The 144,179-nt window shown below is 39.5% G+C and overlaps 1 protein-coding gene and 1 long non-coding RNA gene across 2 annotated transcripts; one reads left to right on the forward strand and one right to left on the reverse strand.

Annotated features, from left to right (window-relative positions):
- Positions 1-10,160: 10,160 nt before the first annotated feature.
- Positions 10,161-33,368, forward strand: LOC114296488 (uncharacterized). The gene is made up of 3 exons (XR_014341028.1): positions 10,161-10,296; positions 10,385-10,453; positions 33,061-33,368. It is a non-coding gene; the product is annotated as an uncharacterized LOC114296488 (long non-coding RNA).
- A 16,354-nt stretch (positions 33,369-49,722) lies between these two features.
- On the reverse strand, positions 49,723-117,352 carry LOC114281409 (uncharacterized). The gene is made up of 15 exons (XM_082888796.1): positions 117,283-117,352; positions 116,864-116,966; positions 116,202-116,430; positions 115,010-115,102; positions 114,758-114,849; positions 114,563-114,704; positions 114,119-114,280; positions 113,777-114,025; positions 56,126-56,203; positions 54,112-54,413; positions 53,664-54,028; positions 52,984-53,582; positions 51,503-52,913; positions 50,577-51,364; positions 49,723-50,490 (listed from the first exon to the last, which is right to left on the reverse strand). Exons 1-15 carry the CDS (start codon positions 117,350-117,352, stop codon positions 49,723-49,725), a joined length of 5,451 nt encoding a protein of 1,816 aa, XP_082744922.1.
- Between the last annotated feature and the right edge of the window lie 26,827 nt (positions 117,353-144,179).

A 144,179-nucleotide genomic window follows, 5' to 3' on the forward strand; every position in this document is an offset into this window, starting at 1 on the left:
CGCAACAATCTTGGTTTACCCTATGGGTGCCTCATAAACTGGCTTCTCGCCAAGTTTGAGGTCCCTGTTTTTGATGAGAATGAATTTGCGTCCCCTTCCCGGCCTTTCACCAAAAAGACTGTCTCCGGGAGTCAGTCTCATATTCGGGGGGTTTCTTCTGGTTCCAGTAGATCTGGTGCGGGTACTAGTGATGCTGCAGCCATGGCCGAAGAGGCTGAGTATGATGCTGCTGCTGCTAGCGGAGATATTGGTGAGGGGGAGCAGCTCCCTCCAGTTCGTACGGTTTGTGGTCAGCTTCACTCCTTTGAGAGATCTGTTGCTTCCCGGTTTGACCACCTCGAGGGGAGGATGGATATCTTTGAGGCCAGGCTCACCGATCTTGAGACCGCAGCTGATACCCAGTTCAGTGCGTTGGAGGCTTCTTCCCAGTGCATTGCGGAGTCCGTGGCTCAATCTTCTACTCAGCTGCCTCAGATTCTGTCTTTGCTTCAGTGCAGTCCCAGCCCCCTGCTCCATGATCTTTGTAGTTCTGGTCTATTTCTCTTATTTTTTGATCCCTCCCGGACAAAAAAAGGGAGTGGTTTTTCAATTAGTCCACTTGGTACACAGTTGGTACAGTTGTGATGAAACAATCGTTTTACTTTACTATTGGTTTATATCCTTCCTTGGTACAGTTGGATAGCTGTATGGTATAGTTATATATGTTGGATATATATTTTTTTTTTGATGGATGGATTTATATTTTGTTCTTTAATACAGTTCCACAGATTTTGGTTGGCATTGTGTGGTTGTTTTTCTTTCAGGGTGATTGTTCAAAAGCGTGGCTTTTTAGATTTTCATGGATACTAATGTTGGCTCATAGTTGTTGGTATTGTTAGTCTTGTTTTTGTGATTTTGATAGGAAAATTGGTTTAGTGATTTTGTTAAGGAAATTGTCTTAGAATGGTTTTGTCCAGGATTTGACAAAGGGGGAGATTGTTAGGTCTCTTTGATGTCAAATTTCATGGATCAAAACCAAGGTTATAACATATTATAATTTTCCAGTTTTGGTTTTCCCGCTTGAGCGGGAAAGTGACGCTCGAGCGGGGATTACACACTCACAGAATCTCTGCTTTGCCTGCAAGAAATACTGGATATGGTGATTCTACGCTCGAGCGCAGAAACGTCCGCTCGAGCGTGGACCTTGTATGAATCACGGAATATGCAGTCTTCGCTCGAGCGGGAATTCCCACGCTCGAGCGAACCACGCGATCTCAGATTCTATATATTCACATGTTGGGTCAATTTTAGGATTACTTCTCCTAGATCTTGTTTAAGGTTTTTTAGGGTTTTATTTGAGTTTTTCTTTTGAAGATTTTTGTGAGTTTTCCTTGAGAAGATTGAATGAGTATTACACTCATGAATTGAGAAGCACATATCGAGGTTGATCAAATACATACAAGAGTGTTAATCTTCGGGGGATTCTGAAGATTCAAACGTAGAGTTTCAAAGGCGTTTGATTCTGTACGTAGTCGTTGATTCGACAAGCGAAGTTGTGGATTCAACTTCAGGTTGATTAGTTCCGAGACGAAAGCTTGGTGAAAGAATTATAGAAGGTGTGAAGACAAATTGACTGAGTTGGGTAATTTGTGTATTATCCTTGTAATCTTTCTTTCTTCAGTAGTGGATTGATTAGTGGCGTTTCGGTCGTGATTTTTAATTACAATTGAAGGTTCTTCAATTGTGGTTTTTCCACGTAAAAATCGTTTGTGTTGATTTATTATTTATTCAGAAAAACAACAATCTAAATCACTTTCATAAGTGCTTGATGATTTAGATTGCGTGTTTTGAATAATTGGGATTTGGAATATTTTAATCTTGATCTAATCAAGAATCACTTAGGATTTTTAACTGCAAACCCAACCCATATCCAACCCATATTTCATAAAAAGTCAAAAAGTGCACTTATTTAGATCATCACAAACCAGCCCTTAATGCTTTTCCCACCAAAAACTTAATAGATCATAATTTGCCCAATATTTGTTGGGGTCATATTCAGGCCCAGTCCTGAGATTTCTGCAATCCAAAACCAATAATCAACTGATAAATTATAAAAAGGCCCTTCACATTTTTTTATTCATTGAATGAAAAAAAAAAAATGAAGGTAAAAGGCAAAAGATTTGTGTCAAAATCACAAAAATACTCAACATTACATTATAACAACTAACAAGTATCGTTTGATTTTCTCTCTTTTTACATTTTTAGAAGTAAATAAATAAATCATACTTGCATAATCTAGTTGTTTTACAAAATCATTTTTAATAGATAACAATGCTAATTATTTTAAATGGGTCTTTCAATTTTTTTAATGAGTCAATTTATTTTAAATTAGTTTGGGCCTTCCTTAATTTTTTGAATTTAAAGCATACCTAATATATTACACTAAATTATAATAGGGGGACCCTTTTTTGGATCTATTATCAATGGATAACAATGTTAATTTTTTTGAATGGGCCTTTCAATTTTTGAATGGATCAATTTATTTTAAGTTAGTTTAGGCTTTCTTTAATTTTTTTTAAACATAAAACATACTTAATATATTACACTAAATTATAATAAAAAAGATCTATTTTTTGAGTTTATTTTAAGAGACCTTAGACCATGACTTGGTGAGTCTATACTTAGAGTCGGCCCTGGTCATATTAAACCTAATTTTTCTTTTAATATCGCTGGATATTTTTCATTTAAATTTTTCTGATTAGATAATAGATAATCAAATCACTATCCCTAGTCAGTACCTATTAAAGAACATTTAATGACAAGTACATATGAGAGCGTTGTAAAGAGAGGACAACAATTTTTTTTTAATCGGTTGCACATTATAATCAACTTAGATCTGTATTAAAGGCGACGTGATGGTAATATGATGTTAATTGACATTTAATTGTACGCCGTCATAATTTAATTCATGTTGCAGTTGTTAAACACCATCTTTTCTACTTCTTTCTTATTTTAATTGGACCCTTTGTAGAGGTTTTTTGGAAAGTTGATAAAAGTTAATTTTTTTTGACTTTTTTGATAAAAAATTGAATTGTTTTTGGTAAAAAATTGATTTTTTGGTAAAAAAATTAAAAAATTAATTTTTTACCATTATTTCCAAAATGACACGTAATTTAATGTTTTCCCTGCCAAAGCTATAGTAAATCTTAATTTGCTCAATATTTAAGGCTCTTCCCACCAAAAACATAATGGATCATAATTTGTCCAATATTTGTTTGGGTCATATTAAACCTCATTTTTATTTTAATATTGCTGGATATTTTTCATTTAAAATTTTTCTAGTTAAGGTGGTGTTTGGCAAGTGGTTTTGTGGCTAAAATAGCCACAAAAGACAAAATAGGCTATTTTAGTCACAACAAACAAAATATCGTATCTAACACATAATCATTACACTATTCTCTCACAAAAAAAATCAAAAAAGTAAAAAGCCAAAAAGTCATTCTCAAACCAAATTTTTTAGTCCAGATTAAAATAACCAAAAAAGTCAAAAAATTAAAAAGCCAACCCACTTCTTAAATGGAGGCTAAATAATAGATAATCAAATCATCATCCCTAATCAGTATCTATTAAAAAACATTTAATGACAAGTACATATGAGAACGTTGTAAAGGAGGACACAATTTTTTTTTTAATCGGCCACAATTATTTTAAGATAAGACAACAATTATTGTTAAACATTATAAAATTAATGACGTCTTATCTTTCTGATGTTTAGCACCCGTCAGTAGTCACTTATAATCGGCATTATCATAAATGTCATCGAATAGCAATCTGTGGACATTATAATTAACTCATATTTGTATTAAAGGCAACATGATGTTAGCCCTGTTTACTAGAGCTGTGAGAAAGTACTTATAATTTATGGCTTAACAGCTTATACCTTATAACTATGAATATAATCTGATTTTTGATTTATAAATTAAGCATCTCCTGCCCCACTCAAAGAATAAGCTGATTTCTGACTTACAAAAAGTTATAAGCTGCATTGTTAAGTTAAACCAAACACATCAAAATAGCTTAAATTAAACTGAAAGCTAAAATAAACAGCTTTTAAGCTGCGCCAAACAGGCACGTTAATTGACATTTAATTGTACGCGGTCATAATTCACTTCTTGTTGCCGTTGTTAAACATCATCTTTTCTTCTTCTTTCTTATTTTTAATTAGATTGTATCATGTAAAATAAATTTAAATTAAAGAAATAACTCATGCCCATACTTCGGTTAATCATGAGTCACTCAATTTGTAAACAAAACAAAATGGAGCAACTTTTCAACTTATTGATTAAGGCTTCATATAACGAACACAATGGAGCAATTGATATGTTAATTGAATTTGAAAATTGTAAAATGAAAAATGTTTGGTAGCTCAAAATTTTGTGGCTCAAATGGCTCAAATCTGTCAAAACAACGTCGTTTTATACTCATTTACACTCAAAACGACGTCGTTTTGAGTGATTTGAGCTATTTGAGCCACAAAATTTTGAGCTACCTAGCATTGTTGTTGTAAAATTAATAATAATAATTTAAGCCGAATTTTTTGGAAAATCATAAAATCTCATTCTCAACCCAAATCTAATGCGTGTTAAACCTGCCTTTCTCATCCCTTACCTTGACCTGGTTCGAGAGATACCATCTTTGTCCCAATTAAACAATAAAAACAATAAAAACTGATTTTGAAAACATTTTTTTGCAATGATTTTACAAAATTTTAAACCTTTTTATAATATTTTTAAAATTAATTTTCTTATCATAATCCTAATATTATACTTATTCTCTCGAGCACTTAATGGTATTTTCCAAAAACTTAAAGTATTAATTAGTCTTACCTACACTTATTATTACTTGCCAAAAACTTAAGAAAAATGCTTAGATATCCTAATAAAATTATCAATTTTTACCCAACACTCATATGGTGTGGGACCGGGACCCATATGAGTGTGGACTCCACATTTGAGTATTTGGTAAAAAAAACAATTAGTAATTTTGTTGAGATCCCTAACATTGTTCAAAACTTAAATTGTATACCTTTCTGGAAGAATTGTAATTCAGTGGATCCTCTCAAAATAATTGCAAATTAGTGGAATACTTTATCAATTTTAATAATTAAAAGTGATAAACTTTTTCACAAATTTACAATTATTTTGAAAACACTCCACTGATTTGCAATTTCTCCTACCTTTTTTGTGAAAACAAGGCCAAAAAAAACCTAGTTAGAGGATGTCTATATATATATATATATGTATGCAAGAAAACCTAAACCAATCCAATACAGGTTGCTAAGATGAGAGGCAGAGGCATCAACATAGAAGGAGATGAAGATGAAGATGAAGATGAAGACAAAGATGGAGTCTCAAAAACTCCATTGATGAAGCCAGTGGATAAGTGATTTTACCAGAGTTGTGATATGAATCTACAAATCATTCTCTCTCTCTCTCTCTCTCTTTCATATGTATTTTTGCTTAATTTGCTTGTTTGTTTTTTTGTTTCTTGTGATTAAATTTGATTTTTTTTTTTTTTTTTTTTGGGTGGCTAAAATTCAATTAGATAATGCCAAAGCAATATCACCCATTGATGAAGAGAACATGATTGAGGGTATGATTAGGGTTTCTCTGAGCCAACAATTGTTGACTAAGAATATAACGTCCCAAATTTCTAGCCCAAATGATAATGCAACAATCATGCCTCTTTTAAAGGAAAACCAAATATAACTTCTCATACTTGCATTACATAATAATAATAGTTTCTCATGCGATATTACATTGATTCAACAACAAGTAAATAACCAAATAAGCACCCCCAAGGGTTTACAATCTTCCAAGATTTAAGCCCGGCACACGAAATGGTTATTCAAACCAACACATACATAGCCCTTGGCTTACAAATAGGATCACAGCAAATGAGAACTTTAGTGCTCTCAACACACACATTTTGACGCCCTCAATTAGGCGAATTCACCATGTCTTTTTCTGTACAAAAATCCAATAGGGTGAGCATAAAGTCCAATAGGAAATCCTTAACAAAGTATATATATTTTATACAAGTCTAAAGATATGAATGCACATACCATGCAATGCATTTTTGAAAATAAAACACATCTTCATCTTTTGAAAACCATCATGCTCAACGATGTTATGCAACTTCAACTATTCAAAATTTATCAATTTAATTAAAGGGGTCGGTAAATACAACTCTAGTAATTCCTAGGTCGATGTCTGCAAGTAGACTATACGAGTACTATCAATTGTCATTTTTACCGGTATTAATCAGAAGACTCGACACCTATCCGTGCGACTTTCTGGTCTTTCACTAAGGACACTCAGGCCAACTTAAACAATTTCATCTACACCACTTATCAAGACTTACCACCGTATTTATCCCAAAACCATTTCATGAAAACCCATTTCCCAACATTCTTTTCTCAATGCAAATTTCCAAAGCTTAACATAGTCCAATGAATTGAAATGCCAATATATGCTTAATAATGCAATGCAACATTACTTCCATACTCAATTGTTCCACACAATATACCATTGTGATCAAAATTTCCAATCCTCTTTTCAACACAATTCCACAAGATGAATATATATATATATATATATATACTTTTATATCCAATTCATTTAAGAGAATAACGTAATTCCCACATTTCGAGTAATCTCAACAATTTAGTCAATTCAAGACTAAATCAACATTTTGACAACAATTTCCAAAATAAACAACATTTCTCATTTTTTTTTTTTCACAAAATTCGTTATTTATATATGAATAAACAATTTTTAAAACATCCATTTATTTTGGTACACAAAATAAATATGACAACATCTTCCAAAGATTGTCAACATCTTTCAAGAAAAGACCCAATTTCTAGGTTTTCTCACCAAAACCATTCATCTCCAAAATATTTAGAAGAATCTCCCCAAAATCATCTTTCTTCAATCAATATGGTTCAAAACCTTCAATTTCTATTTTAAAAGGAAAAGAAATTAAACCCTCTTTCAAAATCACTCATCTTATTGAAATCAACAATCAATTTCTCAAAGCTAATCAAAGGATGATTTTAAAAATCATCTTGATCTTGCAAAAACATATATATAACTCGAAGAAAATCCCTACCTCAAGTTTTGAAGAATAAATGAAATGAAACCCCCAAAATCAACAGTGTCGAAACTCGGTCTTCACCGCACACAACGAAACCCTCGAGATGATAATCAACTTTGGTGAAGAACTTAGGCCTAAATCCCAATAGATTTGGAGAAATCAAATAGAGAAGATGACTTTTAGAGAGAGAAACTCCCGATCGGGAATTCTAGAGAGTTTTAGAGAGCGAGAGAGAAGACTGCAAAAGTGATATGAAATATCAGATTCACGAACTGATATAGCATGCTCCGCTCGAGCATGAAATGCCCCGCTTGAATGTCAAATACACTAACCTAGTACTTTTGTAGACAGGTCAAACTTCTGAAACCAAACATTCTTCGCTCGAGCGCATAAACGGCCACTCGAGCGGACAAGCAACTTCGAATGCATTTTGCATTTTTGTTTTGGGGGCACTGCCCCTCAACCTTGCCAGGGCACTGCCCTAGGACCCGCCAAGGGGCGCTGCCCCCTAGACTTTCGCGAGCTGACCGAACAGCTCGACCCTCGCCAGGGGCGCTGCCCCCTGGACCCCCACGAGCTGATCGGGCAGCTCGACCCCCGACCGGCCCAGTCGAAGTGGCAAAACATGAAAGAAGGGTCAAAACCGCAATCGCTACAAGCTCATATTTAAGTTTGAGAAAAGTCCAACCCATTTAAAAAATTGTTTCAAATTTACAAAATGGCTTTCTATTGTCCAATTGGTATGGAGTTAGTATGTCTCAAACCAAGTTAGGGTAAGGACAAAATAGGCAACCTTAATATGTATGACGTTTTGGACAATGATGAGATTTGGTCACCTAACAAAAAATGTGATTATTTTTATAAAAAAAAATTAGGTTAGATAATTTCTTTGTTTGTTTTACATTTTCTATGTCAGTAATGATAATAGAGTGAAGTTAACTGTTTCAATTTAAAAATATTTATAAAAACACGGATTATAAGTGATTGTGGATGATTGCAAAATGTCATACATATAGGACGACATTTATTAACACAGTTACATACATATGTCTGATATAATGATTTTTAAAAATATACAAAAACACAATTATATGCTTTTAGTTTTTTTTTTTTTTTTTTTCTTTTGTATACTTTAAATTTTCCTTTGTATATTTTAACTTGTTCATTATTGACCCATCACACTAGAAGTAAAATAGGGGTTACTTTTAAATGCGCCTCTAATTTCTTTACACTCACCTTCCTATATGTATAGAATAATACTATATGTACTAATTATTGTACTAGTCTTATTTCGCATTAATTTTACAAACTCATTGAAGACAACTTTATATAACAAACACAGTTATTGATATAATTAGTGTTGTTTGATTTTATTTTTATTTTTTAAATTAAATACAAGAAAAACCTAGTCAAAATTTTCTTATTCAAGGGCAATCCGACCAAATTTCAGCTTCGTCCCATACCTCAAGCAAGTTAATACCACGTATAATCTCCCTGTCTTAACTTAGTTTGAAACATATAATCTCCATCCCAAATTAGGCAATAGAAGTCCCCTACCTAAGTAAATTAGGATTTTGTTAATAAGTGCTTGGCACAAAAAATAAAAATAAAAATAAAAATTACAAGTTTTCATCCATTTCAAAGTACTTACAAAAAGTGTTATGAAAAAAAAATGTAAAATAAACAATAAAGGAAAATTAAAAAGAAACAAATCTTTTTTTTAAACCCATTCTATAGACCCAATGATGTGTAGCCGATATGATTGGTTGATAATTAGAAAAGATATGAGAGAGAATGCGTGTTAATTTTAATATCGTAATTGATTGACAAATCACTTAGTTTGAAAATTAGATCTAATTTTTGGTCTTAAATAGTAATACTCATAAATAAAATTAACCATTATCCAAGGCATTTACTAACACTTGCCAAAAACTTAAAATGGAAGAAAAATAAATAAATACAAAATAAAATAAAATCCTAGACAGAGAGAACTGGATGTGTATATATATGTATGCAATATGAGAAAGTTGTGGCATCAACTTAGGAGAAGATGTAAATGAAGAAGGAGATGAAGATGGAGTCTCAAAAGTTGCATTGATGAAATTAGCGGCTAAGCGATTTTACCAGACTTTTTGGTGTGGATCACTACATATCTTTTATTCTTTCTTTCTCTCATATGTAATTTTAATTGATTTCTTTGTTTGTTGTGATTGGTTTCGATGATTTTTGTTGCTGAAATCGAACTAGATCTTGTCATTGATTTTTTAGTGGAATTCATTCTCGTAATATAATTTTATTGAGTTGTCAATGTAATATTGAATTGTCACGGTTGATTGGAAGTAGGGACAGATGAACAGTGATATTGGATTTTGTTTCAAAATTTTCATATAATTATATTTTTATTTTATTTAAAAGTAATGCTAGATATCCCAAATAATTTACAAAATATTTTCACAATCCTTTTTGATAAAATATTTGATTGATTATTTGGGATACCTAACATTTTCCTTATTTAATGATTATTAGACTTTTGAACAAAAGACATACTCTGTTTGGTTATTCATGTTTCGAATAAGATTTTGATTTTTAATTCTTATCTTTTAGTTTTAGTGAATTTTTTTAATGTTTTGGTCAATTTTTTTTAGATAAATATAATTTAGATTTTACTCAAAAAGTAAAATATTTGAAAAGATTTTTTTTAAAAAAAATCAATAAATACAAAAAATTACGAAAATATACTGAACCTTTGAATATTTTTTGTATTCACCCTTTGCCTTGTTTTAAAGTTTTTCCCTCATTTTGTTTTTTTGTATTAAAAAATAAAACTACGTTAAAATGATTCTTGAAAAGTGTTGTGTGACTATAATACTTTTAAAAAAAATTTTAAATCAGAATTGTGTGACAAATTATTTATGTCAAGTGGAATTTTATGACAATTTTTTTTAGTTTTGTTTTTTTGTTTTTTTTTTTGTGAGAAACCCTAGGGACCGTGTATATATTAACCCTATAGGGACCCTGTATACCCAACCCATCACAACTCATCAATGGCGCCTGAGATGAGAAGCTGCAGCATCAACCAAGATGAAGATGAAGATGAAGATGGAGTCTTGAAAATTCCATTGATTAAATCAGTGGATAAGCGATTTTACCAGAGTATTGGTAATGATCTCTACATATATGTAATTTTGACTTGATTTCTTTGTTTGTGATTGATTTTTTATGACTTTTGTTACTGAAATTGAATCAGATGATGTCTTGTGTTTTGCCTTGTAAGCCCGTCTATGAAGCTCCACATCCAAGTGCTCTAGCCAAGCTGGTAATTCTATCTGCCTCTCAATTTTAATTTAACTATATACATCTTCCTTTTTTTTAAAAAATTTAAATATATTTTTGGTAGATTTTGCATTTTTAAAATTTTTCCAGAATACTTTTATATAATTAACTGTCCAAATAATCAGATTCAGATTCAGATCAAAATTTGCAATCTCTTATGGGTTTAATAGCATATTTATCTAAGATCTGTCTTTATGAATAAAGATGAACATAACCATGATTGTGGAGTTTTAAATTTTTTTTAATTAGTTTGATTTTTTCACAGTGTTGATTGCTGTAGAATCAACAACAATGTATTCAACTAATTTCATTTATGATTTCTTTTTGAAGCAAGTGAGACCATTTTTCCAAATCAGTTAAGATTATAAATTAAGATTTTCTCTCTCAAAATTTGGACATAATATAGTAATTGTGATTGTTTTGCGAACCCTTTATCATACAATTTTTGTTCCCAAAAATAATCCAAAATATTATATTTTTTTTCAAATGTTCATCTTTCTTAGTAATTACTTGTAAGAGGAGTTAATTTAAGCCCACTAAATTATTTAGGCCCAATAGCCCAAGATTAGTGGGCCCGAATTTATCGCAAGTCCAAGATTGGTGGATTTGGATTTATCGCCGTCAAACGGGTTGAATGGCTCTAAGCCTCGAAAGGGTTCGGATCCACGAACCTAGAGACTTACTCAAGCCCGGACTCGAAAGGGTATTAAGCAAGCCTAGAGATCCGAGGCACTCGGACTCGAAAGGGTTTGGATCCACGAACCTAGAGACTTACTCAGGCCCGGACTCGAACGGGTATTAAGCAAGCCTAGAGATCCGAGGCACTTGGACTCGAAAGGATTCGGATCCACGAATCTAGAGATCCGAAGCACCTGGCTTCGAACGGATTCAAACGCAATCTAGAAGTCGCTCTGTTAATGAGTCCCAGAACACTTACGGGCTCGGAGCTTTCCGGGATCTACGCACCAGAACCATGGGCGTAATGGAGTTCGAACAAAGGACCCGATCCCGAGGACGGTGAGTGGAGATAAATTCACTCTTCGGTTAAACTAGCCTATACCTGGGTCGAGGTGGCACGATCTAGGGGGTCCCTGAGACTCGGCAATATTTGCGGCAGGGCGTTCTCTTGAACTACCCCTGACCTTTATGCGGCAGGACGTCCTCTGGGACTACCCCTGACCCTTTGGGATGATTAGGGATCATTGGTTAGGTGTGGCTAAGAAGAAGGGTTCGCCGAGAGGTTGATCTCCTCTTCGGGGTTTTCTCATCCTCGGAGAAGTCACCTCCTCGGAGAGGTCACCTCCTCGGACAAGGTGGTTAGAGAGAATATCCCCCATGTGCCTTGCACATGGGCTCCATCCTACATCACGAGGTGCCTATAAATAGCATCCACCTATAGCTTTACAAGGGATGAATTTTTGGGGAGATGACTCTTGGGAAAGAACTAATTTCCCATCTCCATTATCAACCTTGAGAGTGAAAGTGGGAGATCCATGGGAGAGCCTTGCCATTATTCTTTCTCTAGCCACTTTGCCTTCTTCTTCACCCAATCTCTTATCTCCATCATCTCCTTTCTTTTGTGTTTCTTGAGTTGAGACCATTGAAGAATCTAAGCCTCTCATCATCTTCTAGAGAATTCGAAGTTGTTCTTCAAGGATCTTCGAAGATCTTCGAATTTTCCAACTCTTTTCTTGAACCCTCTCCTACATTTTGGCGACTCTGCTGGGGAGGCAGATTGGTTAATAGTCTCAACGAGATCTGGAATCCACACAACTCCAACAAGGATGGCAGGAGAAGATGAAGTTCACCAACAAGGATCCTCTAATGGTGGTGATGACAGAACCACGGCTCCAGATCAACCACTTTTGCTTGAAGCCATTCAAGGACTTCAAAATACTCAGCAGGAGATTCTTACCACTCTTCAGAATCTCACTCACACCATGTTGGTGATGAGTTCTAACTTTGCACTGGCGCCAAACGGAAATCAAACTGGTGGTGGAGTTATTCCCGCCGGAGCGCAAAATCAAATCCAAGGAGAAGTAGGCCCCAATCAGCCTATGGCTCATGGCAACACGGCCACAGTAACACATGCTCAAACCATAGTGGGCGGCAGCAGTTTGCCCTTGCCCAGGCTCCATGGCGTGCGAAGCCAAGATCCAATGGTGACGAGGGGAGTTTCTGGTGTAATGAATGGCGCTCCGACGACTGTTGGTGTCCAGCAAAACATAAGGAGCATGATGGCGCAAAAGGGAGCTCTGCCCGTACCTAATCTTGTTACGCCATCAATAAATGTTACCCAAGCACCAAGCGGGCCTCCTTTGGTGCCGACAACAAATCTGTAAGCACAACCCGGTATAGCGGTGCTGTACGGTGGACTCTACGGGACTCAATTCAATATCCCATCACCAACTGGCTTGTCTATAGGCGCTGATGGCCAGTATCGTCAAATGTCCTCACCAATGATGAATTCGCAGCACCAGAATGGCCAAGTCGCCCCTAGCTCAGTCTTCGGGTCCATAAGCCAAGTCCCGGGAATACCACCATCAAACTCTCTCCCTCAACAGTTTCTCACTCTCGCCGATGTGCAGGCCATGTTCGATCTCGAACGGGGCAAGAGGACCTTACCCTCTTTGCCTGATCCAGACGTCAAGCCGCCTTACCCCATTGAGATGCTGAGCTATCCATACCCTGAGGGGTATACAGTGCCGAAGTTTATCAAGTTCGACGGAAAACAAGGAAATGCCCGAGAACATGTTGTGTGATTCATCGAGACTCTGGGTATTCATGGTTCAAACCACGTCCTCCGGCTGAGAGAATTCTCTAAGTCCCTCACCGACCGAGCATATAGTTGGTATGTTAATTTGGCCCCAAACTCTGTCCGAAGTTGGGAGGAAATGGTTAACAAATTCCACTCCAAGTTCTTTCAAGTGGCGGAGAAGGTGACCACACTTACATTGTGTAAAGAGAAGCAACAAGAAAGTGAAGACATCATTGACTACGTCAAAAGGTTTCAGGACAAGGCCATGGATTGCCATGAAGCAGTGGAGGAGAGTTATCTGGTTCAAATCTGTCTAGAAGGGGCATTGAGCAGGTACAAAATGTTTCTAGTTAATCACAAGCTACCCACCTTCTCGGCATTAATAGAAGCAGCTCGAAACATTAGCATTCCTCAGGCTCACGAGTCCGGATTTGAGGCCAGTTACAAGACTAGCTTCAGATCGTCTCGTGGACCTATTGTTGCTGCTGCCTCTACCCCAGATACCCGAAAGTCACAAGGAGGAGGTCTTAGAGGCCAGAAGAGAAAGCAATAGAATGGTGAAAAGGGGAATGTTTCTTATACATGTGGAATCGAGGAAGTGAAAGCTCTAGTTAAGGAATGGGTGGCCGACAGAGAGCTAAAATTGCCTTATGTCGAAGAAATGCCATCAAAAAAGGACCGCGAGAGCCCTGAATTTTGTGTCTACCATCGTACATTGAAACATCCGACAGAGAAGTGTTGGACTCTCAGAAAAATCTTCAGAGATAAAGTCGAGGCAGACGAATTGAGGTTCAAGAAGCAAGGGACTCAAGATATCCAAGAACAACCATATCCTCAACACCGAGACAAGGGCAAGAATGTTGCTATGATAGCTTATGAAGGCCCGATGATCGATGCTATCGCCAATCTCGATGACGATGATTGTTATCTGGACGACATCCTCGAGCCAGAGGGTGAGCAAGTTTACTATGGAAGTGCTCTCGATCCAGAGGGCAGAACATTTATGACTCATGGCGAAGATCCCTTTGACCCAGAAGGAGGAGAAGAGTACTATGGAAGAGGAGGACACCATGTTTATGTGGCATCTTATTTTGAAGAGACCGAGGAGATGGTTAATTACGAGCCTCCAAGAGCGGAAAAAGATCTGGAGCACTATGCTAAAACCTTGCAAGACTGTGTAAAGTTCAAGCAGTTCTTTGACCAGCTTGGACTTTCCAGGGAGGCAAGAACAGAAATCACCAAGTCTATCATTAATATAGCCGAGGCACACCATGAGGAATGCATGTCGACTGAGGGATCTATCCCGAGGAAGGCAAAAGAGCAATCTAGTGCCATTACTTTCTCCGAGACTGATCGGAAGTATCCTTTTTCTCACAATCGCCCGCTTTATGTGACTGCTTTTATTAACGGGGTTGAGTTCAAAAGGGCCTTTCTAGATAGTGGAGCCTCTATCAACATTATGACTCGCGCTACTCTAGAAAAGGCCGGAATCTCTGAAGAGCGCATTGTGAAGCAGCCGATAGTCATCACTGGCTTCGGTGGAGAAAGGAGAGTTACTATCGGATACGTAACAGTTGATTTAGCCATCGGAGAGATTCGCTCGGCCACCATGTTCCATATTATCGATTCTGAGGCAAATTATCACATCATTCTAGGAAGGACCTGGATGCATAGATATGGGGCTGTACCATCAAGTTATCATCAGTGTGTTAAGGCTAAATGGGGAAAGAAGACGGTGACAATTCAGGCTACAGAAAGGCCATTCGAGATCCATGAAGCTCATTATTCTGATGCCATCTACTTCACCGAACTGGCTGTCGAAGAAATTCCCACCACCTCTAAGCCTCGAGGGGTCAAAATTCCTCGTTGGGAGGATATCAAAGATGACAAGGAGCCGATGGTAGAATCAAGTAAGCGGGCGGTGTCTAGACCAGAAAGTCCGCCTATTCCTCGGAAGGTGATGAAAGTTCGAGAAGGAGGCAAGATGGTGTACTATTTATGAAGGTGCGGGGAGTCGGTTTCTTCAGTCACCGACTCCGAGTCAAAAGAAGAGCCTCCTGACAATGATATAGTAATAAAGCCTGAAGTGACTCCAGAATGTATGCAAGATGGGCCTCAGCCTCAGCCCGAACAACTTATTGAAATAGATCTGAGTGATGGACAAGATACACCGAGGCCGGTATTCGTAAGTTCGAGCCTTAGCCCAGAGAAGCGGGAACAGTTGTTAAAGTTGATAAGCCGATACTCAGATGTGTTTGCTTGGTCATATAAGGAAATGTCCGGACTAGATCCTGACCTAGTCTCCCACTATCTTGATGTGTTCCCAAACTCCAGGCTAATTAAGCAAGCTGCTCGAAAATATCATCCAGATCTCGAAGAGAAGATTAAGGAGGAGATTGAAAAACTTCAACAAGCTGGTTTCATCCGGCCAATACAGTACCCCACGTGGTTGGCAAACATAGTGCCAGTAAAGAAGAAGAATGGTCAAATCAGAGTATGTGTAGACTTTCGAGATTTGAACAAATCTTGCCCGAAGGATGAATTCCCTCTCCCTCACATCGACACCCTCGTAGATACTACCTCGGGACACCAGATGTTCTCATTCATGGATGGATTCAGTGGATACAATCAGATCAAGATGGCTGAAGAGGACGCAGAAAAGACTGCTTTTAGAACACCTCTCAGAAACTTCTTCTATACAGTCATGCCTTTCGGACTCAAGAATGCCGGTGCAACTTACCAAAGGGCTATGACTGCAATTGTTCATGACATGATCCATCATGAGGTGGAAGATTATGTTGATGATCTAGTGGTGAAATCCAAGAAAGAAGAAGACCATCTCCGAGACCTTGAGAAGGTATTCAAGAGGTGCCAGAAATTCAAAATGAGGATGAATCCTCTCAAATGTGCTTTCGGGGTGCCTCTAATGTTGTACTTAACATCAACCCCCAAGTCCATAGGGGCATTATTAGTCCAAGATGTAGATGGAGCAGAACGCCCGGTGTATTACATCAGCCGGAAGATTCGAGGAGCAGAAGTCCGATATACTCCGATAGAGAGACATTGCTTAGCTTTGGTATTCACCGCCCAAAAGCTCAGACATTACTTCTTAGCACATCAAATTCAGATTGTTACTAGGAGTGATCCAATACGATACCTCATCAGCAGGCCTGCTATAACCGGGAAGGTGGCAAGATGGTTGTTAGCACTGGGTGAATTCGAGATCACATGTGTAGCCCCCAAGGCGATTAAAAGCCAAGCCTTAGCTGACCTCCTTGCTCAAATTCCAAGTGGTGACTATGAACCAGTGAATGAAGAAGTAAGAGGAGAGGTGCATGCAGCTATGGCTTCCGAGGAAAGCTTTTGGACATTAAGCTTTGACAGAGCAACAGCCGGAGGTAAAAGAGGAACCGGGATAGTCCTTACAAGCAAAAGTGGGGAAAAAGTTATATTTGTCTTATAAACTGGATTTCCATTGTTCGAATAATGAAGCCGAGTATGAGGCTCTTATGTTAGGCTTGATAACAGCTGAGAAGCACAGTATCAAGAAGATTCGGATTCGGGGGGAATCAAAGTTGATAGTGAAGCAAGTTTCAGGACAGTTCGTCTTAAAGGAGCCTGCCTTGGCCATATATCGAACAACAGTCCGAAGGCTTCTTAACAAATTTCAGAAGGTCAAAATAGAGCATATGCCTCGTTCCGACAACAAGTTTTCAGACGCCCTCGCTACATTAGGGGCAGGAGTTGATATCCCAGAAGAGGAGGCGACAATTATTATCAAGAAGAGAATAGAACCTTCGATAATACCTGAAGACAAAGGCCTTCCGGAGGACTGGAGAGGAGAAGTCCTCGAACAACTCAAAGTTGAAAAATTGACTATGGCTAAGCTTGCCCAATTCATAATTATTCATGGTGAACTTTACTTCCAATGAGGTACCGGATTCCTCCGGTGTGTTGGCCAACAAAAAGCAAGTTTCCGACTACAACAGATCCATGAAAAGTCTTGCGGGGCTGGGGATATCAGTCTGTACAGAAAGATCCAAAGACATGGCTATAATGGTGCATGATGGCCACAACCCGAGCAGCTGGTGAAAGCTTTCCAAATGATCTTGCAACTCTAGGGGCAAATTTCAACATTCCGTGGAAGAAGTCTATCTATGACATTAACAGTTTGCATTTACTACATTGTCCGAGAAGTTCTATCTTTCTTATGTTATGAAGAAATTTATTTTCTCCATATTATGTATCTCCATTAGAAGTTATTTTCTCTACATTGTATATCTTCATTGTGTTATGTTGCTTGAAACAGTTTTCAATTTTTTACTGCCCCTCGAAAAAGAAAGAGGAATAGTAGACTCGGTTACCAACTTGAAGAGACCTTTCTTGACGTAGTAGAAGTGTGCATCCACTCGGACTTCCGAGAGACAGCCTTGTTTCTGCTCGGACTTCTGAGGGAGAGCCTTCCGAGGGACAACTCTTGCTCTCATTAGTGCGGGTCCGAAGAACAGCCCTTGATTTCATCAATACGAGCTCCGAGGATCTTTCTTTTCAAAGTAGAGTGGACTCTTATTCGAACTCCCGAGGGATAGCCTTTGCTTCCATTAGCTGCCGAAGTAGAAGTGCACATCCACTCGGACTTCCGAGGGACAGCCTCGTTTCTGCTCGGACTTCTAAAGGACAGCCTTGTTTCCGCTCGAACTTCTGAAGGACAGCCTTGCTTCTGCTCGGACTTCTGAGAGACAGCCTTTACTTCTGTTGGTGCAAGCTTGGTAGACTCGGTTATCTTCCAGATGAATTTTTCTTGCCAAAGTAGGGTGTGTGCTACTTTCGGACTCCCGAGGGACAGTCTTGCTTCTGTTCGGACTTCCGAGGAACAGCCCTTGCTCTCATTAGTGTGGGTTCTAAGGGCCCCGAGGTTGTGGATCTCAATCAAGAATTCATTTGCCTGAAATAGCAAAGCCGACAAACGAGATAAGCAATATCAATTTCATATCCTGATTTAAGCATTATCAGAATGGGGCAACATTAACAAATAATATCGATCTATTTAAGCTACAACAATTTTACTCCTCCGAACAAGTTCATGAAAATGCAACAATCAAGTTTTTGTTTCTCCAGGCCGGTTCCTCTCAAACCGACGTAGAGCTACAACGGTCGCACAAAATTTTGGCATCAGCTATGTATTTCCCGAGCATCCACAAGTTAAACAAACAATATATCATCTTTATTATTCAACGAAGTATTTCATCATATCAACAAGTCCTATGATGAATTCTACATCAAGAGTTCAAGCATGCTATCTAATATTCTCGAGGTTATTTTCTCGGGTTTCATCAATAACAACAATAATTATTTTATTCGTCCCATGCAAGTAAAGATAGCAACAACACTCACTTGTAGTCCATGTTCTCTCTCAACATCAATAGCCTAGTGCAAGCATCAAATATTTTGTTTATATCAGATTTATTATCACGAGTTCAAGATCCAATCGGAGGGATTCAAAGAGTATCTCATCTTCTCTAAAAAAATAAAATAAAGTGCAAGTGTCCTCAAGACTATAATGTTCAAACAACAACATTCAACATTACAAGATTATCAACTCTGATTTTTACTCTACAAAGCGTGTAAACGACAAGCTCATAGGTTCAAGATTCAACAAGGAGCACTAATTATTTCAAGACAAAAATTACAAGATTCAAGATCCAAATCAAATTTCCACACATTCAGAGTTCATCAGAGTATAAGGTTCATCAGATCCAAAAACATAAGAAGAATAAGAAGAGGGTTTTGGCAGAAAACAGTTTGCAGATCCGAATCAGTTTTGAAGAAATAAAAAAAAATGGGCAGAAGCAAGCACTATGGAGGCAAGAAATAAGACCGAAGCAAGCACCAAAATGGCCCAAGACAGTCAGAACAGGTCGGTGGCAGCACCTATCGCCAGCACGGACAGTGGACGAGAAAGGGTGCTAGACAGACCAACGACGCGTTGAAAGGGCGACGTGGTCCACGTTGATTAATCCCGGCCGAATCCAGTGAGTATGCAAAAATCGAGATTCAAACTCTGAAAAAATAGCGCCCGAATGTGAGACTAACGAGCTGGATGGTGTTAGGCAAAACCACACATCGCGTTGAGTGGGCGACGTGTGGTTCGCGTTGAACAGACGAAGACGAAGGCAAAGCACTGGGCAAGACCACGCACGTTGCGTTGAGTGGGCGAACGTGCGTGGTCCGCGTTGGACAGTTGAGGACGAAGGCAGTGTTGAAGACGTAGCGGGGTCGGCGTCGATCAAGATCAACAAGATTGAGCTAGGCTGGGCAAAACCACACATGTTGCGTTGAGTGGGCGAACGTGTGTGGTCTGCGTTGGGACCGTTGAAGCCAACGGTGGTCGGAGTTGCAGCAAAGAGAGGTCAGTAGCAGCTTGGGTCACGACATTTGCAGTAGTCGGGGCTGTGACAGGTTGGCGACGCACTCAGAGTTGTAGCAGTCGGTGCCCAGAATTGCAGCAGTCGGTAGTGAGCAAACCGCGAAGCAGAGCCCCTTGAAGAAGACGAACTCTGAATCTGTCTCTGTTAGAGAGAATGGGCTGAGAATGGGTTTGACAAAAAGGGTTTTAAGCTTGTATTTACAAATCTAATACAGTCAAAGGAATAAAAATAGTTGAGAGGAAGACCAAGGCCCACCAAAAATGGGTTTCATAGTAGATTGATGACGGTGCGAGCAGCGTGCGTGAACAATGGGCTAGAACGATGCTGGGCAGGCCAACACCGCGCTGAGTGGGCGGCGTGGCCAGCGTTGGTCAGTCACGGATAGAAGCAGTAGTAGAGGCCGACAGTAGCAGCAACGTCGCAGCGGGATTGGCATTGACACTTGCAGCAGAACAGAGCTACGGTGTGCCTGGATCTCTGAGGGACTGCATCATTAAATTGAAGGGAAACACTGATGGTGAGCAGCAGCTTGGGTCGCAATGCTGGAATAGGGGCGATGACGACGGCGCTCGGAGTTGCACCAACGAGCAATGAGCAAACGAAGTGGCCCTGTGGTATTGCAAATACGGAGCTTCTTTGAAGAAGATGAAGCTTGGGTTGATCTCAGTTTGGAGAGAAAGTGTGCCGAAATGGGTCCTTGGAGTTTGATCTCCTGCAAATAAATTAAAAAAAAAAAATCATTAGTGAGGTAAGGAAGATGAAGCACAGAAACAGAACAAAAAAAAAGAAGAAGAAGAGATGTCATAAATGCAAGCAGCTGGGATCGGCCCCTGTTATTGTAGAACCAGAGCTTTCTTGAAGAAGACGCAGCTTGGTCTCTATAGAGAGAGAGCCGAAATATTTGTGGGCAAAAAGATAAGGCAGCAATTAGGGTTTTGTCTTTATCCTAAAAAAGGATATAAAAGATGGCCTCAATGTGCTCAGGCTAAGGCTATGTATATATATAAAGGGCCAAGCACTTTGTGGGTTTTGAATTTCATGGACGAAAACAGTGCATCTCCATTTATTTTATAGAAAAGAATATGTTGAGAATATGCCAAATATTTGAGAAGGAATATGCTGGGAACATGATTTGGCAAAAAAGTGGTTAAAGATGGGGGACTTTTTGTCTTTGATATATATATATATATATATAAATAAAGTGGAAAGTGAGGCTGCTGTATTCTAAAAACAAGTGGCCTTATCTTGTCAAGATAAAAAAAAAGAAAGAAGTGGATTTCTTAATTCTTATTTCTTTTACTTGGAGTAAAAAAAAAAAAGTTTTGTATTTTTCAATACTTGGAGAAGTGAAAATGTAATTATCAATATTCTAAGTTGTTGTTAAAAAAAAAAAAGAAAAAAAAAAGAAAAAAAGTTATTTATTTATTTTTTATTAGTTGTCAATTTTATCCGTAATTTAAAGAGAGTCCTCAGTTTTTATCCATAGATTTTATCAAGGCCAAATATTCTCGAAGACATAATGTGAAGCATGGCTGATAAAGTGAAATTATGCATGTCCGAGAAAATTACAATTTCTCGTACACGCAAGGGGCAAATGTAAGAGGAGCTAATTTAAGCCCACTAAATTATTTAGGCCCAATAGCCCAAGATTAGTGGGCCCGAATTTATCGCAAGTCCAAGATTGGTGGGTTTGGATTTATCGCTGTCAAACGGGCTGAATGGCTCTAAGCCTCGAAAGGGTTCGGATCCACGAACCTAGAGACTTACTCAAGCCCGGACTCGAAAGGGTATTAAGCAAGCCTAGAGATCCGAGGCACTCGGACTCGAAAGGGTTCGGATCCATGAACCTAGAGACTTACTCAGGCCCGGACTCGAAAGGGTATTAAGCAAGCCTAGAGATCCGAGGCACTCGGACTCGAAAGGATTCGGATCCACGAATCTAGAGATCCGAAGCACCTGGCTTCGAACGGATTCAAACGCAATCTAGAAGTCGCTCCGTTAATGAGTCCCAGAACACTTGCGGGCTCGGAGCTTTCCGGGATCTACGCACCAGAACCATGGGCATAATGGAGTTCGAACAAAGGACCCGATCCCGAGGACGGTGAGTGGAAATAAATTCACTCTTCGGTTAAACTAGCCTATACCCGGGTCGAGGTGGCACGATCTAGGGGGTCCCTGAGACTCGGCAATATTTGCGGCAGGGCGTTCTCTTGAACTACCCCTGACCCTTTGGGATGATTGGGGATCATTAGTTAGGTGTGGCTAAGAAGAAGGGTTCGCCGAGAGGTTGATCTCCTCTTCGGGGTTTTCTCATCCTCGGAGAAGTCACCTCCTCGGAGAGGTCACCTCCTCGGACAAGGTGGTTAGAGAGAATATCCCCCATGTGCCTTGCACATGGGCTCCATCCTACATCATGAGATGCCTATAAATAGCACCCACCCATAGCTTTACAAGGGATGAATTTTTGGAGAGATGACTCTTGGGAAAGAACTAATTTCCCATCTCCATTATCAACCTTGAGAGTGAAAGTGGGAGATCCATGGGAGAGCCTTGCCATTATTCTTTCTCTAGCCACTTTGCCTTCTTCTTCACCCAATCTCTTATCTCCATTATCTCCTTTCTTTTGTGTTCTTGAGTTGAGACCATCAAACGGGCTAAATGGCTCTAAGCCTCGAAAGGGTTCGGATCCATGAACCAAGAGACTTACTCGGGCCCGGACTCGAAAGGGTATTAAGCAAGCCTAGAGATCCGAGGCACTCGGACTCGAAAGGGTTCGAATCCACGAATCTAGAGATCCGAAGGACTTGGCTTCGAACGGTTTCAGACGCAATCTAGAAGTCGCTCCGTTAATGAGTCCCAGAACACTTGCAGGCTCGGAGCTTTCCGGGATCTAGGCACCAGAACCATGGGTGTAATGGAGTTCGAACAAAGGACCCGATCTCGAGGACGGTGAGTGGAGACAAATTCACTCTTCGGTTAAACTAGCCTATACCCGGGTCGACGTGGCACGACCCCGGGGGGTCCATGAGACTCTGCAATATTTTGCGGCAGGACGTCCTCTGGGACTACCCCTGACCCTTTGGGATGATTGGGGATCATTGGTTAGGTGTGGCTAAGAAGAAGGGTTCGCCGAGAGGTTGATCTCCTCCTCGGAGAAGTCACCTCCTCGGAGAGGTCACCTCCTCGGACAAGGTGGTTAGAGAGAATATCCCCCATGTGCCTTGCACATGGGCTCCATCCTACGTCATGAGGTGCCTATAAATAGCACCCACCCATAGCTTTACAAGATGATGGATTTTGGAGATTTTTAACTCTTGGGAAAGAACTAATTTCCCTTCTCCGTTATCAACCTTGAGAGTGAAAGTGGGAGATCCATGGGAAAGCCTTGCCATTATTCTATTCTCTAGCCATTTTGCCTTCTTCTTCACCAAATCTCTTATCTCCATCATCTCCTTTACTCTTGTGTTCTTGAGTTGAGACCATTGAAGAATCTAAGCCTCTTACATTTCTTCTAGAGAATTCGAAGTTGTTCTTCAAGGATCTTTGAAGATCTTCGAATTTTCTAACTCTTTTCTTGAACCCTCTCCTACATTTTGGCGACTCTACCGGGGAGGCGGATTGGTTAATGGTCTCAACGAGATCTGGAATCCACACAACTCTAACAAGGATGGCGGGAGAAGATGAAGTTCACCAACAAGGATCCTCTAATGGTGGTGATGACAGGACCACGGCTCCAGATCAACCACTTTTGCTTGAAACCATTCAAGGACTTCAAAATACTCAACAAGAGATTCTTACCACTCTTCAGAATCTCACTCACACCATGTTGGTGATGAGTTCTAACTTTGCACCGGCGCCAAACGGAAATCAAACTGGAGGTGGAATTATTTCCGCCGGAGCGCAAAATCAAATCCAAGGAGAAGTAGGCCCCAATCAGCCTATGGCTCATGGCAACACGGCCACAGTAACACATGCTCAAACCACAGTAGGCGGCAGCAGTTTGCCCATGCCCGGGCTCCATAGCGTGCCAAGCCAAGATCCAATGGTGACTAGGGGAGTTTCTGGTGTAATGAATGGCGCTCCGGCAATTGTTGGTGTCTAGGAAAACACAAGGAGCATAATGGCGAAAAAAGGAGCTCTACCCGTACCTAATCTTGTTACGCCACCAATAAATGTTACCCAAGCACCAAGCGGGCCTCCTTTGATACCGACAACAAATCTGCAAGCACAACCCGGTATAGCGGCGCCGTGCGGTGGACTCTACGGGCCTCAATTCAATATCCCATCACCAACTGGCTTGTCTATAGGCGCTGATGGCCAGTATCGTCAAATGTCCTCACCAATGATGAATTCGCAGCACCAGAATGGCCAAGTCGCCCCTAGCTCAGTCTTCGGGTCCATAAGCCAAGTCCCGGGAATACCACCATCAAACTCTCTCCTTCAACAGTTTCTCACTCTCGCCGATGTGCAGGCCATGTTCGATCTCGAACGGGGCAAGAGGACCTTACCCTCTTTGCCTGATCCAGACGTCAAGCCGCCTTACCCCATTGAGATGCTGAGCTATCCATACCCTGAGGGGTATACAGTGCCGAAGTTTATCAAGTTCGACGGCAAACAAGGAAATGCCCGAGAACATGTTGTGCGATTCATCGAGACTCTGGGTATTCATGGTTCAAACCACGTCCTCCGGCTGAGAGAATTCTCTAAGTCCCTCACCGACCGAGCATATAGTTGGTATGTTAATTTGGCCCCAAACTCTGTCCGAAGTTGGGAGGAAATGGTTAACAAATTCCACTCCAAGTTCTTTCAAGTGGCGGAGAAGGTGACCACACTTACATTGTGTAAAGAGAAGCAACAAGAAAGTGAAGACATCATTGACTACGTCAAAAGGTTTCAGGACAAGGCCGTGGATTACCATGAAGCAGTGGAGGAGAGTTATCTGGTTCAAATCTGTCTAGAAGGGGCATTGAGCAGGTACAAAATGTTTCTAGTTAATCACAAGCTACCCACCTTCTCGGCATTAATAGAAGCAGCTCGGAACATTAGCATTCCTCAGGCTCACGAGTCCGGATTTGAGGCCAGTTACAAGACTAGCTTCAGATCGTCTCGTGGACCTATTGTTGATGTTGCCTCTACCCCAGATACTCGAAAGTCACAAGGAGGAGGTCTTAGAGGCCAGAAGAGAAAGCAATATAATGGTGAAAAGGGGAATGTTTCTTATCTATGTGGAATCGAGGAAGTGAAAGCTCTAGTTAAGGAATGGGTGGCCGACGGAGAGCTAAAATTGCCTTATGTCGAAGAAATGCCTTCAAAAAAGGACCGCGAGAGCCCTGAATTTTGTGTCTACCATCGTACATTGAAACATCCGACAGAGAAGTGTTGGACTCTCAGAAAAATCTTCAGAGATAAAGTCGAGGCAGACGAATTGAGGTTCAAAAAGCGAGGGACTCAAGACATCCGAGAACAACCATATCCTCAACACTGTGACAAGGGCAAGAATGTTGCTATGATAGCTTATGAAGGCCAGATGATCAAGGCTATCGGCAATCTCGATGACGATGACTGTTATCTAGACGACATCCTCGAGCCAGAGGGTGAGCAAGTTTACTATGGAAGTGCTCTCGATCCAGAGGGCAGAACATTTATGACTCATGACGAAGATCCCTTTGATCCAGAAGGAGGAGAAGAGTACTATGGAAGAGGAGGACACCATGTTTATATGGCATCTTATTTTGAGGAGACTGAGGAGATGGTTAACTACGAGCCTCCAAGAGTGGAAAAAGATCTGGATCACTATGCCAAAACCCTGCAAGACTGTGTAAAGTTCAAGCAGTTCTTTGACCAACTTGGACTTTCCAGGGAGGCAAGAACAGAAATCACCAAGTCTATCATTAATATAGCCGAGGCACACCATGAGGAATGCATGTCGAATGAGGGGTCTATCCCGAGGAAGGCAAAAGAGCAATCTAGTGCCATTACTTTCTCCGAGGCTGATCGGAAGTATCCTTTTTCTCACAATCGCCCGCTTTATGTGACTGCTTTTATTAACGGGGTTGAGTTCAAAAGGGCCTTTCTAGATAGTGGAGCCTCTATCAACATTATGACTCGCGCTACTCTAGAAAAGGCCGGAATCTCTGAAGAACGCATTGTGAAGCAGCCGATAGTCATCACTGGCTTCGGTGGAGAAAAGAGAGTTACTATCGGATGCGTAACAGTTGATTTAGCCGTCGGAGAGATTCGCTCGGCCACCAAGTTCCATATTATCGATTCTGAGGCAAATTATCACATCATTTTAGGAAGGACCTGGATGCATAGATATGGGGCTGTACCATCAAGTTATCATCAGTGTGTTAAGGCTAAATGGGGAAAGAAGACGGTGACAACTCAAGCTACAGAAAGGCCTTTCGAGATCCATGAAGCTCATTATTCTGATGCCATCTACTTCACCGAATTGGCTGTCGAAGAAGTTCCCCCCACCTCTAAGCCTCGAGGGGTCAAAATTCCTCGTTGGGAGGATATCAAAGATGACAAGGAGCCGATGGCAAAATCAAGTAAGCGGGCGATGTCTAGACCAGAAAGCCCGCATATTCCTCGGAAGGTGATGAAAGTCCGAGAATGAGGCAAGATGGTGTACTATTTATGAAGGTGTGAGGAGTCGGTTTCTTCAGTCACCGACTCCGAGTCAAAAGAAGAGCCTCCTGACAATGATATAGTAATAAAGCCTGAAGTGGCTCCAGAATGCATGCAAGATGGGCCGAAGCCTCAGCCTGAACAACTTATTGAAGTAGATTTGAGTGATGGACAAGATGCACCGAGGCCGGTATTCGTAAGTTCGAGCCTTAGCCCAGAGAAGCGGGAACAGTTGTTAAAGTTGATAAGCCGATGCTCAGATGTGTTTGCTTGGTCATATAAGGAAATGTCCGGACTAGATCCTGACCTAGTCTCCTACTATCTTGATGTGTTCCCAAACTCCAGGCCAATTAAGCAAGCTGCTCGAAAATATCATCCAGATCTCGAAGAGAAGATTAAGGAGGAGATTGAAAAACTTCAACAGGCTGGTTTCATCCGGTCAATACAGTATCCCACGTGGTTGGCAAACATAGTGCCAGTAAAGAAGAAGAATGGTCAAATCAGAGTATGTGTAGACTTTCGAGATTTGAACAAATCTTGCCCAAAGGATGAATTCCCTCTCCCTCACATCGACACCCTCGTAGATACTACCTCGGGACACCAGATGTTCTCATTCATGGATGGATTCAGTGGATACAATCAGATTAAGATGGCTGAAGAGGACGTAGAAAAGATTGCTTTTAGAACACCTCTCGGAAACTTCTTCTATGCAGTCATGCCTCTCGGACTCAAGAATGCCGGTGCAACTTACCAAAGGGCTATGACTGCAATTTTTCATGACATGATCCATCATGAGGTGGAAGATTATGTTGATGATCTAGTGGTGAAATCCAAGAAAGAAGAAGACCATCTCCGAGACCTTGAGAAGGTATTCAAGAGGTGCCAGAAATTCAAAATGAGGATGAATCCTCTCAAATGTGCTTTCGGGGTGACGGCCGGGAAGTTCCTCGGGTTTCTTGTACACAGACATGGTATCGAGGCAGATGAAGACAAGGTCAAATCTATCAGAGCAATGCCTCCCCCACATTCTCAGAAGGAGTTAAAGAAGTTCCTCGGGAAAGTGTCTTATATTCGGAGGTTTATCCCAGCACTTGCAGAGATCTCTGCCCCTTTCGGTTCATTGTTAAAAGGAGATGCCAAGTTCGAGTGGAACCAGGAGCACCAAAAGGTCTTCGAGAGAATCAAGGCGGCCTTGACCTCGCCTCAGACCATGATAGCCCCGCAGCCCGGGGTGCCTCTAATGTTGTACTTAACATCAACCCCCAAGTCCATAGGGGCATTATTGGTCCAAGATGTAGATGGAGCAGAACGCCCGGTGTATTACATCAGCCGGAAGATTCGAGGAGTAGAAGTCCGATATACTCCGATAGAGAGAAATTGCTTAGCTCTGGTATTCACCGCCCAAAAGCACAGACATAATGGAGCCCCCTTTGGAGATAGAAAAGAAGTGGTGGAGGTAGCCGCCTGCCAGAAGGGGTCCTTCCGACCAAAATAAGGGGATTTCCTCCACTCAGATGCCGGAGGTACATCCTTTTCTTTCACGAGAGCCGGTTCTGATGACCCCGGGACTACGGGTTTCTTTCGAGAAGACATATGGCTGAATTAACAGAGAGTCCATGAATTCAGCAAATTCTACGAGGAATTTTTTACACCAAGGGTTCAGGTTCAACCCCGGAAGTCATCAACAAGTCTTTTTCTCGGGTATTCTTCAAGCTCAACAAATTTTAATACCAATGGGTGCATCATCAACATACAGATTTTCGGTTTCTATTCTCAATAAGAGGTGCAATGTCATAGGTCGCTTTGTGATGAAGTTCAATCGGGTCAATTTCTCAAAGTCACTATGTTCCATATTAAAGGTTCAATTTATACGGGGCTCAAAAATTTGGACAGAGTGAAGTTCAATAGTAAATTTCAGGCCCGAGATCCGAAGTATATTCCATTGCTCATCAGTAGCAAGATTTGATGGATTGACGTGCAAGCTACAAGAATGTTCTTCCCAAGTCAATATTATTTGCTCAATTCAAGTGGCAGATATTCTATTACGACGGCAAAATTCAGCAGCAATGGTTCAAGTTATGCAATAGCCCAGAATTTCTTTGGCAAATTTCAAGTCAGAAAAATCGTTTAAATAAATCCCACAGCCTATTTCAAAAATTGCAAAGCCCAAACAAATCCGAGCTTCATATTGGAATTTCAAATCACCAATTTTATTTTTATTTTATCTATCAGAGCATGGATGTATCAGAGCATGGATCAGAGCATGGATTCATTTTATTTAATATAGCAGTGCATGGATTTATATATTTATTTTTTTGAGCACAAAGATCCATCAATAAGAAGGAAAATGGATTCTTTCATTTATTTATTTTATACAAGAGCTGCCACCACACAAAAATATGTATATATAAATAAATAAACAAAAACAATTAAAAGAGGTTACTCACAGATTTATGCCAACAGCGGAAGAGCACGGCTGAGTTAGAGGCAATGTGGGAAGCAGAAAATAGGCCACGAATGGGTGGAACCAGTACCGAAGATAGCCGGAGTAAATCAATAACAGCACCGGCAGTGGGCAAGAAACAATATAGTTAGACCGACGCCGCGTTGAGTGGGCGGCGTGGTCAATAACCAGTTACAATTGAAGCCGAAGGTAGTGTGGAAGACGTAGCGGAGTTGGCGTTGACGTTGAGCAACAAGACTGAGCTAAGTTGGACAAGACCACACACGTTGCGTTGAGAGGGCGAACGTGGGTGGTCGACGTCGGATAAGCTGAAGCCGGAAGCAGCGATGTGGAGCTAGGTTGGGCAAGACCACACATGTTGCGTTGAGAGGGCGAACGTGCGTGGTCGACGTCGGATAAGCTGAAGCCGGAAGCAGCGATGGTGCCACAGAAGAGTCGGCAACCACACACGTCACGTTGAGTGGGCAACGTGTGTGGTCTGCGTTGGAACAATTGAAGCCAGTGGTAGAGTTCCAGCAGCGAGAGGCCGACGGAAGCTGGGGCCACGGCAACGCAGTTGGTGCAAGCTTGGTAGACTCGGTTATCTTCCAGAGGAATCTTTCTTGCCAAAGTAGGGTGTGTGCTACTTTCGGACTCCCGAGGGACAATCTTGCTTCTATTCGGACTTCCGAAGAACAGCCCTTGCCCTCATTAGTGAAGATTCTAAAGGCCTCGAGGTCATGGATTTCACACAAAAATTTATTTGCCTGAAATAGTAAAACCGACAAATGAGATGAGCAATATTGAGTTCAGAATATGATTCAAGCATTATCAGAATGGGGCAATATCAACAAATAGTAATGATCTATTTAAGCTACAACAATTCTACTCCTTTGAGCGAGTTCATGAAAAATGCAACAATCAAGATTTTGTCTCTTCGAGCCGGTTCCTCTCAAGCCGACATAAAGCAATCAATTATCCGATAAGAAGATTTATATACAATATGAGAGACTTATTTCCTCGAATTTCTTTTGCAACAACATTTATTTACTCTACAAATTTCAAGACGAGCAAGTCTAACAAAATTTTCAGTAGCAACACCAATCCCTCATTTGCCACATTAATACTATATCTATGTCAGATTTTCCATGGGGTTAGCAAGGATTCAACATTGATTCTTCCAATATTGACAAAGAAAAAAAAAATCAAGTGCTCTTTATCAAGATGTGCAACACCAAAAATTTATGGGTTACTTGTCCATAAATTTATAAATCAGAGTTCATACAAATAAAGAATTCAAGAATGAGTTTCAGCATATAGTTATTCACAGATTTGGAGAAGCAAAAATATATGAAGCTAGCTTAAGAGGGATTGAACCAGCACAAACTGAAATCGGCAAGCTAAGGCCGATGCCGACCAAGAAGGACAGCAGGGGGTAGTGTCGGAGAAAACTAAGGCCGAGATCGGTAGAGCCAGCGCCAGGGGCAGCCAAGATAGGTCGGCAGCGGTGAGTGTAGCTTGGACAAACAGTAAGTGAGAAGGATGCTAGACGGACCAACGACGCGTTGAAAGAGCGACGTGGTCCGCGTTGATTAATCACGGCCGAAACCAGTGAGTATGCAAAAACCGAGATCTATATGATTCGAACTCCGAAAAATAGCGCTGGGTTGTGAGAATAATGAGCTGGATGGTGTTAGGCAAAACCACACATATCGCGTTGAGTGGGCGATGTGTGGTTTGCGCTAAACAGCCGAAGACGAAGGCAAAGCGCTGGACAATCCGAAGCCAGAGGCAGCAGTGGTGTCGCAGAGGAGTTGGCAACCACACATGTCACGTTGAATGGGCAACAGTGTGGTCGGCTCTGGGCAGTCAAGGCCAAAAGCAAAGTTGCAGCAGTGGTGATGTCTCAAGAGCAGGACGAAAAGGTGCGCAGGCCACGCAAGCTAGGCAGTCTTGTATGCAAGGCAGGGTCGGGGCTACTCTCGCAAGCGCCGTCGGAGTGTTACACGGCGCTAGGAAGATTGGACGGCGCTGCTTAGTCGCGTTTGAACCAGTGGTGGTGCTATTCGGTGGAGCAAAACCGAAATCAGACGCACCTAAAGCTCATAGTGGATGCGTCGTTGGGCCGAGGTGAAGTATTGACAACGGCGAGGCCTGTAGCTGCGGCGATGAACAACGTACAACCTGAAAAATTTTCGATAGTGAAGTAAGGAAGATGAAGCACAATAAATAAATAAATAAATAAATAAATCTGTTATTGCAGAAACAGAGCCTCTCTGAAAATGTTGAAATCTGGGCTTGTCTTGGAGAGAAAGAGTCAGTTCTGTAATGGCAGCACTTGAAGTAGCCACAGCCAATGTGCAGGAGTCGGTGGCCTTCAGTAGTCACAAAACAAGCTAGGCAAGGTGGGCTTTGGGTTTGGCAGCCGCGGGCTCCGATTGAAGAAGAATAAAGCTGGGCCAGTTTTGAGGAAGAAGAAAGAAGCTTGATCCCTCTGTTTAGTGAGAGAGAGTGCCGAAATGGCTGTGCAAGAAAATAAAAGAGAGGCTACATTAATTAGGGTTACTATCCTTTTCTTTAAATAGAATAAAAAAAAGGGGGCGTGATGGAATATCCACTCAAATATTCTACACACACACACACACACATATATATATATATATATATAATGGCCCAAGCAATTACGGGTTTTAAATTTGAAGAAAGAAGAACAGTGGGTTTGGATGATTGGACTCCACAAAATAAATTTTATTTATTTATTTATTTTTTTGCTGAGTACATTTCAAAAAGTGAGCTCACATTTGCAAAAAAGGATAAGAATGGTTGATTTTGTCTTTAGCTTCCATATATATATATAAAAATAAATAATTATGGGTTTGACCATTTCTGGGGGGAGGAATTTAATTCTTGATCATCCTGGAGGGGTGGATTATTAAATATTTAAAATTTGATTTCTCTTTGAGAGAATAAATCAAAAGTATGAAAGTGTATATGGGCCAAACATGACATAAAGATAAAAAAGATTTCTTATTATCTTTATTACTTGTCGATTTTATCTGTAAATTACAGTGAATCCTCAACTTTATCCATAAGCTCTGCCAAGACAGTATATTTCTGGGGACGTGATGCAAAGTATGGCTGATAAGGCAAAATTATGCATGTCCGAGAAATCTATAATTTCTTATACACGCAAGGGGCAAATGTAAGAGGACCTAATTTGAGCCCATTAAATTAATTAGGCCCAATAGTCCAAGATTGGTGGGCCCGAATTTATCACCATCAAACGGGCTAAATGGCTCTAAGCCTCGAAAGGGTTCGGATCCACGAACTAAGAGACTTACTCGGGCCCGGACTCGAGAGGGTATTAAGCAAGCCTAGAGATCCGAGGCACTCGGACTCGAAAGGGTTCGGATTCACGAATCTAGAGATCCGAAGGACTTGGCTTCGAACGGATTCAGACGCAATCTAGAAGTCGCTCCGTTAATGAGTCCCAGAACACTTGCGGGCTCAGAGCTTTCCGGGATCGACGCACCAGAACCATGGGCGTAATGGAGTTCGAACAAAGGACCCGATCCCGAGGACGGTGAGTGGAGACAAATTCACTCTTCGGTTAAACTAGCCTATACCCGGGTCGAGGTGGCACGACCACGGGGGGTCCATGAGACTCGGCAATATTTTGCGGCAGGACGTTCTCTGGGACTACCCCTGACCCTTTGGGATGATTGGGGATCATTGGTTAGGTATGGCTAAGAAGAAGGGTTCGCCAAGAGGTTGATCTCCTTCTCGGAGAAGTCACCTCCTCGGACAAGGTGGTTAGAGAGAATATCCCCCATGTGCCTTTCACATGGGCTCCATCCTACATCATGAGGTGCCTATAAATAGCACCCACCCATAGCTTTACAAGATGATGGATTTTGGAGATTTTTAACTCTTGAGAAAGAACTAATTTCCCTTCTCCATTATCAACCTTGAGAGTGAAAGTGGGAGATCCATGGGAGAGCCTTGCCATTATTCTATTCTCTAGCCATTTTGCCTTCTTCTTCACCCAATCTCTTATCTCCATCATCTCCTTTACTCTTGTGTTATTGAGTTGAGGCCATTGAAGAATCTAAGCCTCTTACATTTCTTCTAGAGAATTCGAAGTTGTTCTTCAAGGATCTTTGAAGATCTTCGAATTTTCTAACTCCTTTCTTGAACCCTCTCCTACGTTACTAAATCAATAATTGTCATTCACTATACACGGCTCTCTATCTTCACTCTGATTCACAATTTTCTGCACGCATTAGTGTGTTTATATGAAGTGAATATATGACATTGAGTTTGACTAGCAGGACTCAAATTTGAAAAGGGCGGGCCACTGCGGGCGTTATGGCATCCTTAGTACCTGCCAGCTTCAGCATGATGCATTTTTAAATGCGTCATTGGTCTTGTTCTCTCAATTTTGGCACTTTGGAAGCATTCTCATTGGATATGTATTAAAAATATTTATTAAAGTGCATTATACGAAAAAAAGTCGTAGGATTCAAAATTTGTGTTGCATTTTGTATCTAATTCATTCTAGACCATTCACATTGTATGTGTTAAAACATATTTGTTAAAGTGTGTTATATGACAAAAAGTAATAAAAGTGAGATATGTATCAAAATTTGTATATGGGTGCCCCAATATAGTTGTATTCTCCAGTTTCCATATTCAAAGTTTGTGTTCTCTTGTATTCAATTCACTCTTAGAGAACTACAGTACTTGTGTTAACAATATTAAATCATAGTGTATTTTCTATGATGAAAACTGAGTGAAATCTGGGATTTTTTGTATTCAAAATTTGTGGTCTCTTCTTCTACCTAATTCACTCTTTCTAGTATCACTGTGGATGTTTTAAACATGTTTGTTGAAGTATGTTTTAAAAAAAAAAATGATAAAAATTGGTTTCAAATGTTTGATGCATTAGTGGATATATGGGTGTTCCAATGTTAGACGTTAAATTGTGATTAATTAATGAGTGTATGTAATTGTGTTCATACTCGAGAATCATAATTTGGTGGTTGTGGATGAGGGCAGTGAGAAAGGGATAGTGTGATTGCGGAGGGGTGGTGGTGATGACGGTTAGCAAGTTGCAGAGGTAAGGAATGGAGAGGATGTAAAAGAAAGGAGGAAGAAGAGAAGAGAAAATAAAATGAAATGTAAAATTTTCATTATTTTCTAATATTGTTTATCCAATTCTCACGCTTAGTGTAAGTAACAACAACATTGCCACTTGTTTTTTGTAAATATTTACTCCAAATCTGTTTTGGTATTGTACAGATTCAACAAAAGGACCTGAAGCTATGCTTATTGGTGGATTATGAAAATTGGGATTAAGATTATAGTAATATTGTGAGTGATGAAATTACTAGTGTGAAGGTATTAGTCTTTGCTAATTTTGTCTAGTAGAAAGCAAAATAGTTTTTTAAGTTTTAACCACTACTCTCAGGGATAGGATTAGTGATCTAAACCGCCATGAAAAATGCTAGTCTCACCTAATTTTTTTCCAAATAGACATGATTTTCGTGAAGCCCACTAACTCACTTATATTGGTTTATTATCTCAATAATTAAATTACAAGAAAGGGGAAACCAACAATTATTTTAAAATAGAGGAACAGTATTTATATGATATATAAATAGTAGTAAAATAGAAACATAAAACATAAGAAAAAAAATAATACAAAATATTGTGTCAAATTTTGATTTTAGCATTTTAGTTTATAGTTTGCCTTGCTGCAAGCTTCTAAAAATGTTAAATGTAGAAATTCTATTTTAGTTTCAAAATCAATAACTCAAATACGGAAATGCTAGTATGAGTGTTTTTTTTTTTTTTTTGATTTATTTTTTTAATTCCATTCAATTAAAAATAAAAAAGAAAATAAAAGAAAAAATGGTGTTTCTAGAAACACAACCACAAGCAAACTATGATAGCGTACAAATAAATGGCATGTGACATCATGTCACTATTAACGTTGACGAATTGAAATTTACTAAATCCTCCTACTGACAGATATTTGACAATATTCATGAAAATGGCAATTATAAATGGCTGGAAAGATAAGATAGTGGACATTTTAACAATAAATATTGTCAAATCTAATTGTGGCGTTTCTAAAGCTTCTAGCGCCATTTTCTAAATGCAAAGTGTCAAAACCTCTGATATAGTAATAGTGATTTGATAATATGTTATTCAACGGGAAGAAGTTAAAATGAAAAATACCTAACAATATTATGAGAAAAATAAGATTTCATATGATTCCAAGAAATATTGGACAACTTAAGATTTACAATAACATTATTACTGAAGACATTAAATTACAAAGGCCCAGTTTGAAGTCTATCTTAATGGTAAAGGTAGATTATTTTGCTACGATTGGTGGATACCAACATAAATGCTGGAGTAATTTTTTTTTATCAAAAAAAAAATACACTACAAGAAAAAATACTTTTGGCGACCACTTATTTTTTTGGTCGCAAATAGTCCACTTTCTGCGACCAAAATTTAACTTTTGGCGACCATAATTTTTTAGTTGCGGAAAATCACCTTTTGGCGACCAAAAAAAAAGTTGGTAGCGAAAAGTATACCTATTGGCGACCAAAGGCTTTTTTGGTCGTGGAAGATCACCTTTTGGCGACCAAAAAAAAAGTTGGTCACAGAAAGTATACCCTTTGGCGACCAAAAAAAAATTTTGGTCGCGGAAAGCATACTATTAGCGACCAAAGGATTTTTTGGTTGCGGAAGATTACCCTTTGGCGACCAAAAAAAAAAAGTTGGTTGCGGAAAGTTATGGTGGAATAAATTTTAAAAAAATGATACTACTGTAATTACATGCTATTTTTCTGTTTAGGCATTAAAAGTTTTATAAAATAATATATAACCTAATTTTTATGGGTTATATATATTTTTGGCCAAATATGAACAAGAAGCATGTTATTGGCAGAGTGGATTGGGTGCATGGTGACTCCTTGGTCAGGAGTTCAAGTCCCAGGCAGCACAAAAGAGTTATTATTTTTGGGTCAAGGCGTTGACTTTTGGCGACCAACTTATCTTCGGTCGCTAAAAGTTTACTTTTGGCTAATATGAATTAGACTTTCCGCGACCAAAAAAGTTGGTCGCGAATGGTCACTTTTAGCAACCAAAGGCTTTTTTGGTCTCAGAAAACTATCTGTGACGAGGCTTTAGCGACCAACTCGCGACCAACATATTTTGGTCGCAAAAAGGTTTTAGCGACCAAATATGGTACTTTTCGCGACCAAAATGTTGGTCACGGAAAGTGTTTTTTCTTGTAGTGATAGTGTAATACCCCTGTTCCGTAATATGCCAATTGGTCCTTAAACTGAGTATGATTATGTGTTTACCATGATTTTATGTGCCATTATGTGAATATATGTGATTTTGAAGTTTTATCTGTTCACCGTAGGAATATCTGTTTGAATAATCAGCTTTGGAAATTTAATTGAGGGCCTTATCGGCCATAGAACCCGAAATTGATTACGCCATTGTGATTGGCATAATTTTTAGAGCCTACGGTGAAATTTAATCGAAAAATTGATTCGGGCCAGATTAAATTGAATTATTTAATGGCATTGTGCTCAAATTGTTTAATATCTTAAATGTGGCTAGTGGGGCTTCTTGTATTTGAGCACTACACTCCTCATTCTCTCATATACCTTCATTTTTGGCTGATCAAACTCTAAGAAAGGGGGGAGGTCGGCTGTTAGAGAGAGTGAGGGAGAAAGTTGTGTAATTTTTGGCCCAAGGCTACGAATTTGAAGTCCAACTCAAGAACTGACCATAGATTGAGCTTCTAGGTAAGTGATTGTTTATGAATTCTTGAGTTTGAACTTGTGATTTTGTGAATTAAAGGTTAATTGGTGATCAAGAACAAGAGTTGTACTCTAGTTGATGGGATTGAAGTTAAAATGCACATGCATGTATAGAATCACCATGGTTTTGCATAATCAAGCATGTATATGAGTGTTAAATCCTACATGCAAGCATGTTTTTGTTGTGTTCCATGAGAATGAACACCATTTGCATTGATTGGAATAGAAATGGAGTCAAGAATTGACATGCATGCATGATTGATGAAGATATGAAACTTAAATGCATGAATTTAACGTATTGGAAGTAAGTTTGGTATAAGTTGGGTTTGCATGTGATTGATTCATGGGAATTGAGTTTCAATATGTGGTAATTTAGTGTCTATATCATGTTAGTACACATATATATGAAGTTTGAGCCGAAATCATGCATTTGGGGCCCTTGAATTCGATGTTGGAACTCAAGAACACAGTTCTGGGTTTTCCAGAATTTCGATGTCCGCTCGAGCGGGGTAATGGCCGCTCGAGCGGGAAAATCGTGCTCCCAGCATTTTTGCAGAGTTGGATGTCCGCTCGAGCGGGGCATATCACGCTCGAGCGTGGAATTTTGTAGACAGGCCTTCCGCTCGAGCGCCCTATTTAACGCTCGAGCGTAATTTTCATGCAACCAGTACTTTTGCAGGCCTTAAGGGTCCGCTCGAGCGGATAAGTCGACGCTCGAGCGGGGACCCTATTTTCTGAAATTTTGTTTATGCGTTCTGTGTTTCGTTTTCCGTTCTCTTTCACTTGTAAGTACTCTTAGGCATATGTTAAACCTTGTAAATGAGTTATTGAGATAAAAATAAAGCCTAAAGAGGAATATGTGAATTAAAGAACGGATTGAACTGTTAGTGACCCTTTTGTACTCATGAAATGTGTAGGATCAAGCTCAAGGGCGCATCCACAAACCGATCACTGTGAGTAATATCAATATTTGAGAGCTTGTCAAATGTCCAATTGTTATTCCCCTATAAACTCTATAAGTTGTTAATTGGGATTGTGGACGAAAGTCCGACAGGAGTAAATGAACGGACCGAAGGTCGTTTTGATAGGAATGGACCGAAGGTCGTTTTGGTATAAATGGACCGAAGGTCGTTTGATAAGAACGAATGGACCGAAGGTCGTTTTGATGTAAATGAATGGACCAAGGGTCATTTCGATAAGAATGAATGGACCAAAGGTCGTTTTGATGGAAATGAATGGACCAAAGGTCGTTTTGACATGAATGAGTGGGCCGAAGGCCGTTTTGGTATGAAAGAGTGGGCCAAAGGCCGTTTTGACATAAAAGAGTGGGCCAAAGGCCGTTTCGACATAAGTGAATGGGCCGAAGGCCGTTTCGCCATGAATGGAAATCCGAATGGGCCGAAGGCCAGAATGTTTAGAACTATAGTTACTTGTTTTGAATTTCGTATAGTTATATATATTCGTTAAATAGAAGTAAGAATTGGGCCCAAGGCCGTTTAGAGCATGTTGTTCTACATATTGTTATATAACTGCTATATTTGATATTATTCACTGGGCTATCGCTCACGCTCATTCATGTGTTTGTAGGTGAGCCAAGGGAAGTCCAAACCCAGCCCCAGTGAAGTCTGCTAGGATAAATCCGAGTTTTGAGGAAGTCAGCCTTGCGTCTCACTCTTGAGACCTACCCTTGCCTTTAGCTATGTATTTATGTTTTGTCTTGCCGGCAGGGACTTTATGTAATCATGTAAATGGTCTGTCATAGGTTGACTCGTTTTGGATGATCCTGTTTGTAATGAATTCTATGAAACTGTACTTTTGAACTGTGGGTTATTAACGTAACTAAATGTGGTCTGTTAATGTGCATATAAGCACGGCTCTATGGACAAAGTTTTTATTTATTGCTTCCGTTTGGCCCCTTTTCTCTGACAAGGTATGTCTGTTTTGGTCTGAGGCCGTAGGTAATCCCAGGATTACTGGCCGGTTATGTCCTTAACCCATAGGGGCGGGTTCGGGTCATGACAGAGTGGTATCAGAGCACGAGTTAATAACTCACACACTTGTCCAAAAAGAGCAATAAGCGTCTAGATAAGATCTAGGATGCATTCATGTGATAAGTACGAGTTTGGAAGCATTGATTATATGCTTAAATGTTTTGTTATGAATAATTATATGCGTAAGTTGTGAACTACTTGCATTGCAAATCATCTGGAAATATGTGCTCCTTAGTGTATGCGTACTTGTGTACCTTTTGTATGAAATATAATGCAAGTTTAATCAAATGGTGAGGACCAGAGGTGATGAGTTAGAGGAATCCTCTACTGCCAGACTGGACAGAATGGAAAGACTGATCCAGGAAATGGCAGAAGCTTTGAGACAGCAACAGGAGTGGCAACAACAGTGGCAGCAACCACACCCGCCACCTCCACCTCCGGCACCACCTGTGCCGGATAATCAAAATGATGATCGGATAATCGCTCTCACCAAGGAATTCAAGAAAATGAAACCACCACAGTTCCATGGTGGACTAGATCCCTTAAAAGCCGAAGCTTGGGTACTTGGGATTGAAAAACTGTTTGAGGTGTTTCCGTGCTCGGATACACAGAAAGTGCTTCTAGCCACCTTTATGTTAGAAGATGAAGCGAGAAGATGGTGGATGTTGATGAGGGAAAACCACAGAGATATTGATTGGGCGAAATTTTTGGAAATCTTCTATGACAAGTACTTCCCGCAATGTGTCCGGGATAGGAAAGTGGCAGAGTTCATGGAACTCAAACAAGACAGTATGACTGTAGCTGAGTATGCGGCCAAATTTACTGAGTTGGCCAGGTTTGCACCACACGTAATTGACACTGATTATAAGAAGGCAAGGCATTTTGAAGGTGGGCTCCGAAGTGACATCCTAGAGCGAGTGAATGTCCTGAAGTTGGAAACCTACATCGGGGTGCTTGACCGGGCCATCATATCAGAGGCCAATATAGCTAGACAAGCTAAGCCAACAACCGAATGGAGAGGCAACAAAAGACAAGGCTTCTTTTCGAAGAAGAAATTTCTGAAAAAGCAAAACACGGGCTCCTCAACTACCTCAAGTTCTTCCCGAGACACGGCTCCCATGTGCAACACTTGTAGCAAAAGGCACCGTGGAGTCTGTTACCGTGCATCGGGAGCCTGTTTTAAGTGTGGGAAACAAGGGCATATAGCTCGAGATTGTAATCAGAATAGTGGGAAGGTAGCTGCTAGCTCCACTGCATCGATCCCAAAGCCGGGAAACACTTTGAGATCTGCTACTACTGGGGATACAGTGAGACAAGGGAGAGTTTTTGCACTCGTTCCGGGCGATACGCGGAATGCCAATACCGTTGTCTCAGGTACTATTTCAATATGTAATCAGGATGCCTTTGTATTAATTGATTCTGGATCGACGCACTCATTTGTGACATATGCATTTGCATCTAGACTGAAAAGACCCCTAGAATTGTTGCCATATTTGTTATGTGTGTCTGCTCCATCGGGGGAATCTGTGTTATGTGACTATATATATCGGTTTTGTGACATGCATATTGAGGATGCTACCCTATATGTAGATTTGTTGCCCTTAAACTTTAGACACTTCGATGTAATTTTGGGCATGGATTGGTTGACCAAATATTGTGCCACTATAGATTGTGTGACAAAGAGGGTTGTGTTTAGACCCCCAGAACAGAAAGAGATAGTGTTTGTAGGAAATGGGGTAGTGCCTCCACCATATTTGATATCTGCAATGAAAGCACGCAAATTGATCAGGAAGGGGTGCCAGGGTTATTTGTGTTATGTATTGACTGAACAATCCGTGAATGTTGAATTGAATAAAATTCCTATCGTTAGAGAATTTCCAGACGTGTTTCCGAATGAACTACCAGGGGAAGTGGTAGACAGAGAAATAGAATTTACTATTGAGACTGTACCAGGCACCCAGCCTATTTCTAAAACTCCCTACAGAATGGCTACTGTCGAAATGAAAGAATTAAAGGAACAGTTGCAAGACCTTCTTGATAAAGGGTTTATCCGGCCTAGCGCTTCGCCTTGGGGTGCACCAGTGTTATTTGTAAAGAAGAAGGATGGTACTCTGCGCCTGTGTATTGATTACCGGGAATTGAACAAGGTAACGGTAAAGAACAAATATCCCTTACCCCGTATTGATGACTTATTTGACCAGTTGCAGGGATCACAGGTGTTTTCTAAGATTGATTTGAGATCCGGGTATCATCAGCTGAAGGTTAAAGCAGGGGATGTTGAGAAAACCGCATTCAGAACGAGGTATGGTCATTTTGAGTTTCTTGTTATGCCATTTGGAGTGACTAATGCTCCGGCAGCATTTATGGACCTAATGAATAGAACTTTTAAAACCTACCTTGACGAGTTTGTTGTAGTCTTCATCGATGATATTTTGATATACTCTAAAGATAGACTTGAACATGAACATCATTTGAGGACTGTTTTACAAATACTTTGGGAAAGGAAATTATTTGCTAAACTAAAGAAATGTGAGTTTTGGTTGGATGAGGTTGTTTTCTTAGGGCATGTGATCAACAAGGAAGGAATTTCAGTGGACCCGCAGAAAATAGAAGCAATTGTGAATTGGCCTACACCAACTAATGTGACAGAAGTTCGCAGTTTCATGGGTTTGGCAGGGTACTACAGGAGGTTTGTAAAGGACTTTTCGAAATTAGCCGTGCCTCTTACCCAATTGACACGTAAAGGACAACCATTTGAGTGGAATAGTGAAAGAGAATCAGCCTTTCATGAATTGAAGACAAGATTGACCACTGCACCAATTTTGACACTACCTTCAGGTACGGAAAATTTTGTGATTTTCAGTGACGCATCTTATAAGGGTTTGGGTTGTGTGTTAATGCAGAACGGAAAGGTTATTGCTTACGCCTCCCGACAGTTGAAGCCACATGAGAAGAATTATCCAACACATGACCTAGAATTGGCCGCGGTTGTTTTTGCTTTGAAAATCTGGCGGCATTACTTGTATGGGGCAAAGTGTGAAGTCTACACGGATCATAAGAGCCTAAAATACTTCTTCACGCAGAAAGAGTTGAATATGCGTCAGAGAAGGTGGCTAGAGCTGATAAAAGACTATGATCTGGAGATTCAGTATCATCCCGGGAAAGCTAATACAGTGGCGGATGCCTTGAGTAGAAAATCAACAGGGAGTATGGCTTGTTTGCTTACTGAACAAAGGGAGATTTTGCAAGACTTTGAAAAGTCTGAAATTGAAGTGGTGGTATGTGAACAGGGCGGATTGATAGCCGCTATTACAGCCGAACCGGCAATTGTTGATGAGATCAAGCAGAAACAGAAAGAAGATGAGTTCCTCAGAAAGGTGATTGATGAATTTGAAGTAAGCCCAAAGGCAGAGTTCAGTGTCGAGAATGGAATGTTGAAATTTCGGAACCGAATATGTGTCCCAGATATCCCGGAGCTAAGGAAAAGGGTTTTAGATGAAGCCCACAGATCTGTATTTGCTATGCATCCGGGTAATAATAAAATGTATCGGGATTTGAAACAAACCTACTGGTGGCCTAAAATGAAGAAAGAGATTGCAGAATATGTGTCCAAGTGCCTCCAGTGTCAGCAAGTTAAGGCTGAACATCAGAAACCAGGCGGTCTACTTCAACCTCTCCCTATTCCTGAATGGAAGTGGGAACATGTGACTATGGATTTCGTTGTTGGCCTACCTCGGACTTCCCGAGGTATGGACTCTGTTTGGGTTGTGGTTGACAGACTGACCAAATCTGCACATTTTCTGCCTGTCAAAACTACGTTTACTGCTTATAGATTGGCTACTATTTATGTTGATGAAATTGTCCGGTTACACGGAGTTCCGGTGTCCATTGTGTCAGATAGGGACCCGAAATTTGTATCTAGATTGTGGAAGAGTTTGCAAGAAGCTATGGGAACAGAACTAAGGTTCAGTACTGCATTCCACCCGCAGACAGATGGGCAGTCAGAACGAACGATACGGACTTTGGAAGATATGCTTCGCATGTGTGCTTTGGATTTTCAGGGGAGTTGGGAAGACTATTTGCCGCTTGCAGAGTTTGCTTATAATAACAGCTTCCACTCCAGCATCGGTATGGCACCATACGAGGCTTTGTATGGTAGGAGGTGTAGATCACCTATTTGTTGGACAGAGGTCGGGGACAGAGCTTTACTTGGGCCTGAAATTGTACAAGACACCTCTGAAAAGATCAAAACTATTCGACAAAGGCTCAAAACAGCTCAAGACCGACAAAAGAGTTACGCAGACGTTCGGAGAAGACCTCTTGAGTATGAGGTCGGCGACCATGTGTTCGTTCGTGTTTCTCCAATGAAAGGTCAAGTCAGGTTTGGGAAAAAGGGCAAGTTGTCGCCCCGATACATTGGACCGTTCCAGATTTTGGAAAGACTTGGTCCAGTTGCCTACAGAGTTGCTTTGCCACCGGGATTTGAGCAAATCCACAATGTGTTTCATGTGTCAATGTTGAGGGGTTACCTCCGAGACCCGTTGCATGTGATTGACTTTCACCGGGTTGCTATTGATGAAAATATGGAATATGCTGAATGACCGGAAAGAGTTGTTGACCGACAAGTGAAAGAATTGAGAAACAAATCCATTCCAATGGTGAAAGTGGAATGGAAGGAACACTACGGGACAGATGCTACATGGGAAAAAGAGGAGGAAATGCGTCTACGCTATCCACACTTGTTTTCCGACGAAGGTAAATTAAGTTTGGAGGACCAAACTTCCTAAAGGGGGGAAGACTGTAATACCCCTGTTCCGTAATATGCCAATTGGTCCTTAAACTGAGTATGATTATGTGTTTACCATGATTTTATGTGCCATTATGTGAATATATGTGATTTTGAAGTTTTATCTGTTCACCGTAGGAATATCTGTTTGAATAATCAGCTTTGGAAATTTAATTGAGGGCCTTATCGGCCATAGAACCCGAAATTGATTACGCCATTGTGATTGGCATAATTTTTAGAGCCTACGGTGAAATTTAATCGAAAAATTGATTCGGGCCAGATTAAATTGAATTATTTAATGGCATTGTGCTCAAATTGTTTAATATCTTAAATGTGGCTAGTGGGGCTTCTTGTATTTGAGCACTACACTCCTCATTCTCTCATATACCTTCATTTTTGGCTGATCAAACTCTAAGAAAGGGGGGAGGTCGGCTGTTAGAGAGAGTGAGGGAGAAAGTTGTGTAATTTTTGGCCCAAGGCTACGAATTTGAAGTCCAACTCAAGAACTGACCATAGATTGAGCTTCTAGGTAAGTGATTGTTTATGAATTCTTGAGTTTGAACTTGTGATTTTGTGAATTAAAGGTTAATTGGTGATCAAGAACAAGAGTTGTACTCTAGTTGATGGGATTGAAGTTAAAATGCACATGCATGTATAGAATCACCATGGTTTTGCATAATCAAGCATGTATATGAGTGTTAAATCCTACATGCAAGCATGTTTTTGTTGTGTTCCATGAGAATGAACACCATTTGCATTGATTGGAATAGAAATGGAGTCAAGAATTGACATGCATGCATGATTGATGAAGATATGAAACTTAAATGCATGAATTTAACGTATTGGAAGTAAGTTTGGTATAAGTTGGGTTTGCATGTGATTGATTCATTGGAATTGAGTTTCAATATGTGGTAATTTAGTGTCTATATCATGTTAGTACACATATATATGAAGTTTGAGCCGAAATCATGCATTTGGGGCCCTTGAATTCGATGTTGGAACTCAAGAACACAGTTCTGGGTTTTCCAGAATTTCGATGTCCGCTCGAGCGGGGTAATGGCCGCTCGAGCGGGAAAATCGTGCTCCCAGCATTTTTGCAGAGTTGGATGTCCGCTCGAGCGGGGCATATCACGCTCGAGCGTGGGATTTTGTAGACAGGCCTTCCGCTCGAGCGCCCTATTTAACGCTCGAGCGTAATTTTCATGCAACCAGTACTTTTGCAGGCCTTAAGGGTCCGCTCGAGCGGATAAGTCGACGCTCGAGCGGGGACCCTATTTTCTAAAATTTTGTTTATGCGTTCTGTGTTTCGTTTTCCATTCTCTTTCACTTGTAAGTACTCTTAGGCATATGTTAAACCTTGTAAATGAGTTATTGAGATAAAAATAAAGCCTAAAGAGGAATATGTGAATTAAAGAACGGATTGAACTATTAGTGACCCTTTTGTACTCATGAAATGTGTAGGATCAAGCTCAAGGGCGCATCCACAAACCGATCACTGTGAGTAATATCAATATTTGAGAGCTTGTCAAATGTCCAATTGTTATTCCCCTATAAACTCTATAAGTTGTTAATTGGGATTGTGGACGAAAGTCCGACAGGAGTAAATGAACGGACCGAAGGTCGTTTTGATAGGAATGGACCGAAGGTCGTTTTGGTATAAATGGACCGAAGGTCGTTTGATAAGAACGAATGGACCGAAGGTCGTTTTGATGTAAATGAATGGACCAAGGGTCATTTCGATAAGAATGAATGGACCAAAGGTCGTTTTGATGGAAATGAATGGACCAAAGGTCGTTTTGACATGAATGAGTGGGCCGAAGGCCGTTTTGGTATGAAAGAGTGGGCCAAAGGCCGTTTTGACATAAAAGAGTGGGCCAAAGGCCGTTTCGACATAAGTGAATGGGCCGAAGGCCGTTTCGCCATGAATGGAAATCCGAATGGGCCGAAGGCCAGAATGTTTAGAACTACAGTTACTTGTTTTGAATTTCGTATAGTTATATATATTCGTTAAATAGAAGTAAGAATTGGGCCCAAGGCCGTTTAGAGCATGTTGTTCTACATATTGTTATATAACTGCTATATTTGATATTATTCACCGGGCTATCGCTCACGCTCATTCATGTGTTTGTAGGTGAGCCAAGGGAAGTCCAAACCTAGCCCCAGTGAAGTCTGCTAGGATAAATCCGAGTTTTGAGGAAGTCAGCCTTGCGTCTCACTCTTGAGACCTACCCTTGCCTTTAGCTATGTATTTATGTTTTGTCTTGCCGGCAGGGACTTTATGTAATCATGTAAATGGTCTGTCATAGGTTGACTCGTTTTGGATGATCCTGTTTGTAATGAATTCTATGAAACTGTACTTTTGAACTGTGGGTTATTAACGTAACTAAATGTGGTCTGTTAATGTGCATATAAGCACGGCTCTATGGACAAAGTTTTTATTTATTGCTTCCGTTTGGCCCCTTTTCTCTGACAAGGTATGTCTGTTTTGGTCTGAGGCCGTAGGTAATCCCAGGATTACTGGCCGGTTATGTCCTTAACCCATAGGGGCGGGTTCGGGTCATGACAGATAGAGTATATTAATGAAATAAAAAAGGTACAAAGAGAATTACATTGATAGACAAAGCCAAGGTGTTAGAGTTGCATCATATATACCTTTCGTCACTGCAAAGATGTCAATTAGGGATTGAGTTCATTTTAGTAACTGAAGAGAAGAGAATTAGCGACCAACAAATTTTTAGTAGCCAACACTATCGCCGACAAGCCTTCGGCGACAAACTGGGAAACTAAAATCTTTAGTCGCCATTGACTTTTAGCGACTAAAAAATAAACTTTGGCAACTAATTTTGTAGTAGTTAAAGGTATATTTTCCTATAGTGCAAGGTTGCTCAAGAAAGAAAGGGTGATTTGGGAGGTTATTCCTTTTGCGATAATGTGGACTGTATGGAATTTGATAAATGAATGCATGTTCAATGGTGCACAACCTGATTGGGAAGCTACATTGGATTTAATCAAGATTCGAGTTGGATTTAACCAAGATTTGAGTCGCTTTGTCAGTCAAGTTTGTTACAATTGTAGAGAGAGAGAAAATAATATGTATTGTATTTAATCCTATACAATAAAAGGCTTGTATATATACGCTAAGAAAAACTATGACAATACAAATATATCTAGGAAATCAACGCCTAATATATCTAGGAATATATTTCATATACACATTAACATCCCCCTAATTGGTGCATGTAAAACTACCGTTTTTATATTGGAGTTAAACGAGCCTTATCTCGCATTAATTTTACAACTCATTGAAGACAGACTTTATATAACAAACTCAGTTATTGATATAATTAATGTTGTTTGATTTTATTTTATTTTTTTAATTAAATACAAGAAAACCCTAGTCAAAATTTTCTTATTCGGGGGCAATCCAACCAAATTTCATCGTCGTCTCATATTTCATGCAAGTTAATATGACGTATAATCTCTCTGTCTTAACTTAGTTTGAAACATATCATCTCCATCCCAAATTTGGCAATAGAAGTCCCCTACCTAAGTAAATTAGGATTTTGTTAATAAGTGCTCGGCACAAAAAAATAAAAATAAAAATTCCTAGTTTTCATCCATTTCAAAGTACTTATAAAAAGTGTTATGAAAAAAAAATGTAAAATAAATAATAAAGGAAAATAAAGAAAACAAATCTATTTTTTAAACCTATTTTATAGACTCGATGATGTGTACTATTGATTGATAATTAGAAAATATATGAGAGAGAATGTGTGTTAATTTTAATATCTAATTGATTGAATATCACTGAATTGGAAAATTAAATCAAATTTTTGGTCTTAAATAATAATGATCATAAATGAAATTAACCATTATCCAAGGCATCTACTAATACTTGCCAAAAACTTAAAATGGAAATAAAATAAAATAAATAAATACAAAATAAAATCCTAGACAGAGAGGACTGGATGTTTATATATGTGTAGTAGCGGTTGCCACACGCGATGCGTGTGCTATTCAAATAAATAAAAATAGAATAAAAAATTTACTATATATTATGTGGTAGTCAAGTGGTAAGAGTCTTATTCATTTGATATAAGTCTAAGGTACAAGTCTTCACCACTCATTTATCTATTTTTTTTTTTAAATTTTAAATAAAAAAGTGAACATGTGGCAGCATAAGAAACAAAGCTTCAGGACACCGTAAGAGGTGTTCACTTTATAATAATATAGATAGATAGATAGATAGATATAGATAGATAGATAGATATAGATATAGATATAGATATAGATATAGATAGATAGATAGATAGATAGATAGATGTAATATGAGAAAACCTAAACCAACCCACCAGAGACTGCCGAGATGAAAAGCTGTGGCATCAATTTAGAAGAAGATGAAAATAAAGAAGAAGACGAAGATGGAGTCTCAAAAATTCCACTGATGAAATCAATGGCTAAGCAATTTTACCAGACTTTTGGTATGGATCACTACATATCCTTCATTCTTTCTTTCTCTCATAGGTAATTTTAATTGATTTCTTTGTCTGTTGAGATTGGTTTTGATGATTTTTGTTGCTGAATCGAACTAGGTCTCGTCATTGATTTTTTGTTTTTTTTTTTCACGACTTTAAGCATGTTCCCATTTATATATTAGGATTTTAAAAGTGGAATTCATTCTCGCTATAGAATTTTATTATGAGCTGTCAATGTAATATTGAATTGTCACGGTTGGTTGGAAGTAGGGACAGATGAACAGTGATATTGGATTATGTTTCAAAATTTTCATATAATTATATTTTTATTTTATTTAATGATTATTAGACTTTTGAAACAAAAGACATACTCTGTTTGGTTATTCATTTTTCAAATAAGATTTTGATTTTTAAATCTTATTTTTTTATTTTTAGTGAATTTTTTTAATATTTTGATCGATTTTTTTTAGATGCATCTAATTTAAATTTTACTTAAAAAGTAAAACATTTGAGAAGAAATTTTTTAAAAAATTAATAAATAAAAAAAATTGCGAAAATGTACTGAACCTTTGAATTTTTTTTTTTCGCCTTTTGCCTTATTTTAAAGTTTTTCCCTCATTATGTTTTTGTATTAAAAAATAAACTACATTAAAATGATTCGTAAAAAGTGTTGTGTGATTATAATATTTTTTAATTTTCTTTTTTAAAATCAGAATTGTGTGACAAATTATTTATGTCAAGTGGGTTTCTATGATTTATACAACAATCTTGATTTATATGTATACTACTGTATGCCCGTGCCTAAAGGCATGGTATAAATAATATTGAGATTAAAATGTAGTTGTAATTTGTACGTATCATAGTACCCTAAAAGTTCAAGTCAGCACTCCTACCATTAGTTTGTGGCTAACACCAAATACATTAGTGAGTGTCATAGTACCCCGAACCACAAATATCTGATTGAAATCTATATAATACACAGAACATAAATACCATAACCTCACAAATAGTAGTCTTTAGAAGTTGTTTACAAATTAAGATAGGGAAATCAAATATTTTGAAATAATTTTCCAATCAAGATACGGAAAGCATTGAAAAACTAAATGCATCATATCATGAAGAAGAGATCAACTCTATGCCATAGCACCCAACAATAAATGGTAAAAAAAATAATTCCAGCAACTCATCTCGTTTGTCAAATTAATGTGAAAATCATCAATTACATCAACTATAAAATACAAATTGTTGCTTTACAAAATAGTCAAATTAAAAAGATTTTAAAGTCATCTAATAGCCATCAAGTATTGCTAGTATCAATACTTGAAAGAAAATGTATAGTAAGAAGAGTAAATTAAATAAGAAAAATTATAAATAGGTGATAACTTCACAAAATATTTAAAAATTCATTGATTTGTAATTTTCTCAATGAAAAATGAAGATGAGTAAAGAGAGCCCATATAACAGTTTGGTGCAAATCTCCATCATCCTATGAAAATAAAAAAGAACATAATTTTATACAAAAAGGGAAAAAAAAGTGTATACAAAATAGTGACAACTGACATGTCCAAAGTAGTGACAACTTACATGTCCAAAGTAATAAATCAACTTACATGTCCAAAGTAATAACTCAATTGTAAAAGATCAAGTCAGCACTCTTAAATCAAACTTAGCTATACTGGAAATGCAAAATTATAGGGGAATAAAAGGCTTCACAAAAATATTTGAAATGCAACAAAGTCCACATAAGTGGAAAGCTTTACAAAAAGTGGGTCATAGCTATCGTCTGCTTTACAAAATGTATATATTTTACCAAAATATGTGTTTGATAATGTCTTTAAATTTGTTCTTTCCCACAATTCTTACGAACGTCTCATCAATTTCTGAAAGGTCTTCATAACAAAACTTCAGGGTAAACAATATTTGTAGTGGAATCTGGCTCATCATTAGGGAGGAGGATACTTATACGATCGAAAGATGTACATCTGGATAATGCCACGTATAGTTGCCCATGACTAAAAACAGGTGTACGCAAATCAACCCCAACAAATTTCACAGATTGTCCTTGAGATTTGTTAATGGTCAAAGCGTACGCCAATCGAACTGGAAATTGACGTCTTGTCATTCGGAAAGGCATTTCTGCAGAAGACGGAGTCAATGATATCCTTGGTATAAATGCCAAATTGCCAAACTTCTCTCCAGTTAAGATTCGAGCTTCAATTATGCGAGTGTCGCACCTTGATACCATTAATCTTGTACCATTACACAGTCCATCTTTCGGTGCAATGTTTCTTAATAACATTATAGGACAACCCACTTTCAACTCTACCTTAAAAGCTGGTAGCCTAGGAGGATCCAATGAATTTAAAAACTCATTAGGATATCTGTTTGTAATGGAAGGATCAATTTCATCATCTTCAGCCATCATATCTGCAGCAAGATACGTATATGTATTCCCTAGAAAAATATTCAACGCAGCAATATTGATAGCACTGACATCATCATTTCGTGCAGAAAGAATTGTACGTTCCGTTAAGAATGATGGGGTTGATGTATCTGCCACATCCAATTGTGGATAAACTGCTGAGAGTAATTCCTTTAGATTCTGGCATCTGTGTATTGTTGATGGAATTTTAATGATTTCTTGCGGATTGGTTCCAACCTAATAAATAAAATAAAATAAATTAAAAAAAATGGTATAATCAAAGTATCCTCAAATGGTATAATCAAAGTTCGAATGAGTATTACCTCTGTCAAGAATTTTGCAAAAATAGCATTTCCAAGGTTTGCATGATTCAAGCGCATATTCAAATCTAAAGATAAAACATGTAGATCCTTCCACAAAACAGAGTGTCTCAATGATGCATTCACAATTTGTTCACGAACTCCTTTGGTTATAACTGGTAAGATTTGTCGAAAGTCACCACCAAGAACAACAGTGATACCCCCAAATGGCTTTTCACAATCACAAATATCTCGAAGTGTGCGATCAACCGCCTTAACACAATGTCTATGTTGCATAGGAACTTCATCCCAAATTATGAGTTTTGTTTCTCTAAACAATTCAGCCTGTAATGATTGCTTGCTAAACCCACAAACTGAATTTTCCAAGACATCCAATGGAATGGAAAATGTTGAATGTGCAGTGCGACCTCCTACTAATAGGAATGATGCGATTCCAGATGAAGCCACGGCAACAACAATATGGCCAAGGCTGCGACATTTTAATGCAATCGTATTGTACAAAAATGTTTTCCCCGTTCCAGCACCGCCATTCAAAAAGAAAATAGTCCCTTTACTTTCAAAGACTGAAGAAGTGATTGCGTTATAAGCAGTTCGTTGTCCATTATTGAGGCGATCAATAATAATTTGCACATTTGTCTGTTGTGCCTCATTATGTAGTTGTTGATGTTCGAATATCAATCGGTTACCAACTATTGCACTCCAATTTGCTGTAGGTTGTGGCATGGGCAGGAAGTCAATTAAACTCTTTCCTGATTCTTCAAGCATTTGATTCAAAAGATACAAACCATAATCTTCAATTTAAGCCTCAGTTGGGTTAGAAATGACAAACAATGTACGAAGCTTATGTGCAAGATCATCACAGATATGCATTGAAAATTGATTCCATAACGCATGTGGTTGTAGTGGAAAACATTGGGTCAGAATAATACAAAACAATCTCCTCAATTGATATCCGGTTTTCATAACTGCAGCCTCTTTCAGGCACTGTATCCATTCTTCATTATCTTCTAAGAGTCCTCTGGCAACACATGCTGATTTAAACGTCTCATGCAAAACATTGTTAACTGTACGTAAACATTGAAACGATCTTGGCCCTTTGACAACAGTTAACAACAAACGTAGATAAAATCTTTCACCACAGTTAGGGCTAGCAAAGTACATTCTACCAATTGCATATCCATGTTCTCTTGGTTTCCATCTATGTTCTGACTTGAGCCAAACAAAATGTTGCGGAAATTCTTGGTAAGTGAATTGGCATTCATTTTCATTGGAAGCACAATAATCAAAAAAGCCAGTAAGAGTCGATTTTTGTTGCGCAGCTCTAGAAAGAATCATTTCCAATGAGTCATTAGGATTGAAAAGAACACGATGCATTCCAGGTAGATGAAGTGCCAAGCGAACAACTGTTGGCATCTCTACATGCAAATGATGACCGAATATTCGCCAAGCAGCTTCTGGTGGTCCAATATACCTTGCATCAAGATATTGTTGGATCTCATTAATCAATCCCAAAACCATTGTTGTGCGATCATAACCTTTGTAAATATACTTATGTATATACTTAACACATCTCACTCCAACACAAACTTCTACATTTATATGACAGTTGAACCGTTTAGAAAGATATGCATTGTATGGAACCACATCCCTATTATCAACTTCCGGTCCTCTCACGGTATATACTTGACCACTATTGCGACGATGATAGATTGGATATCCATCTTGGTCCATAGTTGTTGATTCTGCAAAGGCTCGAGGGTATTTCTTAGTACATCTACCATTTTTCATACATGGTGCTTGGGGATTTCGAGCACCACATGGTCCATGTACCATGCAACACTTGACAGTTTCAAAAAGTGTAGGATCATCTTTTGGATCTGGAAATTCTGCACAAACTAATTTGTTTACTTGAGCACATGTTCGAATTTTGTCTGGACCTTTAAGAAAGAGAAGCGCATGCATATGTGGTAGGCCTCGTTTTTGGAATTCAATTGTAAAAACATGCGCAACTTTATTACCGAACACTTTGTTTGTCTCTATCTCCTTCATCAAACACTTTCTTGTTAGCTCAAAAACACGGGCAATCAAATCCGGACGATCAATAGCTTTTTGGTGTGGTAATAATGCTGAAGTAATTTCTGGCCAATTGGGATTTGCAGTCATGGTGAGAAAAATATCTGGGTGCTGGTTGTATCGCGTGATAGCTATTGAATCTTGAAAGATTTCGAACATATGTCTAGGACTACCAGTAAATGAAGATGGCAAAATAAACCTTTGACCAATTTGATTAGGTTGCAAGTCATCTGGATCAATATCGCTTAAATCTTGGTAAAGTTCAGCCTGAATTTTTTTTTTGATTAAGCTTGTAGTACGTCAACCGATTTTGCTCAGTTGCAGCCCAAGCATCTACCAAAAACTCTTGGAATAGTTTTCCACCTCTCAAAATTGTTGAATACTCTGTAGGTCGCTCAAACAAACGATAACTATAAAAATCCATTTGAGTAAGTCGATCAGTTGAAGGCCGATCATGCTTAACGTCCCGCAATTTCAACTCAGGTTCCCATCCGAGCTCACCATACGGGAATAATAAAACATAATGCAATGGCAAATACGTTGGGTGACATTCATTAATTTGCATCAGTTCATTATTTCCCTGTAGATGTAAAACAACATCTCTCATTCCAGTAACCTCGGTTCCATCACCTGGTATTACAATTGCAATCTCATCAGCAGTTGATAGGTTATATCGTCGTCGGTCTGTTGCTGAACTGTAGTGAAGATGAGCAGGTAGATTTTGTCCAGTGAAGGCTAATTGATTCAAAATTGCATGAGCTTGGCGAAATTCGTCTACAAATGCATTAACTTGCAACAAACTATCTTGAATAGTTTTGAGAACATCCTTTTGTAAGTGAGGATTTCTATGATTTCGAACTTCTAAAGCTGAATCAGGATCATAAATGTACAACTGAGCATAAGTCGCATCCTGACCTAGCTGTGGTAGAAGTGATCCTGTTCGATGTCACAATTCCCCATGGATAATAAATGGTTTAGGGCCGCTTCCCCTTAGTACTCTTGGATCTAATGTAGCACCAAGACTTGTAAAAGCATTGGCTGCATTGTATACTCGAGTATACAATCGAAACGATCTTGCTTGATCATCATCCCCATCATATAATGCTTGAAGCGGTGGAGGGGGTGTCATAAGCAGAGGTAGCCTAGTCTTTCCATTTGAACAGCAAGTTCCAAATAGGGGACGCTTTCGAGATGATTGTGCTAATTTTTCGTCCATCCAACGTAAGGCTGAACAGTAAGGACATAACACATCCATCTTGCCGAGAGAATGACGACATGAATTTATGTGTGATTGAGTATTAATCGTAGTACTTATAGTCATATCTTCTAATTCATCATCTGTACATAGATCCTCTTGAAAAAATGTGACTGTAGAATTAGGCCTACAAATATTTGTTGTGCATAAATTAAAATTTATACACATGTAAAAGTAAGAGTATTATTTAAAGAATTAAACATGTTTTACCAATTCCGAGCTAAAGATGTACTTTCCATAGAGAACGAACATGTGGATGCATGTGTAACCATTGTTCGTTTTTGTGCCAACGAAGTATCCGCAAGTGTCTTGGTACCCTGTTCTAGGCAAGCATGACTGCGACGACTCGGTGTTAATGAAGGAAAGTCTTTAACATATGCTCCTAATCTCTCTCGTTCTTGTCGCAAGCAGTGTCTCGATTGATATGCAGAGCATGCATTTTCATTTCTTTCACGTTCTCGTCGTGCACGTTGAGCTAATACAGCTCTTGATATAACATAACCATTGGGTCCCTAAAATATGAATATTAAATCATTGAATGCTTAAAATGCAAATATTATCAAGTATCATTTTTCACTGTCCAAAGAAAATACCAAGAATTTTTTGAAAATGTATTATACTCTTGCCCATGACTACCCATAGTTTTATAATAATAATAATCTATATAATAAATTGTGTGGTTTTGTAACAGTAATGAACAAATGTTCGATCAGCAGATGAGCTTCATAAAGTATCCCCATTTTCTTGTAGGGCCATGCACTTACAGGAGGCACTATATATTCCTTTCTCACTACATATTCCTTCATAAAGTATCCCCTATATATTTCTTTCTTCCTAAGAATATACAGGAGACACCAAAAAATGTGCATAGTTTCAAAAATAAAATACAATTATGGCTAAATAAAATACAATATATGAAGATATAAAAATAAAAACTAAAAAAACTCTACAAAATCAATAACAACCATACCGCTAAACATGGTTTTTCCTTTCACTTGCCCTTGCAATCAGTGGTCCTTAATTTAACGGATTATGTCATTTTAGTCCAATACATAACGGTTGTTAAGTTTATTGGACAGAAAGTCAAACTATGTGTAATTTGGTTCCTGTAGTTTACACAATGTGCTAATTTAGTTCCTATCACAACCAAGCAAATTAAAATAACAGAGACTAAATTGACACATTGTGTAAACTACAGGGACCAAATTGACATATTGTGTAGACTTTCCGTCCATCAAACTTGACAACCGTTATTTATTGGACTAAAATGACACAATCTGTTAAATTAAGGGGCAAAATCGAGCAAATTCAAACAAATAAATTGACACATCGTGTAAAGTATAGGGACCATTTGCATAATTTACCCAATAAATTTATTATTGTTATTTTTTTAAAATTTGAATAGCACTTCTCTATATTTATAGATGTAAATAAGTTGTTAAAATGATACCTCTCATAAGGGAAGCACTATAAATGGTGTGTGCCGTATGCACATTATAACTAAAGAAAAAATAGCATAATTTCATACTTTTTGAGTTATAACTATATATAAAAATCAAAAAAATCAAAATCAAACAACATGCGAGGCATAACTAAAATAAGGTCATTACTAAAGAAGAAAATTGGTCATAACTAAAAAAAAAAATGACATAACTCAAAATTGTCATTTATAATCTATATAATAAATTGTATGGTTTTGTTATACAAACAAACAAATGTTCGGCCAACTCATGAACTTCATAAAATATCCCCATTCACATAGCTAGAAAAAAAAAAAAATTTTGCCATTTTCTCTCTCCTCTCTTTATCTCTTATCTCAAAATTTTCACCCACTTACATTGAAAAGTGGTGTAGATTTACACATATATACAGGAGACACTTAAAAAAGTGCACAGTTTAAAAGATAAAAATACAATTATGGTTTAAAATAAATAATTGGACATACATTTTCAAAAACACTCTACAATTATGGCTTAAAATACAAACATACGAAAACTAACAATTTAAAAATAAAAAAAAAAACGCTTTACAAAACCATTAAGAACTATACCGCTGGACATGCATTTTCCTTTCCTTTGCCCTTGGAAGCATAAGACACCTTTTCTTTTCCTTTCGACATTGCCTTTGCATTTTCCTTTTCCATTGCCTCTAAGAAATAACCAAAGTATAAGAAATAAAAATATAAATAAATAAAAAATGATAAGAAAGTGATTTTTGAGCTAACATTAGAAATATGAACGACATTGAAATCATGTTCATCATGAATCACTACACCGACATTTCTTTGTTGAAGAAACTGAACCTATACATACAAAAACAAATAAGTAGCTGACATGTACACAAAATGAAATTTTATAAGACGATGAGTAAAGGGAACGAATATTACAGTTCGTTGTAAGTCTCCATCTAGTTGTAAAAAATAAGGAAATTTTTTTTTTTTTATAATCAGAACCTATAATACAAAAGTTTTTTTAAAATCTATGTACCAGTTTTTTTAAAAAAGACAACTTACATTATCCATAATGTTAGAGGTCATTCCAGCTTAATATTGCCAAAACCTGTAATACAAAAGTTGAATTCAGTAAATACATAATAAAAAAGTTAACCTGTAAAGGTTTTGGAATACATAACTTATGTAAATACAAAAGTTATTTTAATTCACCAAGTGAAACCAAATGAAGCAATCAATTGATACTTAAATGGAATCAAACCTATCGATGGCTTAAGCTTTGTTGAATTTAATTGAACTAAAAGAGGTTTAAATGGAACTGCAAAATTTATAAAGTTAATTCATGTAACGCCCTCAGAAAAAAAATAACATTAAACCCAACGATATAGACATGCATTGATATATAAAAGCTCCACATTCTTCTATTCATCAGAGTTCCATTACCAAAAAGTATTACATGTTAACGACAAAAGCAAATGCCCTACGGGCTTACAACTTTCCAAGTTAACACTTGGTTACAACAAAAGAGTACTAACTCATTTACACATTAAGCCCTTGGCTTGAATATACATGTAATACATCAAGAAACTAAATAACAAAAGTCTGCTCGTCTCTAGCCTCCCAAGCTATGTCCTTGGAGGTGGCATGCTATATGTACCTGAAAATGATATTCTCATATAGGGTGAGCCACAGCCCAGTAGAGATATGCTAAACACAGTATGAGTAATGACTAAGATATTAGCAATTGATAGATGTTCAATTTTCATAAACCAATTCATAATCCATTTCCATTTCTTATCAATTTCACAGTTTCCATCAATGGCTCAGAACCTGGCCAACCACTTATATGAGACAAAGACTCATATTAAATATTTTCCATTTTTTTTACAACAGGTAAACACACAGGTTATACCAATATTTTAACAGATAAGCATACAAGCTGTATCCACAATTCAACAGATAAGCATATTAGCTATACCAACACTTCCAATGACAAGCATATGAGCTGTATCAACACACTATCTGACAAGCATATGAGCTGTATCAGTGGAGTCCATCCCCTATCTCCTCCCAAACAACATCCGGTTTAGAGGTCCATCCCCTATCTTCCCCTAAACCGTGGAGTACATCCCCTATCTCCTCCCACACACACAATGCATATATACACAAAGGTCATATACACAATCAATTAATACATAACGTTAATGTATTCTATCAACCGTCATATTCTATGACATATCCAATTGATTAGTTTTAGTTTGCCTAATCATCATGCATTGTCTACAACAATCAAAACTACCCTCCACCAGTAGCCCAAGCAATTATTTCTAAACAGATAATAAAGCTCCCAACAAATAAAATATCGATGTTTTCAAAAGTGAGCGATTAATAAATCTAACTCCACTACTCCACCATATAATGAACCGATTTCATTATTCCCAACTTAATTCCAAAAGTTCACAATTTTTCCCAAATTAATTATGCCAATTAATTTATACCACAAATTAGGGTTTTCTACCCCCTTTCCCAATATTAACCCAATGGCCTAACATCAACAACCAACAACTATTTCATTACTTTGGAACCCAAAAATACAAGTTATGAGCCCAGAATCACACAACCCTTTTTACACATTTTGAAACCCTAAGTCCCAAAATTCCCCAAGTTCAACATTCTATCAAAACAACTAAAAATCTAGGTCAAAGACCATAAGAGTGAGTAGGAATCCCTACCTCAAAAGATGACAACCAACGAAGAAGATGATAAAAACGAACTTACTCCAAATCACGAGTTTCTCGGATCAAAAGATAGCCCTCGACGATCAACAACTCTTTTGTAAAGGCCAAAGGTGAGGAAATCACTCATACTAGATCAATACCTAGAGAGAAGGTAGAGTTCTAGAGTGAGAAGCTCAACAATGGTGTTTTTGGAAAAGTAAGAGAGAGAAGAAAGGTGAAAAAGTGATTTAAAATGACTCAGCGGATAACTCATATACTCATGACCCGCTCGAGCAGAGAACACGACGCTCGACCGCCAAGAACAAAATCTGGACACGCTCGAGCGCAAGACTGCCCGCTCGAGTGCCAAGACACAAGAATAAAGTACTTCCGCTCGAGCGCGAAAACCAGTTCGCCCGAGCGTTTCCCTTCCCAGAACTTGTACCCAGAAAGTGCTACCCGCTCGAGCGCCAACAAACCCGCTCGAGCGCCACCGCTCAAGCGTAAACAAACCTGCTCAAGCGTAGAAATCACATCTGCAGAAGTTTTGCAGGAACACGAAATACTGGAGGTATGCAATCCCCGCTCGAGCGCAAGAAGACCCGCTCGAGCGGACCGTCTAAAAACTGAACAACAAGGAATTGAAACCAATGCCTAACCAACCTGTAACAATCCTCCTCAAAACATCCTAAAACTCAATCAAGTGGAATTAAAGGACGACAACAAGATAGATACAACTACCAACTTCACGGAACCAAGTCCGGAACATAACAGAACAGTGAAGGGACAACCGGGATCGCTATAATTCATATGACAAACTAATAAAAAATCATCAATCATTTTGAAATCCACAGTTAATTCATATAATAAAATATCTCATTCAAGGAATTAATAAAAACTCACACTGGAAAAAAAAATCACACATATGACAAACTAACAACCCAACAATCATTTTCCGCCACCAAAAGGAGTTGTGTTTCCAAGAATGTATTTATTGAAATTAACAAATAACAAAAGATTTGCAATAAATCCACAATTTGAAAATAATAATTTAACTCCAAACATTTTCAGGTATTGGTAACACAATCTAACTGATGCTATCTAAGACCTAGAACACATCTTATAGAAATGGTAAAAACTTGAACACATCTAAGACATGAAACCAATACGATGTATACAAACCAAACTGTTTTCGAAATAAAAAATAAAAATGTAGTGATTAATCCCTAGGTTTATTACCAAATAAGATAGAATATTTTCAAAATCCTTAGAAACACAAACACATATGGACGCCATTATTGGCCAAAAACAACCCTTTATTGGCCAAAAACTATCTGATTTATTGGCCCCGTTTGGTGTAGCTGTTAAAACAGCTTATAGATTATAGCTTAACAGATTATAGATTATGACTTTAATCAGAAGTTGTTAATCTGTTTGGTGTAGCTGTTGGATTATAGATTTAAGTTGCTGAGTAATGTTTGTTAAATAAGCTGTGAAATAACTTTTTCAATTAATTTTTATTTTTTGTTTGTCTACATTTCTCATAAATAATAATAATAATAATCTATAGTCCATTTGATTCTTTTTCTATTTTTAAAAATATAAAAAATAAAAAAATGTAACAGTATAACCATAAATTAACATGTCCACAGCAGAAGCTGATAATCAGAAGCAAGGTGTCACGCCCCCAAACCGCCCCTAGTAGTTTGGGTGCCGTGATGGCCAATAACCCGAGGTTACCGAAGGCCGACTTACAAGAATCACACACAATCAGAGTATGAAATATGGGGCTTACAAGTGCGGAAGCAATATATGTATATACAGAATCTAAATAGTCCATGAGAGCCGTGCTTAAGTCCAATGAAATGACATACATTTTTACAAGGTCTTACAACTTAGATACAATAAGGAAATGAGATACAAAATACATCTTGACCAAAAGGCTTCTCAAGCCGACATATACAAGTACAAATGAAAAATAAGCCAAGAAGCATGATCTTCAAGATGGTACAAAAATGCTAATCCAAAACATGTCGGCAATGCACCCAAAACACATCGGCATCACGTCTAGGCCTCAATGCCTTCTTGTTCATCACCTACATATATATATAGAGAGGGTGAGCTTGGATACTCAGTGAATGATATTAGAAATAAAGGTTTTGCATGATTGATATCCAAGATTTCTTTCAAAAACAATACATAGCATACTTTACAGTCAAGGGGAAATCAAGTTCATTACCGGCCTTTCAAGTTCTTTGGATGTTATTACATCTACTTAATACAAGAGGGTGATGACAATTCCAAGACAAAAGTGCAGTTGCATTATAGTCCCCTGCAGCTAAGGACTTTCAAGACAAGAGTGCAGTTGCATTATAGTCCCCTGCAGCTAAGGACTTTCAAGACAAGAGTGCAGTTGCATTATAGTCCCCTGCAGCTAAGGACTTTCAAGACAAGAGTGCAGTTGCATTACAGTCCCCTGCAGCTAAGGACTTTCAAGAAATGTCATCAAAACAAGATAGTGTTTAATATACAAGTAGGGATAGTCAGTCATGCTAGATCAAGTACTTTTCAAACAAGGCAAGACGAGATTTATGAAAGCAAGTGTAACATAGCTTTATTAAAAATACCACTCACATAGTTTCTTCACACGTCGGGGTCGAGACAAGCCCAAGTCCTACAAACACAGGGCAAAGCCTATTGAATGCACTTTAAAACGAGTCCCTTATGTATGCAAATGATCTCGGAAAAGCATGCTGGGCGCTAACCAGGTCTAGGCCGAGGTTCCACACCTCCTCGTCGAGGTGTGTTCCCGAGGGCCACATGCAAGGAAAAGAGGTCGGGAAACTCTGGGTTTCCCTCTGCTGATGAACATGAAGAACATGAGTGTGAAAACATGAAAAATACGAATGTTCAATCATAACCTGTCATCACAAATCTGGGATTTTCGTGCTATGAGTTTGAAAACATGGACCTGGGTACCCGTACTTAGAATTCTTGCGGAAATAAACACAAAAACATGATTCTTTATGCAAGCTTTCGGATCAAAACAAGACTTTCTTGAAGAACACATGAATGTCATTTTCTCTTTCTAAAATCGAACTTCAAAACGATGCATGGCTTACAAATCATATCCGATCATGCAATGCAATAACATGAACATAGAGAACATGAGCAGATCAAGAATCTAACCTTAGAACACGGATCTAACGGTTCGATCTCTAGGAATCAAGCTTGAAGATCTACTTCCTCACTGTAAAACTCTTTCTTCCTCCTAGAGTTTCTCTCTCTACAAGGCAAGGTTATGATACCAAATGATAGTTTTCTATACCCGGTTCTGGGGTTAACCCTCTGCTGAGACACGTGGCGGCGACTGGTTGGGTTCTTCCTGAAAAGGTGGCTGACAGACCAGACAAAGCATGGTGGAAGGGTGTTCAACAAGCAAAGCGGTATGGGCTCTCTGACGGGGTAATGACATCGGCTAACAACAAGGCGTATCTAACACGCTATACGGAATGGCACTCCGGCAAGGGGTGACATCGGCTAACAAAGGACTTTGGCAACTAAGGTGACAATGACCTCGGCTAGGAAGGACAACACTTGACTAAGCTGTGCCACATCTTGGCCTAGATGCGCCACACCTCGGCCTAGGTCATACCACTCCAGGACGAGATCACTTGGGTGCAAGGTAACATCTCGGCTAATGTGTCGAGGCGAGAACGGAGGTCAACAAGGGGTTCCAAGATACTACTACTAGACTAAGGATGACCTCGGCTTGGAATGATCTAGGCGTAACGTAACCTAGGCTTGGAATAACATCGGCTAGTATAACTCAGGCAAGGCGTGACCTAAGTCTCACATCAAGGAAAGAACGAGACAAGTACACCACACTAAGACAAATCACAACATACACATGCAAACTTAACAAGTCATAATCATACGGATGCTCATGAACATGATGAGAACATAAAATGTGGGTTCCTACAGTCTACCCTCCTGAAAGAAGTTTTGGTCCCCAAACTTAAGTTACCTTGTCCTACGAATAACTCCGGGTAACGGAATTTCATCTCCTCTTCCTTTTCCCATGTGGCCTCCTCGCCATAATGCTTCTCCCATTCGATTTTCACCATTGATATCGACTTGTTTCTCAACTGTCTCACTTGTCTGTCGATAATTCTCATCGGCTTCTCTTCGTAGCCCAAGTCTTCGTTAACTACAACCCCGGAGTAATCTATTACATGCAGTGGGTCTCGGATATATTTTCTCAGCATTGAAACATGGAACACGCTGTGGACTTGGCTCAAATCTGGCGGCAAAGCGAGTCTGTAAGCAACGGTGTTAACTTTCTCAAGAATTTCAAACGGCCCAATATATCGGGGTGCGAGTTTACCCTTCTTCCCAAATCTCGAAACTCCTGTCATCGGCGAGACCTTCAAAAATACATGATCTCCAATTTCAAATTCTAACTCCCTCATTCTTTGGTCGGCATAACACTTCTGTCGACTCTGTGCAGTTTTAATCCTCTGCTGAATGAGTTTGATCTTTTCAGTTGTCATCTGAACCAACTCGGGGCCAATTAGAGCTTTGTCTCCTACTTCAGTCCAACATATCGGCGATCTGCACTCCCTTCCATACAAAGCTTCATACGGCGCCATGCCTATGCTGGCTTGATAACTGTTGTTGTACGCGAACTCTACTAATGGCAAATGCGATTCCCAACTTCCCTGGAAATCCAACACGCACAGTCTGAGCATGTCTTCGAGTGTCTGAATCGTTCTTTCTGTCTGCCCGTCGGTCTGGGGGTGAAAGGCTGTGCTAAATCTCAACTCTGTTCCCAAGGCTCCTTGTAGACTCTGCCAAAATCTAGAAACGAACTTCGGATCTCGGTCTGACACAATGGACATCGGCACACCATGAAGCCTAACGATCTCATTCATGTACAATTCGGCAAGTCGGTCGGCATTGAATGTAGTCTTGATAGGCAAAAAGTGAGCTGACTTAGTAAACCTGTCGACTATAACCCAAATGGAATCCATACCTCTTTGCGTCCTCGGCAAACCCACTACAAAATCCATGGAGATGTGCTCCCATTTCCACTCAGGAATCGACAAGGGTTGAAGAAGTCCTGCCGGTCTCTGGTGTTCTGCCTTCACTTGCTGACAACACAGACACTGAAATACAAACTCGGCTATCTCTCTTTTCATGTTCGGCCACCAAAAGGTCCGCTTTACGTCCTGATACATCTTGGTGCTCCCTGGATGAATGGCAAACTTGGAACTATGGGCCTCTTGCAAAATCTTCCTTTTTAACTCTGGTACGTCGGCCACGCACAATCTTCCTTCAAACTTAAGCACTTGATTCTCCATAGTGTATCCCAGCCTCAGCTTGGTGACGAATTCATCAATTACCTTCTTGAGGAATTTATCCTCCCTCTGTCTGGTCTTCACTTCCTCAATAATGGTCGGTTCCACCGAAACCGCTGTCAGGCACGCCAAACTTCCAACTAACTTCCTGCTCAATGCGTCGGCTACGAAATTTGCCTTACCTGGGTGGTACTGAATCTGCATGTTATAATCCTTCAGTAGCTCGAGCCATCTTCTCTGCCTCATATTTAACTCTTTCTGAGTGAACAAGTACTTCAGACTCTTGTGGTCGGTGAAAACTTGGCAAGATGTTCCATACAGGTAATGACGCCATATCTTCAAAGCAAAAACCACGGCAGCTAGCTCCAGATCATTGGTAGGATAATTCTTTTCATTGGGCTTCAACTGACGAGACGCGTACGCTATGACTTTACCTTCTTGCATTAACACGCAACCCAAACCCTTATGTGAAGCATCACTGTAAATTTGAAATTCTTCATTAGTCGATGGTAGTACTAGAACTGGTGCTGTAACTAACCTCGCCTTCAGCTCCTGGAAGGCTGATTCTCTTTCATTGGTCCATTCATAAGCTGCTCCCTTCTTAGTTAGTTGTGTCAAAGGCACTGCAATCCTTGAGAAATCCTTCACAAACTTCCTGTAATAACCTGCCAAACCCAGAAAACTACGAACCTCGGACACGTTGGTCGGCGTCGGCCAATTCACAATGGCTTCAATCTTACTGGGGTCAACTGATATACCGTCCTCATTAATCACATGCCCTAGAAATGAAATGCTGGAAAGCCAAAACTCGCATTTACTTAACTTGGCGTACAACTTCTTATCTCTCAAGGTCTGCAGGGCAAGTCTCAGATGATTCTCGTGCTCGCTCGTACTCCCGGAATAGATCAATATGTCGTCGATAAAAATAATGACAAACTCATCTAGGTACGGCTTAAAGACTCTGTTCATCAAGTCCATGAATGCTGCTGGGGCATTGGTTACTCCGAAGGGCATTACCAAAAATTCGTAGTGGCCATATCTTGTTCGAAAAGCAGTTTTCTCAATGTCCTCGACTTTAACCTTCAACTGGTGGTAGCCTGACCTAAGGTCAATCTTGGAAAAGACTCGTGCTCCTCGTAGTTGATCAAGCAAATCGTCGATTCTAGGCAATGGGTACTTGTTCTTGATGGTCACCTTATTAAGTTCTCTGTAGTCAATGCAAAGACGAAGTGTGCCATCCTTTTTCTTAACAAATAGAACGGGTGCTCCCCACGGTGAAGTGCTCGGCCTAACAAATCCTTTGTCCAACAATTCTTGTAATTGCGATTTCAGTTCTCTAAGTTCGGCTGGGGCCATTCTGTAGGGTGTTTTGGAGATGGGTTGTGTTCCTGGCAGGATGTCCACGGTAAACTCTATTTCCCTGTCGACAAGGTGGCCAGGCAACTCATTCGGGAAGACATCGGGGAATTCCTCAACAACGGGTATGTTGGCTAACTCAACGCTTCCATTCAAATCACTTAGTATACTGCATAAATAACCCTGACATCCTTTTTGGATCAACTTGCAGGCCTTCATGGATGAGATTAAGTAAGGTGGGGGTACTACTCCTTTTACCTTGGAAAATGACCTCAGCTTGGCTTGGGGTCTTCAATGTGACGCTCTTAGTAACACAATTAATGGATGCATGGTTCGCTACTAACCAATCCATTCCCAATATGACATCGAAATGGGTCATGCTTAATGGCATCAAATCAACTAACAACTCTACACTCTCAATCATAACAATACACACCCTATAAATGGATGTAACAATCATATTTCTCCCAGATGGAGTAGACACAGATAATACATAATCAAGGGGTTCTAATTCTCTACTCAACTTCTCGGCGAATATAGTGGACACAAATGAATGCGTAGAACCCGAATCAATCAATACGTATGCATCTTGAGAACAAATTGAAAGGGTACCTGACACTACCGCCTCGACATTCTGGGCGTCTCCGGGTACCAATGCAAAAACTCTACCTTGCCTTGCCTGTATTCTCCCGACGTTGTTGTTCTGTGCAGAGCCCGAGGTGCTTCCGTTCCTCTTTCCATTGTCAGTCCCTGCCTTCGGGCAGTCCTTCACACGATGACCTATCTCGCCGCATTCATAGCAAGCTCCTGTTGCCCAACGACAAACCCCGAAATGTAGCTTTCCACAACTCGCGCACATCGGCTTGGCGTTACCTTCCTGATTTGAGTTGCTGGAACTGTCTGTGCTCATTCTCTTCTTGGCATTGAACGGAACTCGGCGATTATCATAATTCTGTCTCTTCCTCTGACCCTCACTTGAACTCTGGTATTGGTTTAAATTAGCTTCAGCCAGGATGGCCTTGTCCAGTACTCCAGCGTATGTCGGCATATTGAGCATGTTGACCCTATCTTGTATCGGTCCACGTAACCCACTTTTGAACTTTCTCGCCTTTCGATATTCGTCGTCAACCATATGAGGCGCATATCTCGCCAGTTCAGTAAAGGCACGATCGTATTCTGCGACTGTCTTGTTCCCTTGCACCAGATTCTGAAACTCCGTGGTCTTTCGGTCTCGGACGCTAAGGGGGAAATGCTTGTTGTAGAACAACTCCAAAAATTTTGCCCAAGTCAAACCCGGATTGCTTTCTCGGACCATCATCCACCACCTACGAGCATCGTCGTCTAATGTGAATGCTGCCAGAGATACCTTCTGGGCGTCTGTACTGGGGAAGATCTCAAACAACTTCTCCATCTCTAAAACCCATGCCTCTGCTTTCATCGGTTCTATACCTCCTTGAAATCTCGGCGGTTTCATTTTCTTGAACTCTCTGATTAGGGTTATCGTGTCGTTCCCATACAAAGCCTGTTGTAGAGGCACTTGTGGCATTGGAGGGGGTGGAGCTGTATAACGACCGTTCGTCCGCTCGGCCTGCGTGGAAGTCGTACCAGTGTCCTGTGGCCTAGGTTGTCTCTGCTCACGAACCAAGCCTTCGACTAACCTTTCCAATCTCTCCAATCTATCTTCTGAACGATCTCGGCCAACTGGAGGTCTACCTCTCCTCATGATGCTAGGAGGATGCAAGATGAGACTTTAAAATAAATGAACAGATAATACGTATACAAGTAACAATGTCTATGCCGAAATGATGCACACGTAGTCAAGTAGCAAGTAATATGATGCAATCCTAACATTCTTCTAAGGGACATCCTATGCTCTTTAGGACTCAAAGTGTGTGAATAACGTACTATAAGGAACTTGGCTCTGATACCATTCTGTCACGCCCCCAAACCGCCCCTAGTAGTTTGGGTGCCGTGATGGCCAATAACCCGAGGTTACCGAAGGCCGACTTACAAGAATCACACACAATCAGAGTATGAAATATGGGGCTTACAAGTGCGGAAGCAATATATGTATATACAGAATCTAAATAGTCCATGAGAGCCGTGCTTAAGTCCAATGAAATGACATACATTTTTACAAGGTCTTACAACTTAGATACAATAAGGAAATGAGATACAAAATACATCTTGACCAAAAGGCTTCTCAAGCCAACATATACAAGTACAAATGAAAAATAAGCCAAGAAGCATGATCTTCAAGATGGTACAAAAATGCTAATCCAAAACATGTCGGCAATGCACCCAAAACACATCGGCATCACGTCTAGGCCTCAATGCCTTCTTGTTCATCACCTACATATATATATATAGAGAGGGTGAGCTTGGATACTCAGTGAATGATAGTAGAAATAAAGGTTTTGCATGATTGATATCCAAGATTTCTTTCAAAAACAATACATAGCATACTTTACAGTCAAGGGGAAATCAAGTTCATTGCCGGCCTTTCAAGTTCTTTGGATGTTATTACATCTACTTAATACGAGAGGGTGATGACAATTCCAAGACAAGAGTGCAGTTGCATCATAGTCCCCTGCAGCTAAGGACTTTCAAGACAAGAGTGCAGTTGCATTATAGTCCCCTGCAGCTAAGGACTTTCAAGACAAGAGTGCAGTTGCATTATAGTCCCCTGCAGCTAAGGACTTTCAAGACAAGAGTGCAGTTGCATTATAGTCCCCTGCAGCTAAGGACTTTCAAGACAAGAGTGCAGTTGCATTATAGTCCCCTGCAGCTAAGGACTTTCAAGACAAGAGTGCAGTTGCATTACAGTCCCCTGCAGCTAAGGACTTTCAAGAAATGTCATCAAAACAAGATAGTGTTTAATATACAAGTAGGGATAGTCAGTCATGCTAGATCAAGTACTTTTCGAACAAGGCAAGACGAGATTTATGAAAGCAAGTGTAACATAGCTTTATTAAAAATACCACTCACATAGTTTCTTCACACGTCGGGGTCGAGACAAGCCCAAGTCCTACAAACACAGGGCAAAGCCTATTGAATGCACTTTAAAACAAGTCCCTTATGTATGCAAATGATCTCGGAAAAGCATGCTGGGCGCTAACCAGGTCTAGGCCGAGGTTCCACACCTCCTCGCCGAGGTGTGTTCCCGAGGGCCACATGCAAGGAAAAGAGGTCGGGAAACTCTGGGTTTCCCTCTGCTGATGAACATGAAGAACATGAGTGTGAAAACATGAAAAATACGAATGTTCAATCATAACCTGTCATCACAAATCTGGGATTTTCGTGCTATGAGTTTGAAAACATGGACCTGGGTACCCGTACTTAGAATTCTTGCGGAAATAAACACAAAAACATGATTCTTTATGCAAGCTTTCGGATCAAAACAAGACTTTCTTGAAGAACACATGAATGTCATTTTCTCTTTCTAAAATCGAACTTCAAAACGATGCATGGCTTACAAATCATATCCGATCATGCAATGCAATAACATGAACATAGAGAACATCATGAGCAGATCAAGAATCTAACCTTAGAACACGGATCTAACGGTTCGATCTCTAGGAATCAAGCTTGAAGATCTACTTCCTCACTCTAAAACTCTTTCTTCCTCCTAGAGCTTCTCTCTCTACAAGGCAAGGTTATGATACCAAATGATAGTTTTCTATACCCGGTTCTGGGGTTAACCCTCTGCTGAGACACGTGGCGGCGACTGGTTGGGTTCTTCCTGAAAAGGTGGCTGACAGACCAGACAAAGCATGGTGGAAGGGTGTTCAACAAGCAAAGCGGTATGGGCTCTCTGACGGGGTAATGACATCGGCTAACAACAAGGCGTATCTAACACGCTATACGGAATGGCACTCCGGCAAGGGGTGACATCGGCTAACAAAGGACTTTGGCAACTAAGGTGACAATGACCTCGGCTAGGAAGGACAACACTTGACTAAGCTGTGCCACATCTTGGCCTAGATGCGCCACACCTCGGCCTAGGTCATACCACTCCAGGACGAGATCACTTGGGTGCAAGGTAACATCTCGGCTAATGTGTCGAGGCGAGAACGGAGGTCAACAAGGGGTTCCAAGACACTACTACTAGACTAAGGATGACCTCGGCTTGGAATGATCTAGGCGTAACGTAACCTAGGCTTGGAATAACATCAGCTAGTATAACTCAGGCAAGGCGTGACCTAAGTCTCATATCAAGGAAAGAACGAGACAAGTACACCACACTAAGACAAATCACAACATACACATGCAAACTTAACAAGTCATAATCATACGGATGCTCATGAACATGATGAGAACATAAAATGTGGGTTCCTACACAAGGGGTGAGCAGCTTTTCAGAATCAACTTTTTTGAGTTAAAATAAGCTGTTAGAATCAGAAGCTGTTTGAAATAAGTTTAACCAAACAGTCCAAAATAACTTTTCAAAGCTAAAAGCCATAAGTTGGCTCTGAAAAGCTGAAACAAACACCCCCATTGATTAATCCCCTAAAACTGTTTGACACAAAAATTTCGAATTTATTAAAGCTTGAACAGTATATAATACCACAAATTCAAACCAAAGTATGAATTTAAGAAATCAAACAGTACGATACCACAGTATGAATTTAAAAAATTAACTCATGAATTCTATAAGGGCCTTTTCGTTGAAATAGAAAAATACGAAATGTGGTTTAGATTTCCATACTTACCACATCTGTAAAATTAATTTAACTCCTAATTAAATTAATAAAATTCAATCTAAAATTAATAAAATTCAAACTAATAATAGATTAATTTAAGTCCAAATAGATTAATTTTACAAAGTAATAAAATTCAAATGTTATCGAATGTTACAAACTAATAAATTCGAATGTTACAAACAAAATAAAACTCAAACTAAGGCCTTGTTTTATTAACAGGTTAATAAAATAGTACCACTAATACTACCAATCAAACATGCCCTAAGGCCTTGTTTTAATTTAACTCCTATCTATATTGGTTAAATTTGAAACATTAGATAAAAAGTCAAAAACTAATACAAAAAATAAACCCATTCAACACAAAAAACATGCCCTAAGAGGCAGAGGAAGGTATGCTTATTTTCTTCTTCCAATTTTTCATTTTGTTTATTAAAAAAAAAAAAAAGAAACGCTCTCTGTTTGGTTTCCTAGAAAGCAGAAACCCATTTTAGTTTTTTAATTAATTGGCACAGGTTTTGTTAGACATGGCTTTCTTAGACATGGCTTCTCAATATATATATACATACTGGAATCATACATAAAGAGGGGGTTTGGGGTTTGGAATCATATATACATCCATAATCATATATAAAAATAAAAATAAAAGATTAATTTACCTTGTTTGGATATGAAAGGTCTTAAAGAAGTCCACAATGCTTCAGACTTAATGCTTCAAACCTGTTGTCAATATTGTTGAAACAAAAGATTATGGATGGTTGGTTGGTTAGCTACTAAAGATAGATAGAAATATAAAAATCAAAGTTCAGATTCCCATTTGGCCAATTGTTAGCTACTAATTAATGCTTGGTTGGTTGTGTATGAATGACATTTAATAAATCGTAGAGGTTATTTGTAAATCAAAATTAAATGTTATCAAAATGCTATACAAACTAATAAACGGGTAGTACCTTTGATTAATGAAATAGTACCACTATTACTACTAATCAAACATGCCCTAAGTGTCATTCAAGGAGAAAAGAAAAAACAAAAGATTAATTTAACTCCTATTTATTTTGGTTAAATTTGTTTGCGAATAGGAAAATTAGTTAAAAAGCCAAAAACTAACACATAAAATCAACTCATTCTCTCCATTTAAAAATCCATACATACATAAAATACAATTATAGACTTGTATCCAGAGATAGAAATATAAATACTAAAGAAAAATCAAAACTCAGTTTTCCATTTTCCCCATTATTTGTAAATCAAATTAAAATGTTATCAAAATCTATACAAACTAAACTATTCGAATGTTATCAAAATGCTATACAAACTAATAAATAGGTGTTTTATGCCTGTGCCTGAATGCACTATCTAATAAAATTCTTATATTACAATCTATGTGTTGCAAAAATGTTAACAACCATAAAAATGTTTTGTGAAAAGTGTCTCAAAGTTGTGATCAAACAACAAAAAATGTTTAGGATCAATCAATCAACCAACAAAGGCTAGATGATTTTTCGTAAAACTTTTAAGAGAAATTATGTATTATGTAGCATACCCAAACAAATATAGCCCTGAATAGTATATCAAAAAAACCATAGGAAGACCACTATATCAAAAGTTACATTAATCACAAATTGTTCTAGGACCATCTCAGATGAAACAAACAAATTTAGATGAGTAAACCAAACCAAGCCTTATGCAAATAAAAATGTATACAATAAAATAATCAATTTCAAATTAGTTTAATAAAAATAAAAATTAAAATTAAAAAAGCCATTGCCTATTTTGAAGAGTGATTGTGGTCTGCCACCATGACAAAATAAGAAGCCACTTACACACAAATGGAAAAAATATATTCTTGAAGCCCCAAACACATTTCTCATGTGTGATGGCAGTTTTTGGTGCCCAAAATATTATAGTGATTTCATGTGGACAATGACACTTTTTACCAAGAAAGGTAATATATCTTGTATATAAGAATAGCACTATCACATTCTCTCTTCTTTTTTCATCTTGTCGCACTCAAATGCCTCTCCAACTCACAGAAAATAATGCAGTGGAATGGAATACATCTATTGATCCTCCATAGTCATTCTATTTTGAGATATTTAGACAGCAAATTTTGTTTCATAAAGTCAAAAAGCCAACAAATAATTTCATAAAAATAGTACCACTTTGATTAACAGGTTAATAAAATAGTACCATTAATACTATTAATCAAACATGCCCTAAGTGTCCTTGAAGGAGAAAAGGAAAAAAAAATTTTAATTTAACTTGTAATAAAATTCAAACTAAGGCCTTATTTGTTAATAAAATTAATTAACTCGTAATCAAACATGCCCTAATAAAATAGTACCATTAATACTATTAATTTAACTCCTAATAGATTAATTTTACAAACTAATAAAATTCAATTGTTATCAAAATGCTATACAAACTAATAAATTCGAATGTTATCAAAATGCTATACAAACTAATAAACAGGTGTTTTATGCAATAAATAAAACTCAAACTAAGGCCTTATTTGATTAACAGGTTAATAAAATAGTACCACTAATACTGCTAATCAAACATGCCCTAAGTGTCATTCAAGGAGAAAAGAAAAAAAAAAAAAAAAACAAAGAATAATTTAACTCCTATCTATATTGGTTAAATTTGAAACATTAGATAAAAAGTAAAAAAACTAATACAAAAAATAAACCCATTCAACACAAAAAACATGCCCTAAGAGGCAGAGGAATGTATGTTTATTTTCTTCTTCCAATTTTCCATTTTTTTTATTAAAAACAAATGACCCTTTGTTTGGTTGCCTAGAAAGCAGAAACCCACTTCAGTTTGTTAATTAATTGGCACAGGTTTTGTTAGACATGTGTAACGCCCTCAAAATTAACCCATTATATATATCATTGACATGCATTATTTAAAGAAGACAATTTATTAATTCATTCATCAGAGTATTACTAAATAAAGCATTACATGTAACATCGAATAAAATGCCCTACAGGCTTACATCTTTCCAAGCCAGCACTTGGATTCAAAAATATGAGTTCTAATCTCAATACAAGAAAAACCCTAGGCTTGAATGTTTACATGCAAAACTATTAACTAAAGGTAGTCTTCTTCAATCCAGAAGCCAAACCCTCCCAAGCTAAGTCCTTGGAGGTAGTTTATCACCTGAACCTGAAAATGATGTTCCCATAAAGGGTGAGCCACAGCCCAATAGAAATATACTAAACCACATATAAGCAATGAATAAAGCAATAGCATTCAACAGATGGTTAACCAAAATAATCAATTACTTCATTCTACAGTCTCATGGCACTATTGCCAAAGATACGTTTTACTTTCCAATTTTATCAACATGGCTCAGAACCTGGCCAAACTTACAACAGTGAATCACATATATCATATTCACATCCTTCCAATATCAACAAACAAATGAGACTCAAGCTCAAATCAAACACTTCATACTTCCAAATTGATACACATTTTAGTGCTGTATCAATAAAACACTTCTATATAAATAAGCACACACAAAAGTGATGCTAATGGAGTCCATCCCCTATCTCCTCCCAAACAAAATCCGATTTAGAGGTCCATCCCCTATCTTCCCCTAAACCGTGGAGTACATCCCCTATCTCCTCCCACACAAAACAATATATGCAAATGCAATGCTCAATCAATACACGTATTTTTTGTATTAATGCAATAGTCAAAATTAATGACTTAACCAATGTGATTAGTTTTAGTTATTCCTAATCCACATGCAATGTCTACAACAATCACGACTATCCTCCACCGATAGCCCAAAACAGTTATTTCTAGACTGAAAATAAATATAACAACAATTCAATAGGTGAGTGGTTTAAATTATCCAACTACACAACTTAATCAATGAATTCCTCAATTTCATGCATTTCACCAATTTCCCCAATTTCCTTAAATTAATTATACAAATTAATTTATTAATACAACTAAAATTTTTCCCAAAATTACCAAAGTACTCCCAACATATCAAAATACCAAAACTTAGAACAAAACTTATAGAATGGAGTAGGAAATCCCTACCTTGAAGTGAAGAACTCGAATGGATAAGATGAAGATGAAGACCCAAATTCCAAAGTGCTCCAAACCACCAAACGTTCAGATTAAATGGAAGCCCTCGACTCACTCTATCTTTTTAACAAAGGACTTAGGGTAGAAATACACTCTAAGTAGATCAAACCTAAGAGAGAAGGTGTGTAGGGAGAGGGAGAAGACGGTTCTAGGGTTTTAAAATCAAAAGGGAGATGAAAAATGATCCTGAAAGTCGGATCTCGGATTTTTATACCAGTCGCCCCGCTCGAGCGTGGAAACCCCCGCTCGAGCGCCACTCACAGACTCCCGCTCGAGCGGCCAAACTCCCGCTCGAGCGGCGAATGCACTCTCCCAGAAGTTTTTGCAGACAGGTCCACGCTCGAGCGCCCAACTCCCCGCTCGAGCGTCACTCACGACTTCCCGCTCGAGCGTCCAATCCCCCGCTCGAGCAGCCAACACTACACAGGACATACTGGATGGGTGTATTCCCCGCTCGAGCGTCCAAACCCCCGCTCGAGCGGACAAGCCAAAATCTGGGCAACTAGACTTGGTTCCTAAGCTCAACCAACCTGCTCCAAAACTTCCCAACACAACCCAAGACTCAAAATAAGAAAATAATGAATGACAACAACAATTATACAATGACGGAATCTACGGAACCTAAGTCCAAATACAATAATCAAATGGGAAAAGACCGGGGTCGCTATAACCTCCCCCCCTTAAAAGAATTTCGTCCCCGAAATTAAGCATAAGTTTGTAAATAAAAACAAATTTTTCTCAATTCTCAAAGATATTGTATAACAACAATAAACATCTTGACCCAATACTGGTCACTTCATCTCTTTATCAAAGGGTATCTCACAATATATATAAAACAACATATATTTCAACCTGTATCATTATTATGGATTATTCCTTTTAATGTTAACAATTCCCATATCATATTCAATCGCATGATATAAACAACACATTCAACGATGTACTCAATAGATGCAATGTTACACTAAACTTCTACAATGAAGCAAGTTTCAAGATACACCCATTTATCAAAACATACTCAACGTTTTACAACTTAAGACACATGTAAAGCTCTTAAGTTTAACAATATTACAAAATCTAAATACTAGATTACAAATCGACAAACATGTCCGGGTATTTTTCGCGGACTTCCAACTCACGTTCCCAAGTGGCTTCCTCCACTCCGTGATGTTTCCACAAAACTTTGACCAAAGGGATGGTTTTGCCTCGCAAAACTTGATCCCGCCTATCCAAGACCCGAACCGGTCTCTCCTCATACGAAACATCCTCATCAACCACTAAATCGGTCCAATCCAACACATGTGATGGATCCGGCTCATACTTCCGAAGCATACTCACATGAAACACGTCATGTACTCCGGACAACTGCGGTGGCAAAGCTAGACGATAGGCAGCCTCGCCAATCCTCTCAAGGATCTCAAAAGGACCAATGAACCGAGGGGACAATTTCCCGCTCCTCCCAAATCTCATCAAACCCCGTCTAGGTGATATCTTCAGAAAGACATGATCACCCACCTCAAACACCAAAGGTCTTCTCTTACGGTCGGCATAAGATTTCTGACGACTCTGTGCTGTAACAAGTCTCTTACGGATAAGCTCAACTTTCTCCGTCGTTTCCCTCACCAACTCTGGACCCAACAGAGGTGCATCACCCACCTCGGCCCAACAAACAGGAGATCTACACGGTCGGCCGTACAAGGCCTCAAACGGTGCCATACCGATACTAGACTGGAAGCTATTGTTGTAGGCAAACTCCACTAATGGCAAGTGTCTCTCCCATGACCCGCTAAAGTCAATAACACAACCCCGAAGCATATCTTCAAGGATCTGAATAGTACGCTCGGACTGCCCATCAGTCTGAGGATGATAAGCTGTGCTAAAGGTCAACTTAGTACCTAAGGCGCTCTGCAAGCTCTGCCATAATCTGGCAGTAAAACGAGGGTCCTTATCGGAGACGATTGTCACTGGAACCCCGTGCAACCTCACTATGTCCCGAATATACAAGTCGGCAAGATGATCTACTGAATCTCTAACGCGCATAGGAATGAAGTGCGCCGACTTAGTCAGTCGGTCTACAACCACCCAAATAGCATCACTGCCCCGCTGAGTCCTCGGAAGACCTACAACGAAGTCCATAGTGACATGCTCCCACTTCCACTCGGCAATAGGCAAGGGTTGCAACAAACCCGCTGGCCTTTGATGTTCGGCCTTCACTTGCTGACAAGTAAGGCACTTAGATACGAAAGCTGCCACATCTCTCTTCATACCCCGCCACCAGAACTGGCGACCCAAATCCCGATACATCTTAGTGCCCCCCGGATGCACCGCAAGACGTGAATGATGAAACTCTCGGAGTACCTCCTCTCGGCAAGACTCCGGCACAAACAGACGGTCTCGGTATCTCACACTCAGGTCGGAATAAACCGTCAAACCCTTCTCAACCTTCCCACCGGAAATCTTCTCACGAAGAGATTCTACCTCAAGGTCACCTCTCTGAGCCTCTAACACTCGAGTCACAAGTGTAGGCCGTGCAATAACAGAAAACATGGCCGCAGCCTCAACGGATTCATCCAGAAGTAAATCAAACTCCCCAAGTACACCCAACATCTCCCATTCTCGGATGGCTATACTAGCTATGACACCAACAGGTTTTTTGCTAAGGGCATCGGCCACCACATTGGCCTTTCCCGGATGATAATGCAACTCAAAGTCATAATCCTCTATGAACTCCATCCACCTCCTCTGCCTCAAGTTCAAATCTTTCTGTGTAAACAAATATTTCAGACTCTTATGATCCGAGAATACCTCAAATTTCTCACCATAAAGATAATGCCTCCAAATCTTCAAGGCAAATATCACAGCTGCTAACTCTAGATCATGCGTAGGGTAATTCTGCTCGTGAATTTTCAACTGACGTGAGCCATAGGCAACTACTTTCCCCTCTTGCATTAACACACAACCCAGACCCTCTCGTGAGGCGTCACAATAGACTGTATAACCCAACCCTCTCTCTGGAATAATCAATACTGGAGCGGTGGTCAGTCTAACTTTCAACTCCTGAAACGACTTTTCACAAGTCTCACTCCATACAAATTTGACTCCCTTCCGAGTCAATCTAGTCAAAGGCGAAGCTAATCTGGAGAAATCTTTCACAAACCGACGGTAATACCCAGCTAATCCCAGAAAACTGCGGATCTCAAATACACTCTTAGGCTGTGCCCAATCCTGCACTGCCTCCACCTTAGATGTATCAACAGACACTCCTTCCCCGGATACCACGTGGCCTAAGAATTTGACTTCCCTCAGCCAGAACTCACACTTCCCAAACTTGGCATACAGCCTATGGGCTCTAAGTAACTCAAGCACCACCCTCAAGTGTGACTCATGCTCCTCCTCAGAAGGCGAATAGATAAGGATGTCGTCCACAAAAACGACTACAAAACGATCTAAAAATTCCCGGAATATCCGGTTCATCAAATCCATAAATACTGCCGGTGCATTGGTGAGCCCAAATGGCATCACCAAAAACTCATAGTGGCCATACCTCGTACGGAATGCCGTCTTTGGAATATCCTCCTCCCTGACTCTCAACTGATGATAACCTGATCTCAAGTCTATCTTCGAGAAACAACGGGAACCTTTCAACTGATCGAACAGATCATCTATACGGGGCATAGGGTACTTATTCTTAACCGTAGCCCGATTCAATTTTCGGTAATCTATACAAAGTCTCAAAGCACCACCTTTCTTTTTAACAAAGAGGGCCGGTGCTCCCCAAGGCGAAACACTAGGACGTATAAAGCCTTTATCTAACAACTCCTGGAGTTGGACCTTCAACTCAACTAACTCAGCTGGGGCAAAACGATAAGGTGCCATAGAAATCGGCGCCGTGCCGGGCACTAGGTCAATAGAGAACTCAATCTCTCGATGCGGTGGCAAACTAACAAGATCCTCGGGAAAGACGTCCGAGTACTCACAAACCACCCTTGGCAACACAATCTGAGTCTCAACATCCTCACTAATCGAAAGGTTAGCAAGTAGACCACTAAGCTCACTCCGTCCTCGCGGAACATACCCCGGTGGCAACACATCACCAACCCGGTCCCCCAGAAAATAAAAATACTCTCCGCTCACGGTACAACAAGTGACCCTCTGGCGGTAGCAATCAATAACTGCCCGGTATGACGATAACCAGTCCATACCCAAAATAACATCGAAACCCCTCATAGGCATAACTACAAAGGAAAATGGGATTCTATGGTAATCAACCTCTATATCACAACCCCTAACACCGTGTTTCAAAATCAATTCACCCCCAAGAGGCGACACTACACAAATAGGAGATGCTAACTGTGCTAACTCCAACTCCAAAACAGATGCAAATGCAGCAGACACAAAGGAATGAGATGCACCCGTATCAATCAAAACATTAGCAACCGAGTTGCAAAACAAGAAAGTACCTCTCACAACTGATGGTGCCGGCACAAGATCCTGCGCGGTAACAGCATACACGCGCCCAGACGACCTCTGATCAACTTGCTCAACCCTAGGAGCATAAGATTGCTGCACCGACTGAGACGATAAAGCCCCTCCCTGATTGGCCTTCGAGGCCTGACCCGACTGAGCTGGCTGCTGACCCTAAATCGGCCTCAAACCAGATGCACCAAATGTGCCACCCAACTGCGGGCAATACCTCTTCATATGCCCTGGCTGACCACACTGATAACACGAGAGTGGCTGACCTCTACCCTGACTCTGGCTCTGAGATCGAGCTGAAGATGATGCTGCTCTCTGCACTCCTCCCCTCTGAGGACAAACTGGAGACTTGTGGCCCAGCTGGCCACACTTGAAACAGGTAATGTCTCCCTGACTGCCTTTCCCCGAACTAGCACTCGGCACAGGAAAAGTCAATCTAGAAAAGCTACCCTGAGACTGCTGAGGATTAAAACCCTTCTGTCTCCTACCATCACTCTGACCATCCTGACTCCTCTTGGAGCCCTTCTGTCCCTCCTCCTCCTCCTGCATCATAATTTCCAAGTGGGCTGCAGCATCAACCATACGCCCATAATCCCGAATCATAGTTCCCCCACCTCTCAGCTTGAGGCCACGCCTCAACTTCCTCTCAAACTCAATACAACGGCGTTCCTCAGACGCCACCAATTCAGGTGCAAACCTGGACAAACTAGTAAATGCAGCCTCAAACTCGGCCACTGAAGAACTCGACTGCTTAAGCTGGCAAAACTGGTCTCTCAGCTTCTCCCTAACTGCTGGAGATAAGAACTTCTCCTGGAAAGCATTCACAAAAGCCTCCCATGTACCTCCTATACGCCCCTTAGTGAACTTCCACCACTGGCCCGCATCCCCCTTCAACTGGAATGATGCCAAGGTCACCTTCAACCCCTCGTCTTCGATGCCAAGCATCTCAAACGTCTTCGTTGTCTGTTCGAGCCATTCATCTGCCTTAAGCGGCTCTTTAGGATCACCCACAAATTCATCCGGATTAGACCGGAAGAACTCCCTCTTCAGAAAGGAAGGTCCTGCATCTGCAATAACAGCCTGAGCTTGATTCTCAGCCCTAAGAATGCCTACTGACTCCCTGAATGCCCCTGCTATCTCTCGGGCTAAAGTGCCAATAGCCTGCTGGCCTACTGGCTCGGCCACATTGGCCTGGCCAATTCCCTCATGAACTGCCGGAATCTCCTCTGGCACCGGTACCTCCTGCCTACCCGGCCTACCACGCCTACCGCGTCCTCGTCCTCGTACTGACATCCTAATAAAGGAAACAAATAAAGACGTTAGCACATTAATAAATGTGCCGAAACTAAACACTCGCGTCCTAATGCATTGGACAAAAAATAATTCATTCCACGTAAGCACATAATCACATAAGCACCTACGAATTTCATTCCGGATAATGATAGTCCCAATGCGTTACTATAGTTCCGGTTGGAAGCAGCAGTGATCAAGTGCCTTTCCAACAAGACTACTAGAAACTCAAGGGTCCAATCAACATCCCAGAAACTACATTCCATACCCACATAATCACATAAACATGTTATCACATAAGCATATAACATTACACTAAGTCTCTATCAAACGAGACGAACCCAATGTGATGCTAATCACGTCCCACGTACCCAAAGTATTCAAACCAGGTACGCTCTGATACCAAGTTGTAACGCCCTCAAAATTAACCCATTATATATATCATTGACATGCATTATTTAAAGAAGACAATTTATTAATTCATTCATCAGAGTATTACTAAATAAAGCATTACATGTAACATCGAATAAAATGCCCTACAGGCTTACATCTTTCCAAGCCAGCACTTGGATTCAAAAATATGAGTTCTAATCTCAATACAAGAAAAGCCCTAGGCTTGAATGTTTACATGCAAAACTATTAACTAAAGGTAGTCTTCTTCAATCCAGAAGCCAAACCCTCCCAAGCTAAGTCCTTGGAGGTAGTTTATCACCTGAACCTGAAAATGATGTTCCCATAAAGGGTGAGCCACAGCCCAATAGAAATATACTAAACCACATATAAGCAATGAATAAAGCAATAGCATTCAACAGATGGTTAACCAAAATAATCAATTACTTCATTCTACAGTCTCATGACACTATTGCCAAAGATACATTTTACTTTCCAATTTTATCAACATGGCTCAGAACCTGGCCAAACTTACAACAGTGAATCACATATATCATATTCACATCCTTCCAATATCAACAAACAAATGAGACTCAAGCTCAAATCAAACACTTCATACTTCCAAATTGATACACATTTTAGTGTTGTATCAATAAAACACTTCTATATAAATAAGCACACACAAAAGTGATGCTAATGGAGTCCATCTCCTATCTCCTCCCAAACAAAATCCGGTTTAGAGGTCCATCCCCTATCTTCCCCTAAACCGTGGAGTACATCCCCTATCTCCTCCCACACAAAACAATATATGCAAATGCAAAGCTCAATCAATACACGTATTTTCTGTATTAATGCAATAGTCAAAATTAATGACTTAACCAATGTGATTAGTTTCAGTTATTCCTAATCCACATGCAATGTCTACAACAATCACGACTATCCTCCACCGATAGCTCAAAATAGTTATTTCTAGACTGAAAATAAATATAACAACAATTCAATAGGTGAGTGGTTTAAATTATCCAACTACACAACTTAATCAATGAATTCCTCAATTTCATGCATTTCACCAATTTCCCCAATTTCCTTAAATTAATTATACAAATTAATTTATTAATACAACTAGGATTTTTCCCAAAATTACCAAAGTACTCCCAACATATCAAAATACCAAAACTTAGAACAAAACTTATAGAATGGAGTAGGAAATCCCTACCTTGAAGTGAAGAACTCGAATGGATAAGATGAAGATGAAGACCCAAATTCCAAAGTGCTCCAAACCACCAAACGTTCAGATTAAATGGAAGCCCTTGACTCACTCTATCTTTTTAACAAAGGACTTAGGGTAGAAATACACTCTAAGTAGATCAAACCTAAGAGAGAAGGTGTGTAGGGAGAGGGAGAAGACAGTTCTAGGGTTTTAAAATCAAAAGGGAGATGAAAAATGATCCTGAAAGTCGGATCTCGGATTTTTATACCAGTCGCCCCGCTCGAGCGTGGAAACCCCCGCTCGAGCGCCACTCACAGACTCCCGCTCGAGCGGCCAAACTCCCGCTCGAGCGGCGAATGCACTCTCCCAGAAGTTTTTGCAGACAGGTCCACGCTCGAGCGCCCAACTCCCCGCTCGAGCGTCACTCACGACTTCCCACTCGAGCGTCCAATCCCCCGCTCGAGCGGCCAACACTACACAGGACATACTGGATGGGTGTATTCCCCGCTCGAGCGTCCAAACCCCCGCTCGAGCGGACAAGCCAAAATCTGGGCAACTAGACTTGGTTCCTAAGCTCAACCAACCTGCTCCAAAACTTCCCAACACAACCCAAGACTCAAAATAAGAAAATAATGAATGACAACAACAATTATACAATGACGGAATCTACGGAACCTAAGTCCGGATACAATAATCAAATGGGAAAAGACCGGGGTCGCTATAACATGGCTTTCTTAGACATGGCTTCTCAATATTATATATAAATACCGGAATCATACATAAATAGGGGGTTTGGGGTTTGGAATTATATATATAGATATATATACATCCATATATATATATATGTGTGTGTGTGTGTGTGTGTGTGTCCATAATCATATATAAAAATAAAAATAAAAGATTAATTTAACTCCTATCTATATTGGTTAAATTTGAAACATTAGCTAAAAGGTCAAAAATTAATACAAAAAAACAACCCATTCTTTTCTCAACCCACAAAAAATAAACCCATCCAACACAAAAAATGTATGTTTCTTTTCTTCTTCCAATTTCCAATTTTTTTTTTTTAAAAAAAACACCCTCTGTTTCGTTATGTAAAATTAGAATTCTCTACTCAGAAAGACCCACTTAAGTCTTCGTTCCAATGATTTTATCAATCAAAAGCTTTTCAAAACCATAGAAAATCAACACCCATTTCCCATTAAAGAATCAAACCCATTGGATGATGTTTCCACAACAGATGTTTATCTGCCACTATAGATGTGGCAGATACATAAATAATTTCTATGTATAAACATAAGATGTAGATGTTTATCCACACCCCTAGGACTATAGATGTTGGAAAAATAATTTTATAAACATTAAAAATAATTTCCCACAATTGGATGTCGCAGATACATAAAACCATGTGAGAAATCAAACATTTCAAATTAATTTTATAAATGCATATCAGATTGGGATCAAAATGCATATAAATAAAGCAGAACTCAATGGATACAAATGAAAGCACAATCAAAGTAAAGCAGAAATCACAGTACACAGCAAAGGTCCAATAATTCAAACCTTGGGGACAAAAGGTCCAACTGGATAATTCATCTCCAGAACATTCCTTCCCTAAATGAAAGAATTGGATTAAATTCATATTCAATTCTCTCTCAAACTATCAAATGTATATGGTATTACACATACGTATCAGACACATGAATTGAACTAAATAAACAATAGGATACCTTGAGTTCGGCCTAAAGTTCTTCACGCTCATGACCTGTAGCAATTGGCATAACATCTGCAACTGTCTTCTTCCCCTAAAAAAAATATCTGCCATCCATCAACAACTAAATGATATTTCGAATCCTTACTCTTCTTTTTTCATCAAATTCAATTGAAATCTTGGTTAAAAACTTAATTTGATAGGAGTACTCCAATCCTTACTATTTTTTTTCAGCAAATATTTTTAAAAAATTCCAAAACCATATTCAATCAGCTTTAACCATTTTTTAAAAAAGAAAACCATATTCAATCCTTACTCTTTTATAAATTAAAACCATCTTAAAACCCATTTCAAAACCATCTTCAAAACCCATTTCAAAACAATCTTGAAAACCATCTTCAAAACCCATTTTAGATCAAGTAACCATAATCGTATCTATATATAAAAGAGTTGATTCAATATTTGGGATATCTGTATTCTCAATATTTGCATTGTCCCTAATCATACATAACCAAATGTCATGTGGACTTGCAGTTCAATTTTCAAGTTTTGGCCCAAAAACATAAAACTGATACACTAATATGGAACCAATTAAGGCCATAAAAGTTGCCCACAACAGAAGTTATTAAATGGGAAGACTTGCAACTTATTATGATTATACCACATGTAAACAAATACATATAATTGTTTTACATATTTGATAATGCATTCCGATATGTATTAAAACTTCATAAAATGGATGCTTAAATCTATTCATTAACATGCTCAGATTTAGTGCACATTCATACACATTTATCAAAAGAAACACCACAAAAAAAATGTCAATTATGTTTATTTCTCAAATAACCTATACCCCATAATAAATAAATAAAAAATACATATTGGAACGTGGCAAAGCAGCTTTAAAGATTCAAATGACATGAAAATTGCATGTTAGAGCAACTCTAATGGTATGCTTCCCCTTCATGTGAAAGCCAAAATTTGGCAACAACACTTCCAATTCATGTGCTATTTTTTGGTGCCAAATTATAACTATGCCAAAATTTGGCAAGAGCTCATCTCTCTATTCTCTAATGATAGAACCCTATTTGTCAACAATTGTGACCATCTTAATTGTACTAATCAATTTTTTTTTTAATATACAAATTTAAAAGGACAAATGAAAGAAACACTGTAGTTGAATTTTTTAAACAACAGAGTCCAGCAAGGAAAGACCTAGTTGAATCAAAGAAAAAGAAAACAATAATTAAACAACATATATAATTGTCCCATTAACACTAACAATTTGTGTAAAATTCCAAGTTGACTCTTTGAGAAAAAAAAAGATTTCTAGATATTAGAGCATGTGTATTAAAAAACAGAGCCATCAGATTACAGAGGGTGTGTGTTCACAATGATATATATAATACACACAAATAGATACATGTTCAACATAAATCATCAAACCCATTTCATAAATCAAACCCATTAAATAATCAAACCCATTTCATAAATCAAAACCATGTTCAACATCAAACATTTCAAATTAACCATATCAGATTAACCATATCAAACATTTCAAACCCATTACATACATCTATATATATATACACATATACATATATATACATCCAAAATGCAAATTATATATATAATGATATATATAATACACACAAATACATACATGTTCAACATAAAAGAATTCAACATTAAATTTTTACTGTGATATTAAATTTTTTGATAGTTAATTATAATATTACTGTGGTATTAAATTTTTTTTTTAGTTACAACGTTAAAAGAATTCAATTATGACATTTATAATCATTAATTTTATAAATATCATAATTTACATATAGTACATATATTTAAAAAATGGGGGAATTACTTAACAGTGAAGTCAAAAAAAAAAAAAAAATACAGACATATGAGATATAAGTGATTCTGTTATGAGGTGTAAGTAAAAAATTATAGGGATGCAAGTCTCATTTGTAACCCTTTATATTTGTGTATTTTTTTTCCCTATTACACTATTAAGAAATTAAAAAAATAAATAAATAAACACTTCAACACATCTTTTCAAAAAAGTAAAACAAAACAAAATAAATAAAACGCTCAATCAGTGAGCCAAACAGTGTCTCATTACTACCCTAAAACCCATACCTCAATTACAGGGTTTCTGCCAAAATCTGCAGAACAGTAAATAAACAAAATCTAATCCTTTCCATCACCCTCCTTACTGTCTCAATGACTGCTATTATAATATACTCTCTCAAAATAGGGGACCTGGGGAGCCAAACAATGACTACTATTATAATGTGAGATTCACTAAGACTTATAAGTAGATTATATATTTTGATGGCCTTGTTTGGTTTAATCAAAACCATGTTCAACATCAAACATTTCAAATTAACCATATCAAACATTTCAAACCCATTACATACATCTATATATATACACATATACATCTATATACATCCAAAATGCAAATTATATATATAATGATATATATAATACACACAAATACATACATGTTCAACATAAATCATCAAACCCATTTCAAACCCATTTCATAAATCAAAACTATGTTCAACATCAAACATTTCAAATTAACCATATCAAACATTTCAAACCCATTACATACATACATATACATCTATATACATCCAAAATGCAAATTATATATATAATGATATATATAATACACACAAATACATACATGTTCAACATAAATCATCAAACCCGTTTCAAACCCATTTCATAAATCAAACCCATTAAATAATCAAACCCATTTCATAAATCAAAACTATGTTCAACATCAAACATTTCAAATTAACCATATCAAACATTTTAAACCCATTACATACATATATATACATCTATATACATCCAAAATGCAAATTATATATATAATGATATATATAATACACACGAATACATACATGTTCAACATAAATCATCAAACCCATTTCAAACCCATTTCATAAATCAAACCCATTAAATAATCAAACCCGTTTCATAAATCAAAACTATGTTCAACATCAAACATTTCAAATTAACCATATCAAACATTTCAAACCCATTACATATATATACACACAAATACAGTGATGCATTTGAATTTTGAGTCTCAAATGCCTTCGTGGGAAACTTCATCTTTAACTTACATTGTCCCATTTTGTTAGCAAAGCATATTGTTTCCAACTGAGAGTTGAGTTAGGGGAAGAAAAGACTCATTGTAGATCTATAATTTGTAAATAAATAAATAATAAATAATATTGGATATTTATAAATAAATAATAATAATTTGAATTAGCTCATTACAGCAAACCATAAATAATATTGGATATTTGTAGAGAGGGGAAACCATGGAGTCATTTTCCAACTTTAGTGATGGCAACAATGGAGTCATTTTGTTGTGGCAGAAATACGGATTGGTAGAGAGGGGAAACATGACATGATCTTGTGAGGTGTGAGAAATGATGAAAATAATTAGAAATATGTTCAACTCCTAGTTCAGTTCTGAGAGAGAGAGAGAGAGAGAGAGAGAGAGAGGGGTAACCGGGGACTGTGACGGTGATGCTCTGGCCGGGGACAGACTTCGGTCCGGTTCCGGCAGTGACGACTCTCTTGTTGATGTTCCCCTGTTGACGGCAGAGAGGGAGAGAGGAAGAGAGAAGATGAAGACAGGGAACCACGGCAAGGGAAGCATGACAGGGAAGTTCGGGAATGGGCTCCAATGGAGGTGGAGAGAGAGAGAGAGAGAGAGTGTTCAAAATTTGAAAACAAAAAGAGAAGAGAGGGTATCTGTGAGAGACAGAGGGTGTGTGTTGAGAGAGTGTATGTTGATAGAGATGAGAGTGGGATGATTTTAGCCCTTAGATTAAATCAATCTAATGGTCAAAATTTGGACAAAGGGACAAAAGTCCCATCCAGATTCAAAAATCTGAGCTTCCTTATTATATAGATTAGATGGATGAAGTGGACATGAAAACTCATTATTGTTATGACCAGGTCCTTGTGGGGCCATGAGCAGCACCTTTTGGAGGATTTTGCTTCAGTAAATCTGAAGATTAAAGTGCAGCTCATCTCTGAGGGCATAATGTCTCATAGTGTTGGGCACAATCAGAAAGCCATGAAAAACTAGGCAAATGCTTTCTTTCTATTTGAGCTATGTTACCGAAATAAAGATTGTAATTTTTGTAGGCAAAATGTCTCATAGTGTTGTAGACTGGAGTTGCTGCCTTGATCATGAGAAAGAAATGCGTTTAGGTTTGTTGTTTGTACGGAATTTTCTGTATTGCCCTCAAAATAAACTCATAATTCATGTATTCATGATACAAGAAATTGACAATATATTCAAGAGAATAAAGTGTACATCTATTTATCAGAGTATTTATCATAAAAGTATTACATGTTGACAATAAAAGTAAATGCCCTACGGGCTTACAACTTTCCAAGCCAACACTTGGTTACAAAAAAAAAAAAAAAAAAAAAGAGTACTAACTCATACACATTATGTCACGCCCTCAAAATAAACCCATTATATATATATATCATTGACATGCATTATTTAAAGAAAACAATTTATTAATTCATTCATCAGAGTATTACTAAATAAAAGCATTACATGTAACATCAAATTAAATGCCCTACGGGCTAACATCTTTCCAAGCCAACACTTGGACACAAAAATATGAGTTCTAACTCAATACAAGTAAAGCCCTAGGCTTGAATGTTTACATGTACTAACAAATAGAAACAATTAACTAAAGATAGTCTTCTTCAAATCCAAAAGCCAAATCCTCCCAAGCTAAGTCCTTGGAGGTAGCTTATCACCTGAACCTGAAAATGATGTTCCCATAAAGGGTGAGCCACAGCCCAGTAGAAAAATACTAAACCAAATATAAGCATTGAATAAAGCTATAGCATTCAATAGATGGTTAACCAAGATAATCAATTATAACTTAATACAGTCTCATGACACTAACGTCTATGACATGTTTCAATTCCCATTATTATCAATAAGGCTCAGAACCTTGCCAAACTTACAACAGTGAACTATATAACATATTTACATTACTTCCAATATCAACAACACAGATGAGACTCAGGCTCATATCAAAACACTTCATACTTCCCGTTTGATACACATTTTAGCGCTGTATCAATAACATGTAAAAACACTTCAATATAATAAGCACACATAATAGTGATGCTAATGGAGTCCATCCCCTATCTCCTCCCAAACAAAATCCGGTTTAAAGGTCCATCCTCTATCTTCCCCTAAACCGTGGAGTACATCCCCTATCTCCTCCCAAACAATATGCATATGCAATGCTCAATCAATACATGTATTTTCTATATTAATTCAATAGTCTAAATTTATGACTTAAACAAATTGATTAGTCTCAATTTTCCCTAATCCACATGCAATGTCTACAACAAACACGACTATCCTCCACCGATAGCCCAAAACAGTTATTTCTAGGCTGGAAATAAATATATCAACAATTCAATAGGCGAATGATTTAAATTATCCAACTACACCATTTAATCAATGAATTCCTCAATTTCATGAATTTAACCAAATTCCCCAATTTCCTTAAATTAATTATACAAATTAATTTATTAATACAACTAGGGTTTTTTCCAAAATTACCAAAGTACCCCCAACATATCAAAATACCAAAACTTAGAACAAAACTTATAAGGTGGAGTAGGAAATCCCTACCTCGAAGAAAATAACCCGAATGGAGAAGACAGAGATGATGACCCAAAACCAAAGTGCTCCGAAACTACAAACTCTCAGATTAAAACGAAGCTCTCGACTCACTCTATCTTTTTAATAAAGCAACTAGGGTAGAAACACCCTAAAAGGTGATGAAACCTAAGAAAGAAGGTGAGTAGAGGGAGAGAGAACTCGGAACTAGGGTTTTAGGATCAAAAGAATGTGAAAAAAATGTTTTAAAAACCGCTGCTGCGTATATAAACCCGACAGGCTCGCTCGAGCGAACACTTTGTCGCTCGAGCGACCAGACACACGAAACCCTCGATCGAGCGAAGAAAAGCTCGCTCGAGCCAAGAATGCAATGCTTCAGGTCTGCAACCCAGGAGCACGCTCGAGCGACAGAATTCTCGCTCGAGCGAAGGAAATCTCGCTCGAGCGAAGAAACACTACCCTCAGGCCTATACTAGACGCAATCGCTCTCTCGAGCGAAGAAAATCTGGCTCGAGCCACCAGACACAAAAACAACCCTCGCTCGAGCGACCAAGTCCTCGCTCGAGCGACCAACCCAAAAACTGGACAGCAACACTTGGTTTCCGAACCCAACCAACCTGAAACAACCCTGCCCAACACATCCTATAACTCCAAATGAGAAAATAAAGGACGACAACAACCATTATACAATGAAAGAATCTACGGAACCTAAGTCCGGATACCATAATCAAATGGGAAAAGACCGAGGTCGCTATACATTAAGTCCTCGGCTTGAATTTACATGTGATACACAAAACGGTAAACAACAAAAATTTACATGTGGTACACAAAAAGGTAAACAACAAAAGGGATCTTCAGCCTCTAAGCCTCCCAAGCTATGTCCTTAGAGGTGACATATCACCTGAACCTGAAAATGATGTCCCATATAGGGTGAGCCAATGCTCAGTAGAGATATACTAAACCAAGTATGAGAAATAACTAAAACAATAGCATTTGATATATGGTTGATACTTATAAATCAACTTACTACACTTTTCAATTCAACATCAAGTACATCTATTTTCATTTTCATTTCCTTCACTTATACAGTTTCGATTCATAATTATGGCTCAAAACCTGGCCAAACAATTCAGTGAGACTATAACACATATTAAAACACTTCCATACTTCATAATTCACATGAGAATATAACTCATATTAAAACACTTCCATATTTCAAATGATACACAGATTTGCTGTATCAGTGAAGTCCATCCCTTATCTCCTCCCAAACAAGTTTGAGAGTCCATCTCCTATCTCCTCTCAAACCATGAAGTACATCCCCTATCTCCTCCCAAACAATATATATATACAATGTATTTAAAAACTTATCATATACAATGATCAATCAATACACACATTTGCTGTATTATTCCAACCATCATATTCAATGACATATTCAATGTGATTAGTTTCAGTTTTCCTTAATCATCATACAATGTCTACAACAATCAAGACTATCCTCCACTGATAGCCCAAAGCAGTTATCTCTAAACAGATAATAAATTTATCAACAGATAAAATATCGACATTTTCATAGGTGAGTGATTAAATTATCCAACTACACCATTTACTCCCACAATTTTCCAATTTCATGAATTTCACTTCAATTTCATATTTTCCAAAATTAATTATTCAACATAATTAGGGCATTTTTTTCCCTTTTCTCAATATTAGCCCAAAGGCTCAATTTCATCGATTTAACAACAACAATTTCATTTTTCAATGTCTCGTGCACACATAGGTTTTAACATTTGAAAACTCCCTTTTTATAACCTCAAATCAAACCCTAACTTTCTCAAAATGACTAAGCAACACCATTTAATCAAAATGACCAAAAACTCATAGAATAAAGTAAGTTATCCCTACCTTAATTTTCAGAGCTCAAAGGAGAAGAGAGGTGAAACTCAAATTGCTCCAAATCCACAACTTTTCAGATTAAAGCGAAACCCTCGCGAAGCTCTACCTTTCTTCCAAAGGGACTAGGGTAGAAGACCACTAGAACTAGATAAAACCCTAAAGAGAATATATATGAAGAGAGAAAGAGTAGCTGGTCTAGGGTTTGTATAAAAGAAGATGATGAAAAAGTGAAGTGTAACCCACTGCTGCCAACTGATATATTCGAGGCTCGCTCGAGCGAAGGAGTAGTCGCTCGAGCGACCAAACACAAGGAAGCCTCGCTCGAGCGTAGAAAGCCTCGCTTGAGCCAACAAATCGAAGCTTCAGGTCTGTAACCCAGAAGCATGCTCGAGCGAAGAAAAGCTAGCTCGAGCGAAGAAACCCAAAACATAGACCTCGCTCGCTCGAGTGAAGGAAAGCTTGCTCGAGCGAAGAATTGCCACCTTCAGGTCCAGAACCAGACGCAAACGCAAGCTCGAGCGTAGGACTTCTCGCTCGAGCCACCAGACACATCACCCAACTCTAGCTCGAGCGAAGGAACCCTAGCTCGAGCGAAGGATCTAAAACACAGAGCTCGCTCGAGCAACAAAAGTCTCGCTCGAGCGAAGACACCAAAATTTGGGCAGCAACCATTTGTTTCAAAACACTCCCAACCTGATACAAACCTGCCCAACACATCTTAAAATTCAAATATAAGGAATTAAAGGACGGAAATGAAACAAATGCAACAATACTCAACCGCGGAACCTAAGTCCAAAATACTGTACATAAAAAGGAAAACCTGAGATCGATATAACCCTCCATTAAAGAATTTCGTCCCCGAAATTAGATATAAGTTTCAAAAACATGATTTCTCAATTCCCAACAATATTACAATTCAATAACCAACATCTTGACCCATTACCGGTCATCCCATCTCTATTTAAGAGGCAATTCACAATATAATTCAATATGCATTAACAACATGCCTTTCTTTGAAATTCAGAAATTTCCAATATCATATTCCACCATTTCATAACATATTCAATGTTAAAGATATATTTTCATTGCCACAATACACTCAACATATACAATGCTACATTAACTTTCATTTTCAAGGCATTTACCATAATACTCCCATAAACCGAAACATATACAATGTTTCACAACTTAAGACATATTCAATGCTCTTAAAGTTTATCAATACAACAAAATATTCAACATCCGATTATACATCCACAAATAGATCCGGATACTTCTCTCGGACCTCCAACTCGCGTTCCCAAGTGGCTTCCTCTACCTCGTGATGTTTCCACAAAACTTTCACCAAGGGTATTGTCTTGCCTCGCAAGACTTGATCCTGCCTATCCAAGACCTGAACCAGTCTCTCCTCATATGAGGCATCCTCATCTACCTCTAAGTCGGTCCAATTCAATACATGCGATGGATTCGGCTCGTATTTCCGAAGCATACTAACATGAAACACGTCATGCACTCCGAACAACTGCAGCGGCAAAGCTAAACGGTAGGCAACCTCGCCAATCCTCTCAAGGATCTCGAAAGGGCCAATAAATCGAGGGGACAACTTCCCACTCTTACCAAACCTCATCAATCCTCGCCTAGGTGATATTTTCAAGAAAACATGATCACCCACCCCAAATACCAAAGGCCTCCTCCTACGGTCGGCATAACACTTTTGACGACTCTGGGCTGTAACAAGTCTCTTACGGATAAGCTCAACTTTCTTCGTCGTCTCCCGAACCAACTCTGGGCCCAACAAAGGTGCATCACCCACCTCGGCCCAACAAACTGGAGACCTACACAGTCGACCATACCAATACTCGATTGGAAACTGTTGTTATAGGCAAACTCCACCAAGGGCAAGTGCCTCTCCCACGACCCACTAAAGTCAAGGACACAACCTCGAAGCATATCCTCAAGGATTTGCATAGTACGCTAGAACTTCCCGTCAGTCTGAGGATGATATGCCGTGCTAAAGGTCAAACTAGTCCCGAAGGCACTCTGCAAACTCTGCCACAACCTAGCTGTAAAACGTGGATCTCTATCTGAGACGATCGACACTGGGACCCCATGCAACCTCACTATGTCCCGAACATACAAGTCGGCAAGATGGTCTACTGAATCTCTCATGCGCATAGGGATAAAGTGTGCCGACTTAGTCAACCGGTCTACAACCACCCAAACAGCATCACAACCTCGTGGTGTCGTCAGAAGACCTACAACGAAGTCCATAGTGACATGCTCCCACTTCCACTCGGCTATAGGCAAGGGTTGCAACAAACCCGCTGGCCTCTGATGCTCGGCCTTCACTTGCTGACAAGTAAGGCACTTAGATACAAAAACTGCCACATATTTCTTCATACCCCGCCACTAAAACTGGTGACCCAAATCACAATACATCTTAGTGCCTCCCAAATGCACCACAAGGCATGAATGGTGAAACTCTCGTAGTACCTCCTCTTGGCAAAACTCCGGCACAAACAAACGGTCTCGGTATCTCACACTCAGGTCAGGATACACAGTCACACCCTTTTCAACCTTCCCACTGGAGATCTTCTCCCAAAGGGATTTTACCTCAAGATCACCTCTTTGTGACTCTAACACTCGATTCACAAGTGTAGGTTGCGCAACTACTGAAAACAAAGCCGCAGACTCAACAGATTCGCCCAGAAGCAAATCAAACTCGCCAAGTGCACCCAACATCTCCCACTCCCGGATGGCTATACAAGCTACATCACTAATGGATTTCTTGCTAAGGGCATCGGCCACAACATTGGCCTTCCCCGGATGATAATGCAACTCGAAGTCGTAATCTTCAATAAATTCCATCCACCTCCTCTGCCTCAAGTTCAAGTCTTTCTGTGTAAACAGATACTTCAGACTCTTATGATCTGAGAACACCTCGAACTTCTCACCATACAGGTAATGCCTCTAAATCTTCAAGGAAAAAATCGCAGCTGCTAACTCTAGGTCATGTGTAGGGTAATTCCTCTCGTATATTTTCAACTGCTACGAGCCATAGGCTACCACTTTCCCCTCTTGCATCAACACACAACCCAGACCCTCTCATGAGGCATCACAATAAACCGTATAGCCCAAACCTCTCTCCGGAATAATCAAAACCGGAGCGGTGGTAAGTCTAACTTTCAGCTCTTGGAACGACTTTTCACAAATCTCGCTCCATACAAACTTGACCCCTTTCCGCATCAATCTAGTCAATGGTGAAGCTAGCCTGGAGAAATCTTTCACAAACCGGCGGTAATATCTAGTTAATCCCAGAAAACTACGGATCTCAAAAAGACTCTTAGGCTGTGCCCAATCTTGCACTGCCTCAATCTTGGATGCATCAACAGACACCCCTTCCTCGAAGACTACATGGCCTAAGAACTTAACCTCTGTTAGCCAAAACTCACACTTCCCAAACTTGGCATACAGCCTATGGGCTCTAAGCAACTCAAACACCACTCTCAAGTGTCCCTCGTGCTCCTCCTCAGAAGGTGAATAAATCAGGATGTCGTCCATGAAAACAACTACAAAACGATCTAAGAATTCCCGAAATATCTGGCTCATCAAATCCATAAACATTTCTAGTGCATTGGTGAGCCCAAAAGGCATCACCAGAAACTCGTAGTGGCCATACCGCGTACGGAATGCCGTCTTCGGAACATCTTCCTCCCTAACCCTCAACTGATGGTAACCCGATCTCAAGTCCATCTTAGAGAAACAACGGGACCCTTTCAACTGGCCAAATAAATCATCCATATGGGGCATAGGGTACTTGTTCTTAACTGTAGCCCGATTCAATTTCCGGTAATCAATGCAAAGTCTCAAAGCCCCATCTTTCTTCTTAGCAAAGAGGGTCGGTGCTCCCCATGGCGAAGTACTAGGGTGAATAAAGCCCTTATCTAGCAACTCTTGGAGTTAAATCTTCAACTCACTCAACTCGGATGGGGCAAAACGGTAAGGTGCCATGGAAATCGGCGCTGTGCCGGGCACTAAATCAATAGAAAATTCCACCTCCCGATGGGGTGGCAAACTAACAAGATCCTCGGGAAAGACGTCCGAGTACTCACAAACCACTCTCGGTAATACAGTCTGGGTCTCATCACACTCACTACTCATACGGCTAGCGAGAAGATAACTAAGCTCACTCTGTCCTCGCAGATCATACACTGGTGGCAAAACACTACCACCTTGGTCTCCCAAGAAGTGGAAACAATCCCCGCTCAAGGTACACACAGTAACCCGCTAACGATAGCAATCAATAATAGCACGGTATGACGATAGCCAGTCCATACCCAAAATCACATCAAAACCTGACATAGCCATAACTACAAAAGAAAATGGAAGCCGGCGGTTAGCGGCCTCAATATCACAACCTCCACACCCCTGCTTCAAAATCAACTCACCCCCAACAGGTGATACAACACAAATAGGAGATGCTAACTGTGCCAACTCCAACCCCAAAACAGATGCAAATGCAGTAGATATAAAGGAATGAGATGCACCCGTATCAATCAACACATTAGTAACCGAGTTGCAAAACAAAAAGGTACCTCTCACAACAGATGGAGCCGGTACAAGATCTTGCGCGGTAACAGCATACACACGCCTTGAAGGTCTCTGATCTACCTGCTCACCTCTCGAAGCATAAGTCTACTATACAGACTGAGGCGATGAGGCTCCCTGATTGGCCCTCGAGGCCTGAACTGACTGAGCTGGCTGATGGCTCTGAGTTTGCCTCGAACCAGATGCACTAGATGTGTCACTCAACTGCGGGCAAAGCCTCTTCAGGTGCCCCGCCTGGCCACACTGGTAACAAGAAATCGATTGACCTCTGCCCTGACTCTGGCTCTGACGACAAGCCGAAGATGAAGCTGCTCTCTGCCCTCCTCCCCTCTGCGAGCAAGATGGAGACTTGTGGCCTAGTTGACCACATTTGTAACAAGTAACGTCTCCCTAACTGCCTCTCCTAGAACCTGAATTCGGCACTGGAAAGGTAGATCTCACAAAAGCACCCTGTGACTGCTGAGGGTTAGAATCCCTCTGCCTCCTGCCATCCCCCTGGCCATCCTGACTCCTCTTGGAGCCCCTCAACCTCTCCTCCTCCTCGTGCATAATAATCTCCATATGGGCCGCAGTATCCATAAGGCGTCCATACTCCCGAGTCATGGACCCAGCAACCCTAACCTTGAGTCTGTGCCTCAACTTCCTTTCGAACTCCAGACAACGGCGTTCCTCAGACGCCACTAGATCAGGTGCAAACCTAGACAAACTGGTAAATGCAGCCTCAAACTCGGCCACTGGTGTACTCAGTTGCTTAAGCGGACAGAACTGATCCCTCGGCTTCTCCCTGACAGCGGGAGACAGAAACTTCTCCTGAAATGCATCAACGAAAGCCTTCCAAGTCCCTCTAATACGACCTCACATGAACTTCCACCATTGACCCGCGTCTCCTTTCAACTGGAAAGACGCCCTTCAATGCCCCGTCTTCGATGCCGAGCATCTCAAACGTCTTCGTCATCTGCTTAAGCCATTCATCAGCCTTCAGTGGCTCTTTAGGATCCCCCATAAACTCATTCGGATTGGACCGGAAAAACTCCCTCTTCAGAAAAGAAGGCCCTGCCTCAACCACATGGGCCTGGACTTGATTCTCAGCTCTGGGAATGTCCATGGATTCCCTCAATGCTCCTGCCATCTCGCGAGCTAAGGCGCCCATGGCCTGCTGACATACTGGCTGGGCCACATTGGCCTAACCAACACCCTCCTGCTGTGCCAGAATCTCATTCGATATAGGCATCTCCTGCCTCCTAGGCCTACCTCGCCTACCACCACGTCCTCGTCCTGACATCATAATAAAGATAACAAAGATCATTAGCACATTCATAAATGTGTCGAAGCTACAACACTCGCGTCCTAATGCATTGGACAACAGTAATTCATTCCACGTAAGCACATAATCACATAAGCACTTACGAATTTCATTTCCAGATAATGACAGTCCTGAGGCGTTGCTAGAGTTCCAGTTAGAAACAGTATTGATTAGGTGCTTTTCTAACAGAACTCCCAGAAACCCAAGGATCCAATCAACATCCTAGAAACTAAATCCCATACCCATATAGTCACATAAACATGTTATCAAATAAACATATAACGTCATGCATAAATCTCTAACAAGCGAGACAAACCCATTGTGGTACTAACCACTTCCCGCGTTGTAGACACCCTATTTTTGTCCGACCTTAAGACACATCACCGATTGAGCGCTCAGTGATGATGCATATTGTGCTCGTTCTGAGGTTTCGGAGTCTTAGCTGAGAGCCTTGCCTCCAAACTTCAGGGCTCTTTTGTGTTTTGCCTCGATTTGCGAACCAGATCCCGTTTTCTCTGTTTTCTCATCCCGAAAGGAGGGAGAGGTCTCGTAGACCATCTCTCAGTGGTCGTAGGCTACATTTCGTGGTCGTAGGCCATTTTTCCCGTTTGGAGACCAGTTTTTGATTTTTCGGAGCCATCGGTTGTGTGCCCCGGTTCGGGACCGCTTAACTACCTCTGTTTGCTCTGATTTTTGGCACACACCTTGTTTCCTCTCCTTAGAAGGACACTGTGGCCCAATAGACCACCTTCGGGGTCGCACGCCACTTCCGACGCTTAACAGTCAGTTTTTGGGGACCCCCGCTGCGCGTTTTGGCCCCCGAACCCTCATTTTGCATCGGTTAGGGTTCATTTTTGGCATGGACCTTAGTTTCATTGTTAAGAAAGTGGTACAAGGGTGGGAGACCACCTTTTGTTCTTAGAGACCAGCTTTCTCCTTGGAGACCACTTTTCTCTCTCCTCCAGCCAGTTTTTTTGTCGGGAAACTGGTCTCCCTCACTTTTGGGCCATAATTTCTGGTCTCCCTTACCACCATTGTGTTGCATTCATCTGGGAGGCCACCTATTTGGTATGGCCGACCACCTTTGGTGCTTGACCCTTTTGATCCCTTGGTCTCCCTCACTTTTGAGCCACATTTTCTGGTTTCCCATACCACCATTGTGTTGCATTCACCAGGGAGACCACCAATATGGATAGGCCGACCACCTTTCCTTCTTAAACCTTTTGACCCCTATTCGGCCAACTAGGGCAAGTGGTCGGCCGACCACTTGAACTGGTCGACCAGCCTTCTTTTTTGTCCTTTTGAGTACAATACAGTTGTGCCAGCTGGGAGGCATTTGCCCCATCCTCCGAGATTTAACCCTTTTGTTTGTCTTCTTAAGGAAGCTTTGGCCCTTTTTTCTTAGCTTCTAAAAGAAGCTTGACCTTTTGTCAAGCTTTTTGAGGAAGCTTGACCCCTTTGGTCTAGCTTCCTCAAGAAGTTTGACCCTTTTGGTTTAGCTTCTTTTAGAAGCTTGGTCCCTTTGCTTGAGGCTTCTCCAAGAAGCCTTGGACCTCTTCTTCTATAAGAGAGGCTCTCCTCTCCATTTGTAAAGGTTCAACACTTTGGCTAAGTCATACATACACTTCCCTCCATATCTCTCTCTTTCAAGCTTCAAACTCCATTGTTCTTGCACCCATTGCACTATACCTCCAAGCACAACACCTCCATTATCAACCTAAGAACCTTGGAGCTGATTTTAAGAGGTTGAAGAGCTCCTACCTTGGTCCAGAAGTTGCTGGAGGTCTCCTCTACAAGGGTAAGTCACCATTTCCCTCTTTGTAGCTTTATTTTGCTTCATTCTTTAGCCTTATTTGCAAGCATCTTTGGGTTTCATCATAAACTGAAAAAGTTTTGTTTTAAGCTTATAAACATGTTTGTTTAAGGTCATTTTTATGTTGGGGGTCATCTACCCCCATGCATGCTTCATTTCCTCATGTTTTGAGCTTTGCATTAGAGCATTTGTGTTGGCCTTGGTTTGGCCTTTTAGTCACTAAAAGCTAGTGCATTTTCAATGGCTAAAATGTGTCCTTGAGCCTCAAAATCAGAGAGGGGTGACCCTCTCACCCCTTGTTCTCTTTACTAGCTTTGTTGGCCTTCCAAAGGGGCTCCTACTTCCATGTTTCAAAGCCATATTTCAGGCCCTATTTGGTGAGTTTTAAGGTCTGTATAGGCTTTTTCCAGAGCCCATTTTTCTATATAAAGAGTCTTTTATACATGTGTAGAACAATCCTATTCAAGGCCTTTCAAAGGGGCTTTCACTTGCATGCTTCCTAGACTAATTTCAGGACCTATTTGGTGGGCTTTAGGACCCTCATAACCCCTTTCCAGAGGTGGTTTTTCCATTTTGTGTGTCCATCATACATGTGTAGAATAACCCCTTGCATGGCCTTCCAAAGGAGCCTACCATTCTTGCATGCATTGGCTGAGTTTCAGTGGGTTTTTGGGCATATTTTGGCATGGCATATTTCTGTTTTTAGTTGGTTTGGTGAGCTCTCATATGCTTCATATAGTTGTAGTACAACTCATGGTTCACTAACTTTCTTTGAATGCTTTGTGGACCCTTGATTTTAGCACTTTTTGGCCATGTCTTAAACTGATTTTGCGCATATTTTGGACTGCCTTAGCTCTATTTTTGGGTCTCATGGTCAAATGATGCTTGTTTTGCATGCTTGTAGTTCAATGTCCATGCTTAGCTTTGAGTTTTAAGGTCCACTACATGCATATACTGAGATGTTTTCTTGTTTTGGGGCCATTATACATCATATTTCAGAGCTTATGTGAATGCCATATTCCCATGTTTTGTACTCTTTAAATGCGTTTGAGAGTCGGGCTTGTATGCCTCATTTACGGACCATTGAATGAGCTCCATTTTCATGCACTTTGAACCATCATTTTAGGCCATTTTCCCACTGTTTCAGACCTGCCTAGGGTCTATTTGGGGTTGGTTTCTCCATTGGTGCATTGCTTTGTGTACCTCTAGTGTAATCCGCTTCACTAGTTTCGGTACCCAGGCCATCTAGCATGCATTGTATGACATATTCGCATGTTTCGGGATCATCTTTTATGCCATTTCAGAGCTGTGTCATGTATGTTTGTATGCCATACTTCATCCCTTGCCATGCTTTGGTAGAGTGGCATTTGATGCCTTAGGTTCGGTCCCTTGCATTGGGCATGTTTGCATGAGCGTTCTTGTCTAATTTCAATTGTGTTTGGCCACTGATTTGGGCGTTGCTGAGGCCTCTCCATTTTGGTGTAAGTCCATTGTGCATTGTGTATGCCATGTTACAATGTGTTGTGCATGTTATGTTGTTTTAGGCATTGTGTATGCCATCTCATTTCCTTGCATTGTGTATGCCATATGGTTCATAGCATTGTGTATGCTAGTAGCATGTTTGTATCTCATCCTTGCATGTTTGCATGATTAGGTCGCATTGCATTAGGATTGCATACTAGTTGCATTTGTGCATGTCATGCCATCCTTATTTGTTGCATTGTGTTTGGAGTAGGGTTTAGTCCAAACACGGGAAATGAGGGACATTTCGTACTCCAAGTGACGAAACGTGCCTCGATTCTCGGTCGCCGACACTCTTGATTGTCCATGATAGAGTTATTGGCTTTACTTGCTTATATGTGCATTCATTTCATATTGAGTCGTGTAATTCGACTCATCGGCCATCATGCATCGAGATGCGTGATTGGTGGCATGAGGATCGAGGATTACATCCCCTTGAGCTTGTGCAAGGACGGGGAGAGTGATCTTGCACACATATGTTGAAAATACATTGCCTTCTCTCTCTCTTGCTTTTGTTGCAGAAAAACCAGAATCTAGGGGCAGAAAGTGGTCGGCCGACCAGGTTTTCTGGCAAGCTGACCACCTTTTTCGGTTCCTACCATAAAGGGTGGTCGGCAGGTGTCTCCTAAGCCAATATCTAGTCGGCAACCTTCCTAGGGTGGAGTTTCAGCCTCTTGGAGCTTTGCGCAAATTTCTAAAATCAGTTGCAAACAAAGGCGAGACGAGGCATCGCGATGGAATTTCCCGACGAGGCGACTCGAGCATGCATGCATCCATCGTCACCCAAAATAGAGCCGAGGCAGTCGCATTCATGTAGTTTACACACTTACTTAGCTAGTTTGTTAATTAGTTAATGATGTGTAATAATTTGCCGTAGCTGTTATTTATTCGGACTGTATTATTTATTCGGACCCCTCGAGCGGGGCAATGTTGTAATAAGTGTGCGTGTGTGTGATGTATGTCTTCCAACCCCATGTCTTTCTCCCTTTTATTTATCAACTAATGATGGTTAGATTAGGGCATGTTTCGATTAGCATACTTATGCTCATATGTTTGCATTCATTCATCTGTCTTGCATGCACCAGGCTCGGCGCATCATACTAACCGCATTGTATTTCAATTCCGAGTTGAATATGTGTTAGTTGTAGCATTTCACGTGCCATTATAGAATAGCCGAGCCTATTTTAGTTGCATTTTGCATGTGTTGCATTAGGCATCCCAGCATAGTTAAGATTCATGCATAATTTCTAGTCAGCTTCTGTTTTGGCTTGGAGTACTCGGTAAGTCTTATGCTTTAGCATCCTTGCATGTGTGCGAGTGACTACCATGATAGCATGGTTACCATGAGGCTATGTGCTTATGTGATATAACTGCTTGAATGCCTGTGGGTGAAGGTTGGGTTATTTGGATTGGAACAATTCATTAACTGTGAGTTTTAAGCCCACCCGAGGGTGGCAAAACCTGCATTTTAGCCTACTTGCAAGTAGCAAACTGTTTTTCAAAATAAACATAAAATGTTTTGTTCCAATTCAGGCAACCCAGTCTATACTTGTATGTTGTGCGCATCACATAGTAATTCTAGACTAATAAACCGGAATAAGAGCACATAATGTTTTCAAAACTCGATATCATGGCTAGTAGAGGCCGATCTTTGATCGAGCGAGCGGGGGTGCTCACGAAGTGACCTTCCCTAATCGTACCCAAGTTCCCAAGCCAAGGCAACTTTGGTGATTATGGACACGTGGCTTTAGGCACGAGTCAGGGTTTCCTAAATTCCCCCAAAATAAAATATTTAGGTGGCGACTCTGTATCTGGCAAAGCAGTCCATGTTTGGCATTTCTTTCTAAAAATCAGTTTTTCAAAACGATTTGCCGGATTTGGACTCTTTGATGATTCATCGGTCTTGCATTGCACTTTGCGAGATTAGATACAGGACCGTGACATTGAGTCTTGAATTATAGTGAGCCCAAATGAACAGAACAGGATTTCTCTCCCGGGACGTTCGGGGACATCTACAGTTTCTGGCGACTCTACTGGAGATTTAGAGAACTTGACTGGAACTCATGATATCTTGTTTTGATTACACTTATGTATTTCTTTGCATTGCATTTGCATTGGTGCACCTAGGACACCGTGTTTGCCGTATGCTATTCCTGAACGGTTTGCTGGAGACTCGCTTTGCGAAGCGTGCCATAAGGCTGACTGGTTGCGGGCTCTGCCACGACGGGAACACAAACCCCGATTTTACCGGGGCACCCTTTTTGACCATTCGACCTAGTGCATATTCGGAATCCATAGTGACCATTCCAAGCAAGGACAGGTTACTTACCCGATTATAGGTTGTTTGAAACCGCTGCGTGCGTAGTGAAACCTTAGCTCCTAACAAAATAGGACAGGGAAACCCTACCCCAACATAGGGGTGTTTTGGTTCTCATTTGCTTGTTATGTGTTTTTAGAGTGCGTCCCTACAAGAATGCATGTATCAGTTTGCAAGTTTAGGCATCAGTCTTGCGGGCACCAGTTCAGTATTTTGGGAATCAGTTATCTGCGGGTATCAGATTCAATTTTTTGGGGGCAGTGATTTGGGGATAATGATCAGTGTTTGAAAATAGTATTTTCAGCTTATCGACTGTGTGTTGTGATGCCCAACTGTGTGTTATGTATTTATTTAAAGCCATTACGCTGTCCGTTTGTCTAGTTGTTTATTTTCGTATTATTGCTTTATTTATCTTTTTGCTAGGGTAGTTTAGCACAATTGCTTCAGACCAAGCAGATATTCCCCAAGCACTCTGGACAAGAGGTCGCCGACTCAATCAATCTGAGGATCTGGTCGACGGACAACCAGTGTTCCACTCTCTACCCCTGGTTATCAGTCAGAGGCCGAGAAAACGTAGTGTATCTGAGTAGAGGTTGCCAGAGCAGTGGTCTACCCCATCAATGGACAGTCGGGCTGAGGTCTCAATTGTTGCCATAGAGATAGATATACCAGTTAGTCAAATGGATCAGCAGAACACGTCAGGAATGGAGGCAATGATGCGTCAACGCCAAGAGAGTATGAAACTCATGCAGCAAGACGCTGTCTGCCAAGCGGAATTTTCCAAGCAGTAGGCTGCGATCATGGCCCAGCAGGCCGAGCTAATCACCAGGTCGCAACAGCAAAACGGAGCATCTGCTTCGCATCAAGCTCCTCCACCAATAGGGGTTCAGACACCCGAGGAAACACCCAATGTCCAGGAAGGTACGGACATTCTGGTAGGGCTAGCTCTGCCCCTAATTTTACCCCAACTATCCAAAACACTTACCAATCTACCGGACTCTCCCTTCGAGTTCGAGTTCGACCCTACAGCGTTGAAATTGAGCAAGCTTGAGAAGGTGTTCAAGAAATCCCAAAGGGTGAAGTCTATCCCGGACATTGAGGACGGGTATACCGACATGGCTGTGACGTTGCCAGATAGGTTCAAAATGCCACAAATCAACCGCTTTGACGGATCTGGGGATCCCATGGTGCATCTCCGGTTGTTCTCAGATATACTATGGCCGATGGGCCTCACCAGACCGCAGAAGCTTTCATTTTTCGGCCGGACCCTGTCGGGTGTGGCCGCTATCTGGTATGCAAAATTAGAAGACAATGTTAAGCGGAACTGGGATGAGATGGCCGAGGCTTTCATTGCACAGTACTTCTATAATACGCAAATCGAGATTACAACCCGTGATCTTGAGACAACAAGGTAGGAGCCTAAGGAGAGCTTTTCAGAGTTCGTAGCCAGGTAAAGGTCGAAGGCCTCAATGATGACCCTAAGGCCTACTGATAAAGATCAAATCCGGATGATTGTGCGCAATCTCCAGCCTAAGCTGATGCAGAAAATGATCGTGCTCCCTTTCCCTACCTTTTTAGATTTGCATGAGATGGGAGTACAGATTGAGGATGCCTTGAAGCAGGGCTTGATTGATAATGACAGAGAGCAACCCAGAAGAACCTTCAACCGCAACAACAATACAGGCACCAGCAATGCCGCAAATGCTAGAGCTTCAGAAGTAAGCATGTCACCACCATTTCCTCTCCAAGACCCATGGCAGCTACACCTTTCTCCGGCGCGTCCGGAAGCAACACACAAACCACCAAAAACTAACCTCGAGGCCAGAGGACCTTCACCCCATTATATATGCCCCTGTCCAAGGCTCTGGGGGTATTAATCAAGAAAGGGCACTTAAAGCCCCTAAAGCCGAGGCCATTGCCAAATCCACTCCCTCCCTCTCATAACCCAGCAAAATACTACGCATATCACCAACAACATGGTCACGACACTGACCAATGTTTTAGATTGCGTCATGAGATTCAAGATCTCGTTGACAAGCAGGTGATTGTCACAACAAACCCAATGTCACAACAAACCCTCTCCCACCGCACAACCAAGCTCCACCCCCCAAACGTATCAACTTTATCCAGACTGGGGTCGTATCTTACGATCCTAGCATATATCATCTCGTCCCACCTACCCGAGCCGGAGGTGCTCCTTCTTGATAGCACTGACTTGTGCATGTTGGACATCTCCAGAACCCAACCTGAACCAATGGTGGTGACTGTCAAAGACAGAACATGGGAGATTTCAGGGTAGAATGGGATTGTTGAGTCAGAATCCGAGGAATCTGGGAGTTTTGCTGAGGAGGTATACAGTCCGAGTGACTACATTCTATCAATAGGCCAGGTTGGGCCAAATGTGGAATTGTCGGCAGGGGCAGAGCTTTGTGTGATACAAGGGGATGAATCTGGTCAGAGGATAGATGACTTGGCAGCTATGGAAGGGGACTTTGCTAGCCTCCAATTTTTCAATGAACAAGATCCAGAGGGCATGATAGTCAACAGGTCAGATTTTGGGGAGTCAGCAGAGGTAACCGGGTGGCTTAATGACCTACCAAATATTGTTGACGAAACTCAGTTAGAACGGGGCCCGGCAGGGGCAAGAACATCAGTTGTGGCTGGAAGGGCCGAAAATCAGAATGCATCGCCAGAGAGCGTCGGTGCTAAGAATTTCGCTCAGGATTTGGGCAACTTGAATACAGGAATTATAGGGTAGCCAGCTGTACTGACATAGTTAGAGCAAAAAGGAATCGAGGAGTTTGAGAGAATCAGAAAAGCCAAGGCCCCCGTGGGGACTGAAAGTACTGTGTGCACGAGGATAGAGAATGCTGCCAGCATGTAGACAGAAGGTACTAAGAGTACAAGGACAGTGGAACCAGAGCCGGACAGGTGTCTGGTGGCTGCCGATGGAATTTGGTGGGAGGACGATGATCTATGTCTTGCCCACACAGATGAGGATTGGGAGAGCAACCAACCAGACGATACTTGGTACATCGGCGAAGTTGATCATATGACTAGAAGCAGGTGGTATTTCAAGCCCCCATATCTAGATCAGCTAGAGGCGTCTGGGAAAGATAAGGAGGCAGAGAAACAGAAGGAGAAACAACTCGAAGAAGAGGCTGTACTGAAGTAGTTGAAAAAGATACAGGCAGACATCTCCATTTGGGGACTGCTTATGGCATCGTGAGTGCATCGACAAGCTGTCTTATTGGCCATGGACAAGGCCAAGCTCTCAATAGACACCACGCCCGAACAGCTGGTGGGCTTAGTTTTTCCGGGCGGGGCTACCCCGTTGTTGACTTTCTCCGACAAAGAATTGCCACCTGAGGGTGCGAACCATAACAAGCCACTCTACATCTCTGTGGAGTGTAGAAACAAATGGATACCCGTGGTGCTTGTCGACACAGGGTCCACCATCAATGTGTGCCTGGCAAGGACTGCATATGCAATCGGTTTAAAGACCGCGGACTTTGTGTCGATAGCCCAGGTGATTCGGGCATATGATAACACAAGCAGAGAAGTAATAGGGACAGTGAAAATTCAGACCAAGGTTGGGCTGGGACAGCATGAGGTAGACTTTCACGTCTTAGAAGTTCCTACGACCTTCAATCTACTTTTGAGGCGGCCGTGGTTGCACCAAGTAAAGGCAGTTTCGTCTACCTTACATCAGATGGTGAAATACCCCCATGGGAAGGGAGTAGCCATTGTTTTTGGGAATTCATCGATCCATCCACCACCGGAGGTGTCTACACCGGTCCTGGAAATTGAGCACGGTATGGAGGATGTGTTCTTATCTGATTTCACTCTAGCTGAGGCCCAGATCGTGCAGAACATTTTGGCTGTTAATGAGGGGGTGTATGTCAGTGCTTAATCAGTATACCTAATGAACAAGCTTCAACACATCCCTAGGATGGGATTGGGAAAGAGCGGCCGGAAGGACGTTGCAGCATTGGCCGAAGTGCCACACAACCCACATACCTTTGGTTTATGTTATCTGCCCACCAAAGAGGATTAGGTGAGAAAAGGTAAGGAGATGGCTAGGAGAGCCAGAGCAAAGAAGGCAGGGAAGCCATATGAGTTAATGCACCGACCCATCCAGGGTACCCTAAACGGACGCTTTGTTTGGGAGGGGGAGGACTTTCCATTTTGTGGCTTCCCGGAACCATGGTTGAATGCGGAGAGGAAGTATGTGCCAGGGTTTGAGATCTTCTTTGACCTGCAGTTATCCGGGGATGACGTTGCCGAAGAGCAGACAAACCCATTAGTTGAGGCTGAGCAGAGCAAGAAAGTGGAGTCTGAGGACGCCAAAAGTGAAATAGGGGTAGCGCTGGCGTGTCTACTTTCAGATCCTCCGATCGAACAGAAGTGCTTGGGGGATAACTTCTCTGTATGCATAATCAGGAATGAAACGGCTGCGGGCCTACCAGCAAACATTTTGGATGCATCTATTGCACCCTCTCTCATTTGGCAGTATGAAGAGGGATTTTTGTCAAGTAGCACCGAGTCAGGTAGTGAGCCGTAATCTGATTCCACCGAATCTGTTGAGTCAAAATCAGGTTCCAGCTCGACTGAGTCCGAGTCTAGTATTCCAGGGGGTGATAACCCGGATACCACAGTCCTGTCCAGGTCGTCTTTTTCTTTCTCTTTTGAGTCTGTTGTAACCGAAGAATCAGACGATTTGGATATGCTTAATGAGAATGATGTGGCTGTGGTTTCTGAGTACTTTTCTGTGCCCTTGATTTATTGCATTAACTCATACTTTCAAAATTTTGATGAAAACGACGAGGAAGAAATTCCTTCGGTTTTGCAACGCTTAATTGAACAAAAGCAGGAAAGATTTGTTAAACCCTTAACGGATGAAATCACTACTGTGAATATTGGTACTGAGGAGGACCTGCGGCTGGTCCAGATCGGGTCCACGTTGTCTTCGGAGGAACGCGAGCACTTAGTTGCTTTATTAAAAGATTTCAAAGATGTTTTCGCGTGGTCCTACAAAGACATGCCTGGAATCGATCCTGAGATTGTACAGCACCGGATCCCTCTTGACCCCGAGGCCCGACCCGTTAAACAAAATCTCAGAAGGATCTGCCCAGACTGGGCTCTCAAGATTAAGGAAGAGGTCACCAAGCAAATCGACGCAGGTTTCCTACTGGTATCCGAATACCCAACTTGGTTGGCTAACATTGTTCTGGAGCCGAAGAAGGATGGTAGGATCCGGGTATGCGTGGATTTCAGGGACTTGAATAGAGCTAGTCCGAAGGACGACTTCCCTTTGCCGCATATCGATGAGTTAGTGGACTTCACAGCGGGGCATGCTTTGCTTTCGTTCATGGATGGCTTTTCGGGCTACAACCAGATAGTGATGGCACCTGAAGACCGAGAAAAGACTGCATTCACCACTCCGTGGGGGACCTATTGCAACAAGGTAATGCCATTTGGACTGAAGAACGTTGGAGCTACATAACAACGGGACGCGACCACAATATTGCACGACATGATCCACAAAGAGGTTAAGGTGTATGTGGACGACATGATTGTCAAGTCCAAAGAAAGAGAGGGTCACTACACTGCCTTACAAAAGTTCTTTCAAAGGATCAGAGAATTTCGGTTGCGGCTGAATCCTCAGAAGTGTACGTTTGGTGTTACAGCAGGAAAAATGCTGGGGTTTCTGATTACACAGAAAGGTATCGAATTCGACCCTTCCAAAATCAAGGCCATCCTAGAAATGCCACCACCAAGGACTGAAAAGGAGGTGCGAGGCTTTCTGGGTAAAGTGCGATTCATAAGACGGTTTATCTCAAAATTAACCTTGACTTGTGAACCACTTTTTGGCCTCCTGGAGAAAGGAAAGAAGTTCCAATGGAACGACCAATGCCAAGCTGCTTTTGAACAGATCAAGGAATACTTACAGAACCCATCTGTGCTATCACCACCTGAGTCAGTGAAGCCATTGCTTTTGTATCTTTCAGTGACTGAGACCACAATGGGCTGCATGCTCACGCAAGAGTCTGAGGACAAGGTGGAGAGGGCTATTTACAATCTGAGAAAAAAGATGTTGGAGTACAAAACCCGCTGCACACCGTTAGAAAAGGCTTGCTTAGCCTTGGTATGGGCTACCAGGAAGTTGCGGCACTACCTGTTAACTCACTCTGTAATGCTGGTTTCAAGATTAGATCCCATCAAATATCTCTTTGAGAAACCAGCACTTACGGGTAGGCTGGCTTGTTGGTTGCTGTTGCTTTTCGAATTCGATTTGAAATATGTGATGCGCAAGTCAATCAAGGAAAGAGCGGTAGCGGAGTTCTTAGCCAATCATCCAATGGAAGGAGGTGAAACTGTTGAGTACTTATTCCCAGATGAGGCCATTTTGCATATCGAAGATGAGTTCTGGACGATGTACTTTGACGGAGCGTCGAACCAGTATAGGTATGGGATAGGGGTGTTGCTGATAGCACCCGACAATTCCCATATCCCTTTAGCATTTAAACTTTGATTCAAAGTCTCGAACAACGAAGCAGAGTACGAAGCATGCATTGCTGGTTTAGAAGCAGCCCTGGAACTAGGGGCAAGACGGTTGGACGTCATTAGGGACTCGAACCTTGTTGTATCCCAAGCTAAGGGGGATTAGAAGGTCAAAGAGGAAAGGATGATAATGTACCACCAAACCTTGGACCTACTGATTCCTCGATTTGAGAAGCTAAACTTCACTCATCTACTAAGAGAAAACAACAGGTTTGTAGATTCACTAGCAACTCTATTTTCCATGATAGACATCTCGTTTGGAGTCCGGATGCGTCCAGTCATTATCGATCAGAAATTTGTGTCGGCTTACGAGTTTATTGCTGCTATAGATGAGGTTCAAGATGAGAACCCCTGGTATTACAATATTTGAAATTTCTTGGAGAAGGAAGCATATCCACCAGGGGTAAATGCCAAGGATAAAAGGGCAATCAGAAGAATGGCCGTTCAGTTCATCATCTGCGGAGGTAAATTGTATAATAGAGCTCATCTGGGAATGCATAAGTTGTGCGTTGAAGCAGAAGAATCAAAACGCCTGATGGAGGCCATCCATGGAGGGGAATGCGGTGCGCATATGAACGGGGTAATGCTAGCGCGGAAGATCCTAAGACAAGGTTATTATTGGTGCCACAAATGTCAGATCCATGCAAACCGCATGAACATTCCGCCGTCGAAGCTGTACATTATGACTTCGCCATGGCCATTTTTAGTTTGGGGAATCGATGTGATCAGGGCTGTCACTCCGAAGGGGTCGAATGGACATGAGTTCATCCTAGTCACGATAGATTATTTCATGAAGTGGGTTGAGGCCCAATCTTATGCGGTGTTGAAGGCGTCGCACGTTGCAAAGCTTATCAGAAACATCATATGTCGTTATGGGGTCCCAAACGAGGTCATTTCAGATAATGGTTCCCACTTCAAGAAGGAAGTGATTGACTTGTTGGAGAAATACAACGTGGCTTTTCATAAGTCATCCACATACCGGCCACAAACCAATGGAGCAGTTGAGGCCGCCAACAAGAACATCAAGCACATACTGCAAAAAATGGTGGAAACCTACCGGGATTGGCCAGATAAGCTGCCGTTTGCTCTGTGGGGCTATCGGACTTCAATTAGAACTTCTACTGGGGCGACTCCGTATTCATTGGTTTATGGGATGGAGGCCGTTCTACCTATTGAAATCAGGTTCGATCTTTGCGAGTACTGGCTGAGTGTCAGATAGCCGAAGCAGATTGGCAGTAGAGCAGATTTGAGGAACTCATGCTCTTTGATGAAAGAAGATTGAAAGCACTGTACCATGTTCAAGGTTATCAGCGCAGAATTGCCAGGGCTTTCAACAAGAAGGTTAAGTCCAGGAATCTAAAAGAAGGAGATTTGGTGCTCAAGGACAACTGAGCTCCCATTCATGACCCTAGGGGCAAGTTCAGACCCAATTGGACTGGTCCCTACATCATTAAGTCTATCTGGTCAGGTGGAGCTGTGGTTATAATAGACCTTGATGGCCTTGAGTTCTCACAACCAATCAACATGGACAAGTTGAAGAAATATTACCCCTGAGAGGCTCGTTAGGCCGAAAACCCCAAAAGGCGACCTAGGCAAAAGTTAAAGCATTGAAAAAATTTTGAAATTATAAAAACTGAGCTCGTAAGGTTGAAAACCGGCAAAGGGCAGCCTTGGCAAAAGTTAGAGCGTAAAAGGAGAGTGAAAATACACGAGTGAACCCCAGCCTGAACTACGTAAGGCTTGATTCCTATCTTTGGGATACGTAGGTAACTTCATCCTGAAGTTCAGCCATAAACTTTTCCGCGATCAACTTTGTCCATTTGATCATCTCGGTCATCTTTGTCTATTTAGCATTCAAGAGTTCGGTTATGATCGCCGGTGCAGTGCTTTTTAGACTAGGGGCAACTTTCCGTTGCTATGCAGTGCCGCGGTACTATTCAGACTAGGGGCAACTTTCCAGTTGCTAGGATCCGAGGTTGTGCATCTCAGTGACAGATTTCAGGCGTGTCCAGTTCTGATCCATATCGAAAATGGTTTTGAAAAGTTTTAATAAAAGTTGACTTTGTTCAAAATTAATCTTTTTACAACTTGGACCATTTTTGGACCAAAACGGAAAATTTTCAGTACCCACAACCTTCAATTTCATTGATTTCAATACAGAGTTCTCCTGCTCTTGCATACAAATTGAAGTTGTTTTTTATTACATTCATAAAGAAAACTTGAAAGTACTAATAAAGCAATAAATCCGAGGCATAGGTAAGTCAAGTGTTCCTGCGCCCCCTCCCAGAGCTGGTCGAAGCCTCCAATGCCAAAGTGGGCCCTTCTTTTGCCTCTTCATTGAGCCAATCCAAGCACTCATCAGACAAAGTGCAACTGAAAGTAAGAGCGGGGGCCGAGGTTCTCTCGTCCTCCATGCTGTGGCATACCGAGCAAGCTGTGCGCCTCGGACTGGAAATGTAGCGGGGTACTCTATCCCCTCTGGCGGGCAAGTCTGATCATGCCCGAACTGGCGCCGGAACCAGAACGGAAAATAGAAGACATAGTGTGTCATGCCAATCAATTGAATCCCAGGTTGACGGGTCATGTTGTAACTCATTGCCGGCAGGTTGAACCAAGGGCAGCACCAAGCGATGCGGTTTGCAAACAAACTGCGCATCCAGTTGTACCACCATCCCTCATCCAGGGCATCGACCAGGCGTTGTCGAAAAAAGTAGCCACGAGCTGAGTATGCTGGGCAAGACTCCACAATCTATAACTTGTCCATCAGCCACACCTGGGGAGGGACGAAAAATGAGAGAATAAAGAATAGAGAGATGTACGATGAGAGAAAAGAAAGAAAAGGGTTTTGTGAGAAAAATCGAGCCTGAGGGCCGAGTGATGTGAGCTATACATATGTGAGGTTGGGTGGGAAACATTACCTGCAATAGTAATGGGCTCCCTGCAAGCCTAGCCGTCTCCCGGTGATGAAAAGCGTCTAAGCCCATCAATGTCTCAGCCAATGTCATGGCGATGCAGCTCATGCCCTCCTTCAAACCTTGGGCAACCTCGATCAACCGGACACTGAATCCACCAGAGCCCGGGGCAAACAAGAAATGAGCGTGTCGCCGATAACCCTGCCAATGATGGTCACCGCGGTCACCAGCATCAGAAAACCAACGAACTAAGCTTGGGATGTCCAACTCCCCGTCGTGAATCAATGATCGAGCGTCATGCAAAGTGAGGCGCACATTCGTCCTAGGGCTTGGACGTGGCCAAATCGTAGTTGAGGCAAGATTTCCTCATTGCGCTCGAATTCCATCAAAGCTTGAAAATCTTCGAAGGTCTGACACATCTCTTGCTCGCCGAAGCTAAAGACATGTGTTACCGGGTTCCAAAACCTTGTCGCGGCATGGAGGAAAGGAAGATGCAGCGGAGTACGACCCAGCGTGAATAGTGCATTCAAGCCGAAGCCCCGGAAGTTCAACTTTTTCGAGCCATCCAGAGAGGCAATCCAAGTTGTGAGATTTTGGATGAGGAACGCCTCCATTTTGATGCAAAACTGAGATAAAATGAATAAACCATGAAGCTAGGACTTTTATAGAGGATAAGGCACTGTTCGGGGGACACGTGTCAAGAATCTGGTGGTTGCTAAGCCAGGTGGTTGGCCGACCACCTTTTCTGGTAGGCCGACCACCCCCTTGGTCTCCAATAAAAAAAAGTTGGTCGACCAGCTTCCTTAGGTGGTCGGCCATGGAGGAAAGTGGGGCTTTGGTCTTGTCCTAGCCTCTAGAAGAAAGTTCCTAGCATTTTCATGCATCACGAGTGCTGAAGGTGCGAGTTTTCCTCTGTTTCGGATGCGTTCCGTCACTCTGATCGTCCGAAATGCATTTTGTTTATCGAGTTGTTGTTGAGACTTGCTTATCGAGTTGTTGTTTTGTTTATCGAGTTGTTTTGTTTATCGAGTCTTGTTTGTCGAGTCATCGAGTTTCGTGTATTGAGTTGCTATTCTTTGTTTAATCAACATTCATGTATCTTGCTTATCGAGTTGTAAACTTGCTAAGGTTTTGTTGTTTCTTAATAAGTTAAGTTGCTTAGTTTGTTGTGTCGGTTCACTACTTGACTTGGCAATTTTTAGTGCACAATTCCATTCAATCTCATTTTCGTGCAAAATAATGCGATGCAATGCTAAGAACATAAAATGCAACACTTTTTCAAAAAGTTGTTTCATTCTGTCATGCTTCCTTTGTTACAACATTTTACAACAAGGGTACAAGTTTTACAGAAAATAAAACTGCCTAATAATGTACAATGTACTACAACTACTAGTAAAAAAAAAAAGGCAAATAAAGTAGGGAACAGCTGCATCAATGCTATCAAGCACAAGAATAAGAGGCCCTCTTCGTCCTCTTCTGCGGAACAGCCTCTGCACCATCATCATCATCGGAATCGGAGTCGCCGCCCTCAGAATCCTCCTCGACATCATCTCCACTACCGGAACCGGAACCGGAACCAGAGTCATCCTCTCTGCCAGCAGATGTCTCTGACTGGGGATGTGCAAGCTCCTCCTCCTCGCTGGACTCCTCCTCTCTGCGTCTGCCTCGGCCGCGAGTCGAACCCCCTCTCCCAGCTCTCTGAGAAGGCCTAGATGGCTCGGCCTGTGGCCCTGTATGTAGCGGAGGCATCTGAAAAGAAATAGCGCAATTTGAATACATCAGCCAAAGTATGTATATTAGATGCAGATGTAAGAAAACTACAAAGAGTGGGTGTATGCAGATACAGTACATGAATGTGGTGTGTGTCAGATGCGCTCTACACATACAGTCAATCAATGCAGTGAAATATTGAAGTTCAGCATGTCATCAGAAGTATGATAAAAGCAAGAAAACTAAAGAGTACCAGGACACCGACGATGGACAATTGCGTCTCTCTCCGCAGGACCATGCCCTCGAGTGAGGCTACTAACCCGAGTAACCCCTCCGTATACTCCCTGGTAGGCTGCAGATACAAGCTCAAGTCATCAATGAGTAAATGAATGCCTAAGTATCAGAGTGGTAAATGAAAAGCAGCGGAACATGCCGGTGGTGAGTCAAGATCACTGACGTATCGGTGATCGGGCATAGGGGGCTCTATCGCAATCGGGTAGGAAGTCCCGTATCACCATCCTGTCAACTCAGTCAGGATATCTGGCCATCTGGCTTGACGATAAGTCGGGGGAATCGGGGGGACCAGTCTAGCCCCACCTCTCGATGTGCCGGCCTTGCTGGTCGAAGGAATATCTACAGCCCGGGCCCAGCTCGATAATGGCATGCCAGCAGACCTCCTCGTAGGAGTACGGACACCCATCAATGGAGGCATCAAGTATGTATGACGGTAAGTCGCATACTCCCCCTCCTCCAAATGTAGAAGTACGTCGGTACCCAACATGGCGCTATCGACATCCTGGGGAGTGAGCCCCTCAGTAGACCGCATGTCGTCCGGAGGTGCTGCGGGGACACTCTGCCCGGGGTAGCCCATAGTCTGGCGCATGAAGCGGTCCCCTAGAAACCAGGCCCTACCAACGGGCTCCTCAAATAGGATCCTGTACCGAGAATCGGCCCATCCCCCAGCAAACCAAAATCGGGTGTTTCCACCCAAGAGCGCCCAGGGCTGCCATGTGATCTGCGAATAACTAATGCATGAGCTGATTAGAAATCATAAATGTGCAAGATGAATCAAAGATGAAAACATGGAGAACTGAGAGTTCTGAATTACCTTGGTCGTTCGCACTGTGTCAAAAAATTGCTGCAGGTAGGGCAAAGTCTCCCGGGCCCTCTGCCGGTACTGGCCCTCGAATACGAGCGAGTAAGGAATCGTGAGAGGCACCGCCACCTCGAGCTCCGGGGCCAGTGTCGGAAAGTACGCGAAAACCCATAGCTGTGGAAAACAGGGCAATAGCCATCAGAATACAGAATGCTGAGTACAGAATGTGAATGCAGAATATACAGAGAATGCAGAATGCTGAGAGCGGAATATAAAGTACAGAATGTAAAGTGTGCCGTATGTGCAATGTACAGATAACGAAAAGCAGAAATGTAAATCAAGAGGGCAGAAAGTACCTCCCAGGCTCTCCAATAGCCGCCGACTATGTTCCCCCATCCGCGGGAGGTAACAATAGAGGGTAGCCAAGTCGGCGCCACCTCAGTCATACCGACTGACCTGTGATAGGTCTACCAGAGCACTCAGCAGATAGAGTCTGACGGTGTTTCCCCTATCGGAGAACAGAGTGGTCCCGTGGAGGAACATCAAAAACCCTCGAGTGTACTGCGCTATCTCCTCAGGAGTCTCGGGCTCAATCCTCCTAAAATGTGTGGAAAACCAAGTGTACTGGACCCTGCCCGATGATCTGTCAACCAGTGGGCGAGCTCCCTATAGATAAATCGAGGCAGCCTCCCACTCGCCCATGTCCTCGTCACAAGGGGTCGACCAGCCTCCCACGTCAAGGCCTGTCAGCACAGCAAAGTCAAACGGGGTCATAGTCATGTCCCCGGTAGCTGAGAAATGAAAGGAGTTGGTGGTGTCCCACAATCTCTCTACAAGTGCGCCCATCAACGTCCTGCTAGCAGGATAGCGAGATATCCCCCTGCAGAAGGGTCCGAACCCTGCCTGGTCAACCCAATCATGAACGGCCTCCGGGAGCTCCGTGTACCACTCCCTCGCAACGATGGAGCCGTATCCTCGTGTAATACGGGAAGATACCTGCATTCAGAATGAACACATGTATTCAGTTCAACATGAAAATATGAGCTGTGTGCAAACTAAAATAGATACAATGCCATGAGCTGCATGTTCAACGTAAAGTATGTGGGCTGCGTGTTCAGAATTGAAGTGTGTGAGCTGTGTGTTCAACATGAAGTATATGAGCTGTGCTATGTGTTCAACTCAAGAGTTTGGGCTGCGTGTTCAGATTTCAGAAATAATGAGCTGTGTGTTCAACATCAAGTGTTTGGGCTGCGTGTTCAGACTTCAGAAATAACAGGCTGTGTGTTCATCTCAAAGTTCGAGCTGTGTGTTCAACATCAAGTGTTTGGGCTGCGTGTTCAGACTTCGGAAACAGTGGGCTGTGTGTTCACCTCAACAGTTTGGGCTGCGTGTTCAACTCTCAACGAGTGTGTGCTGCTTGTTCACAATCAACAATGGGCTCTGTGTTCAGAAATTAAAAGTTTGGGCTGCGTGTTCAACTCTCAACGAGTGTGTGCTGCGTGTTCACAATCAACAATGGGCTGTGTGTTCAGAAATTCAAAGTTTGGGCTGTGTGTTCAACTCTCAACAAGTGTGTGCTGTGTGTTCACAATCAACAATGGGCTGCGTGTTCAGAAATTCAACAGTTTGGGCTGCGTATTCAACTCTCAATGAGTGTGTGCTGCGTGTTCACAATCAACAATGGGCTTTGTGTTCAGAAATTCAAAGTTTGGGCTGTGTGTTCAACTCTCAACAAGTGTGTGCTGTGTGTTCACAATCAACAATGGGCTACGTGTTCAGAAATTCAACAGTTTGGGCTGCGTGTCCACAATCAACAATAGGCTACGTATTCAGAAATTCAATAGTTTGAGCTACGTGTGCAACTCTCAACAAGTGCGTGCTGTGTGTTCACAATCAATATGTGGGCTGTGTGTTCAGAAATTCAAGTGATTGAGCTGTGTGTTCAAGATGCAAATGGAATACTATGTTATAGACTAAGTGTTCAGAACAAGCTGTGTGCTAGAATGAGCAGATAAACATAGCGAAAGCATGAAATGCATAGAAAATGCATAATACATTGCGAAAAACGTAAAAGTGAAGTATATATCTCCCGTGCCTGATGAGAGAGGTGGGACTCCGGCTCCCGCAATAGCAGATCCACAGGTGCTCGATCATCAAAATCGGTAAAATGGTAGAAAATGGCAAGAGGAAGGATATGCTCCCGAGGCTGATACCTCTCGGGATCGAATGGCTGAACCCTTGGAGGCAAGGACATAATGTCTGGATCACCTCCGGCACGTGGAGGACCTCTTCCATGAGGGAAATGACCTACCATTTCGAGAAATCTGCAAAAAGGAGCAAAAATGAGCCAAAATTGGAAAAAGTTAACAAAAGTCAACTCTCGGGAAATGAAAAAATCAACAAAAGTCAAATCCCGGGAAAATGTTCCAAATATTGAGACAAACTTACCCCAAGTGGTGAAAATGGAGAAAGAAGCACCGAAATCAAAATTTAATCGGTTCAAAGTGAAGAAAACTGAAAGATTTCGCGAAACAACTTTACGTGGGGCGTTGGAAAACGCTTATAGAGCACAGATCTAAGGGAGAAAATGATCTAGAAAGCAAGGGGAGATGATTTCGGATCTGAGGTTATGAGCAAAAAGTGTTTGGCCGTGTGTATTTAAAGAAACAAGGGTGAAAAGACAAAACTGCCCCTGTTTTTGGCTAGGTGGTCGGCCGACCACCTTTTCTAGTAGGCCGACCACCCCCTGCACCAAACCTGGTTGGTGGCCTCCAAACCTGGTCGGTGGTGTTCCCAAGGTGGTCTCCAATGTCTCTTTGAGCTCCCTGCAAAATTTGGTAGTGATCGGAGTTCCCGGCACCTGAGAAAGTACAAGAAAAGTGCACTTTTCGTCGCGAAATCCCTCCGCGGGAACTTCAACTCCAACTTTCGATGCGTGTTTCATTATTACTCATCAAGAGCAAGATGTATCCTTTTTGAGTACGTCATGACCCTTCCGGGAGGTAAACCGGAGGCCGCGATTGAGTCGCCCTCGTCGAAACTTGCATTTCTTTGCCCGTTGTTTTGTGTCAAATGTGCATTCGAAGTTGTACTTATCCTGCATTGGTATGCACGTCACTTGTATTGTTATGCACATCACTTACATTATTGTGCACGTTTCACCAGTATTGTCATACCTCCATACTTAACTTGCGTTGTCGCATACATTTCTCCTCGCATTGCGATGCACTCTCCCATTGACACCATGTTTGTCTGCATTCGATGTAGTGTTGAACATGTGTTGCTAACTATGTTGTGCTTGTTAAGTTTCTCTCTTTTGCAGGCACGATATTGTATGTACGGTTCATTTGAAGCTGGTGCGACCAGACGAGCCGCACAGGTATTGTATCTTCTCCGTGTGAGACGTGGCGAGGATTGAATAATTCTCCACATTCTAACTGCATGAAATGTAGTTGTGCTTTGCATTCTTGTTTAAAACTGTTACATCTATTGTGAATATTTGCTTCATTACAGCTTGCTGCTTTGCATGATCATGAGTTACGTTCGACTTGGTGCATATCATTTTTCATTTTTTCCCCTGCTTGCGAGCACATCTCTTCGTTTATCTCGCCTGTTTGTCTAAGTCTTCGGCCTTGTCAAAAATGGGTCGTCTCTAGGCTTTAACATTCACTCCCGTCACTTATGACTTCCGAGTTCTGTCAAAGAGGGGCAACTGCATACACCCTATTTTTGACCAACCTTAAGACTCAGACGTCACCGATTGAGCGCTCAGTGATGATGCATATTGTGCTCGTTCTGAGGTTTCGGAGTCTCGGCTGAGAGCCTTGCCTCCGGACTTCGGGGCTCTTTTGTGCTTTGCCTCAGTTTGCGAACCAGGTCCCGTTTTCTCCGTTTTCTCTTCCGAAGGGAGGGAGAGGTCTCGTAGACCATCTCTCAGTGGCCGTAGGCTACGTTTCGTGGTCGTAGGCCATTTTTCTCGTTTGGAGACTAGTTTTCGATTTTTCAGAGCCGTCAACCGTGTGCCTCAGTTCGGGACCACTTAACTACCTCTGTTTGCTCCGATTTTTGGCACACATCTTGTTTCCTCTCCTTAGAAGGACACTGTGGCCCGAAAGACCACCTTCGGGGTCGTACGCCACTTCCGGCACTTAACAGTTAGTTTTCAGGGCCCCCGACTGCGCGTTTTGGCCCCCGAACCCTCGTTTTGCATCGGTCATGGTTCATTTTTGGCATGGACCGTAGTTTCATTGTTAGGAAGGTGGTACAAGGGTGGGAGACCACCTTTTCTTCTTGGAGACCAGCTTTCTCCTTAGAGACCACTCTTCTCTCTCCTCCAGCCAATTTTCTTGTCGGGAAACTAGTCTCCCTCACTTTTGGGCCATAATTTCTGGTCTCCTATACCACCATTGTGTTGCATTCATCTGGAAGGCCACCTATTTGGTATGGCCGACCACCTTTGGTGCTTGACCCTTTTGATCCCTTGGTCTCCCTCACTTTTGAGCCACATTCTCTGGTTTTCCATACCACCACTGTGTTGCATTCACCTGGGAGACCACCAATATGGGTAGGCCGACCGCCTTTCCTTCTTGAACCTTTTCACCCCTGGTCGGCTAACTAGGGCAAGTGGGCGGCCGACCACTCGAACTGGTCGGCCAGCCTTCTTCTTTTTTGTCCTTTTGAGTGCAATACAGTTGTGCCAGCTGGGAAGCATTTGCCCCATCCTCCGAGATTTAACCCTTTTGTTTGTCTTCTTAAGGAAGCTTTGGCCCTTTTTTCTTAGCTTCTAAAAGAAGCTTGACCTTTTGTCAAGCTTCTTGAAGAAGCTTGACCCCTTTGGTCTAGCTTCCTCAAGAAGCTTGACCCTTTTGGTTTAGCTTCTTTTAGAAGCTTGGTCCCTTTGCTTGAGGCTTCTCCAAGAAGCCTTGGATCTCTTCTTCTATAAGAGAGGCTTTCCTCTCCATTTTCAAAGGTTGAACACTTTGGCTAAGTCATATATACACTTCCCTCCATATCTCTCTCCTTCAAGCTTCAAACTCCATTGTTCTTGCACCCATTGCACTACAACTCCAAGCACAACACCTCCATTATCAACCTAAGCACCTTGGAGCTGATTTTCAGAGGTTGAAGAGCTCCTACCTTGGTCCAGAAGTTTCTGGAGGTCTTCTCTACAAGGGTAAGTCATCATTTCCCTCTTTGTAGCTTTATTTTGCTTCATTCTTTAGCCTTATTTGCAAGCATCTTTTGGTTTCGTCATAAACTGAAAAAATTTTGTTTTGAGCTTATAAACATGTTTGTTTAAGGTCATTTTTCTGTTGGGGGTCATCTACCCCCTTGCATGCTTCAGTTCCTCATGTTTTGAGCTTTGCATTAGAGCATTTGTGTTGGCCTTGGTTTGGCCTTTTAGCCACTAAAATCCAATCGATTTTTAGTGGCTAACATGTGTCCTTGAGCCTCAAAATCAGAGAGGGGTGACCCTCTCACCCCTTGTTCTCTTTACTAGCTTTGTTGGCCTTCCAAAGGGGCTCCTACTTCCATGTTTCAAAGCCACATTTCAGGCCCTATTTGGTGAGTTTTAAGGTCTGCATAGGCTCTTTCCAGAGCCCATTTTGCCATATAAAGCGTCTTTTATGCATGTGTAGAACAATCCTATTCAAGGCCTTTCAAAGGGGCTTTCACTTGCATGCTTCCTAGACTAATTTCAGGACCTTTTTGGTGGGTTTTAGGACCATCATAACCCCTTTCCAGAGGTGGTTTTTCCATTTTGTGTGTCCATCACACGTGTGTAGAATAACCCCTTGCATGGCCTTCTAAAGGAGCCTACCATTCTTGCATGCATTGACTGAGTTTCAGTGGGTTTTGGGGCATATTTTGCCATGGAATACTTCTTCTTTTTGTTGGTTTGGTGAGCTCTCAGATGCTTCATATAGTTGTAGTACAACTCATGGTTCACTAGTTTTCTTTGCATGCGTTGTGGACCCTTGATTTTAGCACTATTTGGCCATGCCTTAAACTGATTTTCTGCATATTTTGGACTGCCTTAGCTCTGTTTTTGGGTCTCATGGTCGAATGATGCTTGTTTTGCATGCTTGTAGTTCAATGTCCATGCTTAGCTTTGAGTTTTGAGGTCCACTACATGCATATATTGAGATGTTTTCTTGTTTTGGAGCCATTATACATCATATTTTAGAGCTTATGTGAATGCCATATTCCCATGTTTTGTACTCTTTAAATGCGTTTGAAAGTCGGGCTTGTATGCCTCATTTACGAACCATTGAATGAGCTCCATTTCCATGCACTTTGAACTATCATTTTAGGCCATTTCCCCACTATTTCAGACCTGCCTAGGGTCTGTTTGGGGTTGGTTTTGCCATTGGTGCATTACTTTGTGTACCTCTAGTGTAACCCGCTTCACTAGTTTCGGTACCCGGGCCATCTAGCATGCATTGTATGACATATTCGCAAGTTTCAGGATCATCTTTTATGCCATTTTAGAGCTGTGTCATGTGTGTTTGTATGCCATACTTCATCCCTTGCCATGCTTTGGTAGAGTGGCATTTGATGCCTTAGGTTCGGTCCCTTGCATTGGGCATGTTTGCATGAGCGTTCTTGTCTAATTTCAATTGTGTTTGGCCACTGATTTGGGCGCGGCTGAGGCCTCTCCATTTTGGTATAAGTCCATCGTGCATTGTGTATGCCATGTTACAATGTGTTATGCATGTTATGTTGTTTTAGGCATTGTGTATGCCATCTCATTTCCTTGCATTGTGTATGCTAGGTTGTTAGTCGCATTATGTATGCCATATGGTTCATAGCATTGTGTATGCTAGTAAGCATGTTTGCATCTCATCCTTGCATGTTTGCATGATTAGGTCGCATTGCATTAGGATTGCATGCTAGTTGCATTTGTGCATGTCATGCCATCCTTATTTGTTGCATTGTGTTTGGAGTAGGGTTTAGTCCAAACACGGGAAACGAGGGACGTTTTGTACTCCAAGTGAGGAAATGTGCCTCGATTCTCGGTCGCCGACACTCTTAACTGTCTATGATAGAGTTGTTGGCTTTGCTTGCTTATATGTGCATTCATTTCATATTGAGTCGTGCAATTCGACTCCTCGGCCATCATGCATCGAGATGCATAATTGGTGGCACGAGGATCGAGGATTACATCCTCTTGAGCTTGTGCAAGGATGGGGAGAGTGATCTTGCACACATATGTTGAAAATACATTGCCTTCTCTCTCTCTTGCCTTTGTTGCAGAAAAACCAGAATCCAGGGGCAGAAAGTGGTCGGCTGACCAGGTTTTCTGGCAGGCCGACCACCTTTTTTGGTTCCCACCACAAAGTGTGGTCGGCAGGTGTCTCCCAAGCCAATATCTGGTCGGCAACTTTCTCAGGGTGGAGTGTCAGCCTCTTGGAGCCTTGTGCAAATTTCTAAAATCAGTTGCAAACAAAGGCGAGACGAGGCATCGCGATGGAATTTCCCGATGAGGTGACTCGAGCATGCATGCATCCATCATCACCCAAAACAGAGCCGAGGCAGTCACATTCATGTAGTTTACATGCTTACTTAGCTAGTTTGTTAATTAGTTAATGATGTGTAATAATTAGCTGTAGCTGTTATTTATTCGGACTGTATTATTTGTTCGGAACCTCGAGGGGGGCAATGTTGTAATAAGTGTGCGTGTGTGTGATGTATGTCTTCCAACCCCAGGTCTTTCTCCCTTTTATTTATCAGCTTATGATGGTTAGATTAGGGCATATTTCAATTAGCATACTTATGCTCGCATGTTTGCATTCATTCATCTGTCTTGCATGCACCGAGCTCGGCACATCATACTAACTGCATTGTATTTCAATTCCGAGTTGAATACGTGTTAGTTGTAGCATTTCACGTGCCATTGTAGAATAGCCGAGCCTATTTTAGTTGCATTTTGCATGTGTTGCATTAGGCATCCCAACATAGTTAAGATTCATGCATTATTTCTAATCAGCTTCTGTTTTGGCTTGGAGTACTCGACAAGTCTTATGCTTTAGTATCCTTGCATGTGTGTGAGTGACTGCCATGATAGCATGCTTACCATGAGGCTATGTGCTTATGTGATATAACTGCCTGAATGCCTGTGGGTGAAGGTTAGGTTATTTGGATTGGAACAATTCATTAATTGTGAGTTTTAAGCCCACCCGAGGGTGGCAAAACCTGCATTTTAGAATACTTGCGAGTAGCAAACTGTTTTTCAAAATAAACATAAAATGTTTTATTCCAATTCAAGCGACCCAGCCTATACTTGTATGCTGTGTGCATCACATAGTAATTCTAGGCTAATAAACCGGAATAAGAGTGCATAATGTTTTCAAAACTCGATATCATGGTTAGTAGTGGTCGATCTTTGATCGAGCGAGCGGGGGTGCTCACGAAGTGACCTTCCCTAATCGTACCCAAGTTCCCGAGCTGAGGCAACTTTGGTGATGATGGGCACGTGGCCTTAAGCATGAGTCAGGTTTCCTAAATTCTCCCAAAATAAAATATTTAGGTGGCGACTCTGTATCTGGCAAAGCAGTCCATGTTTGGCATTTCTTTCTAAAAATCAGTTTTTCAAAACGATTTGTCGGATTTGGACTCTTTGATGATTCATCGGTCTAGCATTGCACTCTACGAGATTAGATACAGGACCGTGACATTGAGTCCTGAAGTGTAGTGAGCCCAAATGAACAGAACGGGATTTCCCTCCCGGGACGTTCGGGGACATCTACACGCGTACCCAAAGTATTCGAACCCGGTAGGCTCTAATTCCAAGTTGTAACGCCCTCAAAATAAACCCATAATTCATACATTCATGATACAAGAAATTGACAATATATTCAAGAGAATAAAGTGTACATCTATTTATTAGAGTATTTATCACAAAAGTATTACATGTTGACAACAAAAATAAATGCCCTACAGGCTTACAACTTTCCAAGTCAACACTTGGTTACAAAAAGAAAAAGAGTACTAACTCATACACATTAAGCCCTCGGCTTAAATTTACATGTGGTACACAAAAAGGTAAACAACAAAAGGGATCTTCAGCCTCTAAGCCTCTCAAGCTATGTCCTTGGAGGTGACATATCACCTGAACTTGAAAATGATGTCCCATATAGGGTGAGCCAATGCCCAGTAGAGATATTCTAAACCAAGTATGAGAAATAACTAAAACAATAGCATTTGATATATGGTTGATACTTATAAACCAACTTACAACACTTTTCAATTCAACATCAAGTACATCCATTTTCATTATAGTTTCCTTCACTTATGCAGTTTCGATTCATAATTATGGCTCAGAACCTGGCCAAACAATTCAATGAGACTATAACACATATTAAAACACTTCCATACTTCACAATTCACATGAGAATATAACTCATATTAAAACACTTCCATATTTCAAATGATACACAGATTTGCTGTATCAGTGAAGTCCATCCCCTATCTCCTCCCAAACAGGTTTGAGAGTCTATCCCCTATCTCCTCTCAAACCATGGAGTACATCTCCTATCTCCTCCCAAACAATATATATATACAATGTATTTAAATACTTATCATATACAATGATCAATCAATACACACATTTGCTTTATTATTCCAACCGTCATATTCAATGACATATTCAATGTGATTAGTTTTAGTTTTCCCTAATCATCATACAATGTCTACAACAATCAAGATTATCCTCCACCGATAGCCCAAAGCAGTTATCTCTAAACAGATAATAAATTTATCAACAGATAAAATATAATTTTCATAGATGAGTGATTAAATTATCCAACTACACCATTTGTATTCAAAATTTAAGTTTTTATTTTTTATATGTAATTCATTCTTAGTTACTTGAGAAAGAAATGCGTTGTCTGCGCTATATTTTTTTGTCATGAATTTTTTAACATTGTATTGTTATATATTTGGAATGCATCGAGTGCATAGTAATAGAGATTTGTTTTGCCTAAAATGAATTCTTACATGATTAATAAAAAATGAGATTTGATTCTTTTGAAATTAGAGAAATGAAATTGAGTTTAAGTTAAATTTTATAATGGGTTTATTACACTTTTTATCCTTAAACTATCATTAAATTGTTTATTTAGTTTCTGAACTATCAATTGAGTCTACTTACTCCTTAAAGTATATAAATTAAAATCTATTTAGTCCCAAAATTATCGATTGAATGTATTAAGTTCCTAAAGTATTTAATTCAAACCTATTTACTTCCTAAAATGATTACAAAAATAAATTATAAGCCCATATGTATTATAAATTAGTAAATGACCCTATTTAAGATTTTTTTTATTTTAGAAAAATCTTAAATCTCTATTGTCCTTAAAAAGTATTTTTTTCACTATGTGATTAAATTAGTGTCAGAGTCTGGTTCTCAGTCTTGCCAATAAAATTATATGAGTATCAAACATACTGAAGAAATAGAACTAGATAATTTGAATAATAACACCTACAAATTAAAGTAGAACAAATAATACATTAATTAAGTTATAAAAAATATTTACAGAAAAATTTAAAAGCAATCAATAAATGAAATTTTGATAAGATGAATAGCATCAGCTCTAACATCAGGTGTAGATCCAGCAGCTCATCCATGTAAGAGCAGTCACCGAATCAACTCCAGCCAGTTAGTTAGGAATCTGTTAAAGTGTTTGTTAGTGTACATGTGTAACAGATTAGTTATGGATTAGTTGTAATCAGCGGAGATGTATATAACCATCATGTACTCATCAGGAAAGATATTGGAAATAATGAATTGAATATTTCTTCATGCTATCGGAGCTTTGAGCTCTTACGAGCACAGAGATCCATGGCTTCTCCTTCCACCATTGTTACACCGCTACATTCTTTCATTCCTTCAAATATTTCTTTGCTTATCTCTAATTTATCCTCTTTTATTACAATTAAACTTGATGCATCCAATTTTGCCATTTGGAAGAATCAATGGCAGAACATTCTGAGAGCAACAAATCTTCCTGAATATGTTGAAGATATAGTCTCTTGTCCTCAATTAACAGTTAGTGATGATTCGGGAAAGGCTATTCCCAATCCTGAACGACTACAATGGAATCTTGTGGATGCACATCTGCTGAGTTGTATGACTGCAACTCTTTCTTCATCTATCTACTCTACTGTATTACACTGTCTTCATTGCTCTGAAGTGTGGTCTGCTTTACATAAGCGGTACACTTTCTTCTCTCGATCTTAAGTTCATCAGTTGAAGAATCAATTGAACAATGTGTCGAAGAAAACTGATTCAATGACTGATATCTTACTAAGATCAAAGAAATTGTTGATCAATTAGCACTTGTTTCAGTGTTGATTGAAGATGAGGATCTAGTGTTAATCACTCTTAATGGATTACCAGTCGAATATGATGCATTTGCTGCTTTTATTCGAGCTTGATCAGGTTTTGTCACTCAGGAAGAAATTTCCTCTCTTCTTTGCCCCGAAGAAATTCATATGGAGGCTAAACTCAAAAAGTCCTCCACTGATCCTACAGTTGCATTTGCTTCTTTTAAAGGAAATTCTCAGTCTCGGGGATCTAATCCTGGTCATTTCAGAGGTAGAAATTCCTATCGAGGCAATAGAGGAGGTAGATTTCAGTCCAGAGGCCATTATAATAATACTAATAGAGGTGCTTTTAGAGGTAGAGCCAATCTTCTTCCTCACCTCAATGTCAGATCTGTGGTGGTTTTGGTCACCTAGCTCTTGATTGCTGGTATCGCATGGACTTTCAGTCTCCTCAACACTCCAAAGCATTTGTGGTTTCTTCTGGATCCGCTGTCTCTGGTTCATCTTCATCACCAGTGCCTTGGTATCTTGACTCTATAGCTACAGATCATATCACCAATGACATAGGTAATTTGAGTTGCTATCAACCATATCAAGGAATTGATTAAATCACTATTGGCAATGGTAATTCTATACCAATTCAACACACTGGTAAGGGCATATTACCTACTCTTCATCATTCTTTCAAATTACACAATCTTCTTCATACTTCATCTATTTCTTCCAATCTACTCTTTGTTCACAAGTTAGCAAGAGATAACAATTGTTTCATAACGTTTGATGATGCTAATTTTGTTATCCAGGACAAGCATTCGAAGAGAGTGCTTCACAAAGGAACTAATGTCCATGGTCTTTACCATTTTCTTCCATCTTCATCTGCTGAATTTTCCCCACTATCATAAGCACATCTTAGTGCTAAGATTGGTGCTTCTTCAACATCTGTTTCTACAGATATCTGGCATAATAGGCTTGGTTATCCAAGTTTATTAAAGTTTTCTCATCTTAAGAAACATTTGTCTTTTGTTTCTAATAAATCCCCATCTCAAACTTGTATTGATTGTTGTGTTGCTAAAAGCCACCGGCTTCCTTTTCACTTGTCTAATTCTACTAGCAATCAACCACTTTCTTTAATTCATAGTGATGTATGGGGCCCTTTTCAGTCTACTTCTCCTTACAAGTATTATGTTCTGTTTGTGGACGATTTTTCTAAATTCACTTGGCTTTATCCTTTGTCATATAAAAGTGAAGTTTACACCAAATTCATTGAGTTTAAAGCTTATGTGGAAAAACAGTTTCAAACTTCTTTAAAAGTCCTCAGAGCAGACGGTGGTATTGAGCTTTTTTAATAATAAAATGACTCATTTTCTTGCTTTTGAGGGCATTGTTCATCAGCATTTTTGTCCTTACACGCCCTCTCAAAATGGTGTTACAAAAAGGAAGCACAGGCACATAGTTGAAACAACTATTGCTTTATTGCATCATGCTTATGTTCCTATCAAGTATTGGTTTGATGCTGTTGCTGTGGCTACTTTTTTGATCAATAGACTGCCTTCTTCTCAATTAGCTCATAAGTCTCCTCATGAATTACTATTCAAATCTATTCCTAATTACTCTCAACTAATGCTGTGTTTGGTTGGGGGATTTGGAGAGGGATTTGGAAAGAGAAAGGGAAAAGGTGTGTGAAACTATGTGAAATATAGGCATGATTTATTCACATTTCACCTACCTTTTCCATTTCCCTTTCCAAATCCCCTCCCAAATCCCCCAACCAAACACAGCATAAGGGTTTTTGGTTGTCAGTGTTTTCCTTGGCTAAAGCCTTATGTTACTCATAAACTTTAACCAAGATCTCTATCTTGTGTGTTTTTAGGCTATCATCCATTTGCCAAAGGATATAGGTGTTTAGATCCTCTAACAAGTAGGGTGTATCTATCTAGACACGTTCATTTCAATGAAACTTGTTTTCCATTTCACACTCTTTCTCCAGCTCCAACTATCTCTTCTTCTACTCTCTCTCTTTTTTACATCATTTTTTCTGGTCCTCTTCTACTCTATTGTGTAGACCATATGTTGCTACCTCTTTGCAGCATACTGCTTCTATACAGTCAAGTCCTGTACCTGCTCCTATCTCTCTGCAGCATGCTGCTTCTATACAATCCAGTCCCACTCCTATGCAGCCTCATTTTGTAGCTCAGCAGTTCAGCTTAGCAGCCCTGCAACCCAGTTCTGCTGTTCCCAGTTCTGTCCAACAGTCCAGCTTAGCTGCCCTGCACCCTAGTTCTGCTGTTTCTAATTCTGTTCTTGCAGTTTCCAATTCTGTTTCTTCTGCCCATAGGTCTGTTCCACTGCCCTCTGGTCCCTTCTTTTGGCTCTATTATTCTTATCTCTCCTTCTGATCTTCTTGTCTCTTTTCCTATTCCTATTCAGGTTATTTCCTTCCAACTTCCTGTGTTACCTCCTCTTCCTCCTACTAACACTCATCCTATGCTTACTCTCTCTAAAACTTATTTTTCAATTGCTCAGTCTTCCTCTCCTCAGCTGTTTGCTGACTCTGAGCCTCCCCCTTATGAAGAAGCTCTTTTGTCTCCTATTTGGCTTTAAGGTATGCAAGAGGAAATCAATGCCTTACATGCTCAACACACTTGGACCCTTGTCTCTCTTTCTTCTCACAAACAGGCCCTAGGTTGCAAATGGGTGTTAATAGTTAAAAGAAACTCAGATGACAGTATTGCAAGACAGAAAGCCCGATTAGTGGCCAAGGGTTATCTTCAACAATATGGGATTGATTTTCAAGAAACATTCAGTCCAGTTGCCAAACAACCTACTATTCGCATTCTTTTGTGTCTTGCTCTTCACCATCAATGGCCCTTGAAACAGTTGGATATTTCAAATGCTTTTCTTCATGGTTTGCTTGAAGATGAGGTCTTTATGCTCTAGCCACTAGGCTTTATGTCTTCCTCTCCTACTTAGGTGTGTAAGCTTCACAAGGCCTTATATGGCTTGAAGTAGGGCCCCCGTGCCTAGTATTCCACTTTTTCAGCCTTCTTTTTATCTCAAGGATTTGTTAATAGTAAATGTGACTCCTCCTTGTTCATTCAAAGGACTGCCACCACAATTACTATTCTTTTGGTCTATGTCAATGATATCTTGCTCACAGGCAAGAACTCTACTCATCTTCAGCATTTGGTTACCAAGATGCACCAAGCTTTTTCCATGAAAGAATTAGGGGATATCTCCTATTTCCTTGGGATTTCTATAAAGGGCACTCCTGATTCAAGCTATTTTTTGTCTCAACATAAATATGCTCAAAATATTCTTACCAAGGTTGGTTTGTCTGATTGCAAACCCTGTTCTTTCCCTATTGCGGTCAAACCTTCTTCAGTTCCTCATTCTGATAATCCTTGTCCTCATCCTACTCTATGTTGCACTTTAGTGGGTGCTTTGTAGTATCTTCCATTACTCGACCGGATTTATCTCTTGCTGTCAATCAATGTTGTCAAGATATGCATGCTCCCACCATCGGCCATTTATGTACTGTTAAACGGCTTCTTTGCTTTGTCAAGGGTACTCTTCATCATGGTCTTCAGTTTTCTCCCAACACTTTTGATCTTCATGCTTTTTCAGACTCCAATTGGGCAGGGGGTGTTCTTGACCGAAAGTCTACTTCTGGTTATTGTATTTTCTTAGGTTCCAATCTTATTTCTTGGTCTGCTAAGAAGCAGGCTACAGTTTCTCATAGTTCTACTAAAGCTGAATATAGATCCCTTGCTCACACGACTGCTGAGATCTCTTGGCTTCTTATGCTTCTTCATGATCTTGGCATTTCACCTCCTATTATTCCTCTTCTCCGGTGTGATAATGTCTCAACCATTTCTCTTCCTTCAAATCCTATTTTCCACTCTCGATCTAAGCACATCGAAGTGGATTGTTACTTTATTCGTGACAAAGTCCTTGCTAAACAAATTAGTTTGCAATACATTCCTACCATTGACCAGTTGACTGATATCTTTACTAAACCCCTCTCTGTTGGTCGCTTTTCTTATCTCAAGACCAAGCTTATGGAGTTCAGTCACCCTATCAGCTTGCAGGGGCCTGATAAGATACATAGCATCAGCTTTAACATGCGGTCACCAAATCATCTCCGCCAGTTAGTTAGGAATCTGTTAAAGTGTTTGTTAGTGTACACGTGTAACAGATTAGTTATGTATTAGTTGTAATTATCTGAGATGTATATAACCATCATGTACTCATCTGGAAAGATATTGGAAATAATGAATTGAATATTTCTTCAAATTTGGTATTTAATACTAGATAAAAGGCTTATATTTTAAACAAATAGGATCTTTTACGAATTTATAATAATTATGAACTTATATTTTATTTTTGTAATACTTTCAGAACTAAATATAGTTGAATAAAATATTAGAAATTTAATATATTCAATCGATAGTTTAGGGACTAAATAGATTCTCAATCGATAGTTTAAGGACTAAATAGAAAATTTGATAATAGTTTAGGGGTAAAAAGTGTAATAAATCTTTTTATAAATAACTTCATCTACATGAGATTTGTATCACAAAATTTAATTTGTTGGAAAGAAATTTTAATGTTTCCATATACTTAATACTGATTTTACAATTACAATCTTAGTTAAAAACAAAAAACAAAATTAAAACATGCAAACTACCATTAGAAATGAAAAACTCAAATTACAAGCTATACCAGGGAAAATTCAAATTGCAGTTGTCGCACAATCTCGATTTCTTAAGGTGATTGAATCCAGTATGTTATGTTTATATCAATACTCGACACTCATGTTTGTATCATACCAAATAGTTCTTTTTTTTTTGGGGGGGGGGGGTTAAGATACCCTAATTTGACCCTTTGTTATTTAATAGGTTTTTCCTATTAGAATCGTAGTCTCCTTATTTTATTCCATAGTTCTTGGGTTCATGTGAATTGTGAAACCTTAATTTTCTCATAATATTGCTAGGTATTTTTCATTTTAATTTACTCAAGTTCAATAATAGACTATCAAATCATTTTATTCATTACCTATTAACAAAAATCTAATGACAAAATACATGTGCAAACAATATTGCTAAGTCTGTTGGTGGGAGGGGACTACTTGTGGTAGTTCACACAACAAACTGGAAGAAACCAAATTATGTTGAACACATAGAGTTTATATCACTGAGTATGCTTTTGAAAAATACAGAAAACAAATACAACTAGAGAAGGCCTCTCTTTCTATCTCTAACTCACACTCCCTTATTCTTTCTAATTTCTTCTTTACCTTCCAGCAGTGGCGGAACTGTGTAGGGACCGAAAGGGGCATATGGTCCCTTCGTTTTTTTTCACATTTGTTGTTAATTTTATATTTATGAGTATTTGTAAAATGTATAATATTTGACATTTTAAATATTAGTATCAATGTTATTGAGTCGATTTTTTTAATACAAGACTTACATGACACTTATTTTTTTTTTATTTTAAAAACCAAATGGTGTGTATACTTTTTTTGAGTAATAATGCTGGAGAACCTAAAACTTCACCTTTAAATTATTTATCCACACTAACATAGTGGGGGTTGGATCTTAATTGATTAATTTCTAAACTAGCTTAAACTAATAGTTTAACCGATTGTATACCGAGATTTAATCAATAGTTCAAAAATGAAAAAATTGAAAAAAAAAAAAAACACTATTTGTTAGATTTATTTAGTTTTGTTGTGAAATACTTATTTTGCAACACTTATATAAGAATTTATGGTCAATTAGTAATGTACTCAAGTTAACTCCACATTTTTTATATATATACAGTGGCCTCTCCCCAAAAAAAATTCTAATTTTTCCCTAACCTTCCTTACTTTAAACTCTCACAAACATTACATATTTATAGCTAAATCTTGGGGAATTTTCTTTTAAGGTCCCTGGTATTAAGATTTTATAAGATAAAGGGCATACATTATTTTCATAATGGTTGAGATCCTTCAGCATTTTTTCAGAGAAATTTCAATCTAGATCGAAATTTTAAAACCAAAAAAAAATTCAAATTTCTCTAGTCTGCTCAATATCTTTGATTTTCTTTGTGTTTTGAAATTTTTTGTGTTTTCAAATTGCTCTAAGTTGAAATTTCTCTGGTTTGCTCATAAATTTCTCTGTGTTTTTGACTAATTTTCTTTTGTTTGCTCATAATTTTCTCTATGCTTTTGACCAAACCAGAGTAATTTGAACAAACACTATTTTGACCAATTTTTTGTGGACTGTAAGACATTCGAATAACAGGTGCACCAATGTTAATTGAAGTGTTCTTGCTTCTAGTGTACGCATCAAATTTTGTAAGTACAAATATTCATTAACATCATATATCACAATTTTATCAATGATAACGATGACATAAAGGAAAGAACTGTTCCAAATTGAAGATTTTAGCAATACCGATGATGTAGGTTTCGATCGCGACTGTGACAAGAGCTCGAGTGGGGTGAAATGCGGCAGTGCGCAAATTGTTTAGGGTCAGGCCAAGTCAATTTGGTGAATTTCTTAATGGCGATCAACTGGCGGTTCTGTAGGTGACCCTTGTAGACAAGATTGGGGGCTCTTTCGCCGCTTTCATAAACGATGTATTCGGGGCTGAATTGTTAGTGGCAGCTTTGAGGTCCAAGAAAGAGAACTCCGAGAAGGAGGAAACTCCAATGTTTGGTCCGCCGGAAGGCGGTGGGTCGATGAAAGGTGGGTTTGTGCTCTGCGACGGCTACTGGTGGTAGTGGTTGTCTTTTTTCTAGGTGTGTCTCTGCCAGCAAAGTCAATTCACAACAACCCATGTCTGAGTAAGTCTTAGAGTTGTCCTCAAATGGCCAGAGTAACCATTTTACAGTGAAAAAATTGTAGAGAGAGAGAGAGAGAGAGAGAATGAGAATGAGTATCTCTCTCAGTTGTTTCACTTTATTGTTGTTGTGACAGTGATAAATCTTGAATTAAAGTGTGGTGTCGTGTGTTATTGGGGGATCTTAAGCTAACATGGTATTTATGTCGTATTTGACAAAACAGTAATGACTTGCAAAAAAAAAAGTTGTATAATATACTAAGTATAACATGCATTTAATGCATGAAGTAAACGTGAAGCCATAAATAATTAATTTTGTTGTAGCGGCCTAACACAACTTGCCAAACTGATTTAACTAACTTGTACCACATTGATTTTGCAATTTATGTAACAACCACAGTTGAGCTATTAATATTACAGATTGTTGGTTGAATTCAAAAAAAATTAAATAAAAGAGAAACCTAGTCAAATATTTCTTATTCGGGCAAGTTGACCAAATCTCATCTTTGTCCCAAACCTCAAACAGGTTAATACGATGCATTCCATCTTGCAAACAAAAATGCCATATGATACGCTAACTATAACATGCATTTAATGCATGCCGTAAACATAAAGTTGTAAATAGTTAATTTTGTTGCAGTGGCCTAATGCAACTTGCCAAACGAATTTAACTAACTTGTACCGCATTAATTTTGCAATTCATTGAAGATGACTTTATATAACAGACACGATTGAGCTACTAATATTACTGATATAATTATTGTTTGTTGAATTCAAAAATAAATAAATAAAAGAGAAACCTAGTCAAATATTTCTTATTCGAGCAAGTTGACCAAATCTCATCTCAATCCCATACCTCATGCCGGTTAATTCGATGTATTCCATCCTTGCCCTAACCTAGTTTTTACATAATATAGAAATTAGAATTTTGTTAAAAAAATGCTAATGCAAAAAAAAAAAAAAAAAAAAAAAAAAAAAAAAGAAGAAGAAGAAGAAGAAGAAATTCAATAATTTTCATCCATTTCAAAGTACTTTTGTGGTAAAAATATATATGAAGTAAATAAATAAATAAAATTTATAAAATTTACCTTTATCCTAGGAATTTATTATCACTTACCAAAATCTTAAAATGGAAAAAAATAAATAATAAATCCTAGACAAAGAAGATTGGGTGTGTATGTATATGCATGTAATGTGAGAAAACCTTAACCAACCTGACAGATGCTGCTGAGATGAAAAGTTGTGGCATCAACATAGAAGGAGATGAGAATGAAGATGAAGATGAAGATGGAGTCTCAAAAACTCCATTGATGAAATCAGCAGATGAGCAATTTTAACAGAATTTTGGTACGAATATCTACATACCATTCATTCTCTCTTATATTTAACTTTGTCAGTTCCTTCGTTTCTTGCATTGGTTATTTCGTGTGATTGATTTTGACTCTTTTTTTTTTTTTTACTGAAATTGATTTAGATCATGTCGAAACTAGGTTGATGACTTCTTTTAACGAAAAGGGCGTCTCTCGAACAACTTTCTACTTTGGAATAGTCACTCATATCTTCTGTTGGTTGTTCATTGTTGTTCGTCCTATTGAGGTTTTTCTTTTTTCTTTGGGTGATGTTTGTGTAGTTGATTATCTCTGATTCACCAAAGTCAACAATAGCTCCTGATTGAAGACAAATAAAGTAGCTCAAGAATTGTCCAACATATTCAGCTGAGCTAATCCATGTAGGGTGGCTGATCTTCAAATCTTGTTGGTGGCTTCCATAAATGTTGTGTGTGGCTTGTCAATGGCTATGATGACTTTGACTCTTCCATTACATCTTTAAATGGGTACTGAATGGGAGGAGTTCATGTGTGACAATCAGAAGAGAGTGCAATTGTGTAAATAATTTTTAAATTTTATGACCTTTTGTTATACAACACACTTTAACCAATAACACATTGAATGAGAATGCTTCAAGAATGCCGAAATTGAGAGAACAAATCCAAGGATGCATTTATTTTCTATTTTTAAGTGGCCTTTTGTTTTTCCAAAGTGAATTAATTTTGCACTTTGGAATGGTAACTTTGAATCGTAGCCCTCCGTTCTTCATCTATGAATGCATCATCCTTAAGCGCACAGGTGGTAACAAGGCCATAACGCCCGCCTCTTTTCATATTTGAGTCCTAACAATCAAACCCAGTGTCACTGAGAGGGAAGATAAGAGTAGTGCTATACAAATAAATTTTTTAAACAAATTTTCCTTACAAACTGATGTGTCACTTAAAATATCAATAAGTTGGGTCTCATTTCACATTCTAAAGTTATATCACTCCATGCCACATCAGTTTGTAAGAAAAGTTTGTAAATTTTTTTTTTTTTTTTTGTATAACATTTTCCTAAAGATAAAGAGTTGTGTGTACAGTGAATGACAATTACTGATTTAGTAACGACTAAGCAAGATGAATATTTGAACGAAGTACAATATATTATTGTGGATTTATTTTTGGGAAACAAAAATTGTGGGACAAAAGGCTCCTATTTATTTTTTTTTAATGAGGAAATATCATTTTAGCTCCCAAACTTTTACGCATTTTTCAATTTGACCCCCAAACTTTGATTAATATCAATTTTACGACAAAACTTTCGAAATTTTGATCAATTTGGCCCCTACCGTTACATTCTGTCTATAATTGGACAAAATGTGCTGAAGTAGCACCAAAGTTCATTTGGAATTTTATTTTACCCCCCAAACTATATCTGAAAAATCAATTTGCCCACCAAATATAAAAAAATTAAATTTAAATATTTAAGAAATAATTTTTTTATCTCAGTAATGAAAAAATTAGATTTTAAATAATATATACTTTGCAAAATTAAAAATATGACAATTCTCATTTAGAATTATCTTAAAACTATGAAGTATGGATAATTCGACAAATATATTGCACCTGTACCGGATACTTACCGACGTATAGTATTTCTGCATATATACTGGATTTACAAAGCACATACTCAAATTTTTTCTTCTTAATTTTTGGCATATTCAGACATATCTAGTATATATCCAAGTTGTACTGTACCTTAGTCGAAAAAATATTTTCTTCTACTACAAAGATAAAATTCATTTTACTATATTTCATTTTTATTATTTATTTTGTGCTTAACATGATTTTAAAATTAAGTTATGATTTGTAAGTTATTTAATATACTGATATTAGTTTTGGTTTTTCTTATAGTTGTACTTTTGCCATTAAATGTCAATTGTATGTTGGATTTAACAAACTAGACTATTTAATCACTTTTTGTATTATTCGAAATTAAAAACAAATATTTTTTTACAAACGTATTAAGTCGCACCTGTACCCTACTTTTTTTGGATTTTACTATGTTGATTTACCCGTATCGTACCAATACCAGTACTCATGCATGTACCTATGCTTCATAGGTCTCAAATTATCTCGAATTGATCTTGGAGAAACTTATCGTAACTAATTTATTACCCAAAATAATTTCACTAGAATTTATCGACTAATAGTAATTCTAAAATTGAGTGGGGAAAAAAATTCAAAATTTGGTAAGTACTCGGTACGGGTACGATATGTTTGTTAAAGTACCCCCATGCTTCATAATCTCAAGATAATTATTCTAAATGAGAAATTTCATATTTTTAATTTTTTTTTGCAATGTATATATTATTTAAAATTTAATTTTTTCATTATTGAGATAAAAAAATTAATATTAAATATTTAAATTTAATTTTTTTCATATTTGGGGAGCAAATTAATTTTTAAGGTATAGTTTGGGGGTCCAATTGTAGATGGAATGTGACAAAATGAGCCAAATTGATCAAAAATTTTAAAGTTTGAGTGTAAAATGGATATTAATTGAAGTCTGTGGGTCAAATTGAAAAATGCGTAAAAGTTTGGGCAGCAAAATAGTATTTCCCCTTTTTTGATAGATAGAAGAGTAATTATATTATGAGAAATATTTGTATTATCAAATAGACTATTAATTTACAATAGTTAGAAAGTCAACAAAGTCTAATAACCAATTCATCAAACTCTTAAGCTCACTAAGCAAAACCCAACAACCAATACTAATTACATGCAACACTATATAATGGTAGAGAAATAAACCAACCACCACAAAACATATCAAACTTTTATATCATATACAACCCCATTCTGAGATAGAAAAATCTTTAGATATAATCTAGCCGCTTTGGACTAAAAACATATTGACAGTAACTATGACACCACGATGGCTTCACTTGCTAAAAAAAATCATAAATGAAATTAGATGGATAAATATTGATTAAAAAAATTTACAACTCCACAATCGTGGCTGGTTCTATTCATCTTTATTCATAAAGACACACACATGGCTAATGTATATATATTATTAGTGTGAGCAAACTCGATAAGCGTACTATTAAATCTGTAAGAGATCACAAATTTTGATCTGAATCATAATTTGATTAGTTATAGAAGACTTTACATAAGATATATTTTGGAGAAATTAAAAAAACACAACATCTACACGAAATCTGACCTTCCACTTATACATAGTACCGATATAGATAGATAGATAGATAGATATATGTATAATATAATTTATAAATAACCATATATATACAAGGGAAATGGTTTATAAACAAAATTATCATCATAAATAAAAAAAACAGAAATGTTTGGGGGGAAAAAAAAAAGAAAAAGAAAAAGAAAAAAGAAGTCAAGAAAAAAAGATGCTGAGTTAAATCGAAATTGAGGGGCAGATGGAATTACCGGCCTGAGTCGAGGCCTTGGATGTGCAGCATCATTGATGGGCTGATGAGACAGAGCACAAGCAAGAGCATGGATCTCAACCATCGTTAACTAAACCACCCTTGGAATGATCTAATTTAAATTCAGCAATATGCATACTTAACATCATCAGATTTGGGATGATGATAAGATTTGGCCACTTGGCCAAAAATAATGATTTTAAAAAAAATTTAATGTATATTATTTATTCTTACATTTTTTATGCTGGTAAGTAATGATGATGGATCGAAGTTAGTTGTACAGTTCAACAACATTTATGAAAATCACGATTATATAAGTGGCTACAAACTTTGCTAAAGTCATAAAAATAAGACAACGTTTATTGATACATATTCATATATATGTCTAATCTAACAATTTTATGCCTGGCTCTTTCCCTACACAAAAACTTTCCAATTTAAATTTTAAGAAATACTAAGTGCACAATGGATATTATGCGTAGAAGACATAAATCTCACATGAGGGTGGATTCCACACAGACTCCACGTGTGGGCCTCACCCTCATGTGAGAGGATTGTGCATTCTGTACACAATATCCTCTGTGCACCTAGTATTCTTCTTAAATTTTTGACAAGCACTCATAAGTGCTAGGAAAGACTAATTAATATTAGGAATGTGATAATAAAAATAAAAATAAAAATAAAAAAGTTTTAAAAAAAAAGGTTACATTTTTTTAAGTTCACATCTAAATTTCAGGGTTATGTTTGGGCTCGTGAGGCTATCACAAGTTCCGTTTGGACGATCCAAATCTTTCATTTTATAAGGTACTCTGTGTGTATTATCTATGGAAAAACAAATTAGGCCGATTCGGTAATCATAGCATCTTCATTTATCGCGTTTATTTCCAAAAAAAAAAAAAAATGAACGATAAATTATATACATAAAGAACTTTACAAAATGAACAGTTCGAATCATCGAAAATTACTCGTGATAGCCCTATAACCCCAAGCATGATGGATAAGTTATGAACTTCAGACAAGTCCAATCTATTTAAAAATATAGTTTTAAATTTATAAAACAGTTTTTTATTGTCTAATTAAAGTGGAGCTAGTATGTTTCAAACCAAGTTAGGGCGAAAACTGAATAGGCAAGCTTAATATGCATGACATTTTGGACGGTGATGAGATTTGGTTACTCAACCAAAAATGTCATTTATTTTAAAATTCAACTTAGATTATTTATTTATTTGTTTTACATTTTTTATGTTAGTAATGATAATGAAATTAATTGTTGGGAGATTGACCAATAAATCCTATATTTTGAATTTGTGATCCATATAATTCCAAATTTTTTCTTGTGATCCATTTATGTGTAATGGCTCATTTGCTTGCCATAATAGAGTATCACATTTAGAAAGAGTATAGTGAGGAATTTTTTGGTGTCATATCATACCCGTCACGTTGGAGTGTCATATTTGAGAAAAGTATACTAATGAGTTTTTAATTTTTTTTGAAGTGTCACATCATATTTGCTACGTTAGAGTGTCACATGTTACATTTGGGAAAGTGCACTAAGCAGTTTTAAATTTTTTGGGAATGTCATATCATATCCGTCACGTTGTCACATTTGAAAAATACACTAAGGAGTTTTTAGATTTTTTGGAGTATCACATGTAGTTTTTTTAGAGTGTCGCATCATACCTGTCACGTTGTTACATTTGGAAAAATAAGAATTTTTTAGATGTCACATCATACCCGTCACATTGGCACATTTAGGAAAAGCACACTAAGGAGTTTTTATTTTTTTGGAGTGTCATATCATACCTGTCACATTGGAGTGTCACATGTTACATTTGAAAAAAGTATACTAAAGAGGTTTTAATTTTTTTAGAGTGTCACATCATATCTATCATGTTGTCACATTTTAAAAAATGTACACTAAGGAGTTTTTAATTTTTTGGGAGTGTCATATCATACCAATCAGGTTGGAGTGTCACATCAACACCTTTCACATTGGAGTATTACATCATACATATTACATTAATAAAAGAGTACAGTCGTCCACTAATACACTACCAAAATCGAAACTAGGACCACAAGGAACGAAATTCTCCACTAATACGACTTAATAGATCAATAAAAAAAACTTGGGACTAATTGAAGTGCTTGTTTGTGAAATGAGATTTATTAGTAAATATCTCTTAATTGTTTGAGTTTTACAACATTTATGAAATTGTCAATTATAAGTGACTACGGACGTTTGCAAAATATCATAAAGATAAGACAACATTTATTGGCATAGTTACATTTATGTGTCTGATATAATAACTTTTAAAAATCGAGATGCAAAAAAAAACTAAATTATTTTTAATAATTAAAGTGTTTTAGTTTACTTATTTTATTTTTCTAAAACTGTATTAAGTTATTGGAAATTTGTCCCATTGGGCATAATTTGAGCTTTGTCTCATTATGATTCAGTATTGGAAAGGCGATGGTTGACCGTTATTCCTCATAAATGATGTTTGGGAAGGATTGGCCAATACCAAACCCCTGTCGCCATCTCTATGTCTAGGAACTAACTGATGTGACACTTGGCACTCATTAACCATTACGTTTGTAGAGCAGTCGTGACAAAGTTAATCTCTTACATTAAACACATAAAATGTAAGGAAAATATTTTTGATATCAATAAAATTTAAAGAGAATTATATAAATATAACATTTGCGACAAATAATTACAAAATGAGAGAGAATAAAAAGAAAATTACCAAATGCCCCCTCCGCTGCCATTTTTATCCATTCAACTTCTTTTTCCTCATCTCTTCCCTCTTTTCCTATTTTTGTCTTCCATCATTTCCAATTGTTAGCTAGCCTTGCTCCATCTCTATGCCTCAGTTACGTTATTGTGTCATGAAATTTTTAACATTGTGTTATTATGAGTTTGAAATGTATTGAGTACAGAGTAATAGAGATTTGTTTTGTGTATGAAGAATTCAATATACGATTAGTAAATAATGAGATTTAATTTTTTGAAGTTAGAGAAATCAAATTGAGCTTAAGTTAAATTTTTATAAATAATTTCATCTAGTGGATTTTGTTTCAAAAAAATTAATTTATGGGGAAAAATCTTCAATGCTTCCATGCACTTTATATTTTCGACTAAGGGTGAAATCTTTTTATATGATGCGTTAGAGCATCTTCAACGGTTCACTAAACATTTCTTCAAATCTGAGTAAAAATATGGCCAATTCCTCTATTTAATATTAGACACTCCAACGGTTCACCAAACATTTCATCAAGCCACAGGACGTCCGGGGAATCAACCAGCTGGTCGACCGACAAGAGCAAAATTAATTTTTTGGTGGAACATGGCCTGCCTTTATGTAGGCCTCCCTTCCCCTGCAAAAGGGATGGTTAACCTATACGGGTAAAGATTGCCAAATTGGTCCAACAATTCAAATCAACACCATCGATATATATATATAATTTATTCCGATGCTTTCTTCTCTTTCCTCCGACCTTCGCTAATTCTCTCAATCAAACGCATTCTTCCTTCTTCTTCTTCAAGAAACTCAACCTCTGAATCAGTCGAACGACGATCATTATCATCATCATCATCATCATTTGCTACTATATTAATATATATAGTGTTCAGTTCTCAGAAACAAAAGATCGAACACCTTGTAGATGTACAGTTCAAGAATCAAAGAACCCAAATCAGAAACCACATTTGAAAGTGATGGTCCTCCCTCTACTGAAGCTCGATACACTCGTATTGAAGACTCTCAGCAAAGAAAACATGATGGAAATAGATTTGGGAGAAAATGGAAATTCAATCAAAAAAGATATTGAGGTGGTCGACCGAGTGGTCAACTTGTGGGTCGACTTGTCAATGTAAATTTTCACAAATTTTTGCCTTAAAGCGGTCATCCGAGGGGACATCCGACCGGACATCCAGCTGGTCGTCCTGTGGATCCAACTCAACGGCTATCCAGAGTAAATTGCTGAAAGGGACAAGTCATTCTCAGTTTGGTGAAAGGTTTGATATTTTCTCAATTTGATATCGTTTTGGTGCAACCGTTGGAGCACAAAAAGCACCTCTTTTTCACCAAATTTGAATTTGATACCAAATTTGGTGGACGGTTAGAGATGGTCTTAACACAATTAATCAGACGCAAATGCAAAGTGATAGGATGGGATAACATGTTTTTATCCACCAATCTCAACAAAGTCTTTTTTTTTTTTCTTCATTTTTTAGTAATATTACAAATTCACCTTATCAACTTAGAAACTACTCAGAAATTAATTTCCACCACACCTCATATGGACCTCACATGAACTCCACAGTACAAAAATTAATTTCCACCATATAATCACCCACCCAAAGTTTGCTAAGTGAATAAGTGTGGATCTCTAGACTTTTCCTTATTTTTTAGAGTAAATTATAAATACACCCTTTGAAATTTGCTTAAAGTACAAATTGTCCCATGTGATTTGAAAAATTACCAATACGCCCTTGTCAGAATTTTTTATTTTAACAGAATTAACTAAAAAAATGAAATTCATAATTGTTCTCCTATACAAAAATAAAACTATCTAAATTATTAATTGAAACATATTTCTAACATCATTAAAAATTATTAATTAATTTCATGATTTATTAATAAAATGAGCAATTTGTTATGAAATTAGAAATCTTAAGGGGTGAAATATAATTTCCAAAATTATAGATGGTGATTCGTATTTTAATTAAATCTCAGAAGACATATTTAGCCTTTGTTTGGGATATGGGTTGGCTTTTTGGTTTATTTAGCCTGTGGCAAAAAAACCTCGTTTGGGATAGACTTTTTGACTTTTTTAAGAGAAAAAATGAAATGATTATAATTTAGATGTAATGTTTTGGAAAATTCTATTTCCACACGCCTTTTCATCTCTGTAAACACACTTAATGAAATAAAATTTTGATGACAATTTTATAATGAAATAAAATGACCATAATAGACATCAAAACACACTAAATATGAAATCTAAGTTTTCTCTATACACATATTTTAAAAATAATAATTCTCAGTACATATATTTTGAGGAAAAAAAACAAAAACCTAATTTCTCCATAGTTTCTTTCCATCGGTAGCAGCACCAGAATTTATGTTATGCCCAACCACTCTTCATCCATCATCCTTAACTCTCTCACTTCTCCTCGTTCTTTTCTCCCGCCATACGTGTAGTATTCTTCACCAAATTCTCTCTCTCTCTCTCTCTCTCTCTCTCTCTCTCTCTCTCTCTCACACTCATACCCATCATGAATTTCAATGTCTTTTTTCTTTGTTTCTTTATTGCCCCAATTTTATTTTGCCCCAATCTTACCGTAATTACAGACTAAAATTTTAAGTGTGGCATTTCCTCAAACACCTCATAACTATCTATACCCAAAAACATTGTCAACATCCCATAAAATTTGAAAAACATCCACAATCCCTCTTCTCTGTTAGGATCAAACACATCCAAAAAATTATCTCACACACACCGAGAACACAATCTTTATCACGCCCCCAAAATAATACAATAAAGATAACTCATATGCGGAATAAATATGAGAAACAACATACTTTCATATATCAGAGTTCACTATTTAACAACTGGTTAAATGCCATGCAGGCTTACATGTTTCCAAGTCATTGCTTGGTTACACAAATTGAGTCTCTCTCATTACATCTTAAGCCCTTGGCTTTACAAATAAGAAACATACACACATAAGGCATAATTAAGAAGCTCTTGTTTCCCAAAACTCCATCCACGCTATTGCCTTGGAGGAAGCATCTCACCTATACCTGAAAATGGTATTCCCATATAGGGTGAGCCAATAGCCCAATAGAAATAATCTAACACAATTTATGAGGTTTAGCAAAGGTATAAATACCACGTACATAAACAATACCGATCCTGAAACATCCACAAGACCTGCATATCCATATGCCACTAAGGCCAACCTTATTCCATTTTCCTTTAATTTCATTTCCAGTTCATATATACTACTCAATTCTTGAGTTAAATTTGTTATTTTTCAACAATCAAAATGAGACTACAACTCAATGATTTTTCAATTATGCAAAACTCACATAAACACTTCAAACCTACCATTTTACGGATATTTTGTCCGAAGGAATCGGCACCCATTTATATATAAAATTTCGGGTCTTTCACCCAGGACACTCCGGCCAACTTGCTTTAAATGGAGTCCATCCCCTTTCTCCTCCCAAACAAATATACATATGCAATGTATTTATAAACATAATCACATATGGAGTACATCCCCTTTCTTCTCCCAATAAACATACATATACGATGTATCTATAACATGGTCACATTCAATGACACCAACAATGGATTAGCATTAAATCGCCAAATCTTCATGTAATTTCTACAACAATCATAGCTATCCTCCACCGATAGCCCAATGCAATTATTTCTAAAGAGATGTTCAATATCAAAATAAATAGTTTATTCAAAACTTCCATAGGTGAGGTAATACATATCCAATATCACCATTTATAATCACAACTTTCCAATTTCACGTTTTCAATGTTAATCCCAATTATTTATGCTAAATAATAACTTAATCAAAATTAGGGCAGAATCTCCCTTTCACCAAATATCAACCCAAACACCAAAATCAACTATTTTGGCACAACATGATCTTATATTCAAGCCTCATACTCGTTTACCTCATATTCATCAAAACCCCTCTTTTGATTTCACACCCAAATCCTAGATTTGTCCAAACCACAACCAAATCTCATCTTCTATACACAATAACAAATAACTAAGCTAAAAACCATATTAGAGCGTAGAAAATCCCTACCTCAAGTTTTGAAGAGAATCTGAGATGAAATCCCAAAATCTACGGTGTCGAAACTCGATCTCCACTGCACACAATGAAACCCTCGAGGTGATAACCAACTTTGGTGAAGAACTTAGGCCTAAATCCCAATGGATTTGGAGAAATCAAAGAGAGAAGATGACTTCTAGAGAGAGAAGCTCTAGACCTGAAAATTTGGAGAGTTTTAAAGAGAGAGTGGGCTGCAAAAAGTGATCTGAAATCCTAATTTACAGACTGATATAACAAGGTCGCTCGAGCATGAAATACACTTTCCCGTAAATAATTTCG

Source organism: Camellia sinensis, chromosome 9 (assembly GCF_055761805.1).
Source record: "Camellia sinensis isolate YWXY chromosome 9, ASM5576180v1, whole genome shotgun sequence".
Taxonomy (NCBI): domain Eukaryota; kingdom Viridiplantae; phylum Streptophyta; class Magnoliopsida; order Ericales; family Theaceae; genus Camellia; species Camellia sinensis.

Bases quoted from the DNA above. Each gene is read 5' to 3' on its own strand.
- LOC114281409 (XM_082888796.1), bottom strand. From the start codon at position 117,352: ATGGTGTCAATGGGAGAGTGCATCGCAATGCGAGGAGAAATGTATGCG. The intron at 116,967-117,282 runs GTATGACAATAC...GTACTTTCTCAG, and splicing joins AACGCAAGTTAAGTATGGAG to GTGCCGGGAACTCCGATCAC. The intron at 116,431-116,863 runs GTTTGGTGCAGG...TCCTTTTTGCAG, and splicing joins GTTTGGAGGCCACCAACCAG to ATTTCTCGAAATGGTAGGTC.